The following is a 144,179-nucleotide window of genomic DNA, read 5'->3' as shown; positions in this document are numbered from 1 at the left end:
TTACATAAATATTTGGTGGGAACTAGTTTTGCAAGAACTAATGATAATATCAACTTGTCCTTAAAAAGTGAATCTGAGAATAAGGTATTACTAGCTGAAATATTTGTTGATGATATCATATTTGTAGGACATGATCTAATGAGAAAATCATTTTTTAATGAGATGAAGAAAGAATTTGAGATATTAATGTTTAGAGAGATAAAATTATTTATTGGTTTGCAAGTCTATCGAATAAAAGGAGGTATATACATTACACAATCATAGTATATCAAGGAGATACAAAAAAAACTTTAGAATTAAAGATTCAATACTAGTTGGAACACATATGGCTACTGGACATAAAATTTCAAAGAATGAAGATTCTACTAAAGTAAATCAGACATTGTATAGTTCAATGATTAGAAAATGTTGTTCATAGCACACCTGACATTCCACTATATGTTGGAATTAAGTAAATATTTTTTGCTAATTCTAAGGAGAATTAAAAGATTTTTTTGAAAATGATATTGAGATATCTAAAAGGAATAAAAGACTATGGTTTATGGTATAAGAAGAATGAAAAGTTTGAATTGAAAGTGTACACATATGTTAATTGGGTTGGAAATATTGATGATAGAAAGAGTACAAGTGGAGGAGCTTTCCTCCTATGTACGAGATTGATTTTAGGGATGAATAAGAAGCAAAATTGTATTTCAAAATCTACAATAGAAGCTTAATATGTTAAAGTTGTAGTTAATTGCTCAAACATAGTGTGGATCAAGCAATTTTTGAAAGGTATGAAGGAAGAGATTACTGCACCTATAGTGATATATTGTGATAACACAAGTGATATAAACATATCCAAGAATCCTATGATGCACACAAAAATCAAGAACATTACAATAAAGTACCATTACTTAAGTGAATTAGTGTGAAGCAAAGAAGTAAGACTATAGTATGTGAACATAAAGGAAGAGATAGTTGATATATTCATGAGGCATTACCCAAGGATTTATTTGTGTATCTAATAGGTAATCTAGGGGTTACCCTATTTGAAGAAAACTAAGAAGAGATGTAGCATTGCATCAATTGTTATGATCAAAATATTTTAAAGATTAATGTAGGAGATTGCACTTTAGGAGATACCTAAATATGTGAAAATAAGGATAGTAACATGAGTTGATAAAGTTACAAGAAGACACATGGTGATATAGTCAAGGACAAAGATGATCATAGATTTGTTGAACCCAACAAGAAGAACATGATATGTAAGTTGCAAAAAGATTTGTATGGTTTGAAACAATCTCCTAGAGCATGGTAGGAAATTTTACATAAATATTTGGTGGGAATTGGTTTTGCAAGAACTAATGATAATAGCAACCTATCCTTGAAAAGTGAATATGAGAATAAGGTATTACTAGCTGAAATATTTGTTGATGATATCATATTTGAAGGACGTGATTTAATGAGCAAATCATTTTTTAATAAGATGAAGAAAGAATTTGAGATATTAATGTTTAGAGAGAGAAAATTATTTATTGGCTTGCAAGTCTATCAAATGAAAGGATGTATATACATTACACAATCACAATATATCAAGGAGATACTAAAAAACTTTGGAATTAAAGATTCAATACTAGTTGGAACACCTATGGCTACTGGACATAAAATTTCAAAGAATGAAGATTCTGCTAAAGTAAATTAGACATTGTATAAGTCAATGATTAGAAAATTACAATATGTTGTTCATAACACACCTAAAATTGCATTAGATGTTGAAATTAAATCAATATTTTTTGCTAATCCTAAGGAGAATCACTTGATGTTTTTGAAAATGATATTGAGATATCTGAAAGGAATAAAAGACTATGGTTTATGGTATAAGAAGAATGAAAAGTTTGAACTGAAAGTGTGCACATATGTTGATTGGGTTGGAAACATTGATAATAGCAAGAGTACAAGTGGAGGAGCTTTCTTCACAGGTAGGAGATTAATTTTAGGGATGAATAAGAAGCAAAATTGTATTTCACAATCTACAACGAAAGTTGAACATAGTGTGGATCAAGCAATTGTTGAAAGGTACAAAGGAAGATATTATTGCACCTATGGTGATATATTGTGATAACACAAGTGATATAAAAATATCAAAGAATCCTATGATGCACACAAAAACCAAGCACATTACAATCAACTACCATTACTTAAGCAAATTAGTGTGAAACAAAGAAGACTATAGTATGTGAACACAAAGGAAGAGATAGTTGATATATTCATAAGACATTACCCAAGGATTTATTTGTGTACCTAAGAGGTAATCTAGGGGTCATTACCCTATTAGAAGAAAACTAAGAAGAGATGTAGCATTACATCAATTGTTATGATCAAAATATCCTAAAGACTAATGTAGGAGATCACACTTTAGGAGCTACCTAAATATGTGAAAAGAAGGATAGTAGCATGAGTTGATAAAGTTACAAAAAGACACATGGTGATACGGTCAAGGAAAAAGATAATCATAGATTTAATATGGAGAGATAATTCAAAGATTAGTCAGTACAAAAGATAAAGAGGAGAAGGTATACAGAGGATGGCGACTTTGGAATTGTTGTCAAAGAGGGAGAGAATTCTAAGTTTTCTTAACAGAAATGGGGAACCCCTACTTTATTTTTTGGCTTTTGGACTCCTAAATTTGGGATCCGAGTCATTTTGAGGTTCCCCATAAGCCCTTAGTTCATAACTAGGTCCTATTGAAAAGCTCAAATGTCAAAAAATAAGAAAATTTAAAGAACAAGCCATGTATTAATAAAGTTTGGCACACTAGGCACAACTCCTAAAGTGTGCTAGTGCACAAAAAGTTTTTTAGGCACAGCTGCGCAGTGGTGCACCTACACACCTACATAGTTGCACCATAAAGAATGCCACCTATTTATAGGGGGGTGGCAGTTATCACTCCCACTATGCTTTTTTTTTCTGTAGACACCTAAAATTGTCCAAATCCCCTTTTCATGACCAATTAAATAGATATTTATTATTTATTTAATTACCCTACCTTTAATTAAATAAATTTGCATTTGTTTAATTATATTCACCTTTCCTTGATTTAAATAAACTAAGGTTTATTTAAATCCTAGCCTTTCCACTTACATCCTAACCCATTCACTTTAATTAAGTAAAGCACTCCATTTACTTAATTAACCCCTTCTAATCCCACTTGGAATTAAATATTAAATATAATCCTATTTGAGCACATGGCTCCTAACTTTAACCCTCACCTAACCTCACTTTCCTAACCTAACCCAACCTTCTAAACCTACCCACCAGTTAATCCCACTTACTTTTCCTAATCATCTTGCTAATCCTAAGTGTGTGCTCACATATGTGTGAGGAATCCTCACACATGTGTGAGGAATCCTCACACATGTGTGAGCAACCCTCACACTTCCCACACCCCTCATGCTTTCCACACCTCTTGCATGTTTGTCCCCCTTCACATGAGAGTCAAGGTGTCTCACACATGTGTGAAAAAAAATGCTTCTCACACCTCTTACACCTGTCATTGACCTATTACATCAAAGGTTGCTCACACATGTGTGAGCATCTTCCCCCCTTTAAATGGTCAAAAACCCTAATCCACATGGAGTCCACTTGGCCTCCACCTCATGGACACCTCATTGATCCTGAGAGATCTTAGCCCTTCATCTTGCATTGAATCTCAGCCATTTGTTTCATCTCATTTCCTATAAAAAGAGAGCCCTCTCCTCATTTCTATGAAGCACTATCTAGCCCATTGTTATGTTGTAGGATTTCTGAGCAACCACATCCCACAACAATGAAATTGTCAACCACTTGGTGATTTTGTGAGGTTTGCATTAGTGTTATTTCAAGTAGATTAAGCTATTTTGATGTCATGTCTTCACTACTTACATGTTGTCTTTCATATTTGAGGTTTGCATGAATATGTAGGAATAGGCATTAGTTGCTTAGTGTTTATTTCATTGTTACATTTTTATGCAACACATTTTCCTTGCACAATATTTCCTCCTGCATTCTACTCCCCTGCACCCCATCTTTGAGTCTGTTGCTCTACACCTCTTCTAGTGTGTTATCTCTGCCATCTCCCTACACAAAAATACACACAAGACACCTAACTTGGTGCTCTAGTGTGCACCAATCTATCAAAACCTCAAAATACAACTAAAACAAAAAAATAAATAATAACACACACAAAGACATAAGTATTGGTGTGCACTAGCGCACCTAAATTGGTGTGCTAGTGTGCATCAATATACATAAAACTTTAAAATACTCACACTTTAAAAGGGGTCTCGAGACATGTAACGTGCACACTAGAATACCTCATGAGGTGCACTAGTGTGCACTTTATATATTGGAATTTCATTTTGAAAATATGCACATCAGGGACGCCTATTAGGTGCCTCAAGTGTGCCATAAGGCTTTTTGAGGTTAAAATAGGTTTCTTCTATGTTTTCGAGTAGTTTCTCTTTGCAAATTTTGTGTGACTCAACTTTAGGTTTTGAATTTATCATATTTTATTTAATTCTAAACTAATGGAAATCCATTTGTGCAGATATAATGGCATCTTCATCAACTTCCATGGGCAAGAAAATGGCACCGAAACTAGTGATCTTCAAATTCGAAGGCATTCCAACAAAGTCTAGGTTTTAAGATGACTACTCAAAGATCAAAGATTCAAACTTGGGGCATACTGATTTAGGGGAATTCCTAAAGATTTTTAAGAAACCTACTAAGAGGTCTACTATGGTCTCTACATTGATCCGATCAGGGCTAGTGAATGTAGCTTTGCACTCGATGTCAATACAATCTTCAAAGCTCATAATGAATTTACAGAACACTTTGTCCCTGAGGAGAGGTTGGTGAAGAGCATAGCTAGGAAAATTTTCCTTGATCTCTAACCCAAAAATGTTTAGAAGGTATTCCATCTACCACGTGCAGATCAATTTATTAAGCTTACCTATGAACAAGCAAAAAGGTGGTACTGAGAGCATATTGAGGAAGCCTTAGAGATCATTCAGTCATCTTACCTTATAGAGAAGACTCTTATGGGAAAGAAGGTTGGTAAAGTTGACATGACTAGAGGATATATGAAAGAAGACATTGGATACTCAATTATACTTTTGAGTAGGGTTATGGGTTTGCCAGCAATAGGACATTTGAACATCTTTACGGTACATTTTATCAAGACCACCAAAACTAAAAAGATGCCACTTTATTGGGCCTCTACTTTGAGAGAAAATTTATGTGAACAATTGGAGGTAGTAAAGAACAAAAGGAAGTTCTATATGACATCATATTTGGTGTACTTGTTAGCCGCAAGAGTGACAGACTATCTAGGGTTGTACAAGAGGGGTAGTATGCAAGATCCTAACACATGACCATACATCATCTACCCTCAATTGGTAAAGAAGAACTCTAAAAATAGAGCAAGGAGTATAAAAATTTTAATGATGCCTTCATATTTGTTGTAATCAAATTCATAGAAGGAGATTATATGAAGAGATTATCAGATGATGCAGTGGCACAGATAATGGTACTTAGAGCATACTACATTCAATTCAAGAGATTTACATATCTAGGTGTAGATGGTACCATGGTCAACCCAAAGAAGCTTCCAAGGTACCCTTGTGATAGACTCGTCCTCTTGGAGATTGCTCAACAGATTGCATCTACATACAATAAAGTCAGAAAACAACATAAGCATTGTTGGGTGTGGCCTCTGACCATAGGACCTTTTCAAGTACTTCAAAAACAAGATATTTCATCTTTTGAATGTGAATGGGATCAATATCCCTTAGAAGAGTACAATTCTCCAAGTCCATGTTTTGATAATATCGAGAGAGTGCAGTATCTGGCAGGCAAGACATTCTAGCATCAAGAAGCCATTGAGGATTACTAGATGAACACTACAAATGACTACGATATTTGAATAAGGGATTATTGTAGAATGAATTTGTACTTGGAAAAGAAGGCCCTAAAGATAAAGATTCCATTGAAGACATTGCAACATACTTAGGGGAGTTGCTTGATCTTTTGTTCAATGTAGATAAAATTGGAGAATGACCCATAGTGAATGCTGAGGTTGACAAGGAAGAGAATTTTGACATTAACCATAAGGAAAGGCACATCATTAAAATGACATAGGATTGGATCATGAAACCATTTAAGCTTGATCCAATACCTAAGACGATAATCTTTCATGCATAAGCCCATCTGACCAAAGGTAGAGGGAAAAAAGTCACCATCCCTACCTTTACAACTCAGTCACCAATAAGACCCGAAATGGTGTACCAACTTGACAGACCAGTTGGATACTATCACCCTCATGAAAGAATGGAAAAGGGAAAAAGAAAGAGGAATTCTCCCCAAAGAGTTGAGCTAGAAGAAGGTGAAATCTCAACAACCCCATAGTAAGAAGAAGTAAATGTACAAGGGCTTGAGGATGTTGGGGCATCACAAGTTTAGGATGAACTGCAATTGCCATGAGCTGCTGCACCTAGCCAAACGAAGATATAAGTTGAGATTCAAGAGGTCTCTCCACCTCAACAAACAAAATAGGCATCCCCTTCTATGTCTAAGAAAGAAAGAAAGATCAAGACTCTGGTCAAGAAAAGGCAAAGGGTGATCAGGAGAGTAGTTCCTTTCCCATCCATTCCAGAACCTATTCCTGAAGAAGAGGAAGAAGAGGATGAGGAGGAGGATGTACCTTTGAATAGGAGAACTTGGCTATCAAGAGCCATAGAACAAGAAAGAAGAAGAAGTTATACTTCTACACCACCACCAATCCGAGAAGAACTTTTGCAGATGACTACATCAGAGGATGAAATGCAGCAATGGATTGATGAACAAGATGTAGAGGGCACTGATATCTTTAAGATGTTAGACTTCAATTTCATGCATGTGGGTATTGAATTGGTGGGAGATAAGATCAAGGATACACCAATGAATGAACCCTAATAGGAAGACTAGACTCAAATGCCACCAAAGTCAAAGGATCCTAAGATAACTCATTCATCCCCATTGCAAGTCACAGTTGTGGATTAAGGCTCTGCTACTCCTTTGCCACCAAGTACCAAAGAAGAGAAAGTCCAAAAGGAATAGGAGGAAGAGCCACAACAAGTATCAACTGATGAAGTGTCTAAAGAAGGGAAAATGGTTCAGTATCCTCAGCAAGCTTCCTAGGACACTGAGGTAACAACTGTGGGCTCCACTAAAATAAAACTACAAAGGGAGAGACTTCATAGAGGGAGGGAACCCCAAAAAGGAGAGATAAGGGAAAAGGGATAGAAAAGCATACTTATTCATCCTTGAGAGGAAGGCCTTCAGTGGAACACATCCCAAGATGGTTGTGAAGAGAAATGATAAGAAACAAGAAGCACCAATTTAATGTTGATGAAGAAGACATGATAGAACTAACTGAGGTTCTAACAAAATCCGAGTCCCCATCAAAAGAGGCAAGGGCATTTGCTTTCATCAATAGTGGTTGAAATAAGGATTTATTTGCACAAGTGGCTATCCCACATCCTGATTTTAAAATAGAAGATTTAGATTTACAAGATTACCAAATTAGAGAGGTTATGCTTAGAAAGCCTACATTGGATATAGCCAAGTTGATGGTCACAATGGGGATAAAGGAGGTATTCAAAAGTTTGGAATAGGAAGGGGCAAAATCAATAACACTTTGAAGGAAAAATGAAATCCTAAAGGGATATTTAGCTAAAGTTGTTGGTCCCTTGAATCTTGCACACCCCGAGGAGACTTTGAATGTTGCACTCAAATGAAGAGATAAGGGGGTTGTACAATTAGATCCATTTTTGAATGCCTATTAACAATGGTGGGAAATTTTTGAGGAGAAAGCATTCTGATCATCCAAGGAATCTAAATCTACTTCATGCTATGTAGGAAAATGTGGATAAAATGGTAGCAATTTTGAAACAAGATTTTAGTAGTATGGATGAGGTACATGTATGGGGAAAGGATTTACAAGTATTATTGGTGATAAAAGGCCAAAGATATAAAATTCTCATGGATGTATATACCGCAGTGGAGTTAGATTTAATTGATGATTCGATAGAAAAGATAGCAGACAATAATAAAGTAATGGAATCATTACATGTGGAGATCCACCAACTCAAGGACCAAGCCCGAGAGCATATTTTGGAAGCAAAGAAACATTACAGTGATGCATGTCTCAAAATTTTTGAAGATGATGCATGGTAAAAATTGATACAAGTTGAGGTAGTAGTATAGAAATTTAGAAAGATTGTTGATGAGGTTTCTTGCAATGTGTTGGTGTTTGAAAATGCTGGAGGGTTTTCAATTATCCCACTGAGAAACTGACATATCTAGGGGCAGCTAACTCCCATTTTCAACATGCCATTTTTGACAATAGGCCAACTATAAGACATGATCCTTCTTCTACTTCAGGCTCTACTAAACCTAGGTGGGTAGACCTCAGATTCAAATGATATTGTACCAGTGCAAAAACATATCCCTGAATCCATTAAGCAGATTTTACCCTTATTTCTCCTAATGACTAATGAAATGACATAGATCTATAATAGCTAAATGCAAAGCTATGAATCTCATAAGTTGAGTGAGGCTTAAACATTTAGGTCCTTCGACATGAAAGGGAAAGAATGTTTGATTAATAATGTTGAATTCAACAAACCCTTAGATATGCAGTAGTAAGACTTTAATGATCCTGTAATTGACCAGTGCCTTAACCATTGGGCAAATCCATGAATCACAAACATACATATGAATATCTAAGACATATGTGTATCTTCAGATATTTGATCTATCTATTCAACTTGTAAATAGACATCTATGTTTAGCTTAAATCTCATTCTTACCTGATATCCTCCTCAATAAATCTACAACCCTGTTGATTTCTATGAAGCATTTACACAATTCCTTGAATTATCAACAAAAATGAAACAACATACAGCCTTAAGGGACTGCAACTATGACCTAGGCTCTTTGTTCAAAGGTCATAAGACATTACAACTCACTGAAAATGGAGACAAGATTCAACTGAAACTCAATCACCTGCTACTCTTTGTATTAATTTCCTTGAAACTTATACAGTCATATGCATGAAATGAAAAACATGATGCAACCTAATAGATCTGAACTATCTATATTTATCTTTCCTATTGTTGTTCATACAAGAAGAATTTGCTGAAGAATCTGGTGTTACAGTCATGGGAATACATCAAAAATTGGAACCAAAACCTGGTATCACAGTAGTGAATGGTTTTTTCTCCAAAGACTAGAACCCCTCTAATGAGAAAGATATAGGTTGAAGGAATTCCCAGATTGAATCTACAATCGACATTTGTCCCTTCAAGATTCTCCCTTTAGAAGTTGAAAATAATCTTTCTACCTTCTCTCCTTAACTGCCAGAATCAAATCTTTTCTGTTTTGCCTCTCCAAATGCAAAATATCTTAGTAAAGACAAATTTTTGCTAATGAACCCAGATATGTGCCAATTTACCAAATTGAAGCCAAAAACATCACAAAAACTCAAAATAATCTAATACAATAATTGTTGAACACTTTCATGATGTTTTTTCACTGATTTCTGCAAGTGGTGACCTAAAACACCTGATAAAACATGCCATTCAAACTCTGAGAGAAAACCTCCTGCAGCATGAACCAATGGCATTCTATGCAAAAACAAGTTCCAAAAATGGATAGCTTGTCTTTTTTTTGTTCCAACGGTATATAATACTACTATGTTCACCTTTTGAAAACCCCTTGAAAACCAGTTTGAAACTGTTTCCCTCTGCTAGAACACTTAAGTCTGCATCCTTGACATTTTAAATTTTTAAAACCTTTTAATTTAAAAGTCATGAATCATGCAAAAAAAAATTTGGAAAAAAATAATTTAAAATTAGTTTTTAACTCTTCATTTTTTTCCTCTATCCTTCCACTCTGTGGTCAACCCTTCATTTGACTGATGCCACGTGTCATTTATTGATTGGTCAACCTCTTGAGCTTAGTGCCACATCATCACCTCAGTGAGGCCCACTGCCACATGGTAGAATTTTGCTTACTCACATTTTTTAACCAGTGCGCATCTTCGTTTTGCGAAAATGCACCGCTCGTCGGATCTGCCACATGGCAGCATCCTGTGCCTCCGTCTGCAACTAGTCGTTATTGCCACCTCATCATCAACTGGGTCCCATGCTGCCACATCACCATGCATCCCAGGCCCACTGCCATGTGGCACCCAGGTGCATTCTCGCATTCCTTAACTTCCCCACAACTTATTATTGTGGGGAAGTGCCACCCATAGGATGCGCCACGTGGCGCAATCCTGTGCTTGTGCCTCCACATCAGCAAATGAGCACCTTTGTTCAAAATTTAACCCTTGCCTCTAGCTGGTTGGATGAGCAGGCCCCACCTGCGCATTGTTTTGCCTTTACAAAAAGCTTTTGTCTTTTGGACACCCTATCTACTGTGTATAATAGTATTTAAATAGCAAAAATTTTATCATATGGCCAATGTGGGATTTCGCAAGCTAGACTGGCTTGACCCTGTGCAGAGTCTCCATTTTAAATTTTCTTGCTCATGTCATTTTCCTTTTAGCTTGTGGTTGTCTTCTATTTTACGGTGCAGACATCCTATAAAAATGCGTGAGTTCCCTGCTCCAAAGCCCTGCCCTCTAATGAGTTGAAATGTGTTTTTCTTAGACATCTTTGCCCCTTTGGCATTAACTACAGGCTATGGCTTGATTCATCCCTAAGCCATGGAGTGCCTACCTATGACTACGTATTGTATCTTCTACCTCCACCCGCAGGTTCTTCAACACACGTCTGCTTCTCCCCATGTGGCGTGAGCTCTATTTTCTTTTTGACTATGAGTTTTGTTGATTGGCATGGGATTTTTGATGGTGTCTACCTCTTATAGTTGCCTATCACGTGCCTCAATGTAATCTTTATTCCTTTTTCAGCGTGTGCTGCTCGGTTCATCCCCTAGCATGGATTCCTTTCTTTGTAGCGGGTTCTTTCCTCTTGCCTGTGTAGATTGAAGTCAAGACCAATAGAAACAAAGTCATGGTCATTGAAATCATATTCATGTCCGCATTGATGTGTCTTCCTCATGCTTCCAGCACGCAGTAACTTTGAATTCTAGAAGATGTTAAACAATGACAACAATTCTAGGAAGACACTAGCGAATGGTAAGGGCATTGACCCGTAAAACTTGGGCAACTCTGTGATTGATCACACAGATCATTAGCAACAAAGGTCACCATTTTTTGAAGCAAACCCTCCAATACACTCATATCTGAACAATAATCTCCCCCAATTTAACCAAGATGTACATCGTACTCCAAAAGTGAGAAGCACCTCTGCAACATAAAACATGGACATTCCCAATGATAGCATAAAGGTAATGTTAATACAATTTCCAGCAACCTTTCAATCTTCAACAGTCACCTCCATAATTGTGGTATTGGTGTTCATTGCATCCGTGCATGCTTTGCAACACAAGCCACTCATTCAAGGATAACAAACGAGTTATGGCACCAAGAGGAATATGGCACAAATTCAGCTTATCTATTGCACATACTAAAGATGACCATAGAATATTTCCAAAAAATCTACTTCTTACATTCAAGGCTCTACACAACTATGTGGCAAAAAGGATTCTTTCATTCAATTAAAAGGGTTTTTAAGACGATATTACCTTCTTGGATTTTGCTACAAGACTAACATTGATCTTCCTTTTTCCCTTTTTAAATTTGATGTAGGGAGCATCGTTAACCAAGATTAATCCAATCCTATATGCAGGGCACGCAATTGTGGGTTGTGATGATTTACACAAGCGTCGAGCCCAATGTCATATAATTGCCACTACCTCTCCATAACAGTGACTCTCTGGTTTCAAAGAGCTTCATCATCTAGTGATTATAATGAATAAAATCATAGTGATTTCATCCTTAACATCTTTGAAAAACTCATGATTCTCTTATCAGGCTAGCGAAATTAGTCGGGCCCAAAGTGGGTCCCGCTAAAAAAAATTCATTTATGAACACCTGAATCTTAAAACTAGCCCATTCATCACCTCAGACTGATTAAAATCAAGTTTAATCACTGAATCATCAAATAAAACTCGCTTTACCACTTATTCGCAAACTGTGAATTTGGTGCCAAGAGGTCCTTTGACTAGCCTTAAAAACTGATCCAAACACTTGACTGAGCTCTGAAATCTGGCACATTGAATCTTCGTTCTATATACAGTACCACGTCGAATCTCATCTCATGATGAATTCGGGGTCAAAATATATTCGCTGTCAAAGTTGACCTTTCAGAACTTCCTACAAGAAAACATGTTAGAAAACACTAAAATGGGTTCGAAATTGGCTTCAAAAACTGGGCAAACTAACATGTGGGAAGATGAAAACTGGGGCATTGGTTCTCTGTCATGATGACATTATGGATCTATGATTTAGGCTCATGAAGAATAATAGGACACGAATGGTGAGCAGTCAAAGTAGGCTACTTTGAATTTACAAACTGGAAATAGTGACAGAGAAGTGATTTTTGCAAATGAAACTAACTCGAAAAAGTGTGCAAATGGATTCGTCAAGACTTGCAAACTGACACACTTGTAGTATTTTTAGAGGAAAACACAAGGGTACAATCTATTCAGTCTCACCAATCATGGATTAGGAGTTATAACATCACGAATAGGGCTTCTGACAAATCTGCAAATGCTGACACCAGTAAAAAGATAGAAATTTGCATTTGGAATCACGTTTGAAAACTGATCAAACAGATTTGTCATAAGCTAAAACTTGAAACATAACAAGTCCCTGACATCTACAATGCAACACAAAAATAATTTTAGCATTTTGGTCAACTGGGTCAAAGTTATGACATGTCAAACAAGGCTTTCCAAAATTCTGAATATTTCATATCAGCATGACATTGATAACTGACCAACTTTGAGGGATACAAAACCTAATCAAATGGGCTTGAAATGACTTGAAATCTGAAACATAAGTTCTCGGGTATGGACACTAAACACTCCTAAAGTGGTGGGTCATGAAACATTACTGGGTGTGAGATATTATGATGCAAACAAGGCCTTATGTCACTGTTTGACACTTAGCTACAATAAAGATTTAACAATTGCTCAAAAAGGGATCTCACGGAGTAGCTCGAAATCTCAATTTGATTTCATGGAATAGTTAGACAGGCTGAATGCAGGGTGTTAGAAACATTATACACCTTAGGGGGCTCAAATGGATAGCCAGGTACATAGGCACTAAAAAGCATTTATAAGGCTCAATTTCTTCAAATAGATGCTCAAAATGAGAATGCAATTTTGAGTGCCAACACAATGAAGATATCTGGTAAGCATTCAGGACAAAAGAAGCCTTGCTAGAGTTGGATACCAAACTTACAAATTTTGTTGAGACCCCGTATTGAGGTAGATAACTATAGGAAGAAGGTCAAGGACAAGTATAATGCTTTAGATTTACCAAATATGACAAAAATAACTAATATTGTTCAAAAATTCAAGGGCAAGTATCCAGACATAGCTCTGGTATGAAGGGGGACAAAACCTAGAAGCTAGAATTTCATTTTTGACACTTAGTAAAATTTTGCAATTTTGGACCTTTGAGGTGCGTTGTTGTGCTAGTGTGTTGGTGCGCTTTTTGGCAATAAAGTGTTGGAAGAATTTTGAAGAAGTTAGAGATGTGCAGGTGCATTGATGTGCTCCATCTGAGGTGCACTTTTCCAAAGGTGCACCTATAGTTAACGGCTAGTTCCAAAATTAGAGCTTTCCATGCATCAAAAACATATTCTAACAACAGTTTAACTTTGACAAACATCCAGTGAAGGATGAACTTCTATTTTTGACACTTCCAAACAATTCTACATCAATTGAAGTCTCTCTTCTTCTTATTCTCTCATAATTTCTTTGTTTTATGACATGTAAAGGCTCATGCATCCAATTAATGAATATAAAAATGGATGGAGTCCTACTAAGCACCAGTTAGATGGTTAGTTTATATATAATTAGTTTTTTTTATTGAATTAAAAAGCATATAATTGCATGAAGATATCTCTCACTCTCAACACAAATGAAGAAGATGATTTCTTATAAATACAGGATTGTAATATGTAATCAGGGCCACCATTATTTTACAATAATATTATGCCTTTGGTGCTCGCATTTGGAGTGTAGTAATTCTTCCCTAAATGTGTCATATTTTTGTGAATGTATGTTCATGGAATTGCGATTGAGCCAAAAATTTATTGTGTTATTTCTAGTTGTGTGACCTTTTAATTCTAGTGTTTGCTATAGTTTGATGAATTTTGCTGACGTATCTAGCTCGAGAAGAAATCACTGAATCATGCCTGCATAACTTTTTGTCTCACATGAGTGCACCTTTGTGGCCTTTTGATTTGATGAAGAGTGAAACATCACATGGTTACTGCATTTCCCATTGATGATTACATCAGTGGAATCAAGGAAGTGTTGCTCCTACTTTCATTGGTTACCTATCAATTTCCTCGAAAGCTTAACTCGCAGACATGTTATTTTCATAGCTTATGTCTGTTAGGATTTTACTTTCATGATTATTTGCTTTAAATTTCTTTTTATTTGCTTTACTAACCCCTTGTTAAAATATGAATTCATACTAGCTACATTGTAAGATTGCATTCATATAAAACGAGAAAAATACAAAAATATAGTTCATTTTGTGTATTTATTTTGAAGTAGTGAGCATATTCTACATTTTATCTGAGATCATTCAAACTAGTAAAGGCCTCCTCATGAACAAAAAGATTTATCTTCAACTAAATAGATTCCAGTAGGTCATGAGATCACCTGAAACCTTGGAGTTGATTCACAAGATCAACTTTTCAAGAGAGGAGTTTGAAAGAATTCTTGTCATTTAGCATCGTGCATAATGAAAACTCAATAGAAATGGCCCTAGAAGGAGGGCCGCCATTTTGATTTTTAGAATAGAAGGAAAGTCTACCAAAGTTTCAAAGTTCTACACTTTTTACAAGTTCAAAAAAATTTCTAAGTTTTTTGGAAAATTCAGGTGCACTACTACACTGGTGTGTTGGTGCACTACTACACTAAATTTTGAGCTGCACCTTATTTGTGAGAAAGTGTGCTTCTACAAAGGTGCACTTTTTCTAGAATTGATGCAAACTAGAGGATCTTAATCCAAAATCCCCATTTCAGCGAGCTTCAAGATCTTCCCCAAGTATACACAAGTTTCTCGAGCTTAGCCAATTCTACAAGCCTCACAGTGACAAAGGAAGACCTCAAATTCAACCACTTCCCTTCAACAATTCATCATCTTCTTCAACTTCACCTCCACAACAACCACCCTTGGGTCCACAAAATCCTCCAATGGCCTTTTTCACAAATGTTGTAGACTTGCCAATCAATTTGAGAGGTGCACTCCATGACCTTCCCAAGAATCTTGAAACTTTTTGCCCAAGGTTCATTTATGGAGAAACACAAAGTGTCAAAAATCACATCAAAGTATTCAAAGAAATTTGCAATCAGAAACAGATTGCCAATGAAGATGTGGTCCTTTGTTTATTCCCTTACTCTTTGAGAGAAGTTGTCTTTAATTGGTATATTAATTTTCCACTTGGATGTATTGGAGATAAGCATACTTTCAAAAAATTATTCTTAGAACAATTCAAAACTTTTATCAACCCAGCTATGATACATCAACAATTCATATCAATCAAAAGGGACCCAGCTTAAACAGTTTCACGCTTCAATCATCGCTTTCATATGGCATATCGCAAATTGGAAACACCATATTTTATACCAGTTGAAGCAACTATTCATATTTATCTAAATGTTATGGACCCTCTTATTGTTATCTTTCTGAGAAGACTTCCTACAACAAATATTGATACTTTGGAAAAATTCTTCGTAGAAGCAATAACTTTTATAAGCAAGCCAATCCTAATGGAGGAGGGTTGATGCTTCTAGCCCAAGCTATCATAACAATGCCAACATACCCCATCAGAGTACCTACGATGCCTAGCCAATTCATGCCTATGAATCTAGTTCCATTAAAATATTTGCAAAACCCCACTCTAACATATCCAGGGTATGAACCTCTAAAAGTTGCTTTCTTCAAACATAAGGTAGTAGTTTTGACAGAAGTATATAATAGCTTTATTTCCAAATTTAGTCAAATGAAAAAGACTATGTCACAAGCGAATAATGAGCTAACTTGTCTAAGATTGTCACAAGGATAGAATAACAATTTCCAAAGGAACAACATTGGCCCCTACAACAACAATTATGGCCAAAATTGTAACAGGAAGTTCAGTGGGAACAAAAATAGTGGAAACAACAATACAAGAAACCATAATGGAGGGAACAACTTCAATCCTCTTGATCATAATAATGTCTTCCAAAGGAAAAATTGATAATGGAACACTCATCCAAATAATGGAAGCATCCCTACAGACAATAACAACAATAATGTTCAGTATACAATTTCAATCAATATGACGATGGTCAAAATGCAACTAACAACAATGGTTGATATTATGATGGAAATCAATAAATGACTCAAAATTTGCAAGGAAATAGCAATATTCCCCCAGTACAATTTAATGCTATGCTATTAGAAACCTATGATTCTACACAAAGTACACAGGTAGAACAACTAGTCAACAAAGAATTTTCATTCCCATTTAGCCAAGAACCTAACCTTTAGCATGAAGAGATGTTTTCTTTTTGCAATGAAAATTAGAATACAGACAACTTGAGAAGTAGAAAGGAACCTCTAATAGATTTGAATTCCCCTAGCACTACAACCAACTCCTCCCAATCCAAGAGTGAGTAACAATCTAGTACTAGTTAAACCACTATATGAAGGACAACAAAATTAGAACCAAGGAAATGTACCAACAATATTGAAAAACCCAACTTGGTCTACTAAAAATTATAGTGTTGTAGTAGACCTAAAGTGAGCAAAGGCCAAAATGTCCATGTTTCACATGTCAAAAAATTTTCCACAACAACAAGAAGTGCTCATGAAGACCTTGGATCATACAAAGACCTCCCACAATATGAATGCTACCCCTCAAAAGATGGTATCCCAACAAGTTAATGCTATGGAGGCATTGCCCACTATGTTTAAAGATAAGGTTGAAGTGCCCCCATTCTTTCTTAGCATCAGAATATATGGGAAGAATCTTCACAATTGCTTAATCGATTCACAAGCTTCATGTAATGTCATGCCATTGTCTATAGCACAAAAGTTAGGAGTCGGCCCTCAACCTACCAACCAAATAGTGATATAGTTGGACAAAATTAAGGTGAAAGTCATTGGTGTATTAAAAGATATTCGAATATAGTTAATACTCGACCCTCAGATTCAAGATGTCATTGATATACATGTGGTTGATATCCTAGAAACATATGGATTACTCCTAAGTAGAGAATGGATGAAATGCCTAAGGGGATGCTTTTCCATGGATTTCACTCAGGTTTGGTTACCATGGAAAGGCTTGAACAATCAAATCAAAATAGATGTAGATCCAAAGTTTTTTAAAAATGATTACAAAATACAATGCTCCCAATGAGGTAGCCTTCTTACAAACAAATTTGGGCTCCTACAAAGTAATGGTTTTTGATACAATTGCGGTCAAAATATCAAATGATCAAGATATGGACTCCACAATTTCAACCCTAAAAGATGAGGTCGTAACACAATTCATAGACCACATGATAGCCAATTTACAATGTCTAGGAGGAGAAGTTGACCCTAATATCCTCCTCCTTCTAGGATTTTGTGAATTACATAATGTTAGTCATTCAGAGTTTGAATGTTCATCATGTCAAGAAGTAGTTGCTAAGGTGTTAACACAAATTATAGGAGTAGAGAAAGTCAATGATCCAAAAGATGAATTCACAGAAAACCAAAGTTCTACAAACATGTCTGATGCTGTTGAAAAGATTGAAGAGGGAATCAAAGATATAAATGCATCTTACAGCGATACTTCTTTAGATGGTGGAGGTTTTTCTTCTCCTCCACCTAGAATGATCAAATTACAAAGAAGAAGACGATACATAAAAGGCCAGGGATGGACTTCAGTAGTCATCCATCCTAAACCCAAAGTGGATGAAATAAAATAATTAATAGGTGAAATTCAAGACAAATAGGAAAAAAATATGCTTGAAACTAAATCAGTAAGCCCACCCTGTGAAAGACTACAATGGGTACCCAAGAGACAATCCTTCCAAGCTCAGGTAAAGGAAAAATTGAGGACAAACAAGCATAATGTTAGAAAACCCAAGGAAAGCCCAATTTGGACACTTCACTTTGACGATTCCAAATGCAAATGAGGAGTCGGTTCAGGTATTGAATTGATTAGTCCAAAAGGTAACTCTTTTTATGCAGCATATCAATTGTAGTTTAGATGTACTAACAATGTTGTAGTATATGAAGAGTTGATTTGAAGACTTTGATTTGCACTTGAGAAAGGAGTTACAACTCTCATGGTTGAAGGAGATTCTCAATTGATTATAAGACAAGTAAAATCATTATATTCCTATAATGATAAGAAGTTGCTTGCTTATAGGAAAAGGGTATGGGATCTACTAGATGATTTTGAAGCTTTGAACATAAAGTCTATTCCAAGAAGGAAAAACATGGTAGCAGATACCCTCGCTATTTTACCAAGTGCATTAAAACCAGTCGAAAGAATGAAATTAAAATGTTTTTTAGTCGAATTGGTTACTGCTCCATCTATTCCAACAATATCAAAAACTTTCAAGTTTTTCAGGATGATCAACATATTCTTGAATATATTATGTGCTCTGGCCACTTTAAGGGATAAGAAATTAATGATACTCCAGACAACACACCTAAGGACAGTGCAACTTAAGATGAAGATGGAATCCTAAATTTGAAAACTAATACTATTCCTAAGGGGACGATCGAGTTGAAGTGCATTTTTTATCATGATGAATCAACATTTAATAAAAGGAATACTGAAGAGAAAGGGACTAAGGAATGTGATTCATACAATTTAGGTACGGATGAAGATCCCAAGATGGTAAGAATTGGGAAAGCCTATAATCCACAAGAAAGGGAAGACATGCTCAAATTGCTTATGGAATATAAGGATGTCATTGCTTGGAGCTATGAAGAACTAAAGACATATGACCCTCAGATTACTACACATGATATTCCACTCAAACCCAATGCCAAACCTTTTTGACAAAGGCAAAGACCTGTCAATCCTATCCTCAAACCTCTAATAATGAGGGAAGTCAAGAAGTTATTGGATGCTAAGATTATTTTTCCTATATGCCACTCTACATGGGTGGCTAATTTAGTTCCCATATGAAAGAAGACCAGGGAGATTCAACTTTGCATAGATTTTTGTGACTCGAACCTGGCATCTCAAAAGGACAACTACCTATTGCCCTCACTAGATGAGGTCTTACGAATTGTGAATGGTTCGAAGATGATGTCTTTCTTGGATGGATATTCAAGATATAATCAGGTAATGGTAGAAGAAGAAGATAGGCTAAAGATGGCCTTTACAACCAAATGGGGGACCTTCGCCTATAGGAGAATGTCATTTGGATTGATTAATGCAGGGGCTATATTTCAGTGTGCCATGGATGAAGCTTTTAAGGGATTGATTAATAAATGTGTAGTTATCTACATGGATTACTTGACTATCTTTTCGAAGGATCAAAGTACTCACATTGTTGATCTAAGACAACTATTCAATAGATGTCATAAATATGGCATATCTCTTAATCCCAAGAAATGTTCATTTGGGGTCAAAGGGAAAGCTCCTAGGTCATTTCATTTTTGAAGTGGGCATCATCATTGATCCTAATAGAGTTGAAGCCATTTTGAAGTTATCACCACCCAACAGTCGAAAGGAACTCAAATCTTTCTTTGGAAAGATAAATTTTGTGTGAAAATTCATAAGCAGATTTGCAGAGATAGTGCATCCCCTTAATGATTTACTCAAAAAGGGGGCTAAAACAAAATGGGTTCTAGAGGTAAAGAAATCATTTGAGGATATCAAAGTAGCCATTTCCATAGCTCTAGTACTAGTAAGTCCTAATTATGAGCTTCCCTTTAAGATATATTCCTTCGCTACAGAACATTCCTGCACTGGGATCCTAATCTAGAACAAGGACAAGGAAGATGAAAGAACTATTGCTTTTATGAGCTACCCTCTAAGAAATGTCGAGTTGAACTATTCCAACCTCGATAAACAATCTTATGCCTTGATTAAAGTAGTAAAGAAGTTATGCCATTACATACTAAGGAGCAAGGTGTATGCTATTATACCTAATCCAGTAGTAAAGACATTATTGATGCAAAATGAACTTGGTGAGAGACAAGGTAAATGGATGGTGATATTACAAGAATTTTATCGAGAGATCCAACCCATGAGCTTAGTCAGGGGTCAAGGATTATCATGAATGATCGCTGATAACCAAATTGGAGACAAAAAGAAATTTAAGTTTGACAATGAAACAAATGACAATAACCAAAAGAAAATGATAGTATATCAAGTTGATATTTGCCAAGGTATAGTGACAGATGTTTGGTACCAGGATATCGTTTACTATCTTTTACAAAATTACTGCCCTAGCTAGATGAATAGTTCACAATGTAGAGGACTTAAAATGAAGTGTGAATCATATATGTTGAATGATAGCAAAATGTAAAAAAGGAACCATAAATAAATCTACCTAAAATGCTTAGGACATGAGGAAGCAAAGGAAGTTTTGAAACAGTTTCATGATAAGTATGGTATAGGGCATGGTTCGGCAGAAGCAACTGCTCATATGATTTTAAAATCAGATTATTTTTGGCCCATGATATTCAAAGATATTTTTGAGCACATATGTTCTTGTCATATTTGTCAAACCAATGCTAGCAAAGAGAGGCACCTAGCAATGTCATTACAATCAGTGTGTGAGGTACACCCCTTCACAAAGTGGGTGCTAGATTTCATTGGTTCAATCATTCCACCATCGTCAACTAGACACACTTATATTCTCATAGCCACTGACTATTGTACACGATGGACAAAAGCAAAAACCTTTTAGAAATTGCACCGCTAAGGTGGTAATAGACTTCTTAGAGGAACACATTGTTACTAGATTCAGGATGCCATTCGCCCTAGTGTGCGATAACGGATCATCTTTTCCATCAGTATTCTTGACTCAATGGGCATTTGAAAATTAGGTTATTATCAAGTTCTCATCAAATTATTACCCGCAAGGAAATGGGGTAGCTAAATCTACGAACAAGAACTTGATCACAGTAATAAGATAGTTATTAAAGGAGAACCCTAAAGATTGACATATGCAACTCAAATATGCTCTATGGATAGATTCAGTGAGGGTCAAGAACACTTTGGGGACATCTCCATATTTTCTTGTCTATGGAAAAGAGCCAGTATTATTGCTTAACCTCAGGATTCCTGTTTTGAAATTCATGAGTGGGTATGCTGAAGATGCTGACAAAGTACAAATTAGATTGATGAATCTTTGGAGATGGACGAGAAATGAATAGCTACATTGGAGCACATGGCTAAACATCAAGTAGTTGTCAAGAGATGGTTTGACAAGAGAGCCACAACAAAATCCTTCAGGATTTCTGATCTTGTTCTACTTTGGGATAAGGTGAGAGAAAAGCTAGGTAGCCACACCAAGTTTCAACGCTTGTGAATTGGTGCTTATCAGATTGCAAAAATTCTCAGAGAAAATACCTTTAGGCTCAATTCCTTACAGGGGGAATTAGTTCCATTGCCAGTCAATGGGAAATTTCTGAAACATTATTTTGAAGCCTAAAGAAAAAATAAAAAATAAAAAAATTAGATAGATTTCATTTCTGCAAGTGTGTTTATTTTATGAAAGTGTGTTTGCTTTCTAGTTGTGTATTTTCTTCTAGTCACGTGCTTGTTTTCAAAATTGTGTCAGTCAAAGGGGGTAAGGTGCACTTGAGATTTTTATCTTGACATATCTTACTAACTACTCTTTTGGTTCCAATTTTAGGAAGAGGTATTTCTTTGTCAAAACATTTAGACGATTGTGTGTCTTATACCAACTTAGGAATAGATGTTACTCATAGTAACCAGGGACTTTTAGTCTTGAATTTAGAATCTTAGACCAACAAGTTCTCAACACTTTGCAAATATTAAAGATCGATTATTTTAGGTGTTGTCAAATCAAGGTTGAAGACATCAAAGAATGATCCAAACCCCAATTGGTCCAAATAGAAGGGTCTTCTCGAAGGGACTGCTAAGATCATTGTTTGGCGTGAGAGTTTCCAAAAGTTCTAAAAGAGGAATGCAAGGGATGTCCACAAAAGATCGAATCTAAGAAATGACATTGATGTCTTGGCTACACAGTCTAAGCGTAGTCAAGATATAGAAGAATATATATATATATATATATATATATATATATATATATATATATATATATATATATATATAGATAAGAAAAGGAGCAGCGTTAAGACTGAAGGATTCTAAAAGATCTAAAAGGGTAATCTAATAAATGGATATATACTCAAAATAAACTATCTGATACTTAAAATATTGCTTTGTCAAAAAAGAATCAAATGGAGACATTATGAGCTAACATGGAGCAATTGTTCAAAGGATTACCAGGAAATTTAAAAGAAAAGTGACAACCCACCAAGAGCCATCGAACTAATTCTCTTATCTGGACAAATAAAGGATTGACAAATGACCTTCATGGAGATTCCTGATGGATGAGCCAAATGGGGTGGAAGATTGTTTTCATGTTGTTAGAAGATTTTGATAGACTACATCTTGAGATGTTTAGGGAAATGAATACATGGAGCACACACTGAGCTTGGAAGTTTGGATTCTGAACTTTTGATAGTGAAGTCATTCGAAATATGTTTGGAATATTTGAGATTGTCTGTTGGCACCCCTTTTTTTATTTTTATTTTATGTGATTATTTTTATGTGATTATTTTTATGTTGGGGTACATAAATATTGACAAATAAGGATCAAATATGTTATGTTTGGAGATATATGTATTATGTCAGATTATATATATTAAATGCCTTATACATCATGAATAAATTCCATTTGTTTTTTATATGGAAAAAATGAGGGAAAAAAAATTCCATTTATTTTTTATATGGAAACAATGAGGAAAATAAATTATTAAAATTATTTATTTACTTTCTCTAATTCAAATATAATAGTTAATTACTATTTTATTTTAAAATATTTTATTATATTTATTTTTATATAATTTTTTAGAAAATATTTTGTTTGTATGTTTTATTTTCATTGTTGATTGTGGTGTCTCGTTATTTATGAAATAAGTTTTGAACTTTCGTGATGATTTTTTTTTGGACAGAACCAGTGAACCTCTAAGTGAGCCCTATGATTTCAACAATTCATAGCTTATGATATTGACAACTTGGCTTTCTCACACTAATTATGTTAATTTCTATTTTTTAAATTTAGTCTCTCCTTAACTTTATTTAGAATTTATTTTTATAATGATACATGATTATTATATTATTTATTACAAATTATTAAGTACAATTATATCTATAACCAGTCATATAATAATAATAATAAATTGTTACTTGTGAAGTTATCTTTTAGATTAATTTCAATATTTCAAATCTTTCTTCTTTGTATCTTAATTTTGCAAGGACAATAATATAAGTTTATTATTCATAGCTTATGATATTGACAACTTGGCTTTCTCACACTAATTATGTTAATTTCTATTTTTTAAATTTAGTCTCTCCTTAACTTTATTTTGAATTAATTTTTATAATGATACATGATTGTTATATTATTTATTACAAATTATTAAGTACAATTACATTTATAACCAATCATATAATAATAATAATAAATTGTTACTTGTGAAGTTATCTTTCGATTAATTTCAATATTTCAAATCTTTCTTCTTTGTATCTTAATTTTGCAAGGATAATAAAATAAGCTTATTATTTATTATATTAGAAAGTCTATTTTTTAAATAATAAACATCATATAATGGTTAGGATTTACATGATGGTTATGATTAGGGTTAGAGTTTGGATTTTGATTAGGGTTAGAGTTCAAGTTTAGGAGTAGGAGTAGGACTAGGACTAGAAATAGGATTAGAGTTAGGATCTTAGTCAAGTTTGAGGTTTGAATCATTGTTATTGTTATTGTTATCATTAATCATTAGGACTAGGGTTTCGAATTATGATTATGGTTAGATTTAAGGTTTATATCATCATTGGATTAGGTTTCGATTAGGATTAATAATTAGGGTTAGGCTTAGGTAAGAGTTAAGGTTAATACAAAAAATAGGATTAAGATTGGGCCTAAAGTTTGGGTTATAATATTGTTTAGGATTTAGGTGTAATTTTTGAGCGAGTTTTAGTGTAAGGGTTAAGGTTGGGTTAGGATTGTGAATAGGGTTTATGGTTATTTGGTTAAGAAAAGTAGTTATATCATGGTTAGGGTTAGAATTGTAGTTAAAGTTAAGGATATGATTGGGGCTTGATATAGGAATATGGTTAATGCTATAGTTAAAATTAGAGTCTTTATGGTTAAAGTTGGGAAATTAGTTTATTTTTATACCATGATTAGGGTTAGGATTGTACTTAGAGTTTCAAATATGATCTTGTTCAGGATTAGGATCATGGTTTACTATAAGATTAAGGTTAGGTATAAGATTTATATCATAGTTTTAATTATGGTTAGGCAAGGGTTTTGAACAGGATTGATATTCAGGGTTAAGGTTAGGGTAATAGTTTAGATTTACACATTGGTTATTTTTTGGATTGAGTTTATAGTATAAGTTATTGTATTGTTTACAATTATTGTTTAATGTTTGGATTGATATTAGTGTTACAGTTAGGTTGGGGTTAAGATTGCATATAGGGTTACACTTATAGTTAGGATAAGGGGTTACATCATGGATAGTATTATGGTTAGGGTTAGGCTTAGGATTTTTTTCTTAAGGTTATCATTTTTGTTAGGAATGACGTTATATTTAGGAATACAATTACTTTAATGGGTAAAGTTAGCATTAGGATAGTAGTTTTATGTTATGATTTAGGTTTGGGCTATGTTTACAATTTGGGTTATCATATTGTTTAGGATTGCAATGATGCTTAGAATTGCAATATAATGTTTGTGATAAGGTTTAAGGTTAATGTTTATATTAATGTAGCATGACTATCTTCCTTTTCAGATGAATTTTAATAAATAATAGACCAAATTATTTTCTTATTTGACTTTGAATATCTCTTCGACATACCTATTGCACCCTAAGGTACGATTGCTAGTTTTAAAATTATATAATATCATATTGATAGATTTCTAGTAACTCCATATAAATATTTTTATAAGAAATGTGATATTTTTGGGCTTGCCAAATGATGTCGCCTTTTACAAGAGAAATATTTAGATAACTTGGAACCTTCCAGAGTTCTTACTATGCTAGACCCACCAAAGGGGTTTGTCATTTGGGATTTCATGATGGCTTCTCAAGAAGTTATTACTTCATTCATATCATGGATAGTGAACAACAGGGATAGTGTCAAAGGCGACAACATTCGGGCTCCCAGCTTTTGATATGAAGAATTCAGTCAATAATGTTTGATGAGATTGAACTAGGTGCTAAAAAAATTATATGTGATTTGAATGTTCTTTGATTAAAAAATATTTAAAAGCACAATAAAAAATTATAATAATTAATTCGAATGTATCTTGGATTCCTTGTATCAACAAAATGTACAAAATCAATTTAGATTGATACCAGATGTTACATGTGTTATTTGGGATGATCTTGTAGGCTATCTATGAAAATTTTAATATAATTTTTTTAAAGCTATCTTATTCATAGTACAAGACACATTGCTCCTATCAACTTTGTTGCACGATAATAGTAATTGCTTGTGAACTTCAATTTTATCCCATTCAAGTCTAACATCTACTACTCAATGTTTTATTCTCAAATTTTAGCCATCAATACATCTTTACATTAAATATTAATTAAATAAATTGAAAATGAATATAATCATGGGGGACTACAAACTCTTTAAAAAAAATTAAACAGGACCTTGATTGGGATTGAACGGGTGACCTATTGGGATAGTTTTAAAATTATATAATATTATATTGATAGATTTCTAGTAACTCCATATAAATATTTTTATAAGAAATGTGATATTTTTGGGCTTGCCAAATGGTGTCACCTTTTACAAAAGAAATGTTTAGATAATTGGGAACCTTCCAAAGTTCTTACTATGCTAGACCTGCTAAAGGGGTCTGTCATTTGGGATTTGATGATGACTTCTCGAAAATTCATTACTTCATTCATATCATGGCAAGTGAACAACAAGGATAATGTCAATTTTTGGTTTGATTCATGGAATGGGTTCCCCTCCCCCCCCTGTCACTATTGATTCTCTAAAGGATTTTTCAAACATAGTGATTCAAGCTTGGGGACATCTTTTTCTACTTATGTCTCAGCTATTCATAGATTCATAGGGCTAGTCATTTGGCAAGATCCCTCAATTCTTCCTATATCCCACAATCAATATGCTTCTTTCAAACAAGTACTAGCTGAAAGGAATGTTTTTATGTCTAATCAACCAAAATGCCTCTTTTGGGTTCTAGCTAAAGATGGTAAATACTCTATTAAACTAGGATACTTGGCTCTCCAACACAACCAATTTAATCAGCCCACATATTGTGCTTTTGAATTCTATTGGAATAGCTCAGTTTTGCCAAAAGCAAGATGCTTTGCATGGCTTACACTAAAGAACTAAATTTTAACTAGTGATCATCTTCACATATTGAATATTTTTTATCCCTTGAACTGTGTGTTCTATCTGCAAGTTATAGAACAATAGATCACCTCCTCTTAAACTACCCTTTTGCCCAAGATTGTTGGCATTTTGTCTATAATAAGCTTAATTTCCATATGCCATTACCTAATTCTCTATGGGATTTATTCCAAGCATGTCCAATCTTATACTCTAAATCAATGTTTTCATGTTTTTGGAAGTGCATCCTTGCATTTGTAGTATGGGCAATTTGGTGCGAAAGAAACAAGAGAATTTTTAGACAGATGTCATCTCCAATCCCTCAATTTTTGGAAGGATTAGAGAGATCAATTGTTGAGCTTGTTAATGCTTCAGTAAGTAAATATAAGGGTAAACATGTTTTTTCTCCTTGGGATGGCTATGTTATTCATCGGAGGAAGGGTTTACTTTTTCCTCATCTTTCTGCTCCATTGTGTCCATCCAATATTCCTCTTATTTGAGCATAAACCAAGTGGATTCCTCCAAGTGAGGGTTATTTCAAACTCAATTTTGGTGGGGCCTCTAGAGGAAATCCAAGTAACTCTAGCTATGGAATAGTCATTAGAGATTTTAAAGGTCATGTGGTTGCAATAATATCATCTTCTCTCTATAGAAACCCAGGACAACTCTGATACACCTTGTGAAAGGCGGATGGACAAACTAAACTAAAATGGAAAAATACTCAATGTGTTGTGGCACTAATATATTTCATTAACCATTTTGTCCATATCAATTACATTGCATGATGCATCTATTTATAGAGGTCTTAGATCATTTCTGGAAACATCTAAATTGACCAACATAGAACAAATAGACTTTTCTAGAATTATCTATGACTACCACAACTTTACCTAACCCTATTCATCTATCAAGGAATTTTTAGAATCCTCTATTATGATTTTTCATTTCATTTGAGGGGGAAATTACACATTTCAACACCCCCCCTAATTTAAACCTCAAATCTTGTTGCATACAAATCCAAATCCTTTTTTTTCCTGATGCCAAAATGCCATTTTTTAATAATCTTTGTATCTGAATAGTGTCTTCCAAGGCTGTGGCCTTTAATTTCTACAAACATTTTGTCAGCAATTGGCTGCCAATGATTTCCTCTTTTTAAAAGATCCACTGGTAATCTTGCCTCATTTGTCACAAATGTCTGTGACAAGATTCACTAATAACCTTGGTCAAATTCATGTCTTCTTTCAACCACCCCTTAATAGCTTTATCTGTCACAAATGGTGGCAGGGTTCTCCAAATAACCTTGCTCTGCAAAATAAAAAACTCTTTGTTGTTACAAATGGTGACAAACAAATTCCATCCTTCTTTAGCTATCCCTTCATTAGCTACTTCTATCGAAAATGGTGACAGGATTCTCCCAATTAACTTGACTCTAATTCATCTGTCACAAATGGTGATAAGATCTTCTTAAATTAGGCTCTTATACCACTTGTAGAAACCCAAGACAACTTTGATACACCTTGTGAAATGTGGATGGACAAACTAAACTAAAATGGAAAAATACTACATGTGTTGCGACACTAATATATTTCATTAACCATTTTGTCTAGATCAATTACATTACATGATGTCTCTATTTATAGATGTCTTAGTGTTAGTCTTAGATTGGTTTTGACATTCGAGTGTCAACACACTTAACCAAATTCTCAAGTTAATGCCGAGTCTAATACAGAAGCCAAGCTACAATGTATGCCAAGCCAGAGAATTCAATAGGTGCTGAGTGAACTTCAAGTGCCGAGCAATCTTCAGGTGTCGAGTAAAGTTCAAGTGCCGAGAAAAGTATAGGTGCTGAGTCACTATAGAAGCTGAGTGGAACAAAATTGCTATAGATATAAGCTGAGCATCAACAAATAGTATGAGTTGAGTAACACAGAATCAACATATGAGTTTGTGCCTTCACAAACTCAGATGTAAACTATTTCTAGAGCGGACATAGGATGAATCTTGAAGGATCTTAAAGATAAGAATGTTTTTTTTGCATTACCTATGCAATCAGCATGCAACCAATAAGAATAGTGCATGGATTGAGCAGGAAATGAAGAATGAATATGGATCATAGATTCGTACCTAACCCTAAGTCTTTGAAATCTTTAAAAAGAAGGACAAAATCTCATTGTATGAGGGAATGAGAGAAGTGTATGGGTAAACTATAGCAAAATTCAAAGGGAAGTGTGAAAAGACTTAGAAGAACATAGCAGGAATGCAGTATCCAGTTGATGAAGAAAAAATTATTAGAACATTGTAGAGTAACATATTAGATCAAGCAAGGATCAAATTAGCAAGAACAAAACAAGAATCTAGAATCAACAATTGAAGATTGAAAAGCTATCAATTCAAAGACTTTCTAATACTCTCTAGCAAATTGTATTAGATAATGGAAATCCTATGGACTTAGGTTGGCCTCGTAGCCATTTGTAAATCCTTTAACAGGGTGGCATTCCAAGTGAATGTACATAAGTCCTTTAACCAGGCCTACTTTTAGTAGGGTAGTGAAATCCTTTAACCAAGTCACTTTTAACAGAGTGTAAAGTCTTTCACAGGATAGGCCTTTCATAGGGCAGACCATTGGAAGTGGTCAAACATTGTAACCTTGAACTGTTACACATTGCTGCAGTGATATTTTGTGGGTGTCATCCCACCCTAGTTTTACATTCTCATTTTTGGAGGATTTCTGGGTTACCAAATTTTTGTGTTGTCTATTTTCATGCATGTCCTTACTTTCAAGTTCATTAGATAGATTGGATGCATGTGAATGGTTTTAGTTAAAATAATTTGAAAAGGTTAAAGTTAGTTACTTCTGATTCACCCCCACCCTCGTCTCAAAAGTAAATCTTCCCACTTGTTAATTCCAACAATTGGTATTACAGCTGAGTTCTCATAAGGAGAAGCCTTACAACTTGGAGAAAAGATCTAGAAATGGAAGTCTACAAACTTGGGAAGATCATAGAGAATCAGGCAATTGACATACAACTTGCTTTACATGCTTTGATAGAAGCTAGAGGAGAACTGAGAAAATCTTTAAAAGAAGAAAAGAGATTGCCATAGCTAAGAATGACACACCATACAAGGAGATTGACACCTCAAATCTATTTTCAAATGGAGATTCCAAAGAGTTTGATATAGTAATAGCAAACCTAATGGAGAAGAATAGAACTCAAGCAAAAGAAATCAGAATACTCAAGCTTGAACAAGAATCACAAGTCATGATATTTTCTGAGGTAACTAAATAGAAGAAAAGAGTCATTGAAGACAAGGCTATGCTAGAAGAAGACAAGAGAAACCTTGCCAACAAACTGGAAGAAAAGTCAATTGAACTTGCAAGAATCTTAAACATGCAGCTGGACACCTTAAGTTAGATGATGAATGCACATCATGAACTAAATGTCAAGGACACCAAGATCTCTACACTGAAGATGCAAAATCAACAACTAAAAAATGACTTGAAAAGAGAGAAGGAGATTGCAGAAAACTACAATAAACCCAATGAGGCAATCAAGTACTTTGAATAGCTATTAAAATCACCAAGGACCAGTAATGATACTTCAGGACTAGGATACATCAGCATTAAACAAGGAGAGTCCTCCAAAACTGCAGAGGAACAGAGTAACAAAGGTAAGAACACTAAACCTATTTGTCATTTCTATGGTAAAAAGGGACATACTTCTAATGTATGTAGGAGCAAAAATGCCCATTAGCATGATAAGCCTAAGAATGCAAGTTATTGTCACAAGTGCAAAAAGCAAGGACATCAAGCACATAACTACATGACTAGGACTATTAGTACACCAAAATTTGAAGGTCATTGCTACAATTGCAAGAAGTGTGGACATAGAGCAATTGAGTGCAGATCAAAGCCTATGTGGACATCAAATCAGGCAACAAGAGAAGATAACCATGGTCATCACTACAATTGGGACTATAACACCAAGTATAGCTGTCATTACTGTCATGAATATGGACACATTTCTAAAAATTGCATAAGGACACATTTCAGAGGGAACTAAAATAGATGGTTAAGTCAAACCACATGTTTTAGTTGCTTGAAGACTAGTCATATCAGCAGGAATTGCCCAACAAAGTCAAAGACACCCAAGTTAGAAGTCAACAAAGGAAAAGAGAAGGTAGATGTTGAACACATCAAAGGAGAAATGAATAAGACATGGAAGAAGAAAGATGAGTGTACCTCATCAAATGAAGGGATCACTTCACCTAATAGGTCAAGTGATCACACTTCATCAAACTAAGCAGATAGAAGGCATGAGGGACTGATTTACTAAGCTTTATCATATTTCAATTCCTAAATAAGATAGTACTGAAAAGAAGAGATCAACATGATTAGAGATGCAAAGTTGAAATTCAAGTTTTCACTAGTGTTGTCGAGTTGTCCTTATATGCCAAGAGAATGCCAGTATATGTCGAGCTGCTAGTAGGAGCTGAGTGATTGGTCACAACTGAGTTGGCAATTGAAGTCGAGTAAAGAGGAAATCTAGTTGGAGCCAAGTGATGGAAAGTCAATGGAAGCTGAGTTATGCTAAAATCTTTAAGGAGCCAAGTGTATAGCTGTATATGCACTAAGCATTTAATACTATGTTTTGAAGAGTATAAGGTCAATTTTTTTGATGATTTTTCATCATTCGAATGCAGAACATGACGAGAAGAGCACATAAGTGATTGATGAATAGCAATTGAAGTTTTTTTTATAGATTTTGACAAAGATCAAGCATCATTTTCATTGATCTAAGGTATTCCTCAAGTGCCGACTTGCGTAGTTATAAAGTTTAATATCTTTTGAAACCCTAGATTTGCAATATGGCTTCCAATTCTAAAAACCCTAAGGAAGAGGAAGTTTTCAAGGTTCAGTTAGTTAGCAATGAGGTTAAACAGCCAAATTTTAGGCCGATTCTAGAAGTTGCATATAAGAATGACCTTGTCAATGCACTATCCATTATTCTGCCCAAACTCGAGATGGTGCAAGATGTTAGGAAATGTTACAATTGCAAGGTAGGAGCAATAGGAGACATGAAGATTCATCTTGAGCATATGATAAACTATGTGAAAATGGAGTATTAAAGGAAGAATTTCAAATAGTTGAAAGAAAGGGCTTAACTCATGCCCTAGTTTTTCCCACAGTTTTCAAAACTGAATGGATAACAATTGTCCTAAGCAGGATACATAATGTTTTTTTGTGGTTAGAAGGAGGACCTATCAAGATAACAAAGAGAATTGTGCACAAGGTTACAGGTTTTTTAACCCTAGATCGGGACAAGACCTTACAAAGTGATTCTAAGGAAGCTATTGAAAAGTACACTAGGGAAAAATGGAACAAAAGGGGCATGACTATTGATATAATAACAGATCCCCTTTTGGATTTTGTAGTAAGAATCATGTCTCACAAGTTCTATCAATCAAGTAGATTGAATAGTGTTTCGTGCATTGCTGTGGATGTGGCCTACAAAATTGTCAAGAAGGATCATACATATGATCTAGTAGAATTGCTATTACAACAGATCATGGAGAATCTGGGAGTAATAAGAAGATCAAAAGGTGCTCAGTGTAAGTTTGGATCAATTATGATCTGTATATTTTTCTATGTTCTGGAAGAATTTCCCTCTTTTGGAAAAGTAAATTGGAAATTAGATAAGTCACCTATTACTCAAATCAATGAGTACATTGAGAAAATGGGAGACAACTTTGAATCTCTAATGACTAGTTACTTTGAGGATTTCAAGAAATCCATGAAGCAAAGACTAAGGATACTAGTTTCCCTAGTGGAAGAACACATCAAAGATATTTGTTTCTTAGTTGATATTGATCATACTTATATCCAAGTAGCAATTCCAAAGACTAGATGTATAAGACCATTTGGATATGAGCTAAACATTGATGAAGCATTAGCAACAATCATAACATTTCTTGCAGAAGAAATTGATAAGAGTGCCCAACCTTTTGGAACATATGATGTTGTGAAATTCAAAGTGGAAATGGAGTTGAAGATTGCCTCCACATTAAAGAAGAAGGATAAACTAGTAAAACAACCTAAGAAAAGATTTGGTGAAGGTGCTGATGCTGAGGAAGATGAAGATGATGATGAAGAGGAACATCAACCTCTTGCATTGACACAAGGCTTAGGTGAGGATGAAGAAAAGGAAGAAGGTGTTGAGGAAGAAGAAGCTGAGGAAGCACCAGCTCAAGCCGATCCCAAGAAGAGAAAGGCCAAAACTCAGCCTACAACCCAACCTAAAGCAAAGAAGGTTGCAAAGCCAACCCAAGCCAAGCCAACTATACTAGTAACAAGAGCCACCACAAGAGCCTCAACTCAAAGGGCCAAGGAGCAAGACAAAGAAAAGAAGGCGGCTACCGAGTGGATTGGTCTTGTGCAGAAGAAACCAAAGAGAAGATATGTTGCACAACTAGAGTCAAATGATGAGGAAAGGACAGAATCTGAAGATATCAGCCAATTTAGAGTGGTAAGCCATGCTCCTAAGTCAAATATTGATAAAATTTGTGATAATGTTAGGAAGAATACAAATTTTTCTGAATTAAAAAATATTGATTTTAATAAATTGAGTAGAGAAGATCAGAATAAAGTTGAAGAATCGGTATATGCCATGATGGAAAAATTCAAGAACATTCCTCTTGAAGTAGACAATACAATACCAAAGGAGTTATATGAAATTGTTGAAAATAAGTGGCATTATTGTTTAAAATGGAAAAAGAAATAAGAAAATCCACATTGGCACAAGTAATGCCAGAATTGATTGAAGGTCAAATAACTAAGGCAAATAAGAAACATGGAAGCAAGTTTGCACCAATAATAGAGCCTTCAACATCTTGCAAAATAAAATTGAAGAAGTTGTCAATAAATCAACAAGATTGTGGAAGTTGATATATAGCTTGACTACTGTCAAGGATGGAGAAGAAGATCCCTTTAAGGGATATAACACTGAAGAGGATGAAGATGCAAATAAGGGTGAAGCCAGTAAGAAAGAGAAGGAAGATAATACAATGGAGGAGGAAATAGAAAAAGAAGATGAAATGGCAACATCTCAAGAGTAGCAAACAGATCAGAGTGTGCAAGACACACAATTGCCACCTCCTAGCCCTCCACATGTCATCTCTACACCTATAGATACCATAAATGTGAAGGATGTTCCTGACAAATCTTGTCAAAACATCAATCCATTGACTGCAGAGGATCTCACAAAGATCCTTGACCAATCCACTCAACAAGCAAAGTTATGTACTAATCCAGTATTGGTTAGTGTGGATGAGTTGCAGAAAGTAGTAGTTGACTCATTTAGAGATAAGGTGAATCCACAAGAACCACCTTCTATCATCTCTACAGCTACTAATGTTCAACTTCTAGTGCCTACGCCACCAATTCCATCAGCCAAAGTTGACACATCCAGAACAATTGATAACATGCTGCAAAGGTAGAATGCAGAAGAAGATAAAGATACATCAACAAGGAAAATAAGACAGATTGCTACATCTGTTCCTACAGTACAAAAAAAAGGTACACCTCAAATAATTATAATTGATCAAAGGAGATTAGATGAAGACAAGGAAACTCCAAAGGAGAAGGAGCAAGCTACCATACAGACATTAGTAAATCTACCAATTACTAGCACTCCTACAAAAGACCTTCAGCAACCAAGCACTGATGTAATGCCATTGCAAATTTGTACACCAAGCTCGAGCTCTACCAAGGTTACAAAGGTACTTCACTATGGAGACCCTATTTTAGATGAAGAAATAGAGATACCCAAATTTGATTATGCAACCATGAGCCTTGAACAAATAAACATCATACAGTAGGCATTAGAGAGGAAGAAGAATCAAGAAATACTCAGGAAGGAGTATAAACAAAGGCAAGCATTACATGAAATTAAGGACATCTTTTTGGATGCCTTCAGCTTGCAAACACCTAATGAAACCAAGGCTATATTGGAACAACTGACAGATATTGTAGAACAGGTGACTAATGAAGACCAAGAAACCAATGTGAAATTCATGGAATGGTTTGAGAAGAAATTTCAAGGAAAAGTTAATGAGAAAATATCTAGTGAAATAACACTTTCACAAGTTGAATTGGCTAAGAAGATTGAAAATAGTACTTGGGAATGTGTTCTCATTGTACAAAAAGTTGTGTGATTTCTCATATTTCACATAGGAAACAAGCTAAAGGATACTAAGCTTGGAGAGAAATCTAAAGATTTCCAGCACACAGCTACCAAAAGATCCATCTCAGAGTGAGAAGCATTTTACCAAAATGCTTCACACACAGAAAGAGTTAGCTGTGTTGACAATAGAAGAGGCCAATATCAAGGCGAAACTGATGCAAATTCAGTCTTCCATAACCCCACATCTAGAAGTACTCCATAAAGAACAAGCCTATGCAAAGAATGTTCTAAAGAAATATCCTAATCTTTCTACTTTGGATGGACTTGTTCATCTTGTAGCAGAGACAACCATCCAACACAAGTCCTTGGAGATAACTTTAGACAATTGGTATGCATCTCTCAAGATGATTATGGAGGTCAATAAAACATTTTTGGCAAAATATGGTCTTAATCCTTAGAACCCTTTGACATAAGTGTCAAAAAGGGGGAGATATAATGTTTTGGGGAGTTGTAAATAAGAATGGAAGAAAACATAGATACAACGTACAAGAAGCAGAAATAGGGTACACAGATATAAAGGCAGATAAGACAAAGAGCATCAAACATATTCAACACAAGAATTTTGGTCACAGGAATGGAAATAGCACATCAGCTCAGGGGGAGTTACAAGATTTTGAGGTATACAAAATTTTGAATAAGTTTTTGTAGTCATGTACATATGCCAAACAGAATGTGTAGTATTCTCATAGAAATCAGATTCATAATGTTTAGTTAAGTGTTTTTGCTACTCATGTCAAAGGAGGAGATTATTAGTCTCAGATTGGTTTTGACATTTGACTGTCAACACACTTAACCAAATTCTCAAGTTAATGCCAAGTATAATACATAAGTCGAGCTACAATGTATGCCAAGCCAGAGAATTCAACAAGTGCCGAGCAATCTTTAGGTGCCGAGTGAACTTCAAGTGCCGAGCAATCTTCAGGTGTTGAGTGAAGTTCAAGTGCCAAGCAAAGTATAGGTGTCGAGTCACTATAGAAGCTGCGTGGAACATAATTGTTATAGGAATTGAGTGAGCTAGTTTTTCTATATGAGCTGAGCATCAACAAATAATATGAGTCGAGTAACCAAGAATCGACATATGAGTTTGTGCCTTCACAAACTCAGATGTAAACCATTTTTGGAGCTGACATAGGATGAGTCTCAAAGGATCTTAAAGATAAGAATGAATCTTTTGCATTACCTATGCAATCAACATGCAACTAATAAGAAAAATGGAAAAGGCATGCAACCAATAAGAAAAGTGCATGAATTAAGCAGGAAATGAAGAATGAATATGGATTGTAGATTCATACCTAACCTTAAGTCTTTGAAATCTTTAAAAAGAAAGACAAAATCCCATTGTATGAGGGAATGAGAGAAGTGTATGGGTAAACTATAGAAAAATTCAGAGGGAAGTGTGAAAAGACTTAGAAGAACAGAGCAGTACTGTAGTATCTAGTCGATGAAGAACAAAGTATCAAAACCACATAGAGTAACATATCAGATCAAGCAAGGATCAGATCAGTAAGAACATAACAAGGATCTAGAATCAACAATTGAAGATTGCAAAGCTATTAGGTCAAAGACTTTCTAATACTCTCTAGCAAATTGTATTAGATAATGGAAATCCTATGGACTTAGGTTGGCCTGGTAGCCATTTGTAAATCCTTTAATAGGGTGGCATTCCAAGTGAATGTACAAAAGTCCTTTAACCGGGCCTACTTTTAATAGGGTAGTGAAATCCTTTAACCATGTCACTTTTGATAGAGTGTAAAGTCTTTAACAGGGCAGGCCTTTCACAGGGTAGACCACTGGAAGTGGTCAAACATTATAACCTTAAATAGTTACACATTGCTGCAATGATATTTTGTGGGTGTCATCCCCACCCCAGTTTTACCTTCTCATTTTGGAGGGTTTTTGGGTTACCAAATTTGTGTGTTGTTTATTTTCATGCATGACTTTACTTTCAAGTTCATTAGATAGATTGGATGCATGTGAATGGTTTTAGTTAAAAGAATTTAAAAGGGTTAAAGTTAGTTACTTCTGATTCACCCCCCCTCTCAGAAATAAATCTTCCCACTTGTTAATTTCAACACTTAAAATCATTTCTGAAAACATCTAAATCAACCAACATGGAACAAATCGACTTTTCTAGAATTATCTATGACTTCTAGAACTTTACCTAACCCAATTCGTCTATCCAGGAATTTCTAGAATCCTCTATTATAATTTTTCATTTCATTTGAGGGGGAAATTACACATTCCAACACTCTCCCTTAGTGTAAAAATAACACAGCTGAGGCCTTGGCCTTGCTTTTTGGTTTGGAACTTGCAAAATCACTCTCTATGTATAAGTTACATGTTGAAGGGCATTCATCCATTATTATTAATGCATGTATTAAATATCATGTATATAATTGGTCCATACAATATATATTACATCAAGTATTGTCTCTTCTTAATTCAATCTCTAAATGTTACATCATGCATACTTATAGAGAAGGCAATCTTTTAGCTGATTGTCTGGCTAATTTGGGTACTGACGAGGTTTATATTAACTCTCTACTTTCCCCACTTAACCTCCTTGATCTCCCCAACTTGGTTAATATTGTGAGAAAAGAATATGTTTAGAATAAGGTTGAGTCCTCCTCATATTTTATTTGATAGTAAATCACGACTTCTAAGCTATGATTTCACATGTTTTTTCTTTTATGGATCTCACTTGTTCTTTTGAGATATTGTATGTAGGTCAAGGTCTTGGATTGCACTTGCATCAAATGTCTTTCTAATATCATGGTCTCAATTGGAGTTTTGGATGTAGATCAGTGATGGTAATCTTTATGATAGTTTTTGGCTGGCTCTTGATTTTGTCTTTGACATCAAACAATGAATTGTATTTATATGAGTTTTGGGCTCTTTGTAATCACTATATTCTCGATTTGAGAATCTCTGAGACAAGATTCATTAGTGTTGATAGATTCTCTTGTTGCAGTATTTCTTCTTCCACATCTTTTTTGTATTAGGCAATGACTAGAGTTTTTCTTTTCTGGTTCTTTTCCTCAGGAACTATTTTAAACTAGTTATTATTAATATAAATATAATTTTTCGCCAAAATAAAATATAAAAAGTTTCTAAGGTTTTTTTGTGTCTAACTTATGAGATTTGAACACCATCTAATTTATTCAAAAGCAAGACAATATTTATAATTTAAATTTAATTAAATAACATTCATGGTAGATACTTTACATTATGTTTAACTAGCGCAATGATGCTAAGTGATTACATTAATGAAGATTGGTACAAATTTGATGAGAGATTAACTGATTCTTAGATTGTCATTGATGTCAATTGATTGACTTAGTATTTTCAGTACATTACTAAATATTGTGTGACTAAATAATGAGTTTCAGTATGTTTCTAAAGTTGTTATTCTAAAGCAAGACAATGTTATGTGTTGTGATGTTATATTTGGGCTCCCAACTTTTGATATGAAGAATTTAGTCAATTATGTTTGATGAGATTGAACTAGGTGCTAAAAAAATTGTAAGTAATTTGAATGTTATTTGAATAAAAAATATTCAAAAGCATAATAAAGAATTATAATAATTAATTTGAATGTATCTTGTATTTTTTGTATCAACAAAATGTCCAAAATCAATTTAGATTGATACTAGATGTTACATATGTTATTTGGAATGATCTTGTAGACTATTATGATAAATTTAGGGCCCGTTTGGTTGCTGGAATACAACCGGAATAGGAATAGGAAATTAGAATATGATTTGTATTCTTTGTTTGGTGCGTGGAATAGGAATAGGGAATAAGAATACGTATTCTCATTTTAGCCCCAAAATGAGCTTTTGTCCATTCCAAAAAATACTTGTAATTGGAATTGCTATTCTTGCATTCATTTTCGCTTTCTCAAATTTGATTAAATTTTCAAATCCGCTTTGACCTGGGGTGAGCGCGAGAACTTTGTTTTCAATATTTTCAAATATTTTAGCGATTTTTCAATGGCGCCGATTGCATCTTCAGAGATATTTTCAAAGGGCGCCGATTGCAAGTTAACCCTATTCCAATTTAAGCTTGCATAACCAAACAAGGGATAAACAAAATTGGATTGCATTTTTCCATTCCTATTCTTCATTTTCCATTCTCATTCAAATTTTCTATTCTAATTCTCAATTCCTACGCTTGCAACCAAACGGGCCCTTAATATCATTTTTTAAAACTATCTTATTCATAGTACAAAACACATTACTCCTATTGATCATTGCACGATAATAGTAATTGCTTAAGAACTTCAATTTTATCCCATTCAAGTCTGACATCTACTAAATGTTTTATTCTCAAATTTTAATCATCGATACATCTTTACATTAATAAATATTAATTAAATAAATTGAAAATGAAAATAATCATGGTGGACTACAAACTCTTAAAAAAAAATTTAAACAGGACCTTGGTTGGGATCGAACGGGTGACCTGTAATACAGAAGAGTATTTATTTTGGGGAGAGATCGCAATTTACCTCCATTAACAGAGGATTCGAACGAGACCTTTGCACGATACAAACAAGAGAAAAGGAAGACAATGGCGGTTGAAATAGTTAGCGCTCTACAAACAGCCGCTGCAATTACAGACCAGAGACAGAAGATTGAACAATACGAACTCATAGTCGCATCTATTCTGTCCAACAATCATGTTCAAAATGCCAAAGCCTTCATTGACCACAGTAAAATCCTTTAAAACCCCAGAATCCCACCCTCACCCCAGAAAAACTGAAAACAGTCGTTTTGATAAGTAACGTTTTCTTTTTCTTCGTACTAGGATATCTTTTCTTTTCCCCTTTTTATTTGGTTTGATGTTTAGTTTTTTATTTTTATTTTTATTTTTTCAAACGGCGTAGTGGTGTCTGATGATGTGCCCCTGGTGGCGTCGAGACAATTACTGCAAATTTTTGCTCAGGAACTGAGCAAGTTGGAGCCCGAGGCTCACAAGGAGATTGCGCTCTATGCTCTGGCCCAAATTCAGACCAGAGTTGTTTCTTTTGAAGAACAGGTGATCTTAACGCTTTTATATAATTTATATTTAGTTTACCGAAACCATCGCTAAGTTCGAATGTATTTGTTTTTTTCCTCAAAGCAATGCATCTTATTATTAATTGTTGGTAGAAAGCACAATCAATACTATATGTATTATGTTATTATACCTGCTATCCTTTGTCCCTGTCTTGCATTTCCATTAGATAGAACGTTACGAGTTTAATTCATTGGGTTCCCCGTTTTGTTTTTCCTAATATATAGCAAGGGTCCATTGAATTGTTTTTTCTCTATTCACATGGTTCCTCATTTTGAGATTTTCCAAATCTATAGGAAGGGTTACTTGAATTGGCTATCTTACCTGCAACGCTTTGACACAAGTTTGCTTCATCTTTATGCTAATATTGCGACGACTATTGAGTTTATGATCAGTTTTTTGATATTTCTAAACTTGCTATTATGATTTGGGCACTAAATCATCTCAGCATTAGTTGTCAACATCGCTCTTGATTACTTTCACAGCAATCTTACACCTTGTAACAACCAAGACTGATGGTTTGTCCTTAAATATTGCACTATCTCTTTAATTCTAAGTGCTCATAATTCAAATTTTCCTCACATTAAAGTAACTGAATTCAATTATAAAAAAGATTAATTACTCTGTTAATTGATGTGGCATTTTTCACTTTTGTCATCATAATTGATCAGGTGAAACACCGCAGGTATCCATAATCAGGGAAAAGCTTGCAGAACTATATGAGGCTGAATATCAATGGTCAAAAGCTGCTCAAATGCTGAGTGGAATCGACCTAGATTCTGGAATTAGGTTCATATCTTAAGGATTGTCTAATGTTTTTACTTGCCATTTCTAATATGTAGCACTTCCATAGAAACAATACTTCATAGTGGAATCGACCTAGATTCTGTAATTAGGTTCATATCTTAAGGATTGTCTAATGTTTTGACTTGCCGTTTCTAATATGTAGCATTTCCATAGAAACAATACTCCATAGTCTACAAGTATTTTAGTAATAACTTTCCATCAGAGTATACTATGCACATAATGTCATACTTGCTCTAACTTATTTTTGTATAGGAATCTTGATGACATATACAAGTTATCAACGTGTTCAGATTGCTTGATTATACCTTGAGGTATCATTTGATGTTCTTGACACAAAATTACATTTTGTACAAATCCCCCTTTTTCAATTCCTAATATGATTACTATTCAACTTATGACTTCACAACTTTTATACGGCACGTTCCAATGTTTGTTTCCCTATTGAGCAAGAGTGTTTGTGTCATCTGTCAGGATGATGGTGCTGTTAATGCAGAAATATTTATTAAAAAGCTTCTTTCATGGTGCGCAATAGCCATGATGAAGCATTAAATTTGGAATATAAGGTAATTATTCTAACTTTTTGCAATTGGTGCCCTTTTCTGCTAATCTTGAATAATCTATTAAGCTCATAAGTATTTGCTCTGTTATTTTTCAGGTTTGTTATGCACGCATTTTGGACATGAAACGTAGATTTCTAGAAGCTGCACTACGTTATTATGAAATCTTACAGATTGAGAAACGCCAAATTGGAGACAAGTATGGTTCTTGTATATTGTATTACAAATCTGCAAGCCTTAAGTAGTTAATCTGGTTCTTGTATATTGTATTACAAATTTGCAAGTCTTAAGGAGTTAATCTGTGTTGCAGAGACTACAGTCTACTGTCTCAAAGCCTTAGGGTCTAGTGAAATATGACAAACTTATTGGCAGGCTATCAATGACTATTTTGAATAACTGCATTTTTATGTTCTTAAATAGCTCTCTATGGTAATTACTATCATCTTATTTTCTCATTTAAAAAAAGAAATGTACAAGAATGACAAACTAGATGAATATCAGAATATAGCTTCTACAAATATACAAGATGTGTCCAAGGGGTTTAGATTAGTTGGTTGAAGCGATTAGTTTCCATTGTGGAGACCCCAGATCAAATCCCACGAGGGACATCTTTGTTGAATTCTAAGTTGTGACTCTTAGTTTTTTGATGGGACGCAACCCAAGCACAGAATGGACACAACAGGAAAGGGAAAATTTTATTAACTGTGAAAATATGCTAGTACACTTAGTGCAGAGAAACAGACTCCAAAACATGCCCTATGGGCTTACAATAGCATAAATCTGGAGATAAATTCTTCTCCCAGTACCTTCTTTCAAACTCCACTCCTAACTGCCTTTTACAATGCCAGAAATGTTCTTAAATAGACCCCGGAGGGTTAAGGATTAGGAATACACTTTAGAAAGTGCTAGTTGGCATCCACCGACCAAATAGAAGGCTCTAGAAGTCACATTAGAAGTCAGCACAAAATTAGAAGAATTCAGAAACGGTAACTGAACTTCCGAGAGGCATAACTTTTCAACCGTAGCTCCGATTGACGAACCGTTTACATTTTTGGAAAGCTCTTGAAGCGCTCTATAGCCCTATGGACCAGCTTCGCTCGTCCCCCATTTTTCAGCCCTGTTCGAGGTCATTTAATGCCCCTAACCTGACTTTGAAGCATTCTTAGGATGTCTCCAGAAACCGAAAAATTGCGATAACTTTCAAACCGTGGGGCCTTTTGACCTGATTCTTTTTCTGGAATGCTCTAAATTACAATGACAATCATCCGACCAATTTACACCTTCTAGTTCACCAAAATGATGGCTCAATTACATACTCCTATTTTTTCGGCATTTACATGTATCCCAAGGTGATTCAAAACTTTAACCTAGAACACTAATAGTGGAACTGTGAGAGTTGGAACCTTTATTTGACCCAAATGGGTATCCAGAAATGAAAACACATGAAACAGAAACTAAGTCTAAGTACATTTTTTTGGATGACACAGGATTGCCCTTATACCTCTGGATGCTCCTGCATCAGACACCCAGGGTAGATTGAAAAGTGACCCTGTCACTTTATGAATGGTAGAGGAAATCCCAAATGGGAAACCTCAGCTGCTGATATCCAAGTGGAGTCCTCGATCGGTCGGCCTTTCCACTTAACCAGATACTCTTCATACTGCCTATTTCTGGTACTCCTACCCACACGACTATCCAGAATCTCCTCTATCTCCTCCTTCTTAGAAGTAGGAATTGGACATGGCTCTAACATCAGCTCCTCATCTGCACCATCATCATGATACTCTGTTAAGTCTGCAATGTTGAAAATAGGAGAAATGTGAATTCCATTTGGCAACTCTACTTCATATGCATTTCCTAAGTCATGTTTCTTCAAAATTTTGCAGGGGCCAAATTTCTTCATCTTCAGCTTGTTGTAAGTACCGGCTGAAAATCTTTCTTTTCTTAAGTGGACCATGACTAGATCCCCTACGTGGTACTCCTTATGTCTTCTCCTTTGATCAGCCCTAGCTTTATACACTTGATTCATCTTGGTAATGTGTGCCTGAACCTCCTCATGTAGACACTTGATATGTTCAGCAAATTCTTCAGCTTCAGCACTTGTCCTCTCCCCTTGCTCTATCTTCCTCAATTCTAGTGCAGTTCTTGGGCTACTTCCATATACAATTTGGAATGGTGATTTACCAGTACTCTTGTTTATAGAGTTATTGTAAGCAAACTTTGCTTGTGGTAGAATCAAATCCCACCCCTTGGGCTTATCCCCAACTAAACATCTCCGCAAATTGCCCAGACTTCTGTTTACCACTTCTGTGGCCGTCAGTCTGCGGGTGATGTGTGGAACTGAATTTCAAGTCTGTTCTCAACTTCTTCCACAATGTTCTCCAGAAATACCCCACAAATTTAGTATCTCTGTCAGAAACTATACTCTTTGGGAGGCCATGTAGTCTTACCACCTCTCTGAAAAACAAGTCTGCAATATGGACAGCATCATGAGTTTTGTGGCATGGAATGAAATGTGCCATTTTGGAGAACCTATCAACCACCACAAATACTGAGTCATTACCCCTTTGTGTCCTCGACAATCCAAGAACAAAATCCATACTTATGTCCTCCCATGGCTTTGATGGAACAGGCAATGGCTGATATAGTCCAATATTGTGACTAAATCCTTTGGCCACTTGACAAACCTGGCAATTCTGTACAAACTTCTTCACATCCTGTGACATTTGAGGCCAAAAATAATGTTCTTTGAGAATGGCAATGGTCTTATCTCAACCAAAATGTCCTGCCATCCCTCCACTGTGTTTCTCCTTAATCAGATTTTCCCTCATGGAACTCCTTGGAATGCATAATTGACTGCCCTTGAATAACATACCATCCTGAATTAGATAGTCCAACCACTTAGTTCTGTCTACAACAACAGGCTCTTTACAAGCTTTTCACGCTTCAACAAAATCAGGATCCTTAGGGTACACATTCTTGAGTTTATCAAACCCAACTACTTCAACCTGCATTACTGTAAGCAACAACTGTCTCCTACTTAGTGCATCTGCAACCCTGTTAGATTTTCCACTTCTATGCTTTAACACAAATGTATAGCTCTGCAAGAACTCTACCCACTTCATATGCCTCTGATTCAATTTACCTTGGCTATTTAGGTACTGTAATGCTTGGTGATCAGTATATAAAACAAATTCCTTTGGCAATAAATAATGCCTCCATTTCTTTAAGACCTGAACTATTGCATAGAACTCTTGATCATAAACAGAATACTTCTTTTTCGCATCATTCAATTTCTCACTAAAATATGCAATAGGCTTACCTTCTTGGCTTAATACAGCCCCAATAGCACTGCCACTAGCATCACAATCCACCTGGAACACCTTTCTAAAATCTGGAAGTGCCAACACAAGTTGTTCTGTCACCTTCTTCTTCAGCAATTCAAAACTTCTCGTAGCTGCCGCAGTCCATTTGAACTCTTTTCTATCGCCTCTTATTGTGTTAGTCAGGGGTGCACATATGCCACTGAAATTCTTAATGAACTTTCTGTAAAAACTAACCAGACCATGAAATGATCTTACCTCAGTAGCAGACCTTGGAGTAGGCCATTCCAAGATGGCTTTTACCTTCTCTAGATCCATTTTGAGACCTTCAGGTGATATAACAAACCCTAAGTAGACTAACTCCCTTTTTGCAAAGATACACTTCTTCAAATTAATTAACAGTTTCTCTTCCCTTAACCTTTCAAGGACACTACGAATATGCAATAAATGTTCTTCCAAAGTCTTGCTGAAAATTAAGATATCATCCAAATAGACAATAACAAATTTTTCCAAGAACTTCTTAAGTACCTCATTCATAAGCCGCATGAAAGTGCTTGGGGCATTCGTCAATCCAAAGGGCATGACTAACCACTCATAAAGACCCTCCTTGGTCTTGAAGGCTGTTTTCCATTCATCTCCTTCTCGTATCCGTATTTGATGATAGCCACTCTTGAGATCTATCTTTGTGAAGTACTGAGCTCCACTCAAGCAATCCATAAGGTCATCCATTCTTGGCAAAGGAAATCGATACTTGATGGTTATCCTATTTATAACTTGAGAGTCTGTACACATCTTTCATTCTCCATCCTTCTTTGGTGCCAGTACTGCAGGTACTGCACATGGATTCAGGCTCTCTCGAATCAAGCCCTTTCTCAATAGCTCCTGAACCTGTCTATTTAGCTCCTTAGTTTCAGTAGGAGTCATCCTGTGAGCAGCCTTGTTAGGCAAACTAGCTCCTGGAATTAAATCTATCTGATGACTGATTTGCCTTACCGGTGGCAATCCTTCTAGAACATTATCGGAGATGATATCTCCAAATTCACCTAGTAAATCTGAAACTTAAGTGGTATTTCAGTACTACCTTCTTTATCTTTCCTAGGGATCAAAGCATAGCACATACGTTGATGTTTCATGCCATCTAAAAACTTCCTTCCATCAACAAGACAAATCCTAGCACTGCTACATACCTTTTCGCCTTCCTTTTTCATGGGATTTAGTTTGTGGCGAACTCCATCCTTTGTTAGAGAGTATGTGTTTTCATGACCATCATGTACTGCATGCCTATCAAACTACCATGGTCTACCCAACAATAGATGACAAACAACCATTGGAATAACATCACAAAGAACTTCATCATGGTAACTCCCAATTTTGAACTTCACTAAACATTGTTCACTTACCAGGACCTTATGATCATCTTTCACCCAAGCAATCCGATAGGGCTGGGGGTGTTTCTCCCTCTTGAGCTTCAGCTTAGAGACCATCTCCTCTGATACCAAGTTATCAGTGCTACCACCATCAATAATCACATCACAACATTTATCCTCACACTTGCACCTGGTACGGAATAAACTCCTCCTTTGTCCTGGTTCAATCTCACCACTTAGTAGGACCCTTTCATTCACTAAAGTCTCTCCTCTTTCTGCATCCTCTGAATGTGATGATTGTGCATCCTCATCCACATGAGCAACCCTAGCTTGACCCTCAACTCTCCTATCTGTCCTTCCTTGTCGTTGAGGGCATTCAAAGGCACGATGACCTTCTTCATTGCAATGGAAACAGGTACCATGGAAGCCTCCTTTTCCTTGTCCACGTCCTTTACCTCTTCCTCGCTGATTTCCAAAGTCTTGATCACGGGAGCGGTTGAAACCCTCGTTCCTCTGGTTCTTGCTAGTACCCACATCTTCATTTTTCTTTTGGGTTTCATTTCGGCCTCCAGATGACCTACCTCTACCCCTTCCTCCTTGACCATGCCCTCTTTGTCTCCCTTCAAACCTCTTATTTAGCTTCTCTTCAACTCGTAGGGCAAACTGGTATGCCTCTTCAACACTGGTCATTTTTACCAGACTTAATTCCTCTTGGATGCTAGGTCGCAACTCACTGATATAATGAGCAACCTTCTCTTTATTTGCTTCTGCATGCCCTGCTCTAATAAGAAGTTGGTAAAACTCCTCTGTATATTCTTGGACTAACTTTCCTGCTTGCTTTAACCCATGCATCTTCTTAAACAAATCAAGCTCATAGTCAACAAGAATGAACTACTTCTTTAATTTGTCCATCATACGATCCCACCTTGTGATCTTATCCTTTCCTCTTCTATTTCTTTCCAATTGAACCTCTTGCCACCAGATTTTGGCATGCCCTTTTAGTTTGGCCTTTGCAAACGTAACCCTATCTGGGTCCCTGATATCCTCATACTCAAAGTATTCTTCCAGTTCATTGATCCAATCGATCAACTCATCTGGTTTCAAATTTCCTGAAAACACACCCACATCAATTGTAGGTCTTTTCCCAAACTTAGTAATGGCCCTAAAAAGCCTTTCCTCTGCCTGATTCAGAACTTCCCCGTCAACTTCCCCTTCTGGTCCAATTTCTTCTTCATTATCATCCTCACTTTCGTCACCTACAGCAACATTTGTTCCCCTACGGAGCTCCTCTTGCAACGCTTGTACTTGCCTTTGGAGGGCTCTAACCTCTTCAGAATTAATAGCTCCGGTCCTTCCACCACGCTCTCTTCGTGGAGGCAGCTTCTTAAGTCAAACCCACAACCACACAGTCCTGGTGCAAACTACCTCACAGTCGGCGCTCTGTCTACACACTTAGGAAAACCAGCTCTGATACCACTTGATGGGATGCAACCCAAGCACAAAATGGACACAATAGAAAAGGAAAAATTTTATTAACTGTGAAAATATGCTAGTACACTTAGTGCAGAGAAACAGACTCCAAAACATGCCCTATGGGCTTACAATAGCCCAAATCTGGAGATAAATTCTTCTCCCAGTACCTTCTCTTAAACTCCACTCCTAACTGCCTTTTACAATGCCAGAAATGTTCTTAAATAGACCCCAGAGGGTTAAGGATTATGAATACATTCTAGAAAGTGCTAGTTGGCATCCACCGACCAAATAGAAGGCTCTAGAAGTCGCATTAGAAGTTGGCACAAAATTAGAAGAATCCAGAAACGGTAACCGAACTTTCGGGAGGCATAACTTTTGAACCGTAGCTCCGATTGACGAACTGTTTACATTTCCGGAAAGCTCTCGAAGCGCTCTATAGCCGTATGGACCAGCTTCACTCGTCCCCCATTTTTCGGCCCTGTTCGAGGTCATTTAATGCCCTTAACCTGACTTTGAAGCATTTTTAAGATGTCTCCAGAAATCGAAAAATTGCGATAACTTTCAAACCGTGGGGCCTTTTGACCTGATTCTTTTTCTGGAATGCTCTAAATTACAATGACAATCATCCGATCAATTTACACCTTCTAGTTCACCAAAATGATGGCTCAATTACATACTCCTATTTTTTTTGGCATTTACATGTATCCCAAGGTGATTAAAAACTCTAACCCAGAACACTAATAGTGGAATTGTGAGAGTTGAAACTTTTATTTGACCCAAATGGGTATCCAGAAATGAAAACACATGAAACAGAAACTAAGTCTAAGTACATTTTTTTGGATGACACAGGATTGCCCTTATACCTCTGGATGCTCTTGCATCACTTCTATTGGTTGTAACTCTTAGTCTTCTATTGGTTATATTTGTCTCATTGTAAAAAAATGTGGATTCTAAGTTGTGACTCTTGCTCTTCCAAATGTTGTATCTAGTGTGGTTGCTCGAAAGGCGCTTGAAAAAGCTTGTAATTCTCATGTTGTTGCTTGAATGAGCACTAGATTTGTAAACGATTTCAATATCTAAATATACAAGATGTCCAAATAGAAAAGCCATAAGAGATTAGACCATTAGAAGTATGTTCAATACCAATTTTGACATGTCTTATTTTCAAAAAGTGGGTGCCCAAAATCTATTTTATTAAATCCTTCTCAAACTTCCTATGGAGTACCTTTCACTTTTTATATCATGTTTTAAAATATTGAGAGTACTTGGTTGCGTTCGGCCTTGGCTAAATATCATCATCACAAGGTTTGCTGTTGTATTAATCTCAAATAGATTTTAGAATATCCATAGCTACTTTGTCTTCTAAAATGGTTTGGAGTTGTGAAGAAGATATTGATGCACTTGCAAATTAGTGCAATCATAAACAAGATTTCTCAATCTTCTAGACAACCATAGTTCCCTTATCAGACTGAATATGCTCAAACTAGCTTCAATTCCTTTCACAAGCCTGTGAACTTGCTCCTTGGCTCAATAATCTAGAAGCAAGCATTGTATCTCACAAGTGTTTGCTCCTAAAGAGCTTCATCAATGTCCATAAACATCAACATCAACACGTAACATGTCTTTGTGACTTGTATATTCAGATTCAATTCCCAATTTTACTTGCAATTTTAGGATGTGGTTAAGATCTTGTAGTGGCTTCATAAAGCTCACTTGTGACTTAGTGATGTAGGATCATCATAGTGGTTGAACAATCTTGTGTCACCTAAAAAGACTTTGCTTTCATTTCTTGTTCCGTTTAGTTAGTTTACATGATGGGCTGGTTCTGATATTTTGTTTGAAGTATACATTATGAGTTTTGCTATGGGGTTTGAGTTGTGTGTTTGGGAGTCTAAGTAATCTACTATATTATCATGAAGGTCATTGTCATGCCTCTGATCTGACATTAAACCTGACAGAGGAATTGTCTTAGGACAGTATGATTTCACAATTTTTTATCCTAATGTCAACAGTGAACTGATTTTCTCTCCTAATGCCAATAGTGAACTGACAGCAGTTCATGATTACCATAACAGATCACAGGGAAACAGGATTGCTGCACATATATATCATAGAACAATCACCTAATGAATTGATCCTCTCCCCTTCATTTAGCAGCAATCCCCTCTAAATCGAACAGGAAATTAGTTAAACTTCACAATAATAAGTTATGAAGAGGTGTGGTTGGCCACAAGGGTCACAACCTGGCAGCGAATGGACATACACCATTCCAAGGGTCACAACTTCAAAAGAAAGTCCTAACATTCCAAGTCCGATGGAGAGATGTACGAAGACATTGCCCAGCATTCAAGGAAAGGATGGAATTAACAGCAGAAATAATCATAAATGCAGCAGGGCAATTTATGTAATAACTTTTTAAATTCTTGTGGTACAAAGAAATAGTTATAGTACTTATGCATGTGTATTTTTGTCAATTATATAGATGTGAATGTATATATTTATACCAGATTATATGCAGATATGAATGTTGAATCTAACATAAATATCTTTGCATTTATTAATGTGATTTTCTTTATGCAATAATCAATCATGTAGAGGAAAGGAAGGGAGTGCAAGGAGGGGGAACAACGGAGGATCCTTTAGTAGGTACACCACCTCACAAAAATGATTTAAGGTTTTAGTTTTCTAGATCGCTGCAAATGTAATAAGCACTGCCATTTAATTTTGGTATGTTTTATCCAAAAGACAGCAATATATTATTTATAATGAGAATAAGCCGTGAAGAGACATCTTTTCGTTAATCATATAATTAATATAATAAATTAAATCTCTCATATATATATCATTATTATATTAATTTCTCTCAAATGCTATATATATAAGTTTATTTGACTGAAGCTATTAAACGTCAACACTCCCTCTTAGCTAGGGAGGATAAACATAAGACATATATTACACTATTTGTAATTTTAGGAATAACAAACTTTAAGGATATCTTTGATCAAAAAATATCCACCATTTTGAGATCACATTTTATATCATGAGTATTGGCCTTAAGAATTTATGATATTCACCGATTACTCTGAGTAATGGTCTCTAGAATATCAACACATGATATTCACCATTTTGATATTACATTTGAGTATTGGTCTATAGAATATCAACATATGATATTCACCAAATACTCTTTGAGTAATGGCCTCCTAGAATGCAAGATATTCACCAAATATTATGAGTAATGGCCTTCCAGAACATCAAAATGTGTGATATTCACTAAGTACTCTGTGAGTAATAGCCTCCCAAAACATTAAGACATGTGATATTCACCAAGTACTCTGTGTAATGGCCTTCTAGAATATCAATAACATTCACCATGTACTCAAAAATGTTTATAAGGTATGTGCACACACATTTTCATAATGCTTACCATATAAACATCCACCATGCCAAGTATAATTTATTATGATTTGCATAGACATCGTAAGCTATCCATCATAATAGAAAATTAAGTTATTGTAAGATTGTCACCTTTCAATAACTTCTACAAATACAAGTGACATCATTTGGAAGTTGTCGCTTCCTCATGATGTACACAGGGGTTAGGCCCATTAAAATCACATTGTCATGATGTATATTTATGAGTCACAATCTTCTTGATTGCTACAATTTAATGATCATTGGAGAATCCATCTCAACATGGTTTACTTCCTCTAAATCAATATGATCGATATCTCTAAAAGTTGACTGAATCATATCCTCTATCTGCTCCTTCTCTTTCAAGGTTGTCTCTAATAAGATTTCAACAACTTCTCTTTCAAGGTTGTCTCTATTAAGATTTCAATTGAGCTCCTTTACCTTTAAAGAAGTGTCAGACTCCCTCTGAATTGGATGTCAATCCTCCTTTTCTTGCAAGAACATTCTTGGAGGAATAGATCAAGGCACATAGCTTTTATAGTATGTATTGAAAATGAAAATAAGAATGTTAACATTTATTAGGATGTTAGTAATTTAACTCATGCCTATTAGTAACAATAACATAAATAATTGTAACAAAACTTTTTATTTTATATTTTCAATAATGGAAGTTAGATAACATAATACTCAATGTTTACCTTTCATACTCCTATTATAAATCTCTTTGTATTTAACAAGCATTATATCAAAATGTCATGTTGATTGAATATATATATATATATATATATCATTGTCACATATATTCTCAATTATATATCCCATATAATATTTATTTGAACTCAGAAAGGAATATTTATAGTTGATCATTAGTAATGAAGCATACCTTAATACTTATCTTTATTGGGGTGATGCCCAAAGCCTTTACCCCCTTATAATAGCATCCCTTCATTCTCACCTTTAATATATGTCAAGGTGCTTGTGAAGTTAAATCTTAAAATTGAATAGAATAAGGTGTTAAGTCCTTAATTAGTTGTTGATGATAATTCACCCCTTTGGTCATATCAAATGCCACATGTAATATTTCTTTTCCCCTTTCATCTTCTTGGTTCATGCTGAAATGGTCATGCCTTGGACGATGACACTCTTATTTTCCACCTTTTTTTTTACAATTTCCTTATTACATGGCATTGAGTTTCGGATACTCTATACACTTAGGCATTGGTTATTTTACTTTACTCCCTTTGATATCGGTGACTTATACTCCTTTGATACATTGATATCCTCTATGCATCGGTGTTGTTGTCTAAGAGACCTTTTCCATCTTCTTGGCTCTTGTTGTTTCAACCGATAAAGCTTTGATGCTTCCAAATATGCGCATCTCCTTGCGCATTGAAAACCTCTACAATTGTCACTATGGATGCCTATGCTTTGTAATTTGGCCAACTGGGCCCTCGCTCCTCCTTTATCTTTTGGTCATGTTGCCCTTGACTCGCTCATTGTGCACTTATGACTATCTGCATTGAAGATGAGGGCACTTTGCTACTTCACATGCCCACCAAACCCATGATCTCGTTGAATAGTGACACCCACCTCAGAGTTCAAATCATATATCTTGCAAAAGAAAACCTTGTATGAAGGAAAGTAAACTGAATTTGAAATTATGCTCTTGGCCTTTGTATTTCCAGCCTGTAAGTGCATAAATACCATTAAAACCCCACTGGAAAGGTCATGCGCTTCTATGACCTATAATTTCATTTCTGCAATACCTTGCTCTCATCTGTCTTGTAAGGAGTCTCTTATCTATGCACCACTTTGGACAAAATAAAAATCAATGCTTCCATGGTTATTGCAAAGATGTATATAGTCACGTCATCATTAAGGCTTTCCCTGAATTTAGAATTATGCTGGATAATTGTGAGGTAAAGCGATTGAAGATCTCTTACTCTGTCAATAATATCTATCCCTCCTAAAATGCACCAATGAGTTTTATCAAGTTGGAGATTTATTATCGTCAACCATGTGATAGAAGAATATCCATGAAATCCAATCCCACTTATAATAGTCGATTCTCCAGCTTTGTGATAGGTAGGCATCTCAGTACCAAACCATAACGGTTCTTCCCAAGCTCCAGGGCTCACACGACAACCCACAAGTTCAATATAAACATCCATTGCATTGTAAACAACTGGCATTGTACTTCTATTGTCCATTGTTCATATCAGTAAGGTCTTCTAATACTTCAACAAAGAGTCTCTCTTATCTGAGATAAATTTCCATAGTGCTTTGATAACTTTACATTTGTAACTTGCTTTGATATCATGTTAGTTTTCTAGATTGCTGCAATGTAATAAGCACTGCCATTTAATTTTGGTATGTTTTTTTCCAAAAGACAGCAATCTATTATTTATAATGAGAATAAGCCATGAAGAGACATGTCCTATAAAGGGACATGTCTATTCGTTAATCATATACATAATATAATAAATTTAATCTCATATATATATATATATATATATATATCATTATTATATTAATTTCTCTTAAATACGAAACATATATCTCATATATATATATATATAATATAATAAATTTAATCTCTCATATATATATATATATCATTATTATATTAATTTCTCTTAAATACTAAACATATATCTCAAATATATATATACACACACACACACACACACACATATACAAATTATATCTCATATATAATTATAAGTCATAGTTACACCAGCCTAGGGGACAAGTTTCCAGGACGGGGGGACAAAGAGGCCTCAATTTGGGGACGATGGCAGGGGATGGGAGGGGGGAGGACAGGATTTATATTCTATATACTATATGATACTTAAAATGCTAATTATGAAAAGATGTGTAACAATATAAGACATAAATATGAAGTATAAGTTCATCAAGACCGCTATTGCTAGTTTAGTTCTAGTATTTACTATTTACATTGCATTTGATATTGAAAAATGAACAATGAAAGAGATCTAAGTTCTAAGTTTTAATGATACTTAAAATGCTAATTATGAAAAGATGTGTAACAATATAAGACATAAATATGAAGTATAAGTTCATCAAGACCGCTATTGATAGTTTAGTTTTAGTATTTACTATTTACATTGCATTTAATATTGAAAAATGAACAATGAAAGAGATCTAAGTCCTAAGTTCTATCAAATTGAAATAACTTAAATGAAAATAATCAAAGATTGAAGATTCAAATGGCATCAAAGTATGAGAACCATTATCTCATCAATCATTAAGTGGCATCATAAACTTAATTACATCAAGTAGCAACAACCATGATATGATCACAATGTTCGATGTTTCAAACTTCAAAGGACAAATATGATAATCATAATAATATAATATCCAAGTCTCAAGTACAAACTACAAAATCAAAAGACAAAATATCAAGTACTAAAGACCCAAGGGCTGCCAAAATGCAGTAGAGATTGCCTAGAGGCCTCTAATCATCCATGTCATCTTGAGGCTCAGGCTCAACAACCTCATCCTCTGAACTCTTGGCCTGTTCAAGGGTGAAAGTTGCGAGAGGAACACCAACCAACCTCGCATCAAAAGTATGTGCATCCTCATCAACTTGTTAGGGCTCCTCTAGCTCTACATCCCATCCTGCTACAGGGCTCTCCTTGTACTCACGTGACTTGTGATCTTTAATATGCAAGGCACAATGTACAACCACTAGCTTCTCTGCTTTCTCAGAGGTAAGTCTGTTCCTTTTAAGAGAGTGGATGAAGCTATAAGTAGACTAGTTCCTCTAAGAAGCTAAAGAACTAGATACCTAAGATAACATCATAACAATCAAATGAGTAGTATGAGAATTAGAAAATTGAAATTGAAATACATGACTAAAAGACTAAAGTAAAAGTGAAATTGGAATTTCAAAGTGAAAAGTAAAGGTTTTAAAGTAGGAGAACATGAAACCTGAGATAGGAGATAGATGGCTAGTGTGGTAGTTGTTGATTTGGGTCCATGATAATTCCACCACAAAATAGGATCCTCTTGTGCCATTTTTTAATGTCGGTCTTAGCTCTACTTGGATAGCCTTTAAGAGTAGCAAATTTGGTCCACTTAGTGCGGACTTTCCCTGTTGTCTCAATATCATACATCTTATCAATGCACTTGAAGAATCCTTCCTTCACCTGAAATTCAAATTTTAAAATCAATAAATTAACAAATTAAGTATTCGTAAGTGCAAGTGTACTAAATTCGAAACTGATATTAGATTACCTCATCATCATTCAATAGTGTAACTCTCCCAGGCCTAGGCATGTACCACTTTGGATTCAATGCATAAGCAACCATATGTAAGGGAGTGTTGAGGCTGTCCCATCTATGCTGAATAATAGGCCGAATGTGCTCAGTGTAAATGCTAAACTCGGGTCCCTCTCCTACACAACTTTCCTCATCTGGCCGAGCATAGCATCAATGCACTCGTACACCTCTCCAAGAGTGGCTGCATCCGCATCCCCATATTTGATGACCTGGAAAATTGGAGTGATGAATAGACAATGTATTTTGCATCACTCCAAAATGCATCACTCTTACCTTTCTCCTTCACCCTCAACCCCTGCTCTGTCCTCAATCCATCCCACCTATTCCACTCCTTTGTCATAACTATGAGTTGCAACGCTTCCTGCAACTCAAGCATTCTCTCCAAAAGAATGAAGTAGGATGCATATCGGGTCTTAATTGGTTTCAGGAACTCTTTCCTTGCGAAGCTCCTGAAAGGGCATGTGATGTGTGGTGATTGCAGATAACCATCTGCACATCTCTAGCATAATTCACTAGTCCCTTAATCCAAGTAATCTTCTCTATGTCTTGTAGTGCATTGTTCATGGCATGCACACAACATGGAGTCCACCAAATATGTCTGTAAGTTGTCTCAACAAGTCTCCTTGCAACTCTACACACAGGTACCGCATCTATCACTACTTGGACCATATTTTGTGGCCCACCCTCCTCAATAGCATCCCGAAGTATATGAAATTGAAAATCAGCATCCATTTGATGCCCTAAACAATCAATAGCCTTGAGAAAAAATGGCCCCTCTGTGCATGTAATGATGATATTGATGAGTGGATAGTTCCTAATGTCTGTCCACCCATCCATGATGATGTTGCAACCATACTCCTCCTAGACATGCCTCAATTTCTCCTTCTCTAAAGTAATCTTGGCATACTCTTTATCCAAGATTGTTGTCCACAATTTGTGCTCACCTGGTGGCACAAATGATGGTCCTTCTCTTGCACTAGCTGCATCATCTCCTTATAATAAGGAGACCGTGTCACATGAAGAGGTGTATGACATTGGAAAAAAGAAATCCACCAATGCTCTCCTCTATCTCATCTCTCAAGCGAGCATTAAATAAATCAGCAATAGGGTTACTCTCAAATGACACCTTTCTTTTCCCTTTGCTGGATTGTGCTTTAGGCATAGCACTAGATGTAGAAGAAGGACCTAAGGTTGCCCCTGCAAATGATGTAGTTGTAGGTCTCTGCTGTGGTCTACCTCTAGGACTAGGAATGGAATAACATGGCTGCCCTTGCTCATAAGCCTGCTGAAGACTCTGAACTTGTTGCCTACCACTCAAGGTGGTAGGTACCTCAACTCCCAAATCATTTGGAACACCCCAAAGATTGGTGAACTCAATTCTATAATGCAAATTTTCATTTCGTCAAAAACTTGCATAGACCCACTCCTTTTCCTATCCAAAAGAGGAAATGTGCATTCACTCTAGTGATGCTCCCAAACCATTTTGTCTTACAAATGTTACATTTCCACTTCCTTCTACCACCACCTATAGCTGTCCGTGTAGTTATCCTTGTTGCAAACTGTCTAAAAGTAGATTTAGGGTCATAACTACCCCTAGCCCACTTTGCCAAAAGATTGGAGGGGCAATCTGTAGCCGAGGGACCAGGTGGCCAATTATCTGTTGAATCTGAATCAATTAATTCATTCTCTTCATCATGCCCAGCCTTAGGGTTATAGTCTTCTTGGCTGCTATCACTATGAGAATGAGCCTCTAAATCCATCTCATCATCACTGTGATTTGACTCACTTGAGTCATGACCGTGGGAGCTCATTTTGATAATTTATTTCACAAAATGAAAAAAATAAAAATAAATAAATACATGCTTTCAGCTTATGCCTTTTTTCAAAATCATAATTTTTTGAAGTAAAATTAAAGCAACAAAAATTTGGAAATGAAAAAAGAAACATCTACTAAAATCTAGAAATGAAATTCAACTAAGAACAAAAAGCTACAAACTAGAAACAAAAATCAATGATCTTGACTTGCACAATAATTTAAAAAAAACCAATAGAAACCCTACCTTTGTTGTAGAAGTTGATCAAAACCAACTTCACAGCTTGCCAAGATCACTTGTATGCAAATAACCTGTTGAAGGGAAACCAAAGAAGGAAGAGGTGGAGTTTGGAAAAACACTAAACGGACTGAGAGAGAAGATATTGCAACAATGAAAATGTATTGCTATACAATATTGAGAATGAGTTGTGAAAATACAATGAGAGGCCGAATATAAAGGCCTCAAGGAAGCTTGTAGAACAAGCTGGAAGATGCTAGAAGATAAGGTTGACAACTAAGCATACGTTCACAAAAGGTGGGATACCTTATGACTTAGATAGGAACAAACTCCCGTGTTGTCAACAACTCATCAACTACAACTATTAACTAAATGCATTAACCTAAGTAAACTTAAGTAAAAGAATAAATAATAAATAAATAATTATTTACTCTAACACCGCCCGCCCCCCCCCCCCCCCCCCCCTTAAGTGCAACTTAGGGGAATGCTTTAAGCTCACAAAAACTAAGATGAAATGCAGAATGGGTCCTGACAACAAGGCCATGTTAGGTACCCATGTACAATGCAAAGAGATGCAACCTCTGAAAGCGGGGAAAGAGGGAAAACCTCATGGGAAAAACCCTTCCCCAAAAAGAGGTAAGAAAGTCTAGTGAAGGACTGAAGAAGCCTCCAACTAGAGGAATGTTCCAGAAAATAGGAACAAGAAGTGATCATGAAGAGCATCATTGAAGCATGAAGAAGTCGCAAATTCTGTCTTCAGAAAGAAACTGCTGATCTAAAGAACCTCCACGGAAGAAGAAGGCATGAACTAAGCGTCTCTATATGGTAGATGATCCATCTTCACCGAAATGCATAGGTAACTAGCCACTGCAATCACCTAGTATATAGGATCAACCATTGAATACATAGTTCACACTATGGAACCGTCGAACCAAAGAAGCATTAGAACAACAGAATAACCCCCCCTTAATGCAAACGGGGTGAGATGATAGGGAACTGAAAAGGTGGGCCAAAACCTCTACAAAAAGAACCAAGAACGATGAGAGAGTTGAAGAGGTACAAACACCTATAAAGGCACAATCACACCGACGTTGCATGGGAAAAAAAGGTAGAGGGCACAAAAATGACAAACAACTATCCCTCCCATGGTGCTTTATAAAATAGTGCAAGTGCAACTGTCTTAAAACAATGTTCATGAACTCAAAATGCAAAAGTGGCACTTTATCTCAGTGCGTTTACTTAAAGTTTCTTACAAATGATAGTTAAAATGATTAGAAAAGGAAAAAAGCTAATACAAAAGATAGTACAGCCCAAAACAAAAGATCCCATGCAATGAAAACGATCCTCGAACCTGGAACACCCAAGATATCCACCATAGAGCAAAAACGCCAAAAACATGATAGAAAGAGCATGGGGCAGAATCTGAAGGAAATGACAGCATTTTTGAAAAGATGACAAAACCAACTTTCCAAAAATATAACGTTTTCAAAAAACGAAGATGGGATGCAAAAGATATGCTTGCTAGAGTGAAAAATAGAACTTCGGACTTCAACTGCAAAAACGAGCAACAAAATTGCATCAAAACTTGAAAATACCTGCACCAATGTCTCCGTCTTGGAACTAGCTTTCCGACACTTCTTTTGGATCGGAAAAATACCTCCGTATGCTCAAGTTATGGCCAAAAAACTGCGAGTAGGTCAAAAAGGGACCTGGAGTGCTGGCAGGGGTGCTGATGCAGGGTGATGTCATGTTGACGCTAGCAAACAACTAGCTTAAAATTGACGGCTACATGGCCGTCACAACAAAAAAAGGCCATGTGGCAGAATGCTGAGTTGTCAGGCTGACGTGGCAGATGCCAACGTGGGACCTGTGCTACGTGTCAGCCGTAGAAGGTGCCAACTATCGCTGGAAATTGACACATAGATGCTGTGTTCTTAGGTGGAGTAGGGGGTGGCGGAGCTGCGGAGGTGACAATGGAGATAGGGGGTGCTGTCGGGAGGGCGGTGGGCTGGCCGAGTGGCCGTGGCTACGGAGTGGCGGCCGCACAACGGCTGCCCCACGACTGTGTTGCCGGCGGCGACGGCGCTTGGGTGGCATGCGAGCGGGGTTGCAGTGGCTGTCGGGCGGCCTTGCGACCGTGTAATTTAAAAAATAAAAAATCGCCAAAAAATCGTTTGTACGGGTCCGTTCAGCCTCCTGGACAATTTTTTTTTTGCCTCCCGGAGCTCCTATCCAAAATTGACAAATTTTATATGGATCTTGATTGTAACGGGCCTTCTGAACTCAATGGCTATGTCCATTTAGGCCCAAAGTGCTCCAAAAAAAATGCTTTTCCCCCGGATTGAAAAAAAATGCACAAACAAACTAGGGTTTGTGTCTCCGAATCGCGGCTTCAAAAATCCTTCAGCCAAGAAGCAGCAGGGAGACTCTGATATCATGTAGAAGTTGATGAAAGCCAACTTCACAGCTCTCCAAGATCACCTGCATGCAAATAACCTGTTGAAGGGAAACCAAAGAAGGAAGACATGGAGCTTGGAAAAACACTAAACGGACTGAGAGAGAAGATATTGCAACAATGAAAATGTATTGCTATACAATATTGAAAATGAGTTGTGAAAATACAATGAGAGAGCCCGAATATAAAGGCTTCAAGGAAGCTTGTAGAACAAGCTGGAAGATGCTAGAAGATAAAGCTGACAACTAAGCGTACGTTCACAAAAGGTGAGATATCCTCGAACAATGTGAAAGGATAAGTATGACTTAGATAGGAACAAACTCCCGTGTTGTCAACAACTCATCAATTACAACTATTAACTAAATGCATTAACCTAAGTAAACTTAAGTAAAAGAATAAATAATTAATAAATAATTATTTACTCTACATTTGCTTCACAAATCTCTTGAACACACTAAAAAATCTTGCTTCTCCACTTCTTGCTCCTTCTTACTTCTTCCACACACTCTTCACTCAAAAAATCACCCTACTATGAGCTCTTAACTCTTCTTCTTGCTACTGTTGCAAAAATTAGAAAACCATGAGATGAATAGAAATGAGAAAACATAGTGATTTAATGGGCTTTCAACCTCTAAATGGGCCCCACATACCCTAGGGTTAGCAACAACTAAAAACAAAATCTAAAAACCCTTTAAAACAATTTTTTTTTGCATTTTTAAAAATGCTGTAAAGGGGGACGACCGGTTGTCCCCTACTTGGTTGAGGGACATGTCCTCGTCCCCAAGTCCCCAAATGTGGACGTCCCCCTCCCGGCAGTGACTTGGTGGCGTTGCTGGCGACGTGGGAACACCGTCACCCCATCCTGGGTGCGTCCCCGTCTCGGGTGCGGCACCCAAAAATAGCAGGGATGCGTCCCCACGTTACTATGTTATAAGTTTATCTGACTAAAGCTATTAAACATCAACATAAGGACCACGTGAGGTTAAAGGGGACAGAGTTTCCATTGGGCCTAGGGTCGAGGGTCATTTTAAGGGCATCCTATTGCAATCTTCCCTATGGATTCCATATGATCAATTGTTGAAATATACTAGTGGGGATCCTCAGTCATAAGAGGAGAAGATGATATGTAGAGGGGAACAATGTATAGGCCTCTCTAGGTATACTACTTCATGATAATGGTTAAGGACCACATGAGGTGAAGCAAAACAAAGTTTCCACTCTGAGCCTGGTTGGGGGGTATTTGGGACATCTTGTCATATGTCTTCCTACATAATTATTTAGATTTGTTATGTATTCATATATGTTTCTTGACTTTAGAAATGAATGTATCTCATGAAATCTACATTATTGTCTAAATTGGTTGTAGGATTCCTAAATAGACTTACCTTATCTTATTCTTAAGCAAGGATGATATCTTTGACTATATTACGCTCTTTATTTTGTTTGGGTCTATAAATTTAGGGCAAAGTACAAGGTGAACTAAGAAAGCGACATTACAAGTGGCATCAAAGCATCTTTTCTACTAGCATGAGGGATGAACAATATATGATGCAACTTAGTCAAAGGGCTCTAAGGGCTCTTGAGAGGTAAAAAAGAAGAAGATTGCAAGTCAAGGCAACACAAGAAGTGAACAAATGGAATAAGAAATCAGGGCCTTTATGGACAAACAATGTAGGCCCTACAAAACTTGACCACCACCATAAACACTCTTTAGACCCAACCCAAAGAACGATAGGGACCCCTAGTCAATTGGAAAGTGATAATAGAACTATAGTTGGATCAACCCAAGAAACAATTCTGCGTCCCTTCTTACCTAGGGGAGATGAGGAGATTAATGCATCCAATTCAAATTGAATGAACTAGTCCAACCATATGCACGGCTTGACCTTGAGGTCAAGAAGAGCTTCCCTTTCACAATATATGGTAATCCTAGGGAAAAGAGTGTTATTAAAAAGCGGAAGAACTAAACTGATCAAGATTTATAACAGATGGTAGGTAAGTTGACCATCCCTGACTTTGACGAGTCAGTGAAAATCATAGCCTGTTCATGGGTTCAAAACTTGAGACCATGTATCTCTCAACCTAATGTTAGTGAAGAATTTGTTAAATATAGTATTATGTCCATGTCAAGTAGAACATCTCGATAGCTCCTTATTTGCTTACCCATTAGCTTGTGTGAACTCTACATCTGGGCTAATAGTTCACCCTATTGATTGTTTAGGAAGGGGACATGACATTTAAAAAACTATGTCATTTCACAATCCATGTACATACATACATACATGCACACACGCACACACACACACACACACACCCACGCACGCACGCGCACGCGCACACACACACACACAGATCGAGTTGAGATTTTCCATCAATTGGTAATTCGCTAGAACCCTATATAGCTACCATAACCTCTAATTTCTATTAAAAGGTCCTTAATCAACTTTTAAGGATGTATTTTGCTTAATTTAGTGAGTACTCTTGATTATGGGACTCAGACTAGTATTAAAATATGTTGGGAGTGGGAGTGGTTGTGGGAGCACTTCAAAATCGGCTAGGGAGTGTCTTAACCACCGCGAGTTTCTTATGAGTCCATAGTTCCCCTATCCACAAAGAATTTGGGGTGAACAAGATGCTTTCTTGTCACTTCAAAGCACTCTTAGACACTTTTCTCTACAAATGCGGTTTTTATTAATTAAAAAAAAACACTTTTTTCAATGATGTGTGCAATGGACCCAATCCCTCATGAGGGGCGCTACCCTTCAACCCCATTTAGGTCTCCACTCAACCCTACTAGTTATTGGGATCTCTTATCACATAAGGAAATTGATTACAATGAGGGCATTTGGGAGTGGAGACCTAAATTGACAAGTATAGATAATTTTGTATTATTTTTGCATACATGCATACATACATATATAAATATGAAAGATCCCCAATCTCGGTGACCTTGGAAATCGATGTTTGTTTCAAAATTCGAGACTTGACCAGCATTTTGTACGTTTGAATAGACATTATAGAATTCTGATTTCTTTTTGGTTTTTTCTCATTTGCAAGTTTTTAGGTGTTTTTGAAGATATATGCAAGTAAATGACAAATAACAAATAACTTCGAACTAAGAATGATGAGCAACATTCATATATTAAAAACACTTAACAATCTGGAAATGATTCAAATCGTACTAGGCGTAATATTCAGATTTTTGTAGTCAAAGAAATAAATATATCAAATGGATTTGCTGCTGTCTACAATGAACTTGACGCCAGCAGTAGAAGGGTTATACAATCACAAAAGGTGGAGAGCTTGCTGTAACAAACCCCTATATGATCTCCAAACTGCAAAACATGGCTGCAAATAAGGAATGACGCCCACAATACAAGCCCAAGCTGCCTTTCGAAGAAATGTCCGAGCTAGAATAGGTTGGCCGCCTAGCTGAATGTGATGTTTCCTTTTGATAAATGGTGCCATAAGAATGTCGATTCTTGCCACAGAGAATAGTACTTTCCAACTCCAATACTGAATCGCCAAATCCTTGTTGAGGTTTGCGTCTCAACACTCTAGACTTAGGGTTTTCGTCCCAAGCCTCTGAATCGCTACACTAGAGCAATATCCAATCTCACAAGTTTCAAATGTCAAAAGATAATCAACAATTAGGTCTTCATCTCCTTATAACTCCTCCCAAGTGCAAATCGAACCCTAAATGAGAATTACACTTTGCACTTTATAATAAAATAACATTTTCCCAAATAAGGCGTCTAGGCTATAGGAAAAACATTACTTTATTAAAATGTCATAGCTCAAAACGTCAAAATTTTTTTAGATAGTGAAAATAGTTAATAATAATTGAAGACATTTCCAACGAGTTATAACACATGGGCACATTTGACCAAACAAAGCCATATTCCCCTTCTTACTCTAAAATGGCTATATAAATAGCCTTATTATAAATTATTTAAATGCTAACTTAGGAAATATTTATATATATTAAAATATTCCCCATTTTGCCTTTGAAAGCCCAAGCCAATCAAATGGGCAAGATGAATTTGGGTCAATTGGCAATCCCTTCCCTATAATCTAGGGATGCTTCATCCTAAAACTGAAACCATGGAATGGTCCCATGTAACCTCACATCTAGAAACTGCCACATCCTCCTAAAATGTAGGGATGCCCCCTAAAATCGAGGAACTGCACCCAATTGACTCCCAACTGCCCGCAAAGTCAAGCTCGATCATTGAATATCCTATACGAGTCTCTATCTACAACTGTTAGCCTACGAGACTCCCATGATAGACTAACTCACATAACTCTACTAGTCAGACTAAAGAGGGGACATGACAACATAGATACATGTATTATATGCAACCACATTGAAGGAGAAAAAATTCATTATATCGACATTCTAGAACCTTGTACTTATATCCAACCTTGTACCAAAAATAACAACTTATTTTAAATTGAAGGTTGCCATGAGAACAATATTGGTATTGGTATAGGAGATGGGGGTACTTGGAGATGCCATTTTTCAATCTAATCAATATAATTTTCTTATAGTACAATTGAAAATGTTAGTATCACAAAAGTAAATCAGATATGTTGTTAATTTATTGGATCTTGAGGCATCCCTAGTATGAGAGGCGCACCCTAGTCCCCAAGATACATCTCCTTGCAACCATGATTAAATTTTAAAATATAGATACTCTGTAGTTTTAAATGGTTAGTGTATCTAAATATATCATTAAATTATGGTTTTCTTATTTTTAAAAATAAAATTTATTTGTAATTATAATGTTTTTTAGGAGAAAGAGCATATATATGCTTAGGGTTTGCCAATTTTAATTAATGATTGAAAAGTTGCAGGTATTGAATTAGTATAGGTCAAGGAATATTCTAACAACTAACAATTCTAAAAAATATGTATCATTAATATAGTTGTAATTGTACTCTCTAGCATATTAGCTTACTTATAGTTTTTCCATCAGTGTAATCATTGCACCTCCTTTAGGTGCACTAACATTACAATTTCAAAGTGACCTATAAAAAAATTAATAAATGATTGAAGATCTTCGTATGGTTGTCCAAATGCTTACTCATTCAGGATGCAATATATACTATTTTGGGTAATCAATATGCATATTGTAATTCATATGGCTTGTGGTAATTGATAAAACCTTTTTTAATTAATATTATAAATATTTTTGGCTTATCAATGGACATTCCTAGGTTGATCTAGTTGTTTCCAAGACGGTGAAAGTATTGTGGCTAAAGACGGATGAAGGATGGACAAAAGTCAACTTCGATGGGGCATTGAAAGGCAATCTTGATCTTTTTGGTGCAAGATTTGTGGGTTGAGATCACAAGAGAGATATCATTGCATCTGGAGCCAAACAACTGATAGAAGGAACAAAGTATGAAGCAAAAACTTAAGCTGCGTTATTTGCTGTCGGAATGGCTAGAAATCTAAAGAGTCTTAAAATTGTATTTAGAACGCGACTTGTTAATTATTATAAACACAACAAAAAAGGGGAAGCCTTGACATGAAAATATTCTTTATTTATTAAATTGATACGAATGGAGCTTCAAAAGTTTGAAGATTTCAAAAATAAGGTGGTAGACACTTTGTGCAAGTAGGCAGGTACAATTAATAACACCCAAATTGACTGGACATTCAAAGATCTTAGGGTCCTTGACTCCACTGTTGCTTCTAGACGTCGCCACCTGCTAGAAACATTCATTCTTCATTAATGTTAATTGTTAGGTCACACTGGGGATCGTGTGTATTGATTTCAAAAGATCGCAATATCATTTCTTTCTCATTGCGTTCAAAGTTGTTGAGCAAGGCTTGCAGAGTGATCAAAGAAGGTGGTATTTTTAAAATCATGGAGGTGTTTATAACTTTATAACAATGGCAAAAACTAGGGTAAGGCTTTTTAGCACAAAATGGAGAATGGTTGCATGTCTCAAAAGGTTTACCATCCTTTGCAACCTGTCTTCTTGTGGGGTGCAGTGGAGGACAAAGGGAAGCAATTTGTGAAGGCTCAAATTGGGTGCGACTCATGAATGACTATCTCTGCAAAAGTGTGCGTAAGGAGGAGCTATTTGGCCTTGTAGAAGTGAAGATATTGAGGAAGCAATAGAAGTTTGTAGTCGGAATAAAGTAACTATTATGTTAGTACTTGTTAAAGCTAGTCGGGTTGGGTAGTTAGGTGGTGAGGAAATGCATCGATTGGTTTCAAACTAACCGACCCTTCTATAAATATCTGGAACATTGGTATTGTATGTATGTTGGTTTTTGGTATTAATAAAGAAATCATTTCCTTGCTTACTGGTTTCGTGGTATGAATGGTGTATGTTAGGTTTTACTTCATATGTATCAATTGAACTATTCTATATGCTTAGCATATCTCTGTATCTATGAAACTTGAGTGATATTTGCACTCTACATTTTTGGCGCCGTTGCCTAAGTCCGAACTTGGAGGTCGGCAGGATGGAGTAATGGGAAGGCCCTTTTTTACCGCTCATCCGAGTAACAAATAGTGACGGGTAAGAGGAGGAAATAACCAAGGAAGATTAGTTGACATGTGATCTGGTAATGGCTTGGGAAGTTGCGGTCAATCAGTACATACAAAGGGAAGCTTGTGAGAGAATGGTCCCTGAGGGTACGGTACGTGACGAACTGTCGGTCCCACCAACAGTGTACTATCTCTTGGGAGAGATCCCTCGCCTGTTAGCATGAAATTTGTTACGAGTGGAAGAGGAAAGAGTAGAGATACAAAGGGAAAGGAGGAGACAACAAGCACTACAACAATTTGCGAAAAGGAGGACAAGGGAGCATGAAGAATGTGAAGATTCCAAAAAGGGAAACAAACATTAAAACAATTCATGCCCCTGATTCCTAATATATATCCCAGGCAGGCACAGGGAGAAGAAACTGAGGAAGAAGTCGCCTTGAGGATACCATGTCTCCAGCACCAAGAAGAGAGATGTCGTAACTGGAAAGGACAAGGGGATTCCATGAGAATCCAGGAAGGGTTGATCGAGAACACAATTGAAGGTATAGCAAATTTGGTCATCTTTGAGACACCAACAAGGAAGTTGTGATACAAAAACCCAGAGACATCGGCAGGAAGAGACTTCCGATAGGAGCAAAGTCAAGTAGAAGGGGATACTTTTAGTAGTTCCTCCTCGAGAACGAACTTCCAACCAGGAGGAAGTGTTCCATTGGGAGGTTTTCCATCAGGAAGTGTTCCATCAAGAGGTTTTCCATCAGGAAGTGTTCCATTGGGAGTTGTTCACATAATGGCAATAGACAAATAAAAATTATGAAGGTTCATAGGGGACGGCTCGGAGGACCCTGCTCGCCACTGTAAAACATGTTTAACAATATGGCAGGCAAATGGACAAAATGACGTGGCGGAATGACTAAAAGCCTTTCCAGCCGCATTAAGGGGTATTGCCATTGATTGGTATACGGACTTGGAGGCAGGAAAGAAAAACACATGGAATAACATCCGTACAGCCTTCGAGGAAGAATTCAGACTCTTGAGAGATGACGATGAAATAGTACTGGAGATCTATAACACAAGAGAAGGGAAGAGTGAATCTGTCAAGGCCTATAGTAGAAGAATGAAAGAGCTGATAGGAAAACTAGATAACAAGCTGGTAGATGGACTAAAAAAACGGTGGTTCATTGAAGGATTAACACCATCTCTCAGGAGAAAGATGAAGATAGTCCCACCGTCGACCTTTGCAGACGCATGTACCCGTGCCATGGACATAGAGAGTGAGAGTAAAACTTGCAAGGCAAGAAGGCATGGAAGTTCAAGTGAAAGCTCGGAGGAGAGCGAAGAAGAATCTAAAACCATTCAGGCCCTAAGAAAAGATTTGAGGCATTTGATGAAAGAGGTGGTAGGGAGCAAGGAAGAAAAGAAAGAAGGGAGAGAACTTTGGTGTATAGAGTGTGAAAAAGAAGGCCACACTAAGAGAGCATGCCTGAAGAAAGCATTTTGTGAGATCTGTCAGGTACTGGGGCACGAAATTAAAGATTGCCCCTATAATTTGAAAACAAAGAGCACCTAAGAGCACCCAAGTATTCTTGACCCAAGGGGGGCAATCCACACCTCCTTCCACCTCGTCAAAGAACATAAATATGGAAGCCTCACCAAGAGGATACATAAACAACAGGAGAGGAAGTGACAATAATAGTAATAATAATAGCAATAACAACACACTGCGGTGGCCACTCAAGTATGATTCCAAGGGTAGGCCGATGATTCAATGTAGGAGATGTAATGAATGGGGACATTTTGCTCGGGATTGCCAAAGTGGAGGAGGACAAAATGGAGGGATGCTCTGCAAATGGTGTGGGCTAGGCAACCATGAGGATGCAAATTGCCCGAAACAAAAGGGAGTAAATATGCTAGACATTGATGATCTAGAAGGCGAGATTCTAGCAGTCACCAGGATGCAAGCCAGAAAATTAACCTATCTGGATGCTACTATAGAAACTGAAAGGTTTCAGGAAACAAAGAAACACATTCAAGATAGCATGAGCGAGGAAGGAAAGGTAAAACTGGAGAAGCCTACCTCAAATAGAGGTGTAACGAATATTGTGCAGCAAGTCCTGGAAATTGCTATCCTAGAGAAAATAGTTGATCTATTAGAAACACTACCCCAACTACAGGTAGCACTAACACAAGGGGTAAACTCGAAAGGGGTAACCCCAAAGAAAGAAAAGGAGGGAGAAGTACGCACAAAAGACAATACATTATTCACGATAGGGATGGGGAGAACACCTGCCATAGTGGAGATGGAGATACTAGGGTGTAAACTCTCAAATACTATTGTGGATGGAGGTTCGAGTGTAAATGGTTTATCAGAAGAAGCATGGAAGGAAATAGGGAAACCTACACTCTGGCCTTCGACATTTCAACTAGTGGGAGTGGACCAACATGGAATCAAGAGTATAGGGATGTTGATGGGACAAAAAGTCATTGTTGGTACGCAACAATTCCTCATTGATTTTGTGGTTATCACTCTAGAGAAGAAAGGATACAATGCCCTATTAGGGAGGGGATGGCTGGTTGTAGCAAAAGCTACCCATAACTGGAAGCGAAACACTCTATCTATTGAGTCGGAAGGAAGAAAGTACATCATAGACCTCAAAAATCAGTCAATAAGTCAGGTATTGGCTTTAGACTCCAACGAAGAAGACTATGGGGGGATGGAACTAGATGAAGAAGGAATACTGAGATTAGGGGAATGTTCAGAAGACGGCACAAGTTCCCTTAATGGACTATTTCATTGGCAAATGGGAGACTATAAAGTTTTCCATGTGGAATGTAATATGCTGGAGGTATAAGAATCTGAATCAGAGGAACAATACCCGAAGGATACACAGAGTATAAGGAAGGGATGGCAACCCTCAGCAGGACACCTGAACACATGTTTGAATGAAAGGTGGAATACAAAGAGGCCAAGCTTCAGACATTGAACCTTGGAGGAGGTCAACCCAAGGAAATATGGATAGGAGATGATTGGGACCCAATATTGAAAGCAACAACCCTTAGAATCTTCGTGGAGTATAAAGACATTTTTGCTTGGATGTACAAAAACTTGAAGGGAGTACCTCCGGAACTGTGTGTCCATTGGATCCTATTCGTACCTAGAGCAAGAGCAGTACGAAAAAGACCTTATAGAATGAATAAAAAGTATGCAAAAAGGGTCAGGGAAGAAATCACAAAGATGTTAGAAGCAGGGATAATATTCAAAGCACAAATGAGTGAATGGGTATCTCCCATAGTCATATCAGTCAAGAAGGATGGTGCTCAAATTCGAATATGTGTAGATTTTAGATGTCTGAACGTGGTAACAATAAAAGACCCATTTCCCATTCCATTTACGGATAGCATCTTGGAGGAGGTAGCTGGTCATGAGATGTATTCCTTCATGGATGGATTTTCAGGATATAATCAGATTAGCATTGTGGAGGAAGATAAGCTAAAAACTACATTTGTGGTTGAAGACAGGGTATATGCCTATAGTAGGATGGCCTTCGGTCTATGCAATGCACCAGCCACGTTTCAGAGGATAATACTACATATCTTTGATGGAATGTCTGTGGGAAATTTCAAAGCGTTCCTAGATGACTTGTCAGTCTACAGTGGGCAGGAGCAACACCTCAAAATTCTGGGAGAATGCATGGCGAAATGTCGAAGAGCAAGAGTAGCTCTCAATCCGAAAAAATGTAGGTTCATGGTTCCACATGGGAGGTTGCTTGGCCATATCGTGTGCAAAGAAGGATTGAAGGCAGATCCTGATTAGATCAAGGTGATTTTGGAAATGGAAGCGCCGTCCAATGTAATAGGTATCAAGTCATTTCTGGGTCATGTAGGATACTATAGAAGATGTATAAAAGGATTTGCTGAAGTATCAATGCCATTAGAAAGATTAACTAGGAAAGGTGAGTGGTTTGGGTGGAAGGAGGAGCAGGAAGAGGCCTTCCAAGAACTGAAGAAAAGATTAGTCGGGCCTCTATTCTCATATGTTCAGATAGGGACAAAGAATTCCGTGTCCATGTGGACGCCTCCAATTATGCAATAGGTGCCACTTTGGCACAAACATGGAAGGAAGGGCTGGATCATCCTATATATTTTGCAGGCAGGCTCCTATCTAAAGCAGAGCATAACTATAGTATCACGAAGAGGGAAGCATTAGGTATGGTGTATCCAGTGCAAAAATTCAGACATTACTTACTAGCTACACCCTTTACACTTTTTGTTGACCAACAAGCACTAATGTATTTAGTGAATAAACCAGTGATTCAAGGGAGGGAAAGTAGATGGCTAATTCTACTACGAGAATTTACATTTAAAATTATAGTAAGGCCGGGGAAATCTAATGTGATTGCTGATCAGTTGTCAAGGATTAAGTCAAGGGAAGCTTCGGGTAGTGGGGTGAGTGAGAATTTTCCAAATGTACACCTATATTAGATTGCAGTGTTACCTCAATGGTACGAAAAAATTGGACACTACTTATCAACAACAACCTTTTTGAAGGAAATGCCTATAGCAGAAAGGAGAAAAATTGCCTTAAAAAGTAGCACATTCCAGCTAATTGAAGGCTTATTATACAAAATGGGACCGGAGGGAATATTGAGGAGATGTGTAATGGAGGAAGAAATTCCAAGGGTCCTGAGTGAGGCCCATGAAGGACTAGTGGGAGGTCACATGGGACCGAATGCTACGGCAAGGTATTTTTGGGAGGACTATGGTTGCCGACATTGTTCGTAGATGCGAGGGAATGGGTATTGGGTTGTGACACTTGTCAAAGAGCAGGAGGGCCACTCAAAAGAGACTTCATGCCATTATTTCCATCCAAACCACAAGAATTATTTGAACAGTGGGGACTAGATTTTGTGGGACCTTTACCTGTAAGTGAAAGTCATCGGTGTAAGTACATAGTGGTGGCAACAGAGTACTTAACGAAATGGGCCGATGTACGGGCTCTTCTAGACAATACTGCTCTCAGCATGGCCAAATTTTTGTATGAGCAAATAACCAGATTCGGGATTCCACTCCAACTAACAAGTGACCGAGGAGTACATTTTGTCAATCATACCATTAGAAGGATGACAAGTATAATTTTTTTCATTCTTTACCTAGTCCTTATTGTCCAAGAGCAAATGGCCAAGCAGAGGCTATGAACAAAGTAAGTGGCAATCCTATATAAAACTTGTGGAGTCGAAGGGCACGATTGGGAAGAGCGAATCCCGACAGTGGTTTGGGCATATAGGACCTCATATAAGTCTATTATTGGACATACCCCCTTTTTCCTCATGTACGGACATGAGGTCGTGGTGCCAATGGAACATGTAGTACCAAGCTTACGGGTGGCAGTCGAAAACAGGTTGGGGGATGAGGAGAGCCTCAAGGAGCGACTATCTAATTTACTCAAATTGGATAAAAGGAGGGCATTTGCTCAATGGAGTATATAAGTGGCCCAACAAAGGTGAAAATTTTGGCATGACAAGCATTTAAAGAAAATGGATTTTAAACAAGGACAATTGGTATTAAGATACAATGGGAAAAATGAAATAAAACCAGGAAAGTTTAAGGTCCAATGGCTTGGACCATTTAAAATATCAGAGATAAAGGAGAATGGAGCAATAAAGTTATCTACTTTGGATAACAAACCTATCAGAGACCTAGTAAATGGGTCTAAGTTACAAGCGTATGAGAGACAGAATAAAGTAGCAAGTAGCTAATTTATAAATATAAAAGAGGAAAAAGGACGAAAAGCAAAAAGAGAAAAAACTGAACCAAGTCCTTATAAAGAGGAGTCTCAAAACATTAACCAAAACATTACCTGGAGAAACAGATAAGGAAGTGAGAGACAAGAAATTGTAGAGAGTGACAAAGAGGAAATTGTAGAGATAGTCGTACAGATGGCTGGGCCGGAGGGAAGAGTGGCCGTACGAATAGCCATACGAGAAGGAAGGGCGGCCGTAGAAGGGAAGGTGGTCGTATGGACAGTACAGAAGGGTACCCAAGAAAGCTGTACGGTAGTAGGGCATCACCAAATCAATTCCATATGGGAACAAGATAGAGCATGGCATGACCAGATTAATTTCATACGAGAGCAAGATAGAGTACGACATCACCAACTCACATCCATACAGAACCCAGTCAAAGTATGGCATTTTCAAAATTCACTTGAACATGGCAGCATATGACAAAAGCCAATAAACTTCGTACGACTTCCATCAGTTCCATCCATGTCTGTACGGTATTTATTCACACTTGTACGACATCAAAGGCAACAATTTTCATTTGTACAGGCACCGGTATGGCAAGGAGATATAAGGAATAATTCCATACAGCGAGGGGGCATAAGGAGTAATTCTGTATGACAAGTAGAGGTAGCCATATGACAACAATTTGGAGGAGTAAGGTAGACAGAGGTACGATAGCAATCTGTAGGAGTATGGTGGATAGAGGTACGGAAAAACTAGGCATTCCTAGTAGAACACGTGGAAGTTAGTTGTAAGCCATCACTTTGAAAGGATGGTTGGTACATGTGGCGTATACATTCAGTTCAAAAGATTTGGGAACTAACACAGCGACACACAATGGTGAAACTAAGCATTGGAAATCTGAGCAAGGGAAACATTATCGACTCCAAAAAGAAGAAATCTGCGGCATTGCAAGCAAAGGAGGTGAGGAAGATGACAAAGAGTAAAGGGAAAGTGGTGCAGAAACCACCATCACTGTTGAAAATATTACATTTGAAAGTGTGATGGGAAGTGAGTGTAGGACATGGTGGGAAAAAGTAGTAGCAGATCATCCTTTGAAGAAAGCATTATGTACAACAGAGGTAGATAGAATCATTTTCATGCCCATTTTTGAATTAAAAGAGTTCTAGTCTATATTACGGATTTTAATCACGGGGTATGAGAAATTAGGTCATAAATCTGTAGTACAACATTTCCAGCAACAGGTGACAGTTTCTTATGCAGCAGAAGAAATAAGTAGGGTTTTTATAATTCCTAATAGAGGGCAAGAAGTTGAAAAAATATCTATGACAGTAGAAGACAAGAAAAAATGGTTGAAATTAATATGCTGAAGGGATCTTACAAGCTTGGAATGGGAAGGAATCTTGAAGAACAGTTGGGGTCTGAAGAAAATCTTCATAGCAAATGAGGAATGGCACTGTGTGGTAGATTTGGTTAAAAGCAAGCTCACTGCGCGCAGCCGTACTTCTGACATTGCCCTCTGGATGTTACTTATAGTGGAGGGATTATACAAAGGGCAAACATATAACTGTGCTAAATTTCTTTCTGATAGGCTTTGAGAATTCATGGAGTTGAAATATAAATCCTTTTGTATGCCTCATCATATGGTGGCTTTGTTTTTAGAGGCAATACGCACTCAGGTGAGTAGCGAACACTGGGGGACTTTGGTACCGGCTAGCAGAGTGGAACCCTACAAGCCAACTATGACCTACTGGTTCCATTTGGATACAAAGTGAGCACGAGGAATCACCAGACACAACCTCTTTTGCAGTCAAGGCCGAATTGTTCCTTGTTGAGCTTCATGCCATGAAGCAGTCTACTCAGAAGATTGTGGAGTAGGCCAAGGCTCAGAATTTGGAAACTATCATCAAGGTAACAGAGGCCTTGGCCGCCTTTATGCAAACTGACTATCACGCAGACTAGGGACTACTGGAACATGGTGGCTATTCAGAGGACATGGCGACTACATGGACAGGCAGCTCTATCATTTGCATGAGACATGAACAATCGCCTCTCATAGAGGCACTGACAACAATGGAGGTTGCCTTTCAGGGAATTTTTTTGAAACTTCAAAAGGAAAAACACCTAGCTAAAGTTTGGGGGCTAGAAAGGAAGAGTCTTCAACAACAGTGGGCAGCGGAGAAAGTTGCTATGCAGGAAGCTTGGAACAAAGAAAAAGGCGAATTGGAGAGCAAGGTCGCCGCTGCAGAAACCAAAAAGATGGATGCATTACGGGAATTGTAGGTCGTTCGGACAAAGAAGAAGACAACTGAGCGAGACCTGCAACGGCTAAGGGGAACTCCGAGCATAGGGATGTCCTCCCATCCTTCCTCTTGAAGTCACAGTTTTTTTTTTTGGGTTTCATGTTCTACAGTCGTCTGGAAGACGACTTTTTTTAATTTTTTTGGGGAGATAGATGTAGTCAGAATAAAGTAACTATTATGTTAGTACTTGTTAAAGCTAGTCGGGTTGGGTAGTTAGTTGTTGAGGAAATGCATCAGTTAGTTTCCAACTAACCAACCCTTCTATAAATATCTGGAACATCGGTATTTTATGTATGTTGGTTTTTGGTATTAATAGAGAAATCATTTCCTTGCCTACTAGTACTGTGGTATGAATGGTATATTTTAGGTTTTACTTCATATGTATCAATTGAACTATTTTATGTGATTAGCATATCTCTGTATTTGTGAAACCTGAGTGATATTTGCACTCTACAAAGTTTTTGAAGGAGGATTATTGAGTGAGTACACCAACCTAGGAGGAGAAGAAAACTTGATGCAGCCCGCAAATTTGAAAAGTTTCTCAATTTTTGGTACTTTGAATTAGTTTTGTTTTGTAAAATTTTGTAATCAGATGGTACATGTGTACTTGAGGAAGGTCTGAATTTTATACCGTGTTTATATGTTTATAGCAGAAAGTATGGATAGATGGAACTGTGTAGAGGGCATATAATACTGTGTTTATATGTTTATAGTAGACAGTATGGGTAGATGGAAACTTTGTAGTGGGTAGGTAGTTTGTTTTTGGAGGTGTAGTGTCTCAACTTTCAAGTTCTTCTTAGTGGTCTCAGACCACAAACTTTTTATCACGTTTTTTGTATAATCCTTATTTTAAATTATTAAATAACATAAACATTCACGGATCAAAAAAACAACAGAAGTAAATTTAACTGTGTTTTTGATTTCATTTATTTATTGTCTATGGCTCAAATATTCTTGTGGATAAAATATTTTAGAAAATATGTATTTTTATTTTTTTCTTTAACATTTCTCTTTTTATGTTGAAAAAAATGTGTATTGACGTTTTTTTATATGTTTTTGTATAGATGAGCCCAACCCCATTTAAAAACAATTGAATCAGTGAAATAAAAAATAATTGAAATCAGTGAAATGAACTATTGAGCCTGAATCAGAACTGGTAAATTAGAATATTGGTGATATTTCTAGGTCCATTTACTTCGAAATTGAGCATTTTTTTTGTTTTCAATCTCCTTACATTTCTTAACAGTTATATAAATAATTAGTAAATACAAAGTACCTTAGAAGTTAGCAGCAGCAGAGGCCTTTGTTAGTAGACAGATTCCAAACAGCTACTGGTTATATTACAGAACAGGTATAAATTTGAAATATTATGAAAGAAAATAAAATAAATAAATGATCCAAACAGGTCCTAAGAATTTGAGAGATATAAAAATATATACTTTTTACTTTATAATAGATAAAAGCATTTACCATATTGAAAATAATATTTGTACAACGTAAATTTTTAAGAATGCCAAAAATGGCTTCTAATGAAAGACAACTATAACATCTGAAATATGCTAAAGCTTAAAGCCTACTAATCCCTTCTCCAATCCTTAGAAATAGCAGAAAGTGTTACACTCTTTGAAATACTCACTATTTGTCTTATAATAAAAATGAAGGATATTGTGTATATTTGAGGAATCTTTTTGGTTATATCTGCAATTTTTATATGTAGTTTAGCCTTGTTTGGTTTGTCTCTATTGGATGCTCCAGGTGCATAGATGAGGATGCACTGCAACAAGCACTTAGTGCTGCTGTGACATGCACGATTCTTGCTGCTGCTGGTCCTCAACGTTCAAGGGTTCTGGCTACACTGTATAAGGTGATAGCACTTGTCTTTTAGTAATTCAATATGTTAATTATGTTATTGAGCTAAAATTAATAAAATCATTATCCTTAGCTTGCTGAAATTTGAATAACATACATTTCCAGACCACACTTTTATATAAACATTGTTCTATATGTTTAACAGTTTAGATGCTAAAACGTCTACAATGCCTTGAATCCTACAGATGATTTATGAGAACTTTTTATGCTTCTGCTAGCATCTTATATAATATAAATCTGATTATTAGCTTCATAGAATGTAATGTCCTTGGTACTTGGTAAATGAAACTTATAATCATTTTTGAGTAATGTGCCCCAACTAGTCGTTGGGTGCAATTTATATAGTTATTAGAAAGTAATAATTGATTCTCACAGCCTAATATGGAGAACATACTGATATGGTGACTGAATCAACTACTGAAAGTGAGCAGGTAAAAAATATGTAGGTTGAATGGAACAAGTTTACCGTTAGAGTAATATTAGAATATTTTTTATTTAATGGTCACTAATTGCATTTTAGTTAGATTAGATAGTATTTATTTCTGGCTTCAGTTAATGATTTTTTCTTTTAGGAGCATAGTTCTTGTAATTCTTTTAAATGGAGTTTTCATTTCCATAGTTAATATATCAAGCAATTACCATTATATGGTACCAGAGCCATTCTAAGTTTTTCCGGCAAATTTTTATCAAATAAAAAATTTGTGGTTGATCGGAGATCCTGAATAGTTTTTCGTAAGTTTTTTTATAGATTTAAAAAAATAAAACATCAAAGGTTTTCAAATGGAAATCATAGGTTTTTTGTAGAGGTTGAAGGTTTTTCTGCAGAGGTCAAAGGTTTTTTCTTTCAGCAGGTTGAAAGGTTTTCTCATCACTTTTTTCTATATTCTTCTAGTGTTGGCCGTTTCCTGCAAATTGTGATTATTACTGATTAAAAATGTGCCTCTCGATTGCTGAAAAGGTTTCTGCATTTCTGAGATGTGCCATTTTTTGCAGGAATCATGCAGAATCTTTAAGTTTATAATTTAAAAAAAAAAAACAAAATTCACTGTCATCTACAACCCAGGGTTTTGGTTTTGTTTGTTCCAGATTAATTTTGTGATGTTCTGCTAAAATCACCTCTGCACTCTTTGTGGCTATGGTTTTTAAACAATTTCTCTGTATTTTTTCACAGCTAGGTTTCTTTGCAAAGAAATCAGTTTACTTTCTGAAATTTGGACCTTTAGATTTATTTGAATTTGTTTTTTCAGCAGACATCCGTCTTGGGATTTGTGCCAGTCGTTTGCAAATATATGCTTCAGGTTTTGTGCAAATTTTTTGATTGGTTTGTTGCCACAAAAGAACACGTTCAGTAGCTACATTTTGTTGTACCTCTTTTTTGTGCATTAGAAAGCGGGAGGGATGGTGTGTCTGACGAACATCATGCTGAAGGGCACTCAGAAGTTCAATGGCCATAATTACATCTCGTGGAAACAACAAATGCTTACAATATTTGAGTATTTGGTGTCTTGGCCAGGTTGTTCTAGGTACTATGTTTGGAACCACAACGACAGGAAAAGACCAGGATAAGTATGGTGTGAGCAACCATGAAGTAGTGATGCTCATCAAATTATTATTATTGATGGTCAATTGGCTCAAATGTCATTTGGAAAGATAGCTGTAGGATCTTCATGAAGTCTCAGATAAAAGCAGAGTCTTCCTCCTTGAGAATATGTTTTCGATAATGATGGATAAGAGGATGACTTTGTAGGAGCAACTTACAAAATTAAGGATATTTGCAACCAATTGGAGGTTATTGGTTGCAAGATAGAAGAAGAGGACATGATAGTCATTATGCTAAAATGCCTGCCACGATCCTACAAGCACTTCATTGAGACACTAAACATTCCTTCCACCAATGTCGATCTCAAGTTTCTCGATATCTGCAACAATATTCTATAGTAGGATAGATGGAAACAACAGTTCGGGACTAGCACTAGCACATTGTCTACTGAATAGGCATCCGCTGCCAAAGTCCCAAATAAGGACAAAGGGTAAAGGCAAGTCCTCTAAGCAGAAAGGACTAGGCAAACCTCAGGAGAACTCTAAGAAGAATATTACATGTAACTACTATCATAAGTCTAGTTATATGAAGAAAGAAAGCAATTGGTTATCGAACAGTCAAAGCATTGAAGATCTTAACAAAAGTCCCATGTTGTAGGGCATACTCAGTAAGAGTCTGTCCTTTATGCATTTATGGCCAAAAGACTAGCAGGTTAAATCTTTTGCATGGTACATTATTCAGCTTCATGAGATTTCACCCATCGGTAGGATTGGTTCATAAAGTACACAACAAGCAAAGATTCAGTGATCTTTGGAGGAGGTGAAGAGTATACTGTTGTCGGCAAGGGAAATGTTCAGATTACATTTGGAGGGAGAGCTCTAGTATTCTTATTGTATACTATGTGCTAGGTATGGAACTCAATCTATTGTTTGTCAGCTAGATTATGCACCATTCTCCGAAGCTGGATGTCATCTTCAGTGGACACAAGTGCAACATTGTTTACAAGTAGACTCAAACTACAGTTAGTTGATATTGGAGTTCTTCTCAAGCATGCTATGGCAACAAAGGGTTCCACCATCAGCCCTCTATGGCATCAGCGATATGGGCATCTGAATATTAACCATCAGATCATTATTCTTAGGTTAGATAACGGGCTGGAATTTTGTTTTTCTGATTCTCCATCTTATGTGCTACACACGACATTAAGCGTTAGCTTACAACACACTACACCCCTCAGTAGAATGGTGTTGTTGAGTGGAGAACCACACAATCATCAAAATGACCTCTTTTATGCTGGAGCATAAAAATATTCCTATGAAATTTTGGGCTGAAGCAGTTACATTGCTGTTTACCTTTTGAACTAGTCTCCCACACAGCCAGTTAAGAAGATGACCCTAGAGGACGCTTGGTCTGGGAGGATGCCCAAAATCAGCCATTTGAAGATCTTTGGCTCTTAACTTATGTTTGGACTCCAGATGCCAAGAAAACAAAATCGAATTCCAAGAGCCAAAAGTAAACGTTCATAGGCTACAGTAACAACCATAAGGCTTATCAGATGATAGATGTGGACATTGATTGTTTCACATTCAATAGTGTAACGAAAAAATAGGGATATGGGGGATGCCCCTATCTTCTTATTCATCTTTAGAAGGAAGATAATGTGCTAGGCTCAAGGAAGCCCAAGCACTAAACAAGTGCAATGATCCTTCACTTAACTAGAAGATGATGCATATGGAAAATGGATAATGAAACGATGAATGCAAGACTTAGGGCAAAATATTGAAGAAATCGACTTTCAACAAATACAGACTGACAAAAATCAGAAAGACCAATTGTGTTATCTGAAATGGGACTTTGAGATAGAGACTAAATTGTAATTTCAGTTTGAAGTGCAGTTGGAGGGACCAAGTTGACGAGGGCAACTAGTCTCAGGGGCAAGTCATTGGGGCGACTTTGTTCAGGTATTTTTGCCTATTTTAAATCTCAGATTATAGGCAAACTTTTGCACTATCCAGATCTGGTCATGGAATTGGTGCCACCTGTTCTTGCACACAATAAAGAGAATTTGTTGTGTTAGAGGGCTTTGCCTTAGTTGAACCTTGGTTAAGGAATCAATCTTGAAATTGGAATGAAAATACTTGAAAGGTAAAGGTGCTAATGTAAAGAAGCTAGATCTAAAACATAAAAGTGTCTTATACTTTGATTGTGCAATGCTTCTTTGAATGTGATCACAAATATTTATGCAATAGCTTGAAATCACACAAAAACCCAAAAGGAAATCATGAAAGACATGCCTTGCACAATGAATGTTGTAGTTTTCTATAATGGTTGATGGAGAGAAGGAAAATGACTTAAATGTTTGAATGCTCAATTGCTTGAAATATTTATGGATGACGAATTATGCTTTGATCTTCTTCCTTGGGCTTCAATGAGAGAGAGAGAAGCTTGCTTCCATGGAGAAGATTCACTTGGAAATGCCTTGGAATGCTTGAGATGATGGAGATCTTGGTCTTGGTCTTGAGTTCTTGTGCTTTCTTGTAGCTTTGAATGCTTGGCTTACTAAAACGAGGAGATTTAGGTTGCTTATATGACTCTCTCAAGCATTTTTAGAGCTCAAAATTCGAAGAAGGCTGATGCAAATTCGGATTTCTCAATTAACCATTGATTTCAGTTTCGACATCTTCTACCCTTGGTTTAAGTTTTGATGAAAATACTGGTGACCAATAGTTGGGGTAACTTGGTCCCACCAAAAGGCCTCAAAATTTGCTCCAGAGGTCCCAATTGTAGTGGGAATGTTGGACTAATAAGCAAAATCAGGGTTGGAGTACCAAAAATTAATGTAGGAGCCCATATATGCTAAAATGGGGCCAGGCTAAATGAAGAATTAGATAGTGATGTAAATCAAGGATAGTACATTTAGCCCCCATTATAGCTGGAGTATGAGTCCATCTCATGCTTTTGGTAAAGTAGACGAAAGAGAGAGGAGAGAGAAAGAGATATGATCATGAGAAAACTTGTAAGGAGATAAGACATCACTAAGTTTAAGGGAACAAGCCCCAAATGAAGGATCTCAACATACACAACCATGTACAAGGGCCCACACAAACAAAAAGGCGAAACAAAGACATAAGACAAAAGACATCAACAAAAAGGGGTTAGTACTAAAACCAAGGCTCCAAATAAACTAGTTGAAGAGACCTTGATAGAGAAAATGTCCCAACCATGAGTATCATCTTTGGAAAGCTATTGCAAAAGCACAAGTAGTCACATGGAAAGAGGAAGAGCACATGCCAAAGACAAGATGACACTCCACGGCCTAACTACTAGAAAAGCTATGAGATCATGGAGGAAAGAGGCATCATGAATCCAATGGGCTAGTTAGTTGTGTTATGCTAGGTGATCCATGGAAGGAAAGTGGAGGAAGGAGTAGAAAGGCTAGTAAGTTGTATCATGCTAGTTCTATTCAATCCTAATGGAGAACTTGTTGCGAAGATATCAATAGTCTAGCAAATTGTGTTATGCTAGTCAACCCCATTTGTTGTGATTATGTGTAGGAATACAAAAGGGAAAAGATTAGGGGTGCACAAAAGGAATGCTTAGGGCATGTTAAAAGGATCACACAAGGGTGCAAAAGGATTACGGAATTTGTCGTATAACACACAAGAAGGATACATGTATACGCCCTCCTTAAGCTAGCAACTTAAGACTATGGTGGCAGCGAAAGGAAAAGAAAAACAAGGACACCTACTTTTAACACCAAACAAATATCTCTTTAAGCAATAATGTATGCATATAACTCTTTCTAGAGCCAAGGAAAGAGAGTAGTTTAAAAGGATATCTTGCAACAAATGGAAAGGTATTCTTAAGGGAAGAGATCATTGAACAAAGGTGACATCTTCAAGACAGAGAGGGGGAGGAGAACAAATATTCACCTTTTAGTCCTCTATTGCTAGGTGAAAAAGGGATTCTTGATGAACGATGACACACTATAAGCTCTTAATAAGGCAATTCGTTTATAATGGACAAGCTTTTGCAAATAAGAAAGAGGTTGTGGTTGAGGATGCATACCTTATGACCTATGCATAACAGAGAATCTCAAATCAAGACAAATGATTTCATATAAGAAAAAGGATTGTTAGAATTTGCTAAAATAGATATAAAACCGAAATTGAATTGAATGAGTTAAATCACAAAATTGGAAATAAAATAAATTGAATAACACTATTAGATAAACTTGATATGAATGTTCAAAACCAAGAGAAAACCCAATATATGAAATATCCAAGTATTTCTAATATGAAAAATACAATGCAAAATACATGCAAGCTAGCTTGTTTATATAGGCAAGAGCTGATAGGAGGCATGGACAAGGTTGAGACAAGTGTCTCAACCTGGAGGAAGTAGAGCCCTGATGGAACTCAACAACATCCTCAGAAGAGTAGAATCCAAATTGGACTCAACCATATCTTGGGAGGAGTTAGAGTTCAAGTGGGACTCAACCATATCAAAGGAGGAGTTGGAGTTCAAGTAGGACTCAACCATATCAAAAGAGGACTCAAAGTATGACTCTACAATACCCTCCTAAAAATATTATCCAAACAAATAAGCTCACCTATGTAAACTTAAGTCAAGAGTGGAATGGAAAAAAAACCATTTATTCTAACAACCCCCCCTTAAGGGCAACTTAGGGAGTACAATAATGCCATACAAATGCTTTATGGGTCCCGATAACAGGGCCATACTAGGTACCCATGTACAACTATAATGCAACCTCTCATAACCGAAGAATAGAGAGAAAACCTCATGGGAAAACCCTCCCACAAAAAAGAGATAAAAAAGAAATCAATATGCATGGATGGATCGAGTAATCAAGACACCCCCATTTTGACATATACAATAAAGAATCCCCATATAGGAGACCAAGTAGCCCCCCTTGAATGTAGATTAGACATTGGTGGTTTATGTTCTAGGCTTGATGTAGAAACTGCTCTATGAGTGTAGAAAAACATTCCTCCCCTTGGGAAGAAACAAAACCAAATGTGCATTGTGAAACCTCCCCAATCCATAGGAAGAAACCTCAAAATGAATAGATTTTATAAACCTACTCAAGTGTCCCTATTTCAATACTGAAAGTTGCCTCCAAATCATGTGTACTTTGCCACTCTGCAGAAAAGGACAAGTTAGGATGAACTAAGGATGCATACAAAACAAGTGTCAAAGACTCAAGTGTCTCCTCTAAAGATAAAGCGACCTCCACCAACTAATGTATCAAAGTATCCACTATCATGTCAATCTCGAACGAATGATCAAATAGAGAATGAAGATGAGGGTCAACGTGTTCCCTCACAACAATTTTAGAAGGATCATCTGCATCAAAGAGAAGATGAATGTCATCAATAGTATCCTCCAAAGTTGCAAGATGGGACTTACAAAAGAAACTAGTAATGTTTGTCAAGTACTCATCGAAAGGAGTTGTGTTTGAAAGAGAATGAATGTCCTGTTGTACTGAATCAACATGAGCCATAACAATACCAAAATTATTAGAAACACCTATTGCTGTAGGAGACACAATATCAATACATATACCTTGAACCTTAGTTGAAAGAATACCAAGATTCACTTGGCCATATTGAATCTCCTCAAAAGTTTCCATACTAGATACTTGACTATGTACATCACCCAATGTCAAAAAAGTGTGACAAGGTATACAATCAAGATTGATGATCTACCTTTCTGAGTGTTACGATTTTTGTACAATGCAAATCTCGAATAATCATAGAATCTGGAGTGAATTAAACACTTTTTCCTTCCCCATCATGTGTGATCTGATAGATGCAAATAATATTTGTGGTCAATAAAGGTACACAAAGGACATTATTGAATGATTCTTCGTCTATTGCAATAGACCCTTTCCCACAAACACTCATATATGTATTGTTAGTCGTTAGGACATTTGGTGATAAACAAGTTTCAAATAAAGAGAACATATTTTGTGATGAAGCCATATGATGTAAAGCTCCAAAATCAAGGATCCATTTCCTTAACTTAGAATCTGTAATTGGGAGAAGTGCTTTCCCCTTCTGTTTCTTTGTATTAGATGAAGATGGTGAATCTTTTGAAGGTAAATTGATTATATTCTATGCCAACAGTTGTTTAAACTCATCGGTTTGTTTTAAATAACGTTGATGTTCGTCATGCTCAAATTTCTTGCAATATGCACATGTGGGCTTTTCCTATTTAGATGATACTCTGTTTGAGGAAGAAGATTTAAATTCTCTTTGTGCCTTGTTCTTTTTTTCTCTTTTGTTTCAACTCAGGATTCCCTACTTATTTACATACCTTCGTTTCACGAGTAATCAATGCTCGTGACTTGGATGTCTTGATGACACATTTGAATTAGCTTTACTTCCTCTTGGATTAGAAGATTTGAAAATGCATCAAAAATATGATCAACATATGCAACTCCCATAGAAATCCTATTAGTATGAAATGTAGAAATAAATACAGAGTACTTACGACCAAGCTTGGATAACACATTAGGAATCAACTATATACCTTCCTTAATTTCTTGCAATCCTTTAGCCGTGTTATTAGTTGTTAAATCTTGGAGATGCAGTTTTGGATGTTGTGAAACTTTTTGGATCAAGATTCATCAGATCATTATTAATCTGATTTGTTTTACCATATAAGGTTTCAAGATTGTCCCAAGCCTCTTTAGGTGTCTTGAATGATTCAAGATGAAGTTGGAAATCAAAAGAGACCAGTGAATGAATGTAACCAAGAGCTCTTCCACGATTGATCTCCCATGCTTGAAGAGCATTAGCATTAGTAGGTGCAAGAATGAATTTGTTTACATATCCTGTGCAACCCTTTTCCCTTAGATAATTGCATAATTATTATTTCCATGATTCATAATGATATGTAGTTATGAGTTCAATTTGTGATTTCCTCATTGAACTAAGAGACTACATAGAGGAACAACACAAGATCATGCCTCTCATTTCTCTAGATCATAAATCGGCCCCCGAGGTTGGGCACTTTATAGTTTAGTGTGTTTACAGCTTTTTTCGAATTACAATGCGTTATAGGCTCATAATGGTTGAGATTACAAGTTCTTATACAATATGAACCAAAGATAAAATCTGGAAAAATGACCTCTGTAACTTTGTAGTGCTCTTCACCAACTTTTCAATGATATCTCATTTTTGAAAAAGGGAGCACTAGGGTGAAAGTTATGGCTAAGTGAAGAAAAAAGTGATTCTAGACTTCAACCTACCAAAAGGTGGGTAAAATGGAAAAAAACTGATCTAAACCTCCTTCAATGCAAAGAGCTTGTCTTCAGCTTTCGGGCAATATTTGACTCTTGGAGCGAAAGTTATGCTTGTTTGAAAAAAATTGCCCTTTATAGGGGCGTGGAGGAGTAGAAGATGCTTGTTGGTTGCGTTGCTAGTGGTGGTGGTTGGCTAGATGAGCACACGTGGTGGTGTGGCAACGATACAAGGGAGTGATGCCTCGGTGGTAGAGAGATGGAGCAGTTGAGGTCGGTGCAGGAAGTGGCCGCTGGAGGTAGGCACCACTAGCAAGCCCTGATGATAACTTAGTCCTTGTTGGCGGTGGGCACCATTGGCAAGACCTGTTGGCCTGAAAATGCTTTGTTGTACGTTGTACTCCAGAATCGAGCTACAAACGCTAATTTGTAACTTATGCAAACAATCTCCTAGAATGATGAAATGAAAGGCAATCTTGTCTTTCTTGAGCTTTTTGGACACAATGGGACAATAAAAAATGATCTCTATATCCTTCAAGATGTTGTAATCAACCGGATTAAGAAAAAAACATAAATGCAAAATAGAGTCTATTGAATCTAATCGTTCAAAACATGCATTGATAATATATTCAAATCCACTAAAACATAAATAAAACCAAAATTGAATTGAAAAAGCTGGATTACTAAACTTGAAATAAAATAATTGAATAACACTATCAGAGAAACTTGCGTAGATGCTCAACGTCAAGAGAACCTCAAAATATGAAATATTCAAGTATTTCTAATTGGAAAATACAATGCAAGATACAATCAGGTTAGCCTATTTATAAAAGCAAGAGTTGATAGGAGGCATTGACAAGGTTGAGACAAGTGTCTCAACTTGGAGGAAGTAGAGTCTTGATGGAACTCAACAACATCCTCTACAAGAGTAGAGTCCAAATTGGACTCAACCATATCTTAAGTGGAGTTAGAGTTGAAGTAGGACTCAAAAATATCAAAGGAGTTAGAGTTCAAGTATGACTCAATCATATCAAAGGAGGAGTTGGAGTCAAAGTATGAACCTACAATATCCTCCTAAAAATAACATCCAAATAAATAATATCCTTCTAAGTAAACTTAAGAGTGAAATGGAAAAGAACCATTTACTTTAACAAGGATGTCACATGGTTAACAAGCACTACTCCTTAGAGAAAGTGGATCCTTAAAACAAAAGAGAAAGATGTGAAGAAAACACCATGTCGCCCAATCATAAAGGCAAGGGAGAAGATGGTACATTATGCACTCTTAAGGATGAATTATGATAGGCATATACTCCCAAGCAAGGAAGGGATCATAAACAAGAATGGTAATCCTTTTGTGGAGCAAAACAAGTTCTTGCAAGGAAGAACATCGTGCTATAATTGACACAGATAACAAAGAGATAATGGATCTTTAGAAAGACAAGAAAGGACAACACATTATGCATGCCAATTGATTGACTAACTATAGTAGATACTCGATTTCAAGCATGAAAAAGGTTGTAAGCAAGAATGAAATGTCTTTGTGCAAAACAAAGAATTCCACAATGATTCTACATAAGAAAAAGGATGTTGCATGATTAAAAAACACCAGTCCACTATGGAAAGTGGATCCTTAAAACAAGAGAGAAAGATGCAAAGAAAACACCTTGTCCCCCAATTCTTGTCCCCCAATCATGAAGGCAAGGAGAAAATGACACATTATGCACCCTTAAGGATCAATTGTAATAGGCATACTTTCCCAAGCAAGGAAGAGATTATATACAAGAATGAAAATCCTTTTGCGAAACAAAACAAGTCCTTGCAAGGAATAATGTAATGCTGTAATTGACACAAATGACAAAGAGATAATGAATCTTTTTAGAAAGACAAGAAAGGACTACACATTATGCACCCCATGTGATGAACCAATTATAGTAGATATTTGGTTTCAAGCATGAAAAAGGTTTTAAGTAGGAATGAGAAGTCTTGTGCTAAACACAAACTTCCATGCAAGAAATGATATTTAGTTACAAAAGATACAAGTCAACAAAGGGAAAATTGGTCCTTTGAAATGATAATGAATTGAAAAGGGAAACCTTCCCCGCAATTGGAAAGACAAGGAACGAGGCTTATCATGCTGCTTGCAATGACAAAATGAAAAGTAAAGCATAACAACATGTAAAACAAAAAGTCCACATGATTTGGAGCACCATAATAGGTGATTGGAATTCTAAGGCACTTTGTTTATAGTACCAGTGTCTATTAGCTGTTGTATTGCTATGGTGACATTATTAGACAAGGAGGAAGAATTTTTGTTGGTTTTTCTTACATAAGAAATGAGTGATCAAGTCTTGAAAAGGGTTGTGAACAATGTTCTCTCGAGTTGTAAATCCAGTGCCATATAAAGAAGGATCTGTAGGGACTTGTTTTGTTTTTTCAAAATCTTGTCCATTATAGGCTTGGATAGAAATCATGTCATAGCCACTCTCATATGATGTCTTTGGTTTGGAAAGTGGAAAAATTTCATCATGAGGTTTATGAAAAGATCTTGTGTAGGAATGTATAGTAGGAGGATTGATCTCTATAGGGAGATGCTTAATTCTATCAACATTATTTGCATCCACTTTGGTAGTTTAAGTAGAAGTGTTCTCATCTAGGTCTCTATCTTCACCCTATGCTTTGTTAGCAGATAGATTATGAAATGCATAACATAACCTTGTCTCCAAAGAGATTTATGGTTATGATAAGATGTAGGAGGATCTAGAGGGTTAACATACTTAGTTGCTTGCACGAAGGTACCTTTGTGAGGAGAAGGTTTACTACTCTCTAATATCAAATGTTTGGGAGGATTAAAGTTGTCTTAATTGGAAAAAAGATACCTGAGCAGAGGTGATAGTGTGATTCATCAATGCTTCATCTATGGGAAATTTGTCATGTGAGTGTACCAAATATAAAGTGTCCTTACAAGAGGTACTGTCATAACTCATTAAAGCCTCATCTATAGAAGTAATGTGAATGAAATGCATAGAAAGTGGGGCATCATTTGGAGAAATAACCATGTTATTGTCTTCTTGAACCGAATGATCCTTGTAGGGGAGGTACATTTTAGGAGAAAGAACATCAGGGTTCTTTAAGGTCTTTGCCTTTGGAGGGATATCCTTAAAAGAAATGTCGGTATTGTATTCTTGTACCAAAATGTCCTCATAGATAAAAGGGTCTCTACGGGAGATATAAAGTAATAAAAGGGATGCTAAAGCGAGATCTCCTTTACTTAATACATGCATCATGAAACTATTCTATTAAAAATGAAAACAAACTTGTTTATTTTATAAATAAAAATATATTCGAAATGCCTAAAGTGTAATTTTTGTCTCTTTTACAAATGCGAGTACTCTAAATGCTTAAAATGAAACAATGCAATCCATACAAATCAGATCTAAACACCAAATCAGAATGGTAATGCCATGCATCGGTTCACCAAAATGTAATGAAGAAAAAGGGATATGGGGGATGCCCCTACTCTTTAGTCAAATTCAAAAGGAAGATGACTTGCTAGGCTCAAGAAGGTCCAAATGCTAATGGGTGCAATGATGCTTCAATTATGTAGAAGCTGATGGATATGGAAAATGGATGATGAAATGATGGACACAAGAATTAGGACAAAATAATGAAGGAAATTGACTTTTAGCAAACACAAATGTCAAAAAGACCAAGTTTGTGTTAGAAACAAGACTTTGAGATAGAGACTGACTTGTAAGGGCCAAGTTGATTAGGGTGACAAGCTATAGGACCACGTCATTTGCAATTACTTTGTCTTGGTATTTTTGCCTGTACCCAGTCTTAAATTATAGGCAAGCTCGTGCACTATCCAATCCGGTCATGAAATAGCGCTACCTATTTCTACACACAGAAGGGAGAATTTTCTGTGTTGAGAGGGTTTTGCCTCAATCAAACCTTAGTTGAGCAATCAACCTTGAAATGGGAATGAAATGTGCTTGAAAGGAAAAAGTGTTGATGTAAAATAGAAGCTAGATTTGAAACGTAAAGTGTCTTATAACTTAATGGTGCAATGCTTCTTTGAATGTGATAACAATTGTTGATGCAACAACTTGACTTCATACAAAAACCTAAAAGGAAATCATGAAAGACACGCCTTGCACAATGGATGTTGTAGTTTGCCACAATGTTAATGGAGAGAAGGCGAATGACTTGAGGACTTGAATGCTTGGATGCTTGAAATGTTTGTGGATGGAGAATTTTTCTATGATCTTCTTTGGTGGTAGTTTGGCCTTTAATGAGGGAGACAAAAACTTGCTTCCATGGAGAAGATTGACATGGAACTGCCGTGGAATGCTTGAGATGACAGAATTCTTGATCTTGCTCTTGAGGTCTTCTTATGCTTGCTATCACGAATGGTTGGGTTGCCAAAATGAGGAAAGGTACGAATCTGGATTTCCCGCTTAACCATTGAGATCTATCCCTGATTTAAATTTCAACGAAAATATTGAGGACCAAGTTAGTTGGGGTGACTTGGTTGCACCGAAAGGCCTCAAAATTTGGTCAAGAGGTGCGAAGTGGAGCGGGGATGCCATAATGATATGAAGAATTGAGGTTGGAGTATCGGAAATTAACGTGGGATCAATACATGCGAAAATGGGGCCAAACTAAATGGATAATCACATAGTAATGCAATCCTAGGATGGTACAAGTAGAGATGTGGTTTCTGATGAAGGTGGTACCTTTATGCTGTCTTCTCCTATTTAGACTCCTGAAGCTCAGCTATGAAGAAATAAATTTGGGTGTAAGGCTACCATTGGCTTCACCTGAAAAGAGAAGGATTTTGAAGATTCTAAACTTCAACTAGTGGAATCTCTGAGGCATGATTGTTCAATTGGATTTCCGTTAAGATAGTCTAGATCATCATTTAGATGAATTCATTCCAATCAGCCCAAGTCAGCCCAAGTCATGGAGGTCATCCTGATTTGGACAAAGATGGTTATACTCTTCAGCCTAACTGGTGGGAAAAGCTTATTGGCAATGTTCGTAATGATGAGCTTGTTGAGGGTAGATCAGAGTAAGATAAGATAATTTTATTAATGTCCAACAAGCGACCACCAAAAGGGTTTAATGGACTGAAAGCGTACAACCAAGGAAACTGCCAACAACGGTAGCAGCAAACGGTGTCCGGGAATGAATAATGAAAGAGAAATCAAGAAAGAAAAAGAACATGGTAAATTTTTCTCTTATGACCAACATTTAGAGTGTTTATAAGCCCCAAACTTATTCAAAAGCGAAAGGGATATTTGAATGGGAAGCGACTATGAAAGCTAAGTATCATAGTCTTCAGAAGAACAACACTTGGGTTATGTTAGATCTTCCACTAAGGAAGAAAGACCTTTGAGCGTTTGATTTTGTGGTAAATTCATTTGCATTGATTTCTTTTTTATTCAAGTTCATAGGGGACTTTCAAAATTCTATCTTGTTCTGTTTGAGTAAAATTAGACCTAAACAATATATTCTTAACTGGTGCATGATTACTCTGAGCATTCATCTCACTTATAAAATGGTTACGTATACTTTTGCATGAGACCTGATATTTTATGCATCTGCATCAGGATGAAAGATGCTCCAACTTGAAGATCTATCCAATTTTGCAGAAGGTATGTCCTTCCTAAGAGTTTGATCCAACTTATCATGCCTTGAAATTAGTTAACTCGTTGGAAACTTACCAACACTTTTTTCATGGCATGTAACTTAAACCTTTTATACAAGCTGTATGGAAATATGCTTTCAGGTTTATTTAGAAGGAATTCTTAGAAAGCCAGAAATTGATGCATTTGCTGAAGAACTCAAACCTCATCAGGTATGAGAAGTATGTGTATTTGAGGATTTTCTACAGTTAAGTTGAGCTTGAATTCTGGAATGTGATGATCTTGTTTTTCAACTCACTTTGATGAATTTTATGTTAAAACTCTGATTGGAGACAGTACAAAGTGTTTTTATTTATTTTAATTTTATTAATTTACAGAAAGCAGTCTTACCTGACAAATCAACTGTCTTAGATCGTGCTATGATTGAGCACAATCTTTTGAGTGCAAGCAAACTTTACACAAATATAAGGTGTGTTATTTAACTGTAAGGACCATATCTGGTGTATTTAGAGTTTTATCTAGGTTGTCACGTATGTAAATCTTTGAGTTTCTTTATATGCAGCTTTGAAGAGCTGGGTACACTAATTGGTATTGCTTCGCAAAAGGTAGAATGCCAATCCACTGGAAAACTCTCTTGAAATTATGTCATATGACTTGGTTTGTTTAAGTTTGAATATGCCCGTGTAACATATCTATACCCATAAGAAAGTTATTACCCTTGTGAAAATTGATTGTCTAGTAAATGCTTTGGTCTTCTATCCAATTCTCAAACTTAAGATACTTTTTGGTCATGTCTTAAGTTACTGTAGCTATAAATCCAGTTGAGATAAGTTAACATGTTCAAATTTAGTTGAATAATTGAACATGTACGTCTGATCTTCTGATGCAACTTCTGAGCTAAAAGTTGAAATAATTTTGAGTAAAACCACTTTTAACACATTCCATACTAAGATATACTTTTGTATTCATGTCTTAAGGTACTGCAGCTATAAATTCAATTGAATTTGGATGACATTTTCAAATTCAGTTGAATAATTGAACACGTGTGATCTTCTTATGCAACTTCTGAGCTAAAAGTTGAAATTATTGAGTAAAACCACTTTTAACACATTTCCATATATTTTGTTTACCAACATAAATGGCCAATTGGGTGAGTGTTGCACATATTTCTTCTGGTGTGCTTGTTTTAAATATCCAATTTTCCTATAACTTTGTTACATTTAGCACAAAAGTCAAATGACTCAGAAAGTGACGTAAACTTATATATGCAAAAGCACAACTATTTTATCTGTCTCTCCTGAATTTAAAACTTGATTATTTTTTTACTTTCTTTTATCTGTTGCTTGCCAAATTACTATGCTTGCTGATTCTCCATAATCATTGTATGACATATGGTTGGATTAGATCAATTTGTACTGTCATTTAGTGTTTGATGATTGACTATTGGATCAAGATTGGTGTACATATGGTATTTGAGGCTATTTGAGAAAGTTATCATCCTTGTGGAAATTGACTGTTTAGCAAATTGTGATATTGCTATCAGGATTTAACTGTGTGATTTTGAGTCAAACTCCTTGACCCATGTTTCATGAGTAGTAATTCAACACGAATCCATCTCTCATGAGAATAAATGGAACACTTAGCACTCACTGGATCTAGGTGATGCTTTGGTCTGATATTCAATGATCTGACTGAAGCTATTTTTGTGTGATCTTTGTATGCAACTTCATGTCATTTTTGATTGAATGTGTAAAATTACATATCTATATATTCTGTTTTACAATCCTGAATAGCCATTGGGTGAATATTTTCCCAGATTTCTTTTGAGGTAGTTGTTTTACAGTCAATCTTCCTATAATTTTTTTTACCTTAAAAGGCATGTGAGAATCAGACAGAAATGTGAAGTTTATACAAAAGCACAAAACTCTATTTGATGTTTTTTCTTATAGAGAAACAGGGAGGCAAATATAAATAGAGTTTTGTACTCCAATTAATGGCCTTGTTTGTTCCCAAAACCACAGATTGGAAAGCCAAGAGCTTTGCCAATTCTCCAATAGGATTACTCAATCAGTTTATGGCCAACAAACGAGAATGATCACCTGATTCAATTCCCTTGCACTTTAGGATTCGGTAAACCTAGGCGAGTATACCTTCACTTTAAACCTTGATCAATTGGTTCAAAGCTTTTCTATAACAAATTCAAACTTTGTGAATCCTTAGGTCGGAAAAATCTTTAAACTTGATCAAAATAAAGTAATATGACTGCTTTGATATTTGTGCTTGTGAAATGAATATTATTTAAATGAGAGGAATAGTATGAGTTATAGATATGGTGGAATATTGAACTTCAAGACCTCAAACATTAACCCACTTTCACGTGTATTGGAACCTAAGTTTATTGGTTAAACAATTTGATTCCTCACAACATCTGCAAGTTTCAAAAGTTTGGTTCAGATTTGATTTTTGACGGCTCATTGTATTATGATAATAGATAGTTTCTATTATCTCTATTTAGTATCTAATGGTTATCTATTGCAACCTTTTGTAAATATTAGAATGTTTCTAATATTTAGTTATTTGTTTCTAGAATAGAATGTTTCTATTCTTTACAATTGTTTCTTAAGGAAACATCGTTTAGTCTCTTGTATAAATTGATCTCTTGATCACTATTAATAACAAGCAAATATTTTCCAATTATTTCATAATGTGGTATTAGAGCCAATACTCAAATTTTTAAAAAAAAATAATTATAATTTCTTGGTTGAAATTATTTACCTTTTATTTTAAAAATTATTTACATGCATATTTGCTTCCAACTCTCTTTATAATCTGACTAGGGTTTCCGTTTTGAGAGATTTGAATCCGCCAACTTCTAGTTCGGCTCTCCAACCCTTTTCTGTCTAAGATCTGTTTGTTTTTTCTACACATTTCTGCTATATTTTGTGGTTTTTTTGTATCAAGGCCATTTTTGTTCAAAACCCTTATTTTCTTTACCATATCCAATTTTGTTTACAGATTCCTAGTGGATTTTTTGAGATCTCAACTGGGTTGTCTATTTTTATGGGTGCCTTGATTTTTGTGCCAGTCGATCCAAAAACCACCATCATATTCTTTTTGGGTTTTTTGAGTTCTCTTTTACATCATCCTTCAAATTTTTGAGGTCTTTTGTTTTTTTGCCTTGTAGAACGTGCCTTCATAGATATGCTTTTTCATTGGGAAATGTGCTATGGCATCTTTGACTAATGTTTTGCTTGAGAAAAATCAGAAGTTCAGTGGTTGCAATTATGGCACATGGAAACATCGGATGCTAATCATCTTTGAATATTGCGACAACGATAAGGTGGTTCTGGTTCACAATAGTCTTTTCAGCAGAGGTCCTCTGCTCTAGGTTCAGAAGGTTCCAGGAAATAGAACATTCAATGCAACTATTGCCACAAGTATGGGCACATGAAGGTTGAATGTTGGAAGTGCTTAGCTACCCTGTCTAAGCAATTTGGTTTGCAACCCACATTGAATAGTACAAAGCACTCTAAGTAGACAAAATTTGCCTTTTATGCTTTTTGACAACTTGTGCTCTGGATAGATTAACCATTAAGGGAAGTTGAATGTTGGAATCGCTTAGCTACCCTATCTAAGCAATTTGGTTCGCAGCCCACAGTGAATAGTATAGAATACTCTAGGCAGACAAAATTTGCCTTTTATGCTTTCTGACAACTTGTGCTCTGGATAGATTAACCATTAAGGGAAGGTATTACGCTAATAGATAGTTTCTATTATCTTTGTTTAGTATCTAATGGTTATTTATCGTGATCTTCTGTAAATATTAGAATGTTTCTAATATTTAGTTATCCATTTCTAGAATAGATTGTTTCTCAAGGAAACATCGTTCAGTCTCTTGTATAAATTGTTCTCTTGATCACTATTAATAACAAACAAATATTTTCCAATTACTTCATAATATTTTAAACATAGTGGTATCTATTCCACCAGTCGCTTTATCTTCACACTTTGTTTTTAGTTTCATCAAGTTCCTTGGGTCATCACATCTGTTTTTGGGAGATCTAAATTTGTTGCAAGAAATGCCATCATTAGTGGTTCCATCTTGACATTTCCCCTGAGCTAATGGTCCAACAGATATATCATACTTTTTGTCTTGCATCACACTATCACGGTGACCATTGGCTGTTTCTGCTTTGGGTTTACAATAACCAAGCCATGTGGCAGTCTGATGCATGAGACTACAAAAGTGAAGAATTCGTAGTGTATAGAAAAGTATAGAAGATAGATCATCCAGAACCCAATTTGGCCATACAATCAGAAACTTATCCCATTTTGATAGTCCAAAAATGGTTAAAGCAACAACATTACATGTCCCAAAAATTTGCACTCACAAGTGGAGTTACAAGGAAGAGCCAAAGAGCATTACATAGAGTGTCAATAGTTCTAGTTCCTCTTGTTGATTCCTGAAAAATCGTGTGCATTCAACCGCTTGCCAATTGATTAAAAGTGCCAGGGATTGATTGCCACATTCCCGATGAATAAACCAATCCCGATTTTGTATCCAAAAATAAGAACAAGGCAACCACAGTGCTAGAAGGTACCCACATTGGAGAAACAAAGGTTTTGACTATAGAAAGAGTGTTTGAAACTTTCCTAGTCTGCAAATAAATACATGCAACAAGGAAGATGATTCCCATCCACTTGAGAGTGTAGCCTCTAAATATCGTCATTTTCAACAAAGATCAATAACATCACTAGTAATAAGCAATTTATTAGATATAAATAATTCGCTTCCAATGCAAATTCTATTGCATCATTAGAAAGTGATAACTATAGGATTTGAGCAAATATGCCAATCAAATCCATGAAGCCCAAGAATACTTGCATGTACAAAACTTCTCATGGAGAAGAAAAAGACAAGAAGAGGCAAGGGTTTGATCTGAAAAACTTACAAAATTGTATTCAGATGAAGAAAAATATTATTCAACGGATTCCAATCAATTTACAAAAAGATCAACCCTTAAAAAGGAGATTGAAACCCGAAAAGGGTAACCTAAAGCCTAAAAAAGCTAGGCTACACATTATAATTAATAAAATATTAATTATATGCACCTACGAGATATCTTAAGCAAACTAGAATAATAGGCAACTTATTTAATTAAATCAAAGTGATTTAATTAATAAGTGAAAACAACTAATGACTCTAACACCCCCCCTTAAGCGAAGCTGAAGAGGTAAGCTAACCTAGAATAGCTATGAAAGCAAAAAAATGGGTCCCGGCAACAAGGCCTGATGAGGTACCCAATACAAGGAAATCTCTGTAAACCGGAGAAATAGAGAAAACCACATGGGAAAAACCCTACTCCAAAAAGAGATAGCAAAAAATGTTCTAGAAGATAGAAACAAAGAGAGATCATGAAGAGAACCACTAAAGCATGAAAAAGCCGCAAAAATCTGTCAAAAAGAAACTGTGATCTGTAGAACCTCCACAGAAATAGAAGGCACGAACCGAGAGTGTCTATATGGTAGATGATCCATCTCATCGAAATGCATAGGTAGCTAGCCACTAAAATTGCCTACTATATAAGATTAGGTACTAAATACATAGCTCACACTAACGAATCATCGAGTCAAGGAAGCATTAGAACAATAGAATAACCCCCCCTTAATGCAAATAGGGTGAGGTGATAGGCAAATGAGAAAATGGGCCAAAAAACTCCTACAACACAGTAACAAGGCACATCGAGAGTGAGGTATAGACACTTATAAAGGCACGTGTGACTGACACATCATGGGGCTAATGTCGTGGAAGGGACACTCACTTGACAAAGGAAGTGGGCCTAAATAACAATCAACTATCCCCCCCATGGCACTTTGTAAAAGAGTGTGAGTACAATGAATCACAATGATGAAAAGGATCCCGAAATGCAGGGAGTGGCACTTTATCTCAGTGCGTTTACATAAATATGCTTACAAATGATATCAACAATGATCAAAAAAGACATAAGACTAATACAAAAGATAGTACAGCCCAAAACTAAAGCAACTGAAGCAACAAAATCGATCCTCGGACCTAAAACAACCGGGATATCCACCAGAATGCAAAAATGCAGAAGACTGAATAGAATTTGCTTGGAGCAGAATCTGGAACAACAACCAGTATCATTGGAAAGAGCGTGGAAACAACTTTCCAACGATATAAAAATGTCCAAAATCGGAGATCGGATGCTCAAGATATGCCTCCCGGAGTGCAAAACAAAATATTCGGCTTTGATTGCCAAAATAGGCAACCAAACTGCATCAAAACCCAAAAACACTTGTACCAATATCTCCGTCTCGGAACTAGCTTTCCGGTGCATTTTTTAGATTGGAAAAATATGTCCGTATGCTCAAGTTATGGAGAAAAAACCAACAGGGCCTTCAGAATGCATGGAAAAATTATTTTTTTAAATTGAAAAAAACAAAAAAAAAAAAACAAGCAAAACCTCTCCATCGCCGGCGGAGCAGCAGCTTGGTGGCGGGAGGGTGGAGGGCTGCTGTGGGGCGGGGTTGTGGTAGGAGCTGCTGGCACTGACCACTCGCGGCGGCTGCCAGCTGTGATCGTAGCTGTCCTGCCGCGGGCCGAAAACCGCTTGCATTAAATTTTTTTGTGATTTTTTTGATTTTCAGCATCTCGGATTGCGTGTAGAGGCTGTACGGCCTTGTCCGGCAAATTTTTTTTTGCCTCCCAGATCAACATTGTCCAAATCGGACAAATTTTATATGAAAATGGGGGTTTTGTCGCCTTCTGAATCCATCCATGATGTCTATTTGGCCTCAAATTGCTCCGAAAATCAGTGACCCCCCAATTTTTTCAGAAAAAACTCGAAAAAACATCAAATTTTATCTGCCAAACTCTTGTTCTCCCTTTTTCTCAAAATACTGAACAAACTACAACAGATCTGGCTCTGATACCATGTAGGATTTGAGCAAATATGCCAATCAAATCCATGAAGCCCAAGAATACCTGCACGTACAAAACCTGTCACGAAGAAGAAAAAGACAAGAAGAGGCAAGGGTTTGATTTGAAAAACATGCAAAATTGTATTCAGATGAAAAATATTATTCAACGGATTCCAATCAATTTACAAAGAGATCAATCCTTAAAAAGGAGATTGAAACCCGAAAAGGGTAACCTAAAGCCTAAAAAAGCTAGGTTGCACATTATAATTAATAAAATATTAATTATATGCACCTATGAGATAGCTTAAGCAAACTAGAGTAATAGGCAACTTATTTAATTAAATCGAAGTGATTTAATTAATAAGTGAAAACAACTAGTTACTCTACTTGGAATCACACGAATCAACACCATTGTCTTTGTCTCTGAGTCAGCTTTCCGACGCTTCTTTTGGATCGCAAAAATACGTCCGTATGCTCAAGTTATGGCCGAAAAACCAACTGTTGCTCCAAAAAAGCTCTCTGGAAAATTACAGACACTGTCCTAAAATTAATGCCTATACGGCCATCACCAAGCCGTCGGTAGAGAAAAATTTTGGCAGCCGGTTTGCTGATGTCAGCAGTTGGAATATGACATCATCCTGTTGAAAAATGACATCAGTAGGGGTCACGGGGTGATGATGTTAGTTGGTATGTTGACGACTTCACGCAGGAATATGATTGACATCACGCCAAAAATTGCTGGCGTGTTTGCCGAAAAAAGTGACATAAGCAGCCGTGGAATGACGTAGGCGCCAGTTTTGCTGACCTAAGCTGGGGTGGTTGCAAGCGGCAGCGCCGCTGGCGGAGGTGGTGCTGCAGTGGGAAATGTTGGTGTCTCGGTCGATGGTGGTGGCCGGAGGGCAGCCCGCTAGTGGCGGCGGGGCAGTGGCCGCGCCGTGGGTGTTGAGTCGGCTCCGGTTGAGTGGAGGCCGGGCGTGGGCGGTGCTCTGGTGGCTGCAGGGTGGGTGGTGGGCAGAGCGGCCCAAACTGCCTTTTAAAATTTTTTTATTTTTTTTCTTGAAAAACGTGTCTGTACGGCCTCCTGGGGGGCTAAATTTTTTTACCCAGGTGCCCAAAAGCCAAAAATGACAAGTTTTTTCATGTATTTTGATTGCAAACGGCCTTCTAGATCCAATGGCGGCGTTCGTTTGGGCCCAAAGTGCCCCGAAAAATCGCCTTTTACCCTTTTGAAGAAAAAACTCCAAAAAAGCTGGGTTTTCAGACTTCAAATTGTGTCTTCAAGAATCTTCAGGCGAGGAAGCAGCACGTCCACTTTGATACCATGTAGAAGTTGAGAAAACCAACTTCACAGATCCCTAAAAACACTTGCATGCAAATATCCTGTAATGAAGAGAAACTAGAAAACGGAAAAAGCAGAGCTCGAAAATTCTCAACAAAACGAGAGCAAAATGTATTCCAAGTTAAGAAAATGAAAAGTACAAAGGTTCAACCTTAAAGGTGAACAAAACCCTAAAGGGAAAGAAAACTAGGTTTGTGTATTATAATTAATATAAAATATTAATTATATGCACCTAAAAGCAAGCTTAAGTAACTAGAGTAATAAACCACTTAATTAACTAAATCAAGATGATCTAATAAATAAGCGAAACAAAATAATTACTCTAACACCCCCCCTTAAGTGAAGCTTAGGAGGAAGCTAACCTAGCAAAGCTATGAAAGTAGGAAAATGGGTTCCGACAACAAGGCCTGATCAGGTACCCAATACAAGGAAATCTCTATAAACTAGAGACAAAGAAGAAAACCCAATGGGAAAAACCCCTCTCCAAAAAGAGATGAAAAAACAACAAAAAGAAAATGGCTCAAGAGACTCTCTCAAAACCATAAACAAACCCCCCATCAGAGAGAGATGAGACATCAAAGCCCCCCCTAGAAGGATGGAGCCCTTGTAGAAATGAATGAACCAATGGAACTCCAATGTGGAAGAAACAAGGGCACAAAAAAAGGAAACCACTAAATGACAGGAAGGCCTAACTGATGCTCAAAGGAGTAGACATCAGGATCTTGAAAAGGAATCCCCAATGCAGGTGTGCTGACACTGTCATGAAAGAGGACATGAACGTCCTCTGTAGAATCTGCAGCAATTGCTCTTGAAGGCTCGATGAGTGGAGTTGGATGGTCCGACAGAGCTGAAGAAGAGAAGACTTCAATGGGATGTGGTGTGGTGATCTCAGGAACAATACAAAGGTTCAAGTGTCTTGAAAGAGAAGAAGTATGCTTTGATAATGGAGATGGTGGACCAAAGTGCGAGAAGGTGTAGAGATAGGTGGTATGATCAACTGTCCCTGTAGCAATAAGGCCTCTTGTTGCACTATCTGGAATGTAGACTGAATCTGTAGTGAACTCAATTGTCTTCCCTGATCCACTATGTGTAATCTGATACATCGAGAGAAGGTTTGCAGAGAGAGATTGAACATACAATACATCATTGAATGTGCCATCCTGAATGCGAACTGAACCTTTCTCGCAGACTGTTAGAGCAGTGTTATTCCCCATGAGAATATGAGGAGTGGGAGAAGCTTCAATAGAGGAGAAGACCCCTTGAGAAGATGCAATATGGTGAGAAGCACTTGAATCTAGTATCCAAGGGACCTGGGAAGGGGATGCAATGGAAGCTCGTAATGCATGACCATGTCCAAAATCTAGTGAAGATGTCGAAGAAGGAGAAAAAGAAGGCTGAGGCTCTTTCCTGTTCCTTAACATCTAAATATCTTTTCTTTGGGAGGTGCAAACTTAAAATGACAGCCCAATTTTGAAGATTGTAATTCATAGACATTCCCATGTTTATTTGGTTAGTTCTATCAAATTTCTGCCTTTTAATGTCATGGTGCATAAAAAAAAAATTTAGACTCTTTCATTAGGATTTTGATTGTCTTGCCACCACTAACAATTTGCAATCCTTTTCCCATTTGATATAGTGCCATCATTGACTTATGCACTATTTGTGTTAAACAACTTTGTCATCTTTCTTTTCAAAATAAAAAAAATGGAGACTCTAAATTAAGGCTCAATTAGGCCTTAGAATATCAAGTCGCACGATATTCACCAAATACTCAAAATGTCCATAAGGTATATGCACATGTATCCTCAATAATACTTACCATAGGAACATTATATCCATGGTTTGTTTAAGGATGTTAATCTTTCATGGCATATGTATACAAATACACCTCATAGATATCTATGTGGTGATATCTATCTTATAGTTGATTTATTTACAAGATACAATCTATCATGATCTGCTTTGACATCATATGATGTCCATCTTAATAGACGACTAAGTTATTGCAAGATCGTCACCTTTCAATAACTTCTGCAAATACAAGTGATAATCATTTAGAAGTCGTCACTTGTATACAATGTACATAGGGCCCAAATAATCATGAAATAATACTCATGATTAATGAAATAGTATCATTAGTACAATAATAAAATATGCTGAGGCTCATTCTTAGTAATTACAACCATACCAAGTTTACCTTGAAAGTGTTCCACCTTCATTTTTGCAAAAGGTTTGGTGAGGATGTCTGCTATCTCGTTTTCTGTACTAATATACTTCAGCTCAACTGCATTCTTCTCAATCATGTCTCTGTTGTAGTGATATGATATCTCATTGTGTTTTGATCTATTATGGAACACTGGATTCAAGAAGAGTTTGATACAACTTTGGTTGTCACAATGAATAATGGTAGGTTCTAGTGGTTTTCCAAATAGCTCAAGTAGAATTTTTCTCAACCATACAATTGTTCGTGCTCTCATGTATGCTGCAATATACTCTGCTTCATTGGAGTCCTATGCTATCTATGATTGCTTTCTATTGAACCAAAATATCATTGCTAATCTCGAGCCGAAGCAACATCCTGAAGTGCTTTTTTGATCCTCAGAATTTCCCGCCCATTTAGAATCAATGTATCCATGTAGATTAAATTCTGCATCTTTATATCTTAAGCCATATCCAATTGTGCCATGAAGGTACCTTAAGATGTGTTTGGTTATTGCTAGGTGTACTTTCTTAGGTTCATAGATGAACTAGCTTAGTGCATTCATTGCGTAACAAATATCAGGTTTGGTTTTCACTAAATACATTAGGGAACCAATAATCTGTCGATAGAGAGTTGGTTTAGAATTCTTGGAGTTTGTACTTGCCTCTTTTAACTAGTCTAAATTTGTTTCCGTAGGAGTTGACATAGGCTTGCAGTCCATCATTTCGCATCTTTTTAGCATGTCTGTTGTATACTTCCCTTGATTTAGAATAATTTCATTTGTATTTTGCCATACTTCTAAACCTTGGAAGTAGTGAAGTATCCCAAATCTTTCATATCATATTCGGATGCAAGATCTTGTTCACACTTAGCTATGAGGTGATCTTCTCCTGTTATAAAAAAATCATCAACATAAAGTACCAAAATCAACATATCTCCTTTTTTGTATTTCAAAGTATAAGTTTGGTTCTGCATCTTTTTTGGAGAAACCAAGTTTAGATAGATGATCTATCCATTCATACCAAGCATGGGGAGCTTGTTTGAGTCCATAGAGCTTTCTTTAATTTGCATACATGGGAAAGCTTTTCATGCTCTACAAATCCTTCAGGCTACTCTAGGTAAACTTTTATTACTCCATTCAGGAAGGCTTTCTTTACATCTATTTGGTGAATTTTCCACCCTTTAGATGCAATAATGGAAATTACTGTTCTGATAGAGGTATATCTAGCAACAAGAGCAAACATTTCTTCATAGTCAATGCCTTCCTTTTGAGAGAATCCCTTTGTGACAAATCCAACCTTGTGTTTGTCTATGCTTCCATTTGCTGCATCTTTAATTTTAAACAACCATTTATAGGATACAACTGACTTATCTTTGGATCTAGGAGCAATATCCTAGACATCATTCTTGAGAACAGAATTATATTATTTTGTCATTGCATCCTTCCAAGTTTGATGTTGAAGAGCTTCTTCTACATTTGAGGGCTCTGAATTTGAAAGTTCACTCATGAGTGTAATATAACTAGAGAATATGTTTGGCCTTTTTCTTTCTCAAAGGGATCTTGGAGGAGCTACATATTTTTTCGATTCTAAAATCATCTTTCTGGCCCATAAAGGTCTTTTCTTATTTTCTTTTGGTACATTTGTTGCATCCATAGGTTCTAAGGAGTTATTGTCTTCTAGTTGATTCTTCCTCTGAATCTTAGCACAATCCTTTTGATGATCTTCATTATTTAACTCATTTTCATCCTTGGTTCTTTTAAATTTAGTGTCTTCATCAAATATTACATCTTGGCTTAGTTCATCTTGTCTTTGTCCAGGGATGTGTATTCGATAGGATTTATATGTTTCACTATACCCGACAAGAATTCCTCTTTTCCCAAAGGGCTCTAGCTTAGTTCTCTTCTCTTTAGGGATATGAATGTAAAGAGGGCACCCGAATATTCTCAGGTGATCGAGGTTAGGTTTCTTTCCAGAGAGTTTCTTCAAGAGTTTCATTTTCAAGATGAGAGTGGGCATCTATTTTGAATGTATACAACAATATTAGAAGCTTCAACCCAGTGTTGAGTTTCCAAGTTTTGATCATTCATCATTTCTTTTGCAGTTTCAACAAGAGTTCTTTCTTCCTTTCTGTAACCCTATTTTTTTGGGGATTGTAAGTAACAAAGAACTCCCTCTCAATCCCAACAATTTTACTAAAGTTTTTCCCGATGTATATTCCCTCCCATTATCTATTCTTGGGATTTTGATCTTCTTTCTTGATATGTTTTCTACTAGTGCTTTAAATTCCTTGAACTTTATAAGGATTTCTTCAGATTCTTTACATTTTAGAAAATATATCCATGTCTTCCTAGAGTAGTCATCAACAAAGATAATGTAATACAAGAATCCTCCTAAGGAGGGAATTGACATTGGTCCACAAATCAAAATGAACAAGTTCTAGTACATTTCTAGATTTGCTTTTACTATTGTGAAAGGTGTTTTGGTATTCTTCCCTAATGCACAACCTTTGCATGTTCCTTCATGAATAGGTTTGAGTTTAGGTAACCCTCTTACAATCTTCTCTAAAAAGGTAGCCCTCAAAAAATGGAAATGTCCTAATCTCCTCTGTCATATTTTATTTTCTTTGTTAGATTCATGAATTAATGCTGAAGGTGGAGAAGTGCATAGTTTGTAGATGCATTCATGCCTTATTCCAATTGTATAAGCATTTTCAATATTTGAATTCTTGGGTCAAGCTAAGACTTTTCCGTCCATAAAAGTCCTCTTTATCCTAGGTACATATAGTACTCCAGTGAGTTCAAGTGAGATGCCTGATTTGAGGTTGATAGTACATGTACTGATTCCCTTTACTGGATAGCTTGTATCGTCTCCAATAGTTAGTTCATCATCATAGCCTTGTTTTATGAAATCTAGATGTTCTTAGAAGCTTGTTATATGCCGAGATGCTCCATTGTCGATCACCTAGGTGTTTAGTTTGTTTGAAACTTGTCTGGATAGAGTGGAATGGAAAACTAGTTTATCTGAATCCATGTTTGATTTAATGACTTCAGCGAAGGAGGCGTGATGTTTGAGTCTATTATGACATCTTGCTGCAGCATGACTATAGTTGTTGCATCTATAACATTGTATTTTAGAAAAGTCCCTTTATTTCTTGAATGGTTGTTTACCATTTGAGTCCTTGCCTCCGTTCCTTTTCAGATTATTTATCTTCCATCTTTGGTTAGTTTGGGTTGTGAGAATTTGAATGTCATCTTTTGTATAATTTATTTCAATTTGTCGAGATATTAGACTACTCTTCTTGAATGCAGTTAGCTTTTAGTCGATCAAATTTGGGGAGCTTGGATCAAGCACTTATTCCTTGTCTAAAGTTTTCCCATGAGATAGGGAGTCCATTTAGAGCTATCATGGTTAACCCTTTACTTTCATAGATGTGACCAATTGTTAAGAGTTGGTTTCTTAATTCTGTTATCCTCATAAAGTATGAGGTGATATTCTCTCCTTTATTCATCTTTATATTAGAAAGTTGATTTCATAGAGTAAGAATCTTGTTAGTGTTGTTGATTTCAAACATGTTTTCTAGGGCGTTGAACATATCATATGCAAGTCTTTGTAATAATAGGTAGTAGATGACCTTTCACTCTGTCCACTAATAATTTTATTGCTTTGGTGCTATCCTTTTTCCATTGATTCTTTTCCTCATTCTCATTAGATATAGGAGAATTTTCCACTATTGGTTATAACTCTTCCTCGTTAAGTATTAACATAATTCATAATTGCCAAGCTTCAAATTTAAAGCAGCTTCAAGTCTGATTCCATTCACCATTTTGGTACGTATAAAATTTCTAAGAGTATATATATATATATCAAAAATCTGATCTGATTGTCTCTCAAACCTGCTCTGATACCATGTTGAATTTGATGATCCGAATGATATATGTTATTTTCTATATATATAAAGTTGATACACTTTTATTAATCTTGAATGTAATGCTTTTAATCATAAGTCTGATTGCAAACTATAATAACCAATATATATATAGTAAGTCTGATTACAGACTGTAACAACTGATATAACTATTTCTCACTGTGATAGACTAGATATAATATTAAATACTCTGATGCAGATAGAGAACCCTTGAAGACTGCTGTATTGCTGGGTTTTTGGTCACTTATCCACTACAGGTTTGCAACTTATATACCCCACCGTGGAGTTATGATCCGTGGTGGATCAGCACTCCATGAAGTCGTCGTGATCCATCATGTGTCGTATTATTAACAACCAACAATTATAATAATGTCAATCGGTCAAACATTTTAATGTGATCAGTCAAATATTAGATTGATATATATATACATATATATATATATATATATATATATATATATATATATATATATATATATATATATATATATATATATATATATATATATATATATATATATATATATATATATATGAAGACTTTCATTAATAAGTATGTATACACACACACACACACACACAATCTTTATTATATTAATTTCTCCCATTAATATTTGGATTTCTTCAATTGAGACACGTGTTATATTATTTTGAGTATACGTATTATATCTCGCATATACTAAGTATAAATATATGTGTTTTAAATAGATTTGTCTCATTTTATCTGGCTGAAGCTACAAACATCAAGAGTCATTAATTCTGGAAGTTAGCAGTGGTTCTTGTTCTGCAGTTCAAATGGCTGGCGCTTTAACCAACATCCATCACTAGTCAGCAATCACTCAAAAACTTTTGCGTTTTCTTGTGCCTGCGATATTTTTGGTCAAATCCCATTTTTAATTATTTCAGCCCTGCAATATTTTTTTTGCTACTGCTGAAGGTAAGTGATTTTTTGGGGATTTTTCTTGGCAAATTTTCCCCAAATCATGTTCCCACGTTTTTATTTTCTACTTTTTTCCTACTCTCTTCAAACCCTAATCCAATTTTTTCAGGATTCTGATCTTGGTTTGATGTTATTTCTTTACTTAGGGTTCCTTGATAATTAGAATTTTTCCTACTCTCTTCAAACCCTAATCCAATTTTTTCGGGATTCTGATCTCGGTTTGATGTTATTTCTTTACTTAGGGTTTCTTGATAATTAGAAGATAAAAATAATTTTTTTTTGACGTATTGCAGAATTCTCTAGTTTTCATTTTGTCCAACATGTTTATCAAACGTTCAGTTGCAGATGATCAGCTCCCTCGGATGCCTTTTGAAAAAAGTTGAAAACTACCAAAGAAATTTGGGATATCTTGAACGATTTTATGAGATGTCTGACAAGAGCTGCGCTTTCTTTTTGAAGAATTTGTTATTTTCTATCACGATGGATGAGAACACAATTTTCTAAGCACATTTGTCAAAAGTTAAGGATCTACATATGACCAATTGAGGCTATTGGTCGCAAGATAAAGAGAAGATATGGTAGTGATCACATTGAAAAGCTTGCCTCAATCCTACACACACTTCATAGAGATGCTCAATATCACTTCTACTAGTGTTGCCCTGACATTCTTTGATCTTTGCAACAAGCTTCTACGACAATGTAGTGGAAGCAACAATTTCGTATTCATGACAGTTCCTCCTCTTCTGAACATGTGGCCTTTCCAGCTTAAGCCTGAAACAAGAACACAAGTACCTCTCAGTTCTCTCAGCAGAAAGGGTTAGGTGCACCATTGACATCTTTGAAGAAGATTGTTCAGTGCATTTATCGTCACAAGCTGGGTCAGATGAAGAAAGATTGTAGGAAACGATTGGTAGCCGCACAATTTTCTCAAGATGGGACTCAACAGAAGACCCCAATCGCTCCATATTCAGATGAGAAGGAGGTTGCCTCCTATGCATTCTGATCAGCTCGTATTATGGGAGAGTTTTACTAAATTTTTCTTCAAAATCAGCATCCCATATTCTTTGATTTGTATCTCTGCTTTTGTTTGGTTTTGATTGATTTCTCACCTTAAAAATCATGTTTAGCTTTCGTTAAATTTTCTCCTAAAAAATCATTTCTGTTTTCTATAATCCGCAAAGTTTGCGTGGGATGTTATTTGAGGGATTTTACCTTTTTTTTCTGAAAAATGATGCTTTTTACTCTTTAGAGCATAGTATTTTGCAGCCAGTCTTGGGGCATTTTGCTCATCTGCAATAGTTTGGAGGGTTTTGCAGCTATTCTCAGTGTATCTTTGTTTCAAGTTAGGACAGTTCCGCAATCAGTTTGGATGTTTTTGTGATGATTTATGATTAGCTGTTTTGCACATTCGGGGAGGGTCAGTGGAAGAGCCTGTGGCAGGTTTCACTTTCTTGCTGCTAATCATTCTGAAGAAGGGGACCACCTTCTCCATTTTTCTCTAGCCACTCTTGGTCAGTGACTTTCAGTAGATCCAGGGAGGGTCTTAGCAGCTGCAAAATGTTCTGTCACATATGTGACTGCGAGACATGCATTGTCTTCTGTAGGGCAGTTCATAGAATGACCATTAAGGGAGGGTATTAGATTTAGTATTTCTTTTTAGTTTTTCTCTGTTAAGTCTATTTTTAGACTACGCAAATTAGCGTCTGTAACTCTATATAAGAGTTCATTGTAAATGCAATAGTTATTCCATTTTCTCTGATGATTCAGACTTTAACAATTTCATGTTATATCCTCCTAAATTCTCTAGATTATAGTATTTGACATCTGTGTAGTTCAAATTCATTTAAAAAATAAAATAAATCAACAGATGTGATCTGTATATTAAAGGTAATCTTTTTTTATTTCTATATCTGTCAAAGCCTATTAGTATTTATATCAGCAAGTTCTAAGATTTCTATCAATTGTAATCTTGGCAGGCTGAGAAAATAGCATCACGGATGATTTATGAGGACCGCATGAGAGGCTCTATAGATCAGGTATCTTCTTTACATCTATAAAGAGCATAAAGTTGGCCAACTTATTTATTCTTATCATTACATGTAACTTCAGAAAGTTAATCTGTAGTTATTGGCTTGGACAACAGCAGCTTAGAAATCCAAAAAAACACAATCAAATAAGTAATAGAAAGTTCTCTCTCTTCATAGAGAATTCTGTTTCCACAATAAAGGTTGGCAGTATAATAGTCAAAAGGCTAAACTATATTAACAAAATGAATGAAGCAAACCATGAAAAGCAAAATGAGATGGATGACTCCAACTGAAGATGCAAATTATATTCCTCAAAATGTATATCTAGAACATGCACATCATGGAGTGGCGTATCTGTTCCTAGCCATATGGCTCACTGGCTACTGATTTGACCTAACTGTGGTTCCACAAATAGTCATTGGGTGTGGAGGTATTGCTGTTCATAAATCAGAGCTGGCATAAAAGCTTTTTTCTGCATTATTTCTACATTTCCAGCCCTAACCTATCATTTATAAAATTATGTCAACAGTTTTTTATTCCATTTGGGATCATAATGTACTAAATTTGTATTCTCTCCCATCCATTTTCAATTTTCATTGTCATTAATGAATTTCATGCTCACATCCGAATCCAGTGAATGTGGGGAATTATAAATGCTTGGCTAATGGTTGTGTTTGTGTAACCATAGTGAGGTCTTAAAATGGAAAAACGACCATTTACTTTGAAAACCTCAGCTCAATACTTCATTTTTTTCAATTTCATCTAATAGCATTACATACTTTACCCATTCGTTACCAGATAGCCATTTAAATGTTTGTACTCTTGTTTGTCTGGGAGTTGGAAGCATTTTTGCAGGTTTTTGTCATTATCCAGCATTTTGATATAGCTAATATAATTTTGTAAATTTTTTTCTTGTCGGGTGTGTTGGTTTGGTGTATGTTTTTTATTTGTGAGCATCTAATACTATTCCTTTCTGGTTTCATGATGAAAATGTGTATGCTGTTCAAAATTTTGGAAATTAAGGTGTCTTGACCTTAGCAAGTTCTTAGCATTTGTTTGAGTTATTTATTGTTTTCTGCACTTTATGATATTTTATTATTGTTTAATTTAGCCTCATATTGAAATGGGGAATTGGCATTTGATGTGGTATATTTGCCAAGTGTCAGTGCCTTAGAAGGTGTCTTGTAAGTTGTCATTAAGGTTGTTATATGCAGCAAAGTTGGAGCTCCCTATTTTGAAAGGATCCTATGACACATGCTTATGATGTGCAAGAGCATGTAAGAGGAGATTTGTATTGGTGTCTTGATGGGCATTATGATGGATATTTACACTAATCATGCAGGTCTATTTTGGAGTAGCAGGAGTAACAAACTAGGCACCCTAGTTGGGTGGATTTTTACAACAAAACATGACACTTGTAAATTGTAAGAGACAATCTATTTACTATTTGTTGCTTGCTTGTTGGAAGTTTAATATGTGGTTTTGGAAATTGTGTCAAACCAAGGCACCATATGTCTTGTGGTGATTGCTATAGGTGTCAGATTGGACAGTCTATTTCAGCTTAATGCATGGTGCAATAGTACTTTTGTTAATATTTAGTTTTCATCTCTTCCATTGGATAAAACAATGTGCCATCCTTGGCAGATGGTCATGCTTTTTGTTTACCTAAAGGTATTTTTCTACAGAGACTAAGGTATCATTTGCAAAGACAGTGTTATTGCCCTAGAGATTAGACCACACAGGAGATAAGGGTTTATGCACCTTGAAGAATAAAAACCTTTTACTTGCTGCTGTTTCTGGATAAGATTGTATGTGTATTTTTGCATCAATATTTCATCATTCATGTCACACTTCTGATCCATCATCGGAATGTTAGAGAGCTTTAGGTTATTCTGCCTGCTTTTGTTGTTTATCATCATTTTTTGTAGCTTGAAGGTTGACCCTTCTATCTGGACTCCCAAGCTCATAACCTTTAGCTATGATCTTTGATTTTTCCAATTCTTGTGGTGTTGGAAAGATATTGAGAAGCCTTATCATTCAGTTTGCAAACTATTTACAGATTCAGCTGCAGGCATCATTTTGTGGTATTTGTTTGATAATTAGGATATACTGACACGTGAGCTTTAGATCACAACACTAATGATCAACAAATTCAACACCCAACTATGAATGTTAAATGAATCGACAAATTTTGACTTTTAACAATATACTTTAAATGAACTTACTTGATCAGCATACATTTAGTGGCACATTTTACATCCAACCATTAACATTGGATCAGGGCTCATTTGACATCCAACCGTGAACATTAGATAGCACATTTGACATCCACCCATGAACATTGTCATCCAACCATGAACCTTTGATGTCATCTGCAATAATCTTCTCCTTAAAAAGATTATCAAGAGTTGCCATCAATGACAACACACACGGTGCTCCAAAACTGCACTTGTCAACATACTGATCCATATCTGCAACACTCACATTTGCCATCATGGCTTGACATCAAAGATATCAAGCTGACACAATATCTTCATCTGCATCACTATTTGTTTGTTCTAACAATCCCCTCTTAACACATCATTTTTCTTGAAAGTCAAGAACTTCTGAAAAGACTTAAAATGATTTGGAAATATGCTAGCCTGTTGCTCATGGGTTGAACAAAATTGGAGCTGAATATTTTGCTGTTGCACATGCTTGTGGATGTTGTGCATTGAGTCTCAATGTGTTTCATGCACTTTCAAACAAGCTTCAACTCTCCCTAATTCTTGCAAAAACAAAACCGTAAGTTATTTCTCAAGTACACTCATTCTTATCAAGATGTGATGTAACTGCATCATTTTTGCTTTTCTGGAGCGTAAAGCAACAACATTGCTATTTACTCCCCCATGATATTGATTTAGATTGCAAAATATGAACAACGCTTAAAGTAGACTTCCTATCATTTAAATATCTTGCAGAGTCTGCATATATCTATTTTATCAAAGAAAAATATTCATCTATACATTCTAGGCCATATTCTACTATAGCATGGATGTGATCCAATTTTGAAAATTTCAATTCTTACATTGCAAAAAATAATTGAAAACATAATTAATATAGTAATGTCCCCTCTTTTGGCAGTTCAGAGTACAATCACGGTTAGCCTATAATCAGGGGGTTTCCGTAGGTCAACAAAGTGGTTAGGGGACCCAAATAGGGGGTTGTGAAGCCTAGCAAGGGGCTCTACAAGGCATTCCAGACATTCTGAGGGAGTCTTCTATCTTTTAGGAGGATCCCTATTTTTAAGAGACTGGGAGATGGGTTGGGAAGGATTCTGAGCCATTTCGGATGGCTTGAGATAATTTCCTAAAATTTAGGAGGGGGTCCTATTTTTGATAAACTGGCAGTGGCTTTTCTATATGTAGACATCACCTTTGGATCGGTGGCAGCATTTAGTTTTCAATTTGGATTGAAATATTAAAGTCATTACTTTAATATTATAATTTGAATTAAAAAAATTGATTTTAATAAACTTTATAATAAAATATACTGAGTGGCCGCCCTCCCCACCCCCCCGCCAGACGGCTCAATGTTGTTTTAAAAGGTGGGGAGTTTTTAATGTTGAATAAGACCCTTAAAGAGGTTCAAATCTCTTTAGGAGGGAAGTAAATTTAAATAAACTTGATTAAAATAAAGGAAAAAGCCTAAAAGGGCCTATCATGGTTGGAGATGAATAAAATAATACAAGGATGCAATTTTTGATTCATTCAACAGTCATTTCCACATCAGCAAATTAGAATTTGAGCTCTGAGCAAGAGTTTCAACAGCAGGTCAGACTTTTTGAGAATGAAAACACTTAGGCAATTGGGTACTTGCATGTGTGTGAGACCATCCAAGGGTATTCTAACAGAGCAGCCTTCACTAGCAGCTTATTGGAGAAAGAAAATCAGCAGATCATTGTTTTGGAGTGAACATTTAGGGCAGCAGGTTGCAAATCTGGTTGTTTGAGCATTATATATACATATTCATTCACGCAAGTCAACCAGCCATACCTTCCTTTCAGCAAGTGGTACAGGTTCTTAACTGGACATAGGGTTTGAAGCAATGTAACATGAGCTTTGGGTGATGTCGAGACAGGTTTTCAGGATGGGGAAAAATTGAGCTTCAATTTGGGGATGGCGGGGGGAGGGGTGGGTTGGGGTTGCTGTAATATACCATACATATAGTACTTGAAATGCTAGTTATGAAATAATGTATAATAGTATAAAAGTAATAAATTATAATACCAAATACTTGAACCTAGCAAGAATTGCAACATGAATATTGAAAATATCATAAAGATGAGTAACATGATATCAAAACATGTACAAAATCATGTACATACTTTCATAAATATGCATATTTAGTGTGTATTTGTGTGTAGCAATGACCTTTATAGTAGCCAGTAAACCCCCTTTCTATCAGAAGTGCTGCAGCCGCAACTTTTTCATGCAGAAACCCCCAGTGCTGAGATGGTGGTGAGAAGGTGGTGGTGGGGGAACTTCGAAACACCAAGTCCGCGGCACAGGGATGTCTGCGACCTGGGTGTGTGGGATTTTTGGAGGGGGCAGGGGGCAGGGCGGGGCGAGTCCCTGTGTTACACTGGTTTGAAGCCATATCTATGGTTTTAGATCAAAATTTTGAGTCCGATATCTCAGATCAGACAGTAGGGAAGTTTTATCCTAGTTGGACATGGAGTTTAGAGACAATTACCAGATCCAGGGCAGAAGTATCAGGGCCTGCTGTTGAAGATCAGAATTTTAAAGGGTGGTCACATCAGTGGATTTCATGTAAATTGTGCTGTCTTAGAAATAATCAGACCTGTACCTCATAGTGGGTATGTAATTGTTCATTGGTGCAGATTGTAAATTCAAGCTTCATCTTGCTGTAGTTTTCTTTCTATATTTTGTCTATTGCAAATATCAGCAGAACTCCAAAAAAAAAGCACAAAAGCTCGAAACTTGCAACTTCCAAAAAAATCAATAAAACAAACAAACAGAATTGGCAAAAATAAGACTTTGGCAAATCAAGATCGGGGGTGGTCATTACAAATATCTAGCTTAGTATTGGTCAAATAAATGAGACTCTTGATCTATTGGCAATAAAGAGTTGCATTAACCTAAGGTGGTGGATCGTGTTTGAAAAGCTGCAATATTGTTTCCAAAGGTGTTGAGATAGGCTTGCATTCATTCACCTTATATCTTTCAAGCAATGTCCTGGTGCTTGTCTTTTGGATACAAAATTTAAGTATTCTTTTGCATTATCTGATCCAAGACGATAACATAGGATTCTGAGATCTGTCATGTGAAACAATTCTTTGAGAATGCCCAGTGATAACAAGGTTGTTGTGCTATCAAAATCACAACCTTCCAACTCTTGCTGTTTGAGGTAGATGTTGCGATCATATGAATTCTTGGTAAATAGATGATTTGGCAGATGCTCATTGATCTCTATTTATAAAGCTATAGTAGTCTATATTATATTACAAAGGGATTTTAGTAGTGCTGGCCCCTAAAATTCTATGGGCTTGATTCATATAGATTTTTGTGTGATCCCCTTTGAGGAAGGCACTTTTGACATCCATTTAAAGACCCTATCAATCAAATTGCTCCACCATTGCCAAAACTGACAAGTCTTTATTGTAGTGGGGGCAAACGTATTACACAGTCAATGGCTTGCTTCTATGTGTAGCCCTTAGCCACAAATCAAGACTTGTTAAGGCTACTATTGTCTCTTCATTTGACTTTGAAGAGTCATGTGTATTCCATAGACTTTTTTCTTGGGAGAAGATTAACAATGTCCGAAATGTTGTTTATCCTCATTGTCTTATATTTTGCATCCATCACATCTTTCCAATGTTGAGACTCGAGAACCTATGTCATTGTTTTTGGCTTTAAATTTTGAATTATTGTGCACATAATGTTGAACTTTGTAGCTATGATATAAATCTTTAGACATTCTTCCTTTTATACTACTGTTATCAGTTCCATTCAAGCTTATTCATTTTGCTGGTCTCTGCTTGCTACTGGATATACTGATATTTCTGTTAGTGGTTCCTTATATTAACTGCTGCTGCGATGTGGTCATTGAGTTTATCTTCTGCTCTTCAATCACTTCATCCACACAGTTCTTATTATCCTTGTCTACAGTATCTCTATCCACTGTGTTAGCATCGAGGATGTTGGAGCTGACTTAGACTCTGCGTATACATTACCTATGATGACTTGGCATACTCCTTCATGTTGAGCTTGACTTGGCAAGTCTCTCAGCAGAAACTATATCTAAAAATTTACTTACTGTTAAATTATATGTGCCGTTGATTATCGCACTTATGAGACAAGTTGGCTTTGTCTGTTGAAGACTTTGGCCATTTCATTTCTATCTTTTTTGTTTTGTATTCTCAGCAGCATCAGAAAGAATAATCATCAATTTTCATCATTCTGTCTGGCGTCAGTGCTAAGAAAGAAATGGTGATTGTGAGCCGAATATAGAGATGATAGTAAAGAAAGCTTCTCCGTGGGTGTAAAACATTGTCTACAAAAAAGTTGTGCCAGCTGTGTATGAAATTCATGCAGTATCTTTATCGTCTTCTGCAGAGGTTATAACAGTTCTGTTCTTGTGATTGTTACACAGTTATCGGCATCTGAGATATTCAATTTATTCTCAGCATCTGAGATATTCAATTTTGTCTTTTCACGTGTGAGGAAAGAAATTCATCAGTGAGCTGATATTGATTTTGTTGTAATCTTCTTGTATCTTGAAAAGACTATAAATTGCAGAGATCTTGTATCTTTGATCAAGTATAGATAAATAAAGGGACAGTTTTTATGGGCTGGGTTGTTTCTTTGCTGAGGAGGGTTTTTTCCAGGGTAATTGTTTTGTTGTGTTTAATTGTTCTGTACATAATTTTTAATCTCTGATTACATTATTTCTGGTTCATAATTAAACACATATGAACCAAATTCTCTTCTGAGACTTATTGTGATTATTTGGCTTGGAGTTTTGCCACCTAACCTAGACAGCAGTGCTTGCTGCCAACTACGAAATTTCATCTCCTTCCAAAATATACCAGAAAAAGATCAGATTGTTACCAGCTGTGCAGTCTTATCTTATGTAAGAAGAAAAGAATCAGATTTTTGTTAGTAAGAACCACCGACTTCTTGAAGAAGCCGAGTTTTGTCCTGTAGTGACAGCTGTCTCCCAGAAGGAAACATTAGATTGCTGCCAACTGTGCAATTTTGTCTACTTGCAGAAAATCTGAATTTTGTTTTGTCTTGTTTTGTTTTATATCTCTTACCATCTTCTAGAAAGGTGCCAAATAAGATTGTTTACTTGCCTTCCACGACAAGTTAATTAACTGCCCCAAGTAGGTATTTGTAGAAGACTCTACCATGTTTTTTGATCATGCAGAATATTGGTTTTTTTGCTTTCAAGCATGTTGGATCTTGGGACGAAACTCCCATGTGATATGTTTAATTTGTAAGATCAAACTACTGTAGTTAAAAGATTCTGTCAAACTACTATACACGTATTTATTCCAGAATTTGCAGCTGCTATATCAAACTCGTTTATTGATGCTCTAAATTTGTGTAAGCACTGTTTAGTATTTGAATGATCGATAAGTAATTTGGAGATTCTTGCAGTGAATTCTCTTCTCCTAAATCTACATTGTGCAATCAGTTTGTCTTTTTTAATTTTATAGCTAAAGACCTTGAGGTCTTTACAGTGGTATTAGAGCTTCAGTTCTGCCAGCTGTGGATTCGTTTTACAAGCGAGAGGGAGCAGTGATGCCATCAGAGAAAGAGAAACGAGGGTTCCACCGTGGGTGACAACGATGAAGAAGCAAAGGCCTTCTTTAAATGTTCGGAAGCTCTTCAACTTGGTTTGGCAGAGACTCTAAAGGAAGTTGCGCAATTGCTGAGAGGAATTAAACAGAACCAGGATGGTAGAAATTAAGCCAATGAGAAGGGTGAAGGAAGCACACTAACAGAGAGAAGTCTTAACATTCAAGGTAAAGAAAGTAGTTCCAGTGAAGCAAGACCTGTCCATGGGAGTGAGAAGAATTCAGACAATATGTTTAGGACAAGTTTTTAAACAAACGGAGAAGTCAGGGTGGAACAACTAGACCAGACTGAGAAAATGGTCCCCCTCTTAGCAGAATATAATATGTTGAGTGAAGCTGTTAAAAATAATGTCTGACCCTGAGTATTGTGATCTGAAATCCAAATGTTGACAAAGAAGGAAGTAGTATAATGATGGAAAATACATTCAACATTGCTCTTGTAAGATTACTCTACTCAATCTCCACCATAGAAGATTTCAGTCGGTGGTTAAAAGATTCGACAAATCCGACCCCAAAGTTCATTTTCGTAAGTCAGTCCTATTGAAGCAAGAAGGTAGAGTAGAGAAACTTGCAGTAGCGGTGCTTGATGTGTGAGAAAGAAGGCTTGTTATTTTTTTCAGGATCGCTGCAAATGTCCTAAGCACTACCTGTTATGGTATGTGTGTTCCAAAGGTAACAACCTCTTGTTTTTATAATGAGCATAAGCCAATGAAGAGACATGTCCCTTTATTGGACATGTTAGTTAGATAATTAATATAATAGCAAATTTAATTATAGTTTATATATATATATATATATATATATATATATTAATTCCTTCACATAATAATGAATTTATATCTCATATATAATGAACACATATATATTAATTATATTTATATATATTCATAGGCATATCTGATTGAAGCTAGCAAACATCAACACTCCCTCTTAGCTAGGGAGGATAAACACAAGACATATATTACACCATTGGTAATATGGGGAATGCCAAATTTTAAGAATATGTTTGATTAGAAGATATCGACTATTTTAATATCACATTGGATGTTATGAGTATTGGCTTATCAAATATTAGCACATGGTATTCACCAAATACTCTGAGTATTGGCCTATTAGAATATCAATGCATGATATTCATCAAGTACTCATTAAGGCAATGGCTTGCAGAATATCAAAACATGATATTCACCAAATACCTATTATATATCTATACAAACAACTCATAGACTGTCAAGTGAATGACATCTAACACTTAGTTGTTGATTTACAAGATATAATCTATCGTGATATGTTTCAACATTTACATAAAATCTATATCATGGCTTAAGTTATTGTAAGATTGTCACTTTCTAATAACTTCTACAAATACGAGTAATGATCATTTGGAAGTCGTCAATTCCTCGTGATGTACACAGGGTTAGGCCCATTAAATCATGTAGTCACACGCATGATACCAAAAGCTTACATAAGTCAAAATTCCCTTTGATTATGATATGATCAAAGATCTTTAAAGATCAACTAGCTATGTCAGACTTCCTCTGAACATCAATCTTTTGAGCTCCTTTACCTTTGAAGAAGTGTTAGACTCACATTAATATCAATCCTCCTTTTCCTGCAAGAACTATTATCCCCAACTGAAATTGTATTTGATAGTGGGAGATTGCTTAGTGATGATGCTATGAATGTATGTAAAAGAGTCATATCAATTATTATATTGTCATTGGTGTCAAAATCTTAGTTGGCTAAACATTATGTTAATTTAGGAAAGTACCATATCATTAGATTGATGAAGAGGATTTGTAGAAAGCACAATGAAGTTAGAGGTGATATGCAAGTTATTCAATGGGTACTTGAATGAGCTGGACAATGATTATGTAATATTGATTTGGTTGTTTTACACTCATGTATTGTTGAGAAGTATTGAAGATCAGAAGATTAGCTGAGTCACAAGGTTAATGAAGGGAGGCTATATTCATCGAGTGACTAAAGTGTTGCTCGAGCGATTGTTAAAGGAAGAACACAATGTTGCTCGAGTGAGTTAGTATTAACCAATTTATATGTTGCTTGAGTAAATGTAATGGTTACCAAGTGACAGTTGGATGAACAAGTTTGGAAAATTGGATAATGAGGCCGATTTTTAATGGAAATATGGAAAGATTGAGAAGGTCTAAAGCGAGTGAAAGTTTGTTACAAGATCTACAACAGAGAGAAAATTCAAGAAGGATTTGATGAAGAAATTGAAGGATAAGGATGGACACAAAGTTCTATGTAAAGTTATACTTTTTATTTTTGTCTAACTTCATTGTATGGAGGAATTCTATCGTAAACCTAAGATTGACGATTTTGATTAAGCAAAAAAAAAGATGGAAGGATTTGGAAGCATTGAGGAAACTATTTAAGGAGTACGAGATAGTTTTAGGCTGCTGGTTCAAAAAGTTGTTGCTGGCTAATGTTATTGAGTTTTTTATTGATTAGAGAAGATCAAAGTGCGAATGAGAAAAAGGAAAAAGGAGATTGTTGAGCCAGGTAAACCGAGTAGTGAAAGGAAAAAGAGGAGTTATCAGCCAAGTCAAAGAAGATCCAAGAGAGAGATCAGGCAGTGAAAGAGTAAGAACAGAGATCTGAACAAGAAAAGTTAGTTGCTATTCTTAACAGATCACTTTATACTATTACCATTTAACCATTGTAGCGAAAAATCTCGGAAGTATCGAGTGGACCATGTTTACCGCATAGGGTAAGAAGTTCAACACAAGTATAACATGATTCAATTTAGAACAGGTACTTTATTCATGTATGCACTTGCAGATTACAATCCGATTACAATGACTACAATGCTCTCTGATGATTCCAAAGTCCATCTCGGACGTATACATATACCTTTCCGAAGGGGTGACTCAAGCGTCACGCGCCCGTTGGGATACTATTCTACCCGTCGGCTACATTATACATTTTACCGACAACATCATCCCCCCCCAAAAGAAAGGTTGTCTCCGGACGACAATTACAAAATATCTGAGACAAATTAACAACAAAATACATTAATTGACTAACTACAACAAGATAGATTTGTTTCTGTCGCATCACTTTCACATTCATCCTATGCCTGCACCAAACTGGTCTCCAACCCACATTGCATCTGTAGCCTCTGCTAACACAATACTATCTCCTTAGCTGACCTTGATAGCCACCTGTGCTGCTTTCTCTATTTCCAACTCTTGGTTACACTGAGCCAAGTGTCGCCATACTGCCTTCAACTGGATGATCAACTCCTCTCGAGCTCTCTACGCATCTACCAAGACAGCCTCATGCCCAACACCTACTCCAAGTGCCTCCTCTAACACACAAACACTCATGCCTACAGCAGCAGCTCTAGGTCTCATCAATTGGTCACACTTCCCATGACTGATATTCGCAACGACTGGGGGTCTAGGGGGCAACGCCCCCAGCGGGGTCGAGGGGCAACGCCCCCGCGGGGTCCTGGGGCATGGAACACACCATTTCTGTCAATTTTTTCTGATTCCACACTCTTTTTGGCAACTGCTTATGTCTACCCTTCCCTTTGGCATCATGCATTACTCGTTCCGAATTGTTTCAATTTGTCGTCGTCTTTTTTTTTTTTTTTTTTTGCTCTTCCACTTCCTCTTTCCTGTAGACTTGCTTTGTGAATCGGCTACAACAATTCCTCTTCCTTTCTTGATACCCTTCGTCTCTGAATATAAAGAATAGATAAAGTTAATTCAGATGAATACCTTATTTTCCTTGCGGCTTTATTCTGGTCACCACTCTGTATGATGGCGTTCAGCTTGAGACCGTACGGTCTTATTCACTTTGCCCTCAATCTATACGGTCTTATTCACCTTGCCCTCAATTCGTCTTTTCAACCACTGTACGATCACCATACTGTCCTCAATCCTTACGGCTTGTTCCTCCTTCCATCCATACGGTCCTATTTTCTGCCGTATGGTACGACCTGATTTCATTCACAAAATAAAATCTCAAGACCGTACGGTCATCTAGGGGCCGTACGGTCATTTACGACCTTTGATTTCCATCTTTAATATTTCATTCAATTTGGCACATGTTCTCTTTTGGGCCGTAAATCATCCAACCAAGCCGTACGGTCATTTTACTACCTCCATTTTTATTTTTTTTCTAGCCGTACGGTCTTTCCTATATGGTTTCCTGCTTCCTCATACGAATTTCTAGATCTTCCAATTACTTTTATTAGTTATGGCTTACATTTTTAAAATTTTCAAGGCCGTACGGTCATCTAGAAGGTCGTACGGTCATCCAAAAGGTCTTTTAAAATTCCCTCACTTCCCACTTTATTACCATTCGGTCACTTTATTATTATTCTATTATTTGCTCAAGCTTTTTTTTCATACTTTTTCCTTTGATGATATATTCAAAGGCCGTACAGTAGGCCGTACGGCAGACTTTTGCTCCCTCTAACATTTAATATTTAACATTCCACTACATTTACTTTATGCTTCAAGTTTTTCTTGTTTTAGCACTTCATACTTTTAAAACTACAATTTATTACTTGACACTTCAACTTCAATATTATACATATGTACGTTATTTACATTATTTACAGACATCTTTTCTTCGTTCAATTATTTTCCCATGGAGGATCCTTCTTGTCCTTGTATATTTTCAACTTTGATCCATTTACGGCATCTGGTATTTCTTTTCCGTCCAGTGTCCACAATTTAATTGCTCCGTTATATCCAACTTCTCGTATCTTATACAGTCCAACCCATTTAACTCTAAATTTTCCAGGCCTTATTTCATTTCGTCCATTATACTTTAGTACTAACTGACCAGGTTGAAATCTGTTTAATTTTAAACATTTCTGATGCCATACCTTCCACCTATTTTGTGCAACTTCCATGGCCCATGCTGCATAGTTCTTATTCCTTTGGTACGACCGCTTCCGTATGGGTACCGCACCTTCAATTAATGGTATCCGGTGGACACGTAGCTCTGGTGGTACTCCATTTAAGTCTTTATACGTCCAAGCTGCTGCCTTCAATACTGGGTTCCAATAATCTCCTACAAGAATGTTCTTCGGATTTTCCTCATCACCCAAGTTCATTGTTGTCACTGTCAGCTCTTCATACTTCATCGGTTTATCTTTACTAAACGTATGGGCAGGTGTTTCATCCACCTGCGCTTCTCCCTCCTTCACTTCACTGTACTCCTTTGGAAACACATGGCCTTCTTTTCCTTCCTCGATACTCAAAATATTGCAGCTCGGAAAGACCTCATAATCTTCCATTTGCCAATGTAGCAATCCGTTTACTGAGTCTAGGTCGTCATCAATTGACCCTCCTATTCTCAGCACCCCTTCATCATCTGGTTCCATCCTCTTTTTCCCTTCGTCATCACTCTCGCCACCGCCTTCTAAGTCTGACGACGCGGCTTCTTCTCCTACTATCTGTGTATGCAAATCAATTATAAATCTCCTACCTCCCTTCTCCATTGACAGGGTGTTTCTTTTCCAATCATGCTTTACCTTAGCTTGCACTAGCCACCCCCGTCCTAGGATGGTGTTGTACCCTCTTCTCTTTAATGGAATAACTACAAAATCCAGTAAAAATGGTTGTGTCCCAATTGTTACCAGCTGCACCATCAGAGTGCCCAAGGGTTTTATCCCATGTTGATCTGCTGTAAGTAACTGAAAGGTGGGCGGCCATAGTGTTGGTTGTCCAAGTTTTTTCCAAATATCTTCCGGCATCACATTCACTCCCGATGCTCCATCTACTATTGTATCCGTTAGCACCGTGCCCAGAATGCCCATCTCCACCACTGTTGGGTGTCTACCTGTCGTAAGTGCTAATAACATCGGTTCTGTTGCTGCTGTTGTGGTTGTTTCCGTACTATCCTTTGCTTCCTCCGTTACTCTCGGGGACGGTGTCATATTTATAATAGCCGTACGCAGTTGTGGCATGGTGAGAAGAAGATCATTTAATTTAATTGGCACTTCCGTTTGCATTATCTGTTTCACCATGTCTTGTTCCACCAAGTTTCTTTTCGAAGTTTCAGTAGTGTCATTTACTTGTGACTTCTTCGCTTTCATCTGCTTCTCTATCTCTGTTCGGGCTTTTTGTAACCTCTCCTTCTCTTCTTCTGCATTCGGATATTTTGCCTTCCTCGCTTGCTCCCGCGTGATCACCAACACGTTTTCATCACATGTTTCAATACTTAATAAATTTATGCCTTGCTTTGGACATTTTGAATCTTCATGGTCCCTCGGACCACACCATCTACACAGTAGCTGCGGCGTCTCTTTCGTAGTACAGTCCCTTGCGAAGTGACCCCAAAGATTACATGCTCAGCACTGTATCATCGGCCGTCCACTCGCATCATATTGTATTCTACTTCAGCCTCCATTTTTATTGTTATTGTTTCCACCCCTTCCGCCTCTATTATTATATCGATATCCACCTGAAGTTGCATCATTGCCCGCGTTGTTGCTATTGTTCGACGCTTCCTGCGTTAGTAACACCTACTTGTGTCCTTTTGTTTTCAAGTTAAACGGGCACTCTTTCAGGGAATGCCCCACCACTTGGCAGATTTCACAAAACTGCTTCTTCGGGCATGAACCCTTCGTATGGCCATCCTCCTTGCAATCTGTGCACCACAGTTCTCCTTTTACTGTATCCGGATTCTTTTTCAAATTTTTGAATTCTTTCATCCGCAGCATGTCTTTCTGTAGCGCTTTCATCTTCTTGTTTGATTCCTCATCACTACTACTACTCTCCGAGGATGAATCATCTGAATCAGAGGACTTATGTTTCTTCTTCTTACTCGTTTTTTGTTCGCTTTCTAAATCCATGGCACGAGTGTATGCATCAGTGTACGATGACGGTGGTACAATCTTCATTTTCTTTTTGAGAGCCGGCCGTAGCCCCTCCACGAACCACCATTTTTTCAACCCATCCGCTGGTTGACTCTCCATCTTTTCAATCAATTCCTTCAGTCGCCTGGCATAGGTTCGGACTGTCTCATTCTTTCCTTGTTTGGTGCTGTAGATTTTTGCCACTATTTCATTATCATCTCGGAGTAATTTGAATTCTGCTATAAATTCTTTTTTAACATTTTCCCATGTATTAAGTTTCTGAGGACTAGTGTCAGAAAACCAATCTATCGCCACACCCCGTAGGGTCGCTGAAAATTGTCTTACCCAATCATCCTTATCCGTCACACCATTTGCCGTCCATATGGTTTCACACGTTTTACAATGTCTGATAGGGTCTGCTAAACCATCATCGTGAAACTTGGGTAACTTTCCTTTAGGGCCAGCCATCATTACTTGTCTTTGATTCTAAGGTACTTATGTACCCGTGCTGTTCTGAGCTCCCGCGCTGTTTTGGACTCCTGCACTATTTTGTGCTCCCGCGCTGTTCTGGACTCCTGCACTGTTTGTGCTCCCGTGCTGTTCTGGACTCCCACGTTGTTCTGTGCTCCCGCGCTGTTCTGGACTCCCGCGCTGTTCTGGACAACAGTTTTGTTCCCAACAACCGCGTTGTCTGGTGACAAGTCTTCAAGTGATGTTCTATTCTCCGCCTGTATCTGTTCGTCCGGTGTATCGGGAATGAAGAGATCCCTCCACGCTCGTGCTCCCTCGGCACTCCGAGCTGTGCGAGTTGCTTCCCTTCCGTTCGAACACTCTCCCCTCGGCGTATACAGGTTAAGGAATTCTTCCCTTGTTTCCTCCACCAAATTCAAGCGTTGTCGAGTTTCTTCCAGCAATTCTTGGGCACTCCTCAGCCTCCTAGGCGAGTGCACTCCCTTCGTCTGTGCCTCTTCACCCCTTCGGTGCCCCTCGACAATCTACTGAAGTCTCTGTCTGCGTTCTGCTTGCTGTGTTAAAATTAAAATTTCTTTTGCTGTACTTAGTTCATTCTTATCTTTCACCTTATTTCGATCTTTGTTTGGCAAATTCGGCATCAATCTTCATATCATTCCTTCGTTCCAGGTTCGTCTGGCAACATCGCCAAATGTTTACCGCATAGGGTAAGAAGTTCAACACAAGTATAACACGATTCAATTCAGAACAGGTACTTTATTCATGTATGCACTTGCAGATTACAATCCGATTACAATGACTACAATAATCTCTGATGATTCCAAAGTCCATCTCGGATGTATACATATACCTTTCCGAAGGGGTGACTCTAAGTGTCACGCGCCCATTCAGATACTATTCTACCCGTCGGCTACATTATACATTTTACTGACAACAGACCTAACAAATTTGTGAAATCCTATATTGTAACATTTATTAGTGGTGTTTATAAGTCCTTTAAATTAGGCCACTCTTTTTAGTCAAGGATAGAGAGTGATAAGGTCTAGATGATCTTTTGGTGAAATCCTATAACAAAGTCACTTTAACACAGTGTATGTAACTTTAACAAGTTTGTCTCTTAACAGAGATCACTTCAGAAGAGTGAAATTTTTGGGTTCCCGGTCCCAGGTGGTTTTTCCCTTAACCGGCTTCCATGTTAAAAATATTGGTGTCAAATTGTGTGCATGTTATTTGTGTTGGAAGTTGATTTATATGTTTTAACAGTTTACTGCAACTCAGTAATAACTAAGATATCATTAAGTAATATCTGGAAATTTATTGATAGTTGGCAATGCAAGGAACAATTTTATAATAGTTTGTAAGGAAGTGAATGAATGGATTAAGTTATGAGTTGGATGTGTATAATGAGTAATCAAAGTTGTTGTTGATGTTTATGATTCTTTGATGGTATTGAAATGTTTGAAGGGACTATGAGATAACTGATTCACCCCCCCCGCCTCTCAGTTATCTAACAAGAACATCCTCAGAAAAGATCAAGGGAAATAATTCTTATAGTACATATATAAATACAAATCAGAATGTTAACATTAATTAGAATGTTAGTAATTTAACTCATGCTTGTTACTAGCAATAACATAAATAATTGTAACATAACTCTTTATTTTATATTTTCAATAATAAAATTAAGATAGCATAATACTTAATTTTATTCATAACATAATACTTAATAATAATTAATTCATTAAACATATCATATATATAGTATGAATTAATTGATTTATAAAATTGAAATAAAACATAAAATATATTATGCCTGTGAGTGGAGTCCACTTTACCTTTGGTGTCGACCTTACTCATTGACAGTCTTATTTAATGCTAATTTCCCTATTCAGTGTTTTTCTTTCTATTGAGTGATTCATATGATAGAGTACATGAAAGAGATGTTGTGCTGACAATCCTCTCATATGTATCACTCCCTTTCTACACACCAATGAGGTTGCTGACCCAATCCTTTGTATGCTGAATCAAGTTATATTGGTTGATGAACTTGATTGAAAAATACACATGTTGCGAGATTAATTGTTCAATACTTCATTAATGTTGAAGGTGTAAAACCCCATTATGAAATATCCAGTGTTGTCTACAGTGCTTGGAAACTACGTTTTGGGTTGTAAATCCCAGTCATTCCAGATCAATGCCCAAACTCAAGATATCGAGCCTTGAGCCATCAATGTGTTCGCTTCTGCGGTACTTGGTATTGTGTATAAAATTGTCAATGAAAACTATGTCAAATGTCTGAATGAAATTGATAATATGTATTCCAGTGCTGTAATAACCTCTGTTGGATTGCAGCAGAGATTATGGACTAGGTCTAATGAGAATTTTGTCAAACAGTTGTCATGTAAACAAATCCTTAAGCAGACTTACTACTGTAATGCTGCTATGCTGATTACTCCCATAATGATAAGAAAAAAACTATTATAAACTTATGAAAACATACATTCAATAATTGCTAGATGGTGTTTCAAAATCACAATGTTGTAACCATGAATTATATTAAGACTAATGACCAACAACGGATTTACAATATGCAGATGACAAGTTTTTGAGTCAGATATATAGAAGAAATATAGAAACCTGGTTATGAGCTGTGTAGATAACATACAGACCCAATTGCAGTGCGAACATCAATATGGGAGTATGAATCTGCTTCGAATGTCCTTCTAGTGCCCACGTACAACTATTCTGACTTCACGTGCTGTCTTCTATCATTTGTATTCTGCCAACCGACTGTACTTACCACTACGGTTTACTCATGTCTAGTATGTGACCTGGCAGAATGATAATGGTGTTTCTAGTATCTTGTGAATGTATCCAACTTTCTGCTAATACATATGCTGTCACCCTGTAGATAACCCAACTCCGCAAGTTATCACTGCTGTGACCCCCGACCTGTTACCCTTGATTAGATGGTCACGCAACTAGGTGCTGTGATGGAAGCCGAGGGCAGTCCAGTTTCCTCCTAGCTGCTACGCATTCAGTGTTACCACTTGATGCTAAATGGTGCAGTTCAACTGATTGAAGAGGACAGTGCACTTATGTATGAGGTTACTTTCTTCTGCTACGCATTCCCTACTGCAGTATACTACTGAACATTGCCGCCACCATTAACTGGAGTTTGGAGAGTGAAACTTACGTCTGTAACTTCTGCTTGCCGTGGGGTGGGGGAAATGAACTTCTTCCTTGCCGTCCAACTCCACTGCTAAAGAAACTGGCTTGTGTGTTACTAGGTTCCTGTCGGCTTCAATTACCAATCTGACCTGGAGCTATAACCTTCTGATATTACACCAGATTTTAATACTGAAAATGCAATTGTGAGTGCCAGGTTTGCGTCCAGCCTCACTATTTTTCCTTAGGGGTTTCATCCTTAGGAAAATAACCAGTCACATTTAAGCAACCAGAGTAGTAGAATATTTAATTCATAAACTTTTTCTGTGTGTTCTTTCCCAAGATGGAGTCTCATATTTATAACCTCGAAGTGAGAGAAAAGTGTTGGAATAAGAGATGTGGGATAGAACACCAGTTTTGTCTTCTAGTCACTTAAGTCACTTTATAAAGTGAATGACTTTTAAAACATAAAGTAACTCTATTAAAGTACTTTAATACGTTAAATGACGAACTTAAGACAAATCTTCCCTTGTGACTGGCAGACATCCTTGTTGGTAATGCCATTAACCTATCCGGATGTGGAGATAGATTAACCAGGCGCCAAAAAATTAACACAAATGAGGGGACATGATAGTCCTCCCTTCTTGGGATTGTTTGCCCTTAAGAAATCTCAATGTTGGATGCTATAAAATAGCCTCACCTTCCCAAGTGGCGTCTTCATAAGATAAATCCTTCCAACGGACTAGATATTCTTTGATAGATCTGTTTCGCAGCTTCCTTTCCCTGGTCTCAATCACCTCTGCTAGCTCCAAAACAATTCTACCCTCCTCGTCAAGTGTAGGCAAGCCCTCTGATGGTAACTCGCTGATCAATTTCCTTCTTGAGGCTTTAGACGTGAAACACGTTGCGGATTTGACTGTCACTAGGTAAATCCAACTTGTAAGCAACTTCACCACCCCTCTTGGTGATGCAATAAGGTCCATAAAATTTGGTGTTAAACTTTTTTGACCCACTTTTCTTCAGGGAGCTATGTCTATATGGCTGGAGACAAAGATAAACCATGTCACCTATCTCGAAGCCCCTCTCAATATGATGTCGATCAGCGTATAACTTCTGTTGGTTCTGCACCTGTTGAATATTATCCCTAAGAGATTTGAGAATATCTTGTTGATCTAGAATCCAATCTTTGGCTAAGGGAGCCCTGCTGTCCTGTAAGGCCAAATCGATGAAACAAAGGGGTTCGTAGCCATAAAGAACGCGGAAAGGAGTCATCCGAATGGACATATGATATGTGGAGTTATAGCAATACTCCCCCAAACACAACCATTTAACCCAAGCTCTTTGCTGACTTGCAATGTAGTTTCTCAAATACCCTTCCGCCCATTTATTTACTATTTCGGTCTGACCATCTGTCTGCGGGTGATAGCTAGTACTGAGAGTCATCTCGGTACCTGCCAATCTAAAAACCTCCTACCAAAAGGTGCTGAGAAACCTACTGTCTCTATCACTCACAATATTCCTGGGTAATCCATGAAGATGAAAAACCTCTTGAAAGAACAACTCTGCCACTTGAGAGGCTGACCAGTCCGTTGCAATAGCAAAGAAGTGCATGAACTTAGTCAATTTGTCTACCACCACAAAGATGCAATCCTTGCCCTAGACCCTCGACAACTCTATAATAAAATCCATGGAGATACTCTCCCACCTCTAGGTTGGAATAGGAAGAGGCTGAAGTAAACTTGCTGGGAAGCCCTGTTCTGACTTATTTTGCTAACAAGTCTGCCACTCTCTAACATGTTGCAATACATTGTCTTTAAGTCCCTTCCATGAGAATCTCTCTCTAATTTGCTTGTAGGTTTTAAAAAAACCTGGGTGACCCGCTGAAGGTGTATCATGTATAGTGTGCATAATATTCATTTTAATTTTAGATTTTGGTACTAGGTAGATTCTATCCGTGTAATATATGATATCATTCATTACCTTGTGCCGATCATCCTGAAGTAGACAATTCATAATTTGACAGGTGTGAGTATTTTTAGAATACTCAACTAACAGTTGGGACCTCCAATTTATTGAAATCTCGGAAATGGTGCAACACTCCATCATTGGGGGTCTCCTCGAAAGTGCATCAGCAACTATATTATTTTTACCCTTGACATATTCAATGTCAAAATCATATGCTTGAACCTTGCTGACCCATTTTTGCTGTCTTTCATTCAACTCCTGTTCCAAAAAGTAACACAGGCTGTTATGATCAGTCTGTACTGTGAACTTGCTTCCTACCAAGTACTGTTTAAACTTGGCTAAAGCATGCATTATGGCCATCATCTCCTTATCATAAGTAGAAAATAATAGTTTGCTGTCCCTAAGCTTCCTGCTCTCAAAAGCTATGGGATGTCAGTCTTGCATCAAAACCGCTTGGATTCTGCTCTCTGAAGCATCACACTCCAAAACAAAGGGTCTAGAAAAATTAGGAAGTGCCAAAATCGGACACGTGCTCATCACCTGTTTCAGTCTATCAAAGGCTACGTCTGAATCCTCTGTCCATCTAAATGCCCCTTTCCGTGTTAGATCGGTAAGGGGGGCTGCTACGTTGGAAAAACCTTTAGCGAATCACCTGTAATAAGAGCAAATGCCAAGGAAGCCCTGCAATTTAGATACATCTCTCGGTGGTGGCCAATCAAGGATTGCCTGTATCTTTTCTTGATGTACCTTAAATCCATCTACACCAATCACGTGACCAAGATAAAGAATCTTAGTTAGTCCAAACTCGCACTTAGACTCCTTTGCAAATAAAGAGTGTTCTTCCATAAGTCTAAGGATCTCATCTAGGTGTTCCTCCCAAGTCTTGCTAAAGATCAAGATGTCATCAAAGTAGACCAACACACTCTTTCATAGCAGCTTTTTAAAGATGTGGTTCATGCATGATTGAAAAGTAGCTAGTGCGCTAGTGAGCCCAAATGGCATCACCAAAAACTCAGTGTCTATAGTGGCATCTGAAAGCTGTCATATGCACATCCTCCTCTTGCACTCATATCTGATGGTATCCTGATCAGAGATCTATCTTAGAGAAATAAACAGCTCCGTGAAGCTCATCCAGTAACTCATCAATGTGGGGAATTAGATACTTGTTTTTAATGGTCCTCTTGTTAAGGGCGCGGTAATCAATACACATCCGAAGAGTGCCATCCTTCTTTCTAACCAACACCACTGAAGAGGCAAAAGGGTTGGAGCTGGGCCTAATATGTCCCATATCTTGCAGTTCCTTAATTGTCTTCTTTATCTCTCCCTTGTAATGCCTAGGGTGATGATAAGGAGTTGTAATGACAGGTTTGGTGCCCTCGTCTAGCGCAATGATATGCTCAAACCCTCTATCTGGTGGAATACCTAGGGGTAAATCCTTAGATACCCTCCTGTGTTTGTCAAGCACCGTCTGGATGTCACAATGATATTGCTGTCATGTACCTTGTGTTTCCTTAGAAGAGATGAAACACTGCGTCACCCATTCGATATCATTGTGCCTCAAAATGGCTTTCATCCTATGAGCTGTTATCAACTTGGGCTCCCCTTCTAGCATAGCCTTGAGGATCACCTGTCGGCCATCCTATATGAACTCCAACTACATCTTCTCATGATCAACCGTATATTTTCCTATGGTCTGTAACCACTGTCTCCCCAACATGGCATCTAGTCCATCTAAATCCACCACTTAAAAATTTGCCTCAAGAAGGAAATCATCAAAATGAATTGGAAGTCCTGACACCTTCCCTATGCATCTCAATCTCTCACCTCCTGCCAACCTAACCTCAAACTCAGGTATGTCATCAATCTGTAACCTCCTCTTGGTAACGTATCGTGAGCTTATGAAGTTATGCGAGGCACTTGTATCGAAGAGACATATAATACGTTGTCCTCTAACAATTCTTTTCAAACGAAATGGGTGTCCCGTGGGATCGCTAGAAAGTGATGCTATGATAGGAGGCTAGCCCTGGGTATCTTCCTTCTTCTTCCCTCTAGGTGGTTGATCATCGTTCTCCTCCTCATCATTGCCATCAACATTGCTGCCCTTCTGTTGCTTATCCTCCTCTAAAAGCACCTCTACATAATATATCTTGCCTTTGCCAAGGCATCTATGATCCAGTGTCCATGGTTCTCTACAAGTGAAGCATAGCTTCTTCCTCCTGAGTTCATTTCGTATCTCAAAGTCCATCTTGGAAGGTGTAGCCTTATGCTTTGTTCTTCTGGAAAGAAGTGGTCCCCTTATACGTCTTCTTAAGAGGTTGTAATATCAAAGAGGGTGACTCTAGATCGTGTGCAATCTTAATAGCATCATCTAGAGTGTTTGGTTTAAGTACCTTAACCTTACCTCTATACCTATCTTGTAAACTCTTGGTGAACAACATTACCTTACTCTGTTTTGTCATATCAGAAACCATCACTGAGATCCGCTAAAACTTGTCAATGAAATCATCTAGACATCTGCCTTGTCGTAGCTGTGCCAAATCCCTGTAATAGACCTCTATATCCTTCTTGTCAAAGCGAGTAATCAGCTTAGAGCTGATATAATGAGACCATGATTCTGGGTAACCAACCCGTGGTGCCACCACTCATATGCCGCTCCCTCTAAGTGCATCGTAGCAAATCTGATGGCTTTCGTCTCTGACATAGGTTTAAGTGTTAGGTACATGTCTAGCTTGTGAATCCAAGCTCTCGCAGATGTCTTACCATTGCCATCAAAAGTAGGGACAGATAATTTGTTCATAGCATGCTTTAAGTCTTTGTTTGGTGCTCTAGGCCTCCTATCCTGTTGCTGTCTATTTGACTTCCTTTTCTGATTTAGATATTGGACAAAAGACATAGTTTTTTTGATAGGATCATAAAACAAATCCCATTCATCATTCATTGCCATAACATTGCCTTGTAGTAAATTTGGTGGTGGTGGTGGTGGTGCCTCTTCCTTTGCATAAAAAATTGGCATTAAAGGTCTTTCAGTGTTTCGTGTGGTAGCCCTAATAGCTCGGGGTGATCCAACTACACTATTACCTCCATTGTGATGGCTCAGAGCTCTCCTATTAACAGGAGCTAATTGCTGTATATTAATTGCAAGTTGTTGAAGTGCATCAGCTATGTTATTCTGCCCATCTCTGATAGCCTGCAATGTTTTCCTTACCTCCTTGTCTTGTTCAGTTTCATTATGTGCCATTTGAATGTTGTTTACCTGTTTTGCCTGTTCAAAGTGAGCAACTTGTTTAGTTTGTTTCACTTGTTCCTCTATTACAAAAATCAATTCCTCATCCACTGAGTAACTATCCTCAATATCAATTTGTTTAGAAGACCCTACTTGTTTCGGTTGGAGGTGACTATAATTATAAAGTTTTTCCCTCATATACCATAGTCATTTTTACTCCCTGTTTAACGCACAAGATGGCAGGACCTGTAGCTCTGATACCACTGTAATAACCTCTGTTGGATTGGATCAAAGATTATGGACTAGGTCTTAACGAGAATTTTGTCAAACAGTTGTCATGTAAACAAATCCTTAAACAAACTTACTACTGTAGTGCCGCTATGCTGATTGCTCCCATAATGATAAGAAAAAAACTATTATAAACTTATGGAAACATGCATTCAATAAGTGCTAGATGGTGTTTCGAAATCACAATGTTGTGACCATGAATTATATTTAGACTAATGACCAACAACAGATTTACAGTATGCAAATGACAAGTTTTTGAGTCAGATATATAAAAGAACACCTAGAAACCTGGTTATGAGCTGTGTAGATAACATACAGACCTGATTGCAGTGCGAACATCAATATGGGAGTATGAATCTGCTTCGAATGTGCTTTTTCAATAGTCGTGCTTTCATTCACTTTGGTGAGTGTCCTGTTGAACAAAACACAATTGTGTGAATCTCTTCCTCACTGAATGCAAGAACCAAATCTGCATCTTTTAATGTGCATTTCACCATTTCAACAATGCAGAATGCGTCTTAAGAAAACCATTTTATTGAGGGAGTTATGCTATGGTCAACTGTCTTTTGATTCCATGTTTTTAAAGGGTATTTATGGACTATTTATTAAGGAAATCTCCCCTTAACTATGTGGGTATCCTTGATTTAGCGACCAAGTTTCTTTTTCTTTGAATATTTCGAACACTTGATCTTTGTTGCTCAAGCAGTAGACGACATTATTCCAGTACAATCTCTTACAAAAAGCCAAAAATATGAGGCATGGCTATGACTAGATGTCATGGTTCTGCACAAATTAGTATACACCAAATCGAGGGTATTAGAGGATCATGTTTCTACAACATGAAGATGGATTCAACATTATTTTTGTGCGAGATAGTTGGAGCAAAGAATGTCTGTTTTCTTCATGGGAGGAAGTCTCTGCATCATGTCTTGCTTTCTTATGGCAAGAAGATATCCCAAACTAAGGTGACAACCTTTTGTGACAAGAAGTGGTGAATGAATGTTTCTTAATTTCAAGGGGCCAGGGCCTTGTTTTCATGGGTTATACCAACCAAATGAATTATTTTACTGATCCCTAAGGCACAAGATCAACATCACTATTTCAACTCTTGTACCAATTGGGACAAAGTATCTTGTCATTATATACATTAAATTCAACCTTCAAGTTGTGCTGCAGCAACTTACAAGAGTTACTTTATCAGGCTTGGAATGGAAGAACCTCTGCAATTGGTACTCTGAAAATTGGATCTTATCTCTTTATATTTGTTTAGGCTGAATGTAATTTCATGTCCAACTTCCTTATAGCATTCCCAAAGGTTATTTGTGCAAAAACATTATGCTATAACAAAAACTTATACATTCTGGTTTGAATTTGACAACCATTTACATGTTAAAATATTAGTTTAATTATAAACATATTTTCAAATAAGTAGCACATAAAACCAAGATATGCCCTCATCAAAATTATAAGTTTTAGATAGATGTATAAATATATAATAAAAATAAAGATTTTTAAAATAGTAATCTACCATTTCCAAATATAAAATAAATAAATGAACAGACATGAAGAATGATAAAATGTTTAAAATTTAAATAATATAACTTGCATGTAAGTAATGTAATTTTGGAAATCAGAATTGAAGATTAATATTAGGTAAAAAACAATTAATGCGGAGAAATGTATTAAATTAAAAAAAAAAGTAAAACAAAATAATATTAAGCTAGATAAATAGCTCCAAAGGTATTTCTAGCATTTCTATTAGATGTATTTGAGATATCTATACTAGTTTACAGCAGTTGAGCAGCCAGATCTAGTCGGTCACAATTGTCAACTGGTAAGCAAACTAAAGGCTTCTTAGTCTTTAAAGATTTTTGAAGGATTATTAAAGGTTGCTCTATTTATATTTCTTCTTGAATTTTAGTTAATGCAGTAGTTGTGTGCATGTGCTTTGCCTGTAAGATAGATGTGCCAGATGAATGATATTGTGCAAGTCTTTCGTCATCTCATATACTTTGATCCAAAGAATTTCTATTTTACATTGGTAATCAGCAATGCTCAATGCAAAAGTACTGTTTGACTTGTCGATTCTTGCATTAATGAAATAGCAGCAAGGCAATTTTAGAGTCATTTTTCTCATTACAGGTTGAAGCAGTTATACACTTTGAGGATGATATAGAAGAGCTCCAGCAGTGGGACCAACAGGTAAGCACGTTCTTGCTGTTACTAGTTAATGTTTTGCTTCCCAATGGCTTCCTTGGTTCTACTAATTTTCCTTAAATGTATTTCACAGATTGTTGGTTTGTGTCAAGCACTAAATGATGTGTTAGATAGCATGGCTAAGAAAGGGCTGACCATAGCAGTTTAAGAGGCTCCTGCAAGGAGATGCTATGAAGATTAAACCACAAGCTTTAACTCTTTTAAGTTGCTTGCATTGATTGCATCACTAAAGTGTGGACGATTGAGCCCTCAAGCATTCTAAAATACGTTGGTTCCATTTTTGGCTGGAAATTTTACAGATGAACTGAATTCAGGTGGATATCGATGTAAATAGTATAATAGTTTCTTGTATCTATAAATGTATCTGATTGTCAAGTTGCCAAAGGAATGTTACACATTTACTTTGGAATTGGTCACTCCTAATTACAATATGAGTTAATATAGTCAAATACAAGTTCTTGCCTTTTTAAGATGTAAATTGAGAGCTCACCTCCCTCCCACTATACTATATTTGAGAATTTTGTTTTCAGACCAAAATGACTCAGGTTGAGACAACTATGCATATGAAATAACAAATGTCGCAATCATTCACGCTAAAGCAAAATAAATGGGAAAAGCTCTACATTCAAAAATTATATCAGTTGGAGTGAGATTTTATCCTTTTCCAATTGGTGATACCATTTTTTAATTTCAATTTTGTGTGTACATTTGTTTCATGGATCTCATTGTAACAGCTAAAATCATTTCAAGAGGGAAGCAGATTTTTATCTATTTCTGTTGTCGGTATTCTATGACCCCTTTCAACCCATTTGATGACAACATATGTTTGCAATGGTCTTAGGACCCCTAGGGACGAATCTCATATGTTCGAATGGGTCAAAAGGGGTCATAGGGTACCTTTCGACCCATTCAATGATAACATATGTTCCTAGGGGTTTTGGGACCCCTAGGGACATGTCTCATATGTTTAAATGAGTCGAAAGGGTTCATAGGGTAACATATGACCCCTTTCGACCTAGTCAATTATAACATATGGTCTTAACTTTTAATCAAAGAACCAAAACTCAGAATTGGATTAGATTCGGCTAGGATTACTTGAATCATAAATCACCTATGAGTCGGCTACCAATCGGCAAAGTGAAAAAACTTTTGAAATTTAAAGATTTTAATGATTTAAAACTTATTTCATACACCCTTTATTGAATATAACTTAAAGACACTATAACATCATCAAATAGAACCTAACATACATAAACAAGAAACATAAATGATAAATCCATCACATATGTAAATGTAGCTTAAGTAAATAGAAATTGATAATATGATATATCATATATATGATCTAATGAAAGGTTTTAAGTGTTGCATATGATTGAAAGAGGTTAAGGATGATCTAATAAGTTTTCTAGGAATGTTGGAGTTCATGGTATGTTTGGTCAAAGAAGGCATTCTCAAAATTATTTGTAACTATATATTTGATGTGTTTCCAAAATACCAATATTTGCTGATTGAACAATAAAAAATTTGAATAATCATAACTCATAATTGAGATGCAACCAAAAAATAGAAACCGACAAATTTTTTTTTTTGCTAAGTCATGAGGCACATAACTTAGCGCCCAAAATTGTTGTGATTTAGGCGATTTATGCCTCAAAAATTGCCAAGGCAATTCAATGAGTAAGGAAAAATTGAGAGGATGAAGTCGATTTGCTGAATCGCTTGATCAGACGAATCACGATGATTCTCATTACTTTGGTTTTAATCTTTCAATTTACAATGTTTATATCATCTCAAGTAATGACACAATTGCCCTACAACCCACAAAATTCATATGGGACTTGTTTGTGTGCTTTCTTTGGGAATTTTTTTGAGTAGAATCATTTGCCTTTACAATGAAGAATTAGGACAATGAAGAGGAATTTTGCACTATTACCAAAAACATTGCACATTTGATAACAAGGCCTAAATTTACAGGACATTTATTCTATAAAGACTGACTTGATTCTTGACAATGTAAAATCTCATTTGTATTTGTTCTTAGGCATATACCATGACCCTTTTGTTTTCTTGAGGATGTTTGGTTGAAATTGTTTGAGTCAGGCCAATCTCAAGGTTAGTTACTCTATTCCCTAAACTACAGAGCTCAACTAATTTTTTGGGACCTTTTTATGCTGTTCTATAATTAGAGTAATGATATTAGCTTTAATTCATTGTAATTAAGTACATGAAATTTGGTTCAAATCAAGCAGATAAACAACTTATATTAGAATTAAGTAGTCTTGTTGACAGTAATTTTAATGGGGTAGTAGATGCTTGCATTAAACTCTAAAAGTTACAAATTGGCTTTTTGAAAAAAGGCAAAAGCCCTCAAACAATCGAACGTTCATTATGAAGCTGTGTTTATATTTTCTTTTATTGCAATTTTTAGGGTCCATAGAATCAAGTATCGCCTCCCAACTTGTCCTCTGCTTGTTTGGAGTACAAATGTAGCAAAGAAATTGAAAAGTCCTTATAAAATGTTTTACAAATAAAGTAATTTTGCAGCTACAAATAAAAGATATCACCAAAGATGGTTAAGAATGAAAAGACACGTATAACATGTCGAAGAACCAGTTGTAATAATACAAGGGTATTTTTATAACATGTTTAAAAAAGTTTCCAACTTGTCCCCTACTTGTTTGGAGTACAGATGTAGCAAAGGAATTGAAAAGTCCTAGTAAAATGTTTTATAAGTAAAATAATTTTGTAGCTACAAATAAAAGATATCACCAAAGATGGTTTAAGAATGCAAAGACACGTATAACATGTCGAGGAACCAATTGTAATAATATGAGGGTATTTTTATAACATGTTTTAAAAAGTATATTTGGTTCCCATAAGTACAGATGTAGTAAATAAATTGAAAATTCTTTATAAAATGTTTGACAAATAATGTAATTTTGCAGCTACAAATAAAAGACATCACCAAAGATGGTTTAAGAATGCAAAGACATGTATAACATGTTGAAGAACTAGTTGTAATAATACGAGGGTATTTTTATAACATGTTTTAAAAAGCATATTAGGTTCCCATTATTATTTTCAATGCAGGGCATGGCATAATTGTTGAGGGTTGGTGAGGAAGTGTTGACCAACTAAATCATCTAAGAAATATGCTTCCATCAGTAAACTCGTTATACTAACATTACAAGCTTGATTGCCACAATGACAATCTATAGTTCTATTTTGAGTAGTCTCTTGGCTCATTTCTACATCATGGTTGTTCATGGCATGGATTTTCCCATGAACATAAATTTCATTCTTACATAATGAAAGTAATAATTTTAAAAATTGGAAGCAAGAAGGAAATTCGTCCAATGAGTGGCTATTGCATTAGATAAAATTCTATCAAGCTAGAAAGTTTCAACAGGAAACTTGACAGTTGAATCTTTCTTTAAGAATCCATTTGCTTTTCACTGTCTCTTCTTGGGTACATCTCTTGATACAACTTTTTGAACCTTGTTTATTTGTAACATCAATTGGTAGTGCTTGAATATAGAATAATAGGCATGTGTTTCTAAAACTATTGATGAGCATGTGTTGTTCCCTTCGTGAAATAGGATTAATAAAAAATAAAACTATATAAAAAAAAGAATATAAAAGAATTAAATAAAAATATAAGCAAGTTTAATGAATTGCAAAAATGTATGAAATGAAAAGATGCAACTTCCTTGGACTAGAGATATAAAAGTGGGAGGAGAATTTCATTTGGAAAGGGAGGAGATTTAAAAAAACAGTGAACATGGGAACTAAGTTAGAGTAATGGGAGAAGATTTGAAACGTGTATAAAGGATGAAGGGTTGTGCCTCATTGAAAGAGGGAATATTATGAAGGGTTGTGACTCCTGCCAAAAGTCAGACACAATGAAGAGGTGCGGCCTCTCCCTTGTATGTAAGATATAAAGGGACAATGATTCATTTGCAATGGGCATCTAGAAAGGATCAATGAAATAAAAAGGAAGCTAGTGTTTGTTTTATAACCAGAAAATGATCAGGAAGTATAGATCTGATTTAAATAAGAAGTGTGGACTGATTGTGAAAGGTTCTCTGCCTTGCTAAAGAACATTTATGATGAAAAGGTGTGTTCCATCCCTCACATTGAGAGATATAAAGGAAACAAGGTTCATTTGAAGAATAGTGGAGGGAATACAATAAGAAATGGAGTACACAACATATTGAAATATAGATATTTTGGTCTTGGAATACATGTATACTACTAGAATTCAAGTTTATATTTTGACAATCATGCTTAATTTCACTTATATGCATATAAGTCGTAATGCATGAAAGACTAGTATAACTTATAGCTTACTCCTTCATCTTTTGCTAATGCCTTTGTAAGGATAGAAGGTTGTGTAGGGAAAGGCATACTAATTCCTCACAAGATAGGTAAGTCCCGAGACGGTAAGGACTTACATTTCCAATGCCTTAAGGGAAAAGTCCCAAGATGGTTATGAACACGCGTTCTCGATGTCTTGAGGAAGCCTGTATGTAGATTGGCTTCTAAGACAATTACTTCCTCATTCTTGTTATGGTTGATGTTTAAGAGAGAAGTAAGGAATTAGGGCTTAGATATGTTAATTGTCAAATGGATAATGAATTCTTAATATGATTTAAATCCATGGTGATGTGTGTTATCATTGGAATTGGGATTGAGTAGCTTCCTAGTGGGGAACATTACATAGAATTAGTAAATTGCCATTTCTAAGCAAAATTCAAACCCTAATTGGGAATTTTATGGTGTATCAAGTAAGGTCCTAGTTGGGGACCTTACCAATGGTATTAGTGCTTTGATCCTGCCATCTTGTAGGGTAAAAGATGAAACACCGAATCATTCGAGTTGATATGAAGGAATTTAGCAATGTGTGTATACTTTGTGTATGTTCGTGCCTTCATAAATTTGTTTGAATACTTCATGTATGCTTCGTGTCTTCATACAATTATATGTATATTTTATATTTGCAAGTGTATGTGGTGCAGGAGCACCTTCTCTATACCCACACTCATGGGATGCCATGAGTATAAAACATATATAATGTGTCCTTAGGAAGTTCAAGGTCCTATGGACTAAAAGTAATGTAATAAAAACCCAACATGTAAGGCCTTTACCATGGGTGGCATATATAAGCCCTTATGGTAAAATGGTCAAAGGATCTCCAATAATGTAGGATATAGGGTCCTTAGGTGTTTTAGAGTCATTTAATAGAATTGAACAAGTTCAGAATAAATTTGCACTTAGAATGCAACATTTACAACAAGCTGTCAATGTTGACAATGTTGTTAGACAACGTTGTCAACATTCAAAGTGCAATTCATATGAAATTATTATTAATCACCCATCTCAATGGCTAGGTGGTTCAAATATCAAATGTTTGAGAGAGGAGTGGTCTATTTAAGACTATTTGGGTTGAATCCAAAGGAGAACTCATGTATGAAGGAGATTTGGCTAGAGAGAAGCAATAAAATAACTAATTTTCTTGTGAATTCTTGTGTTAAGATCTTTTCCATTTTGATATATGTATTGGTCACTGTATTTCATTGTTTGGATTTGGTAGATGAATGAAATTAAGAATATTTCAACTTTGGTTTGGTTCAAATTGGGTGAGTTTTGTGCCAAGCAATTAACCATTTTGTGAAGACTACTATGATAACCTCACCTTAGTAAGGGTTTCTAATTAAAATGCCTCTAATTTGAATTTCCAAAGTTGGAGTTCAATGGGCCTTGGAAAAATTCAAGTTGGGGCAATGCACTTTATGAATCCAAAAGATCTTTATAAGAAAAGTTGGTTTACTATTTTTAAGAGCCAGGCCTAGCCGGGAATCCACATGTGACTGACTTGTGATTAGTCATAGATCTAATTAAAAAAAAGACCTTTAAGTGATGATTTTTTTGGAGTTGTAGGGTCGGAAAACACTATTCCAACTCATAAGAAGTTTGTGCTAATCCATTGAAGGACACATGTAGCTCAAACCGTCACAATTAGGCCTATTTTCTTAGTTAGGACCAATTTGGGGCTTTTGTATCAAATTGTAACTTGAAAACTTGTAATCCTTTTGAGTTCCCAAATGTGTGTTAGGATCTATAACTTGTTTCGAGGGTTGTTCCAAAGAATTTGAAGTTTCGTCCAAATTACTCAATAGGCTAACCTAATTTAATTAGTTCTCCTTACTAGGCAAATTTGGGATATTCAAGCAATCAACCTTTAGGAGTGGGTTTGATGGTTGGTTTTGGTCACATTTGACTTATGTGGGATGTTTTGTTCCACTCTCATGCTTTAGGAACCTATTTTCACCACTTTGCAAGTTTTGGAGAAATAAGGTTACCTATGTTCATAATTGAAGGCAAATTGTGACATAAGTCCATGGATTTGATTAGTCCTTTTAATGATGTTTTGGAACAACTTGAAGGTCTATGAACCTAAGGGTATTCTAGTGGTTGTTGTTAATTAAACCTTGCAAAATTTGTGGGTCAAGGCTTTGTATCAAGCATCCATATCTCCCTTTGCATCATATTGGTATTAGAGTGGGTAGGATTTGCTTTTGTAGTCTTAAGAAGTTGAAGTTGAGGCCTCAAACATGCCTCCCAAAGGGATGACTGCAGAAGTGGCAAAAAAGTTCCAAGAGATGGAGAAAATAAATGTAGAGCTAGTAGAAGAAGATGGAAAATCAAGGGGATTGGAAGAGAGACTAGGGAAGTCCAAATTGGATAGATTGTTCTTTGATAATGGAGAGGGAAATGGAGGAATAACCCCCAAGTAGGAGGGATAACTGTCTATAGATATACCTAGTAGAGGCCCTCAAGTCAATTGGAATGAAGGCATCAAATAGCCGAGAAGATGTCCTCATTTTTTATGGAAGAATGGATCCAGATGCTATTAGGAATTGGGTAGAGGCTATTAAAAGTCACTTTGAGTATGAGGAGATAGTTGCAAACCAAAGGGTAAAGATAGGTAAGTCTAAGATGAGATGTTCTTCCTTGACTTGGTGGAGCTCTATCCAAGACAAACGGGTTAGAGAAGGAGATAACCCAACTCTACATGGAACCTAGTGGTTCACAAAATAAAGGAAGTGTACATCCTTGTAGACTGTGACATCCAATTAGATAGAAAGAGGCAAAATCCCAAATGAAAGAACATGGATGTTAGTACCTATACAAAGAAGTTCCATAAGGTCAGTTTAAGAACAAGAAAAAATAAAGGGAAAAAAGAAAAGGTAGTCTGACACTTGAATGGAATCAAGTACATACAAGATGAAATAGTTCTTTTGGCTCCTAATATAGTGTATAGGTGATATCAATTGTCACTTAGAGGGGAAGAGAAATTGAAGAGATAACAAGAGCAAAGCAATAGAGGCAAGGGAAACAAAAGTATTAGAGAAAGAGGGGGACAAGGTGGAAGAAATCATTCTCTAAGACCCTGAGGAGAACAAAGATAATTTGAATAAGGTGAATGAAATGAAAGAGGTAACTACAGAGGTGGAAAGCCAAATGAAAGAGGAAGATTTGGAGGAAGGAATGGAGGATGCTTGAGGTGTTTCATCTACAAGTAATTTGGCCACCATGGATGTAGATGCCCAGAGAGGACTGGACCCAATAACCAAGGAGAGAGGAGAACTTGGTAGAGGAAACCCAAAGTTTTAACACATCACACAAATATCTTAATCTTGAAGGAGTGTGTCTGATGACGAGAAAATCATTTTGAAGGTCCCTACTACACATGAGTCACCATAAAGGAAAAATCTATTCAGGATCAATTGTAAAAGCCATGGAAAGGTATCTAGACTTCTGATTGTGGTTCAATAGAAAACTTAATGTCTCTTAAGATGGTACAAAAGTTGACTTTACCTAAGATCCCTCATCCTTATTCGTATCATGTGTCATGGCTAACAAAGGGTCAACAAACGTTAGTAAATGAACATGCATGAGTACAATTTACCATTAGAGAATTTAAAGGAAAGGTTTTGTGTGATGTTGCAAATATGGATGGATGCCACTTATTTCTTGGAAGGACTTGGCAATATGGCCTTGATGCCACACATAATGGGAAGAACACATACTATTGTTAAAAATGTCATCTCGTATATAATGAAACCTTTGCCTGATTAGAAATAGGAAAGGAATCCACTGTGATACTTCTAGCTGAAAAATAAATAGCTCAGACTTTGAAGGAGGCAGGAGATAGGCTATGCATTAGTCATAAAAACCAAAGACAATGAGAGAGAGAGAAAATGTAAGTAGGTCCCTAAGGAAGTGGAAGAATACATAGATGAGTTGTTGCAAAAGGCCTACCCAATACCCTCTCACATTTGAGAGATATCAATCACCACATAGATGTAATTCTTGGTGAATCCTTGCCAAAAAAACTAGCATACAAAATGACCCCTAATCAGAATGCAAAATTTTCCAAACAAGTGCAAGAGCTATTAGACAAAGGTCTCATACAAAAGAATTTAAGTCCCTGTGTAGTCCTAGTAGTTTTGGCTCCTAAAAAGGATGGTAAGTGGATAGTTTGCACTGACTCTAGGGAAATTAACAAAATAACAATCAAATTCAACTTTCTAATACCTAGGATTGAAGATTTTTTAGGCCAACTTGGCATTGCATATATTACTTCTCAAAGACAAACCTTAAATCAGGCTATCACCAAATCAGAATAAGACCAAGAGATGAATGGAAACCTGCATTTAGAACCAATTTGGATTATAAGATTGACTTGTAATGCCTTTTGGGCTATGTAATGCATCGAGTACACTCATGCACCTCATAAATTAAGTAATCCATGATTTCATAGGGATTTTTGTGAGTTTCTATTTAGATGACATCCTTAATTTTTAGTAAAAGTAGAGTAGAACATCTAGAGCATTTGGATTTGGTCTTGAAAAGGCTCCATGAGCATATACTAATGATCAATTTGAATAAGTTTACTTTACGTATAAAGAGTTCACATTTCTTGGATTCACCATCTCAAAAGGGCTTCCTTAAAATAGATCCTTCAAAGGTAGAGGCAATCATCAACTAGCCACCTCCTAAAGCATAAAGTGATGTGAAAAGTTTCCATGACTTAGCTATATTTTACAGAAAGTTCATCATTTTTTCTAGTCACATATGCACACCCATCCTTGACATCATTAACGGATTTAAGAATGTAAACTTCCTTTGGAAAAAATAAACAAAAAAGGCTTTTGAATACCTTAAGTCTAGAGTCACACAATATCGAATTTTGGTTTCACTGATTTCAATAAAGCATTCACTGTTGAAATTGATGCACATAATTTGGTAATAGGGCAGTCAATAGTCAGGAAGGTAGGCATGTAGCTTTCTTTTCAGAAAAAATTAAATGAAGCCAAAAGGAAATACTCTATTTAGATTTATATGCCATGGTAAAAGCCTTGAAAAGGGGAGACATTATTACCTACCAAAATATTTTTTGTGTACATAGATAGTCATGCACTAAGCTATTTGGATGGACAAGACAAATAAAGTTGGAGGCATATCAAGTGGAAAAAGAAAATTTGAGCATATACTTTTACAATCAAACATAAGAAGAGCCAAGAAAACGAGGTGGCAGATGCTCCCAATAGGAGGATAGCATTGGTATAAGAATTTTAGTTACAAAAAATTAGCATTGATGCCCTAAATGATTTGTATGAATGAGATGAAGATTTTGATTAAGCATATTAGGTTTCCACTAAACTAGTAAGATGCTTATAAGAATACTTGATTCTAGATGGTTTTCTATTCAAGGGTGGACAATTATGCATAGAAAAATGATCAATGAGAGATGATATAATTTAAGAAAAATATTGTGGAAATAAGAGTGGATACTTTGGACTAGATAAAACACTTAAATTGACTAGAAGAAACTATTTTTGCTCTAGGATGCAAAACGGTGTCAGGAAATTTGTGGAAACATGTGTTATATGCCAAAGAGCCAAAGGTGTGACTACAAA

At 36.4% G+C, this 144,179-nt stretch overlaps 1 pseudogene across 1 annotated transcript; it reads left to right on the top strand.

Moving 5' to 3' along the window:
- The first annotated feature begins 39,534 nt into the window (after nt 1-39,534).
- Nucleotides 39,535-134,828, top strand: LOC149566249 (COP9 signalosome complex subunit 4-like; annotated as a pseudogene). The gene is made up of 14 exons (XR_016362148.1): nt 39,535-39,803; nt 39,978-40,129; nt 40,833-40,936; nt 41,207-41,265; nt 41,426-41,517; nt 41,610-41,710; nt 76,208-76,316; nt 90,743-90,787; nt 90,922-90,990; nt 91,156-91,247; nt 91,341-91,383; nt 108,103-108,162; nt 134,119-134,178; nt 134,267-134,828. The product of XR_016362148.1 is annotated as a COP9 signalosome complex subunit 4-like (transcript).
- Nucleotides 134,829-144,179: the final 9,351 nt, after the last annotated feature.

The sequence above is a fragment of the Cupressus sempervirens genome, chromosome 3 (genome assembly GCF_028749045.1).
Source record: "Cupressus sempervirens isolate cs-2001-9-10 chromosome 3, ASM2874904v1, whole genome shotgun sequence".
NCBI lineage: Eukaryota > Viridiplantae > Streptophyta > Pinopsida > Cupressales > Cupressaceae > Cupressus > Cupressus sempervirens.
The sequence above is the reverse complement of the archived record's forward strand: the minus strand, read 5'-3'. Positions and strand labels throughout refer to the sequence as shown.